Below are 107483 nucleotides of genomic sequence, written 5' to 3' on the forward strand. Positions count from 1 at the left end.
GAGTACAGGTAGGACCAAGGTAAAACACGACACCGATGCCCTGTCCAGTCTATGTTTCTTGAACAACGGCGAGATGCAAGACAACACAAACAACTAGCTCAGTTTGAAACAAAATTACACTTTTAACATCACATATCAGGAGCAATGCACTAAACCTCTACTCAACCCGTGAACCATTGGCACCCGTGTTTCGCTTTAAGATGCAGGCGATGCATACTTGCAAAATCCTCCCTGCTAATAATGATGTAAAAAAATGCACCTCGTATACCCCCCTCGTTTCTTACAGTACTACAAAACCCGCTGTAACCTCGGATGCCGCATTATAAACTGGTCGTGTTCTACTCAGTCTGTCCCCTTTCATGGCACACCATTTATTCCAGAGCCACCAAGGGTTCTCAAGAGAGCCTTTCTGCCTTACAGTCCCATCATAGAGCATTAATAAGTGTAGCCAAGATGATGAAAACGTAAGCCGAGGTACTGCGCATCTACATGCAGGCAGCAATCCTTCCAACAAAAATAGATGGCCACTTTGAACTCAGTGGCTGGGATATGTTCCCAGCAGGTCAAAGCTCAGATGAGGAAAATAATCAGTGTGCACCCTTTTGCACAGCTCTATTTATTGAAATACATTCTTCTTCTCAAACAGTTAGAAAAAAGAAAAGGGGTGTCTTCCTTTCTTTTCTATCTAAAATATGCTGCAGACACACTCCCATCAGCTGTGGTTTGGCAATGATATTGGCATCGACACAAGACTGCCCTAAGGAAAGTGGAGACACACTAATGTTTGGTTTAGAAAAAAACATGCATATTTTAACTTTTTTCTTCTTCAACAACAGTACAAGCCATATTTACATAGATTCAAAACCACACACACTCTCTAGCGTGTTTGCCTGTATGCAGTAGCGCGCTTTTTCTGACGACACCATTTCTCAATTTGCTGATCCCTTTACACCTTTTGTGTAACCTGCCAAAGCCACTTTTACTGACCAAACAGAGCTCGCCTGCTTCTGCAGCTGGAGTTAAAAAAAAAAAGTGAAAGAACAGATCGAAGGTTGGAAAGTACAAAACGAGTTGTCACTAGTGCATCAACAAACACCCAAAAGCAAGCAAGAAGAAAGTAAGAAAACCACCAAAATGACGTAGCTTTCATTTTTGCTGCTTAGTCCCTTCAAGAGCAAGGATTGTCACAAAGGACCTATCCAAGAAAAAAAAAAAAAATTGGGTGCTACCTGTTTGCTTCGATGTGCATTGGTGAACAATCTGTGCACTTCGTTGACAAAAGTCGTACAGCCCATTCGGTGCATTCAGGTTAGGGAGGGAAGGGTACCGAGTGCAGCGTTCATACATAACCGTGTGAGCACAGCAGCAGGCCCATGAAAAACCAGTGGCGTGTAGCGGAAAGTAAAAAACAATATTTGGGAACATGTCAAAAAGAACAACATGACTGCATAGGTTGCCAGACAGCATCATCGTTATAGTGCAGTGATAACACACCAGACGCAGTTGCAAAATATGCACTGCAGAAATAACGACCAGACGCAGTCAGGCTATAATAATGCTCGCGTTCACACCAACTGTACTGGTTAGACAGCATGGGCACGTGCACAAAATCGAGTCCGCAACACCACTCTCTCCTGGAGCATACACTCGCATGACGACGACCGCTTTCTTCACTCCGTCTTCAACACTTAAAACAGGAACAAATGCGACAACTGGTTTGTATTATAAGGCCCGTTCTTTGACACTCCGACATTTCAGATGCACACGTCTACGAAGAAACTGTTAGGTAAAGACCCAAATAAGATGTTTGTTGCATCACGCATGCTACTCAACATATCCAAGACAGAAAATGTGACAAAGTGGGAAACTACTGATGTGCTGTGCAATGAAAGCACACAAGCAGCGGCTCTGCAAGCCTGCTCCGGTTTTGTTTCAATGTTTCTACACACTTACACCACTAGTGATTGCTTTGTCAATTATTGCTAAGACCCACGGTTCGGCACCAGAGGGGTGCTGCGCACAACTCGCAGTAAAAGTGCACAGAAATCTACAAGACAACCACAGCCCCCAAGAAGGGAACGCATCGCTAAACCTTGCAAAGGAAGCATCAACACTGCCTGTCAGGCCTTTCATCTTTCGCCCTATCCCAGTAACCATGCCCTAGTGGGCAAATTCGCACGGCCAACAGTCCGAGAGGAAGAGAAAACAGTTTTGCATAGGATAGACTCTCCATTTGCTGCACATACACCAAGACAGCATCCCTATTTTTTTTTTTCTTACAGGTTAGGAACAAATATACACACAGAGGCAAGAAAACACTGCTTCTGCTCCTTGCCTCAAAAACGCCAAACTGTCGACAATCCACGCATGCGCACTTACACAGACACAACATCAGAAACTGGCCAAGTGACTGGGGTGATAAAAAAAAGGAAGTGACCTAGCAGGGGGAAGAAGTTTCTGTACAGGTGGTGTTTGTGTTATTACTACTGTTGCTCTACAATGCTTCTCCTCCTAGCCTTATTTTTTACACTGTGGTTGATGCTTTGGCACATAATCTCTCCTCTTGCAACGCCTCTTGGAAACCATCTTGACTGCGGTCTTCAACAAAGCCAGCCTGAAGGGAGTCCCTCCACAAACAAACAACACCTGCCTTGGCAGAAACAGTGCACATGTAATACTGCGTCCAACCACAGGTCATTGAGCTCGATGCACCTACCTCTTGCTTTCATATAGATGCGTCGTTGCAAATGAAACTCTGCAGAGTGAAATGTCCGCACCAACACTGCCCCTTTTTGCTGCCACAGCAGACGACAAACTAGAATACGCTCCAGTCATCACCGAGAATGTGGCAAAGAAGAATGCACGCCCGACAAAGGAAAGAAAAAAAAAAATTCGCAGTGCACAGAAAGCATAGATAAGAGCTTCAACATTTGTACAGGAAATTCAAAAGGAGTCAAAACTGGGTCACTCCACACAAAGGTATGCACAAAAAGTAGCAGGCACATTAGACTGAAGCCAACTCATTATGTAGACCATCCAGCCCAGGGACACAGATCAATTTTCATATTTGCATGACATTCACATTCTAGAAACGTTGATGAGGAAGCAATGAAACTTAAGTGCAAAACATCCAAAGTGTGCCACGGTATTTCTTACTCTTACAAATCAGTGCTGATCCAACTAAATCAAAGACAAAACGCATCTGCAAACTTCAGGCATTAGTATTTTTCACCAAGGAAGCCTGAGCTCACACCACAAGCAGAGTGCATTACCACCACGCACAACCAAGAAAGCCCAGAAGAAAGCATTTTAAAAACAAGAAAAAAAAAGAAAATCTGGCTGGTGAGACAGCATTAGCAATCGCATGCGCAACAGCACCTGGCTGCTACTCCAGGTGATGAAGAAATAAATCACCCCACTAAAAAGCATGAAACAAAGAATATGCAAAAAGCAACAAGAGAATGTGCGATATCAGCCATTGTACACTGTAATAGTCAGTAGTAAATGAAATGAAAAAAATAAATCAAATAGCATTTTCCTTCAACATGAACTTCCCACTGCAACGTGCAGCGTTTCATGTCAAGAGGGCATTATGCTCTTTGTATTTGTATATGTATACAATAGGAATAATAATAATGTGTCTGTGTGTGTGTATATATAGTATTTATATTCTATCGCATCTGCAACTATGTATAGTGCAGCAAGCAATGCTCTGTATATTTCATATATTACAGCTGTCCACGCTTTTTCCCCACACATTATTACTTTCACATGGCAGCATTGTGCACTGCTACTGCTTGTCTCTATACACTCTTGCTGTCGTCAAGCAAGAAAGACGGGCAGCCACCACTAGGCATGAGCATTCTAGATTTCACTTGCCCAATCTTCACAAAAAAGTGAGACAGAGTGAGTGAGATTGTGAAAAACTACAGAGCGACAAATGAAAGAACAGATATTCAAACCTAACAAAGTTAACCTGATGCTACAGCTCTGCTTTCATGCTTCAATGATTGCACTGAAACTGTGCACATTCACTCTGAAAACGCCATGAAATGAAAGCATTTGGAGTAGATCAAACGTAAGGCAGCAGTGCTCGAACAAACCGCTCCCACCTAAATGAGTGTTATTGCCCAGAGGATACCACTCTCCCCATACATATTTACTATGTCAACTACAAAAACAAAACACGAGAGAAGACAAAAGCTGTGTCCTGCCATTCTACTCAGCCGCTGGCAAGGACAGGTGGCTCAGGCATAGCGGGTAGGAAGCAAAGGCGATCAAACGTGTGGTGCTCCAACAGGAGGGACGGGAATGAGCAAATGTGGACACTACGTCTGTGCGCCTAGATGAGGTGAAAGCATGCTAAAAAATAAGCAGATAGAATGGAGAATGCATATGTGTGTGTGTGAATTTCCTCAACCTGCACAGATGTAAAAAACGCAGACACATACAGTTCAACCCCGTTATATAAGAGGCACAGCTGTAATGTGACAATCGGGAATAAGATATTTTCCGCACAATTGCTTGGCTGCCTTATCTTTCCCATTAAGCAGACCTCTTTAGTAACTGACATCAGGCGGGCATAAAAGACAAGCTGTCTTCGAATTTTGACCAGAAGCTTCGCTTATATATAATAGGCATTTTAACTTTACTTGTTGGAGTTCGTCCAAACTATGCGGATGCAGCACGAGAATGCAGCACCATCACTAGCAAACCACGGTAGCGTCTGGGCTCGAGGGTGACAACAAGGGTAATCACTGACAAGGTATTTAGTACAACCACAATTAATAAACTGGTCTGGCTGCCCACAAAGCACACACAAGGGGCTCCTTAACTGCAAGTGCTGCACAGAGAAGGGCTTCCAAATGGTGAAGGCGAACGGTGGGCTTTTCTGCTCGAGCTGCTCTATGACTATGAAGTTTTAAGCTCGGTAAAAGGGCCATCAGCCAGTTGTTTGCATAACGAGCAAGTCACTCAGCAACCATCAAGCGAACTGTTGCCATGATGATAAGACTACAGTAGAACCCCTCTATAGTAAAGTAGCTCGGACCAGCAAAGTGTTTTACTATATCAGTTGGTGATGCGCGGCGCTGACTATGCTCTCTAAGTGCAAAGTGATGGTTTATAAAAAACTCAAATACCTTACATCCTGCTCTTATCGTCCCTTCATGTGATAATTATTAATTATCAGGTATCACATGTTATTACGTTTCCTACATTGTTCATATCTTGAGGAAGTACCGCATTTACATGAATACTTAGTTAGTTAGTTAGTTAGTTAGTTATGCAAAAAACTGGAACAACTGAGGAAAAAATATTTCACAACATTGTACAATGAATACATCCCACTACACCCCATGTTACTTTTAGGAGATCAAGCACTGGTTGATTTTTCTAGCATTTTTAAATTTCTCAGAGAAGCCAATGTTTTATACAAACTTTAGATATAAAAAGCGTAACCTTTAACAAAAGCTCTAACCGTGAGTTTGGCGCATCATAGCCTAAGTTGCTTTTGCGCCATTAAAATCAATATAACTAACTAACTAACATGAATACAACATGGCAACAAAAATAAAGAGAGTTTGATTCTATGTGAAAACCAAAGCTTTCCAGGGTAACGGCGGCGCCTTCTGTGGCTTCAGCATCATTTAAGAGGAAGTAGTTAAGAAATGGACACGACAAAGTCAAGCGTGGCAAAACCACCTTCGCAGTTCCGCTGCGCCTCCATTTCTTGCCGCTGGTCCTCGTGCTTCGCACTGCCATGCTAAAAACACACGCCCTTCCGTTTTATACCCCTCATTGCACTTTTACTGGGTTTCCTTCTTAAGCGACCTGCGCCCCCTTCTTTCTATGTTCATAGCTTTTTCTGTGCAAGCTCTTCGCCTCACGGCCTCAAGATTTTCGAAAAGTTGACTTCTCCTCACGGCTCTAGAACCTGGCGGTGAAGCCACCTCAACAAGCGCATTCGGTGTCTGCCTCATGATCCTAGACTTAGCGCGTGCCGCGATGTCATCATTCCGCGGGAAGTACATCGGCCAGACGCTCTTTACTATAGCCGTTTCTTCGAAAACAGAAAATCTTTATTAAAACAAAAAAATATATATATACAGACAGCAGTCTATAGAAGGAGAAATGGGACCGCAGCTTTCCGAGTTTTCACTATAACAGAGTTTACTATAGCGGGTTCCTACTGCATGCGCGTCGCGTCGCCTCCCCATCAATTTGTCAAGCTACATAGTCAGCAGCGGACCTTGGAGCAATGTGATCACATGTCCAAATGTCGGCCATGTTTTTTTTGTGCTGTAGGCGTAACATGACATTCTTTTTATTATAAGTAAGTTCCCGGCTTGCGTAACAGACTGCTCTGTGCAATAATCCCAAGAAGTCTGAAATTTTTACAATTCCCCATCAGTACACTGAAAATTTCTGTATTTTGCATGCCTCGAAACTCTGTTCATCAAAACATTTCACCGTTCTAGCAACTTCAAGTTACCGAGAGCTAAATGTACTTTTCGGAAGCAGCTCAGTGAGGAAAAAAAAAATAGCTTGCCAACATGTCGAGCCGCAATGCAGTGGAAGGCATGAACTGCTCTCTGGAACATCATGTGCCAAGCTTACAAAATTAAACAGCTACTTTTGCACCGAATCAATTAGTGCAACATACTTATACACGTCTTATTTTGTGAAAATCTTCATCACTGAGTGGCAACTTCAAAGCAGGGGCAGATCATCAAATAATGAAACTATGGAACCGGAGCCTTCTCATTTAACAGAGACAATGATAAACGGCTTTCTGGTATGCGTCTGTTATAAAGGGGTTCAACTGTACTATGCAAAATAATAAAAGAACGAGAGGGAGAAATGCTATTCACTGCTCCTTATCACCATAAATAAAATAAGAAAAAAAGTCAACACTATGAAGAGTCCGAGTTGAGAGACAGACAAAGAACTTGGTGCTTCTGCCAGAGCACTGAAATCAATATCTCGCAAAAAAAAAACCTACAAAGAACTGGCGTCAGCAGACTTTAACATAGCCCTTTCCTTTACTCTCAATGCTGATGAACACAATAACACTTACTAGCCGGCCCCGAGGCACAAGTCTTCTGACATTCATGAATTGCTGCCTAGAGCAGATGTTCATCCCATCTCCACACTGAAACAAAATGAACAATTGCAGAAGTGTAGCAAAGTAAGCGGTTACTCATGGCAACTGTTAGCTTCACAATTTGCAAAACTTCGCAGTGCAGCATTTCTAGACAGTTGTAGAGGGGTTGGCACAGTCAAGAGTCTCACTACCTTAAAACAATTCATGATAATGCACTGTTAGAAAGATTTTGAAAACAGACTAACATAGGTGAGAGAAGAGGATTGAGGGGAGGGCCCACAACTAGTTTGTAACTGGAAATGGAGTGGGTATGTGAAAATCGGCAGCGTCTGCCCCTTTTCCACATCCACCGGAAGAGTATATCAAATAAACAAATGAGAAAATAAAAACCACAACAAAGAACAGTCTGTATGCTAAAGTCAACTAACGCTGGCAATAAGCCACACACAAAACATACTACTGAGAAAGAACAGAAGAAAAAAAAACAATGTGATGAGAACAATTACTCACAATAAGGCCATTGCAAGATGGAGTATCAAGCAACAAACAAACAGACAGACAGACAGCACATGGTATGTGCCAGGGCGTGCCTCCAACACAGATGGGCCTTGCATGGAAGTGTCCAGGGCGCCACAAGAACCACATTCAAAAGGTGACGCTGACACGAACTTACGCAGAGAAGGGGAGCGGTTGAAAAGAATACTTGTATTAAAAATACTTCGACACATACCTAATGTCAAATCTGCAATTGCTAATATCATATCAATGGTAAAATTGAACACGCTTTGTTACTCTTTGCCCCACAAGTAAAAATGCATGTACACTTGTTTGATATGAAACAGCACAAAGTGCCTCCTGTGTCACCAATTTGAAACAAAATGCTCGCCACGTCCACCCACAAATCATGCACCATCACATCAAAACAACAAGACCATGATAAAAGGACTGTAGCTTTGACTTGACTGCTACCGTAAAACTGAGGTATTATTTGAGTCCGCTAGTGCACACAAACAGTTTGTGTCCATAAAGCTAACAATACATACTATTTTCTGCCCTTCACTCATAGCACTGATGAACACTACAGAGTCTCAAACCTGCAGAGGAAGCGTCCCAACAATTCCCCCACTACTGCCGCTTACCGACTGCACTTACTATTACTAATTAATGCTGACCTCATCACAGCAACACCACCTATCCCACTTGACGTTTTTACAGTAAAATAAAACTATTTTGCATTTTATGCTACTAACTTCATGAATGCAGGTGAAAAAATGAAGAAACCAGCAATTCGCTCTGCATTCTCTATTCCTTTTTAACACCTTGAGGCACTTAACATGACACTTTACACTTAAAAAAACTAGATGCTGCCACCTAAATCTGCTCGTCCAGAGGTCTGCGCAATCTCTGTTCTGAGGAAAAGCTGGGAAGCCGTAAAGCAGGAAAATAGAGCTTGAGCTGCTCGCAGTCTGTTTCACAGCCTCGTCAAGAAAGGCAGCCCAAGCTGTTTGCTGGTTTTTAGTTTTCCAGCCCCACCATTAAAGCACCGTGCTGTGTGCTACATCGCCACATTGAACCTGAGGCAAGGGATTTGTCAGATCATTACTGTAGTCCCTGCCACTTCCTTTTGAAGCTTCGATAAAATGATGTTAAAAAATAATTAAATTAAGCCAAGAAAACATCGCAAGGACAAAATGAAAAATGATAGCCCCACCAACAAACCAGTAACAAAAGGCAACAAAAGTGCAGCCTGTGTATGACGGCAGCCTTCGCACCAAAGAGCATTTGCAACCACCACCTCATTCGAATAAAACACATTAACAGTTATTCGAGGTTAGCCTGGCTGCACAATGCCCCAGCTGTGGCAAACCAGCATCCTCCACTCCCCTTCTCTGCACTAAGAGCCACTTGCTGTCACATCCCCACGGCATCATCATCATCATCACCGGCCATGGCATCATCACCGACGTTCCCGCGCCCCTGTGGATGAATTCTTGCCTTGCTGCAGTATCAGCTGCTGGCTGCTGGCGACCTTAGCGAGGTTGAGCAGTGCATGCGCTGCGCCTTCAGCCATGTCGTCATTCCTGTCAGCACTAGAGGACGAACCCAATGCAGCACTGCCACCACTGCTCCTGCGTGTAGTGGTGGCAGCGGTTGATGCGGTGCGCTTTGATTTGCGTGGAAGGGCCGCTGCTGCAGCCAGGGCAGCCCTCCGCTTGCGCGGAGGCACTGACGACAGCGGAAGCCTGCCAAGTCCCCCACCCCCGTTACTGGAAGCAGCACTGCCGTTGCTGTTCTCCTCCTGGGGATTGTCATCGTACAGCTGCTCAGAATCCTTCCGCAGGCCTGGTACCAGGCTTCGAACTGACTGAAATCACAACAAGCAAGGCGCGAGTGTTATAGTTCTCATAGAGCTTCTTCGATTGTAACTGCACGCTGAATGCAAGAACTACACCCAACATTCACGGTGCACAAATTCGTGGCAAGTGCTTCAAGATGACTACCTGTGTCATAAAACCCCCAGCAAAAACAGCTGCACATTCATTGTCCGTATACCATTTCATTTCTCATACACGGTTACGAGGTTATGAAATGCAATCTGTTCAAGCTGCACACACTGGGAGTCCCACACCATGTTAAGTTAGGAGGACAGCAAGCTGCAACTTGTGTTCCTCATCATGTTTTACCACAGATTACTTTCCTTATGCTCCGAGAGCTTTCTTTGTAATCACAAAACTTTCATTTCGTTTCAATGAGCCAACCCTCCCGTTTCAGTGTGCAGGACAGATTGCCATCCAGCACTGTGGTACCAATCATGCCCCTTGTTCTTTGCTCCCATTTTTCTTCCTTTTCCACAGGTTTATAAAAGAGTTGCTTTGCCACGGTTTTATGGGGTCGCGAAACCATCTAGGTGCCCTTCAGCAGCTTTTTTACTCCTATTTTTTTATAGCACACCTTCCACTTTATGTATTTCTACAACAGAAGTTCTCAAACTGGGTTCAGTGGAACGCTCAAGGAACTGAAGTGCTTTTTCAGTTCCCCAAGCCCCTAAATACATGCATGCTCAAAACGAACTCTTCCTTTTACCTAATTTATCTTGGAACTAATCATGCTGCATATGCTCACAGTGGACCCTTTCACTCGACAGCCAGCCATTATTAACTGAATCTGACCATTTCTGAGGGGCCGTGCTTTTGCATGCTCTTCTTTTGCATACATGCTGGCCAAGAAGAGATGGAAGCCATAACACTTGGGGTTCCCCGAGGCTGATTGAGAGCCTCTGTTCTGCTCGACGGCAGTGACACATCTGATTTGAATGCAGAGCAAGCAGGCAGACTGAGGCCCTTACAGTGATGGCAATGCTCGCGCCATTTCCCAAGTCCCCGCTGCTGCTGTTGCCATTGGCGAGCGAAGCGCTGTACGTATGATCCTCACTGGGGCTGCTGGTGATCACTGCTGTTGTGCTGGCACCACCAACCGAGGACTCGCCACTGCGATTTCTGCCCAGCAAGAGAAGATACGAGACACACAACACAGATGTCAGATTATAGAGACACTGAGAACAAATCAAACCTGACTCGTACCAACAGATAACCATATTCTAATGACAAAGAGGCCATTTTCAATGAAAATAGGGAGTCTTTATATAAGATTAAAAAACCCGGAAAACTGAACACAGGCACCTATGCCACTGGCTGTTTCCACAAGCAAACTACGATGATATCAGCAGCGTTTTCAGATACAAATCTCTGAGGCTAGGCTACTTCGCCATTCACTTCCAAATGAAAGTCACACAGTCCTTTCCTGTTGCGACATTGCAAGCTTGATTCCAGTGGGGGAGAGAAACTAATGTTCAGCCTTTACATCTGATTTTTTTAGTTAAAAAGAAGAAGAAGAAAGCGACTTAAGCTGCCAAATGACCACCAACAGAGCCATAAATACAATTTTGACTAAAAACAAAACCTGGACAGACTTGTGCTCAGTGCCTCTTCAAGCTATAGACAAGCACCAGCAGTGACTTCCGTTGTGTAGGCAAAAAGCGGGACCTTCCGCATTGGATGTGCCACGGCTGCGTGTTTTGGGGTAAAATTCACGGTGTGCCGACAAATTGTGGTGTGGTAGGTTGAACCGCAATGCAGAACAAAGGAATCGGCATAAGTTTCCACAATTTTATTGCAATCAGATAGTTGAACCGCAATGCAGAACAAAGGAATCGGCATAAGTTTCCACAATTTTATTGCAATCAGATAGGCGTGAAGGCGACAGGCAGGGGCCGAGGAGCAAGACAATTAAGTTCGGCGACGGAGCGACTTTGAGGCAATTTGTTTCCGGCGAGCTCGTTTCGTCTGTTGGGTTATTATATTGCGTTTCTGCATTCAAATCTAATAAGTTTTTTCGTGTCTCTGACTTCGCATCGTTGCTGTTCGGTCGCGTGGTGAACTGTGCTAAGATTAAGTAACACCTGCAACTCGTTCTCATTCTTGCTCTCAGCATAAAGTTAGGCGAGATATTCTGTGTGCCTTGGGTCGTAAGTTGAACACAGGGGGCCATTTTCAGATGCTTATCATCCGGGCAACGTCCCGAGCATCACTTCGCGCAAAAAAAAAAAAAAAAAAACAAACGCCGCCAGTAGTTTTCAGCGTTCACACCGTGCTGCACTTGAAGAAGCACCGGACTCGGGTAGTTGAATGCAAGATGGTTTTTTTCTGTTTTCATTTTCGCGAATTTCAACAAGTGTGTTGTTTCAACACTGGTCCAACGACGCTAGGATCTCGACAAAGTCACGCAGCGTCATTTCCCAACTTATTTGAATTTTCACATTGCAGGTCAATCAGAACCTGGCGAACACAGCAAATTCCACACCAAAAGCCACTCCGATCAAGCAGAATGCACACACATGAATAAATTCTAAAATAAGAAGCAAAATTTTATAGCTTAGCACAGTGTGTGTAAATTTCGTTTGGAGCTCGAGGAAAAAGTCTGTGCATACGCTCGTGTAGCTCTCGTATCGCATTTGCCTTATTCAAAGCAGCTATAGTGTTCATTAATTTCCAAGGTCTCCGGAGTGAAGCGGCACGGTGAAAATAGGAAGCACATTACAAGGTTCATCGTGTGAGAAAGCCGATTCGCATCGTGCATCACGTCATCTTATCTTGCACTAGCAATCGGATATGCTTAACCGGCCCATAAGTTGAGAACTGTGGAAGATTAGTTCCTCCCCATACCTCGCGCTTTCACCCGCCGTATAGCGCTGTGCTTTTACAATTGTCGCGGAGAAGCACCCGATGCAGTGCTCCGCCTACTAATTCCTTCTGGCGAACAGGCTGAAAAAGTGCACAACTACTCTCTGAGCATCAACAAAAATGTTTCTAACCGCAAGCGACGCGCACGCTTTGAAATATTCACATACATCAGTTGGTTTCGAAGGCAGCGTTGCTTGGCACAGTGTAGGCGTGCTGCGTTTTTGCCTACACCCGACCGCAGCGCCACCTTTGGTTACAAACATGACGCTTATCTATAGACATGCTGCCATTAGGTCATGACAATAATTACTCTCAAGCGAAGTTCAACTTGTTTGAACAAAGCAAGTCAAACAACACAAGCTAGTTAGCCATGCAGACTTAAGTGCAAGCTTTGTTACTGGAAGCAATCGGTACCAACTAAGCGAGCGAAGTCTAGATACACTGTGCACATTTTTCTGCAGGAACAAATGTCCTAAGGAGAATATTCAAGAATCTACAACTAGTTTGAATGCGCTTAATTGCACTTAAGGACTTCTGCAATGCACTTTGCCATATTTTTCACTTTTAAATTTGACCTTGCAATGTAATGACGGTGAGTAATTGGAGGTGAGTAAATTGGTTTCTAGGAAGGGAAATGGCGCACTATCTGTTTCGCATATATCGGCGGACACCCGAACCATGCTGTAAGCGAAGGGATGAAGGAGGGTGTGAAAGAAGAAATGCCAAATTGGAGGTCGCCAACGTATTTGACACCGTCGATTCGGGCTTGGCCGGGTCGATTTTAAAGATTACTTGCTACGTGTTAAGCTTTTTTTAAACACGACATGGCATATATCGGCACAAACAGGATTGGAGAAGTTTCTTGATGGGTGTCGCGGAACTTATGAGGGCTCCGCGCCGAAATGCAACGTGGGAAATCACGCAAATGGCTGAGAGAGCCGGAACACAGCTCATGTGTGGGTAAACGCGTTATTTCGTACGGCAGGACGCCGAAAAGTATGGGAAGCACACACAGTCTAACCGAATATGGCAGCTAGTATGGCGCGTCACTTGGTGGAAAACTCTCCTCTGCAATGCCACGCGAAGCGCCGCAGCGGAATGTGAAGAGCGAACAGTGAAGGCGAGCGGCGCACTACCATTTTTCAGGCTTTGTTATCAACGAGAGTCAAAGGGAGGGGAATGCACACCCTCTCAGTGCATACCCTCGCAGCCGGCGCGCGCCGAGCCGCGCTAGCGATAGCAGCGCCGCGAGAGCGGAGAGCAGCCGCTCCTGGCTCGGTCAGAGCGGCCTGCGAACTTTTGATCACCACTGTACCTCAATAACAATATAAAGAGCATAGCTCCACCTGGCAGGTCTTTGGCTACAGCTCCATTTCAATCGCAACCAAAATATTTTGAAAGAAAGTGCCTTAATGACCCGCAAGAAGTTAACTAGGCTTCAGTTATTTTCCCTTAATAAGAGAACTAATTGAGATATACTGAAAGCAATCACATTATTCAAAACATGAATTCATATATGCACCTACTTGCATTATGATATCGTTAATAATAAAAATTTTCATTTTAAGACCGGCATCTCCCCTTGAGTAGAGGATGACCAATTCTGCATTAACCCACTAAAATTATCGCGTCATACCCTCAAGGCAGAGCTTAAGTGTCCCCTTTAATTTTTTTTTTTACAGACTCCAATGGACCATGGGGAGATCAAGTCTTACAGTTCAAATTATCCAGAAATTTGAATTAATGAGGTTTCAATTAACAAGCTTTCGATGTGAATACTGTGAATAGTGTCACAGGAGTGGCGGGAAAATAATAAGAGGAAAAGTGGAATCCTAGTAAAACACTGCAGGGCAAGTTGGCGCAAAGCTAGGGAGAAACGAAAGGACGGCACACAGACAAAAAAAAAAAAGCAATGGAAAGTGCATGTCCTCTTGTCTTCTTATCTATGGGGTCTCTTTTAGGACTTTATTTCATCCAACGAAAGAAGGAAGTGTTCATGTCACACAAACCATACTGTGCGAACTGTAATGCCTGCCTGGCTTTGGGAAAATAAGGTTCAAGCAAGCATGAGAATAGAATGCAAAACGAGTACCACTTTCTGTCACGACTACATAAACAGGGTGCCCATCAGAACTGGGGCACGCAACAGCTGAGTGAATTTCCTTTCCTATTTCTATTCAAACAGCTGGCTAAATGAATAAAAAAAAAAAAGGCAAACTCACTGTAGCCTGAGGTGCTTCTTGGTGAACACGATGGGGCTTGGGGGAGAAGAGTCCCGATAACCTTCCTCTTCGTCATCGTCCTCATCGTCACCTTCAGTGTTGCCCAAAAGGCAAAACCAAATGAGGAATTGTGAACTCCCCCATCATTTAAAAACAGCAGAGACATCAAAGCTCCAGCATTTACTGCCATTTTAATTTTACAGCACGAGCTTTGTATGCGACATTCTTTGATATGCACACATTGGCCATTTGCAGGTGGGAGAAAGTGGGTAAGGGTGGAAGCCAGAAGGGAACGGGAACCCACGAACTCTGCTTTCAATGCATGAGGGCAAAAGGAAGTTGGTGAGGGTGGAAGCTGGGAGGGGAACTTGTAGTGCTGGCATGTTCGGCTCTCCTAACAGGCACGAGTGAAGAGAAAGCACAGTGGAAACTGGGAGAGGGGTGCCACAAAGTAAGCGCCTGCCGCAGCCAAATTCCGGGAACAAATGCCCGCAGGGACTGATTGCTGTGTGTGGAGTGAGAGGCCAAGTTCCCCATGAACTTGGGGAATGGGATTATTGCGGATACATAGGGACACCAGGGTGCGGCGGAGGGAGAAAGCACAAGCCAGGCACGTCGCTCAGGGAAGCCGGTGCGTGCGGACTTGATAGTGTTGTCAGCTATGTATGTGGTAGGCCAGTGAGCCTCCAACCGAGGCCCGATACACTGGGGCCCAGAAGGGCTAACGCGCGGCCCAAGCTTACTCATCTCCTCAACACTTTATAGACCGCACAGCAAGCAACTGCAGCACGATGCTCCTTCTGACCAGACCTCCCCATGCCACAGCTAAGGCCGAGCCTTCCCCACTCTCTCGGACTCTTCTTCTTGTATATAGCCTTATGTTTTATTCTATGCATTAACGTGATGGCATTAAGGCCCCCTGTGTCACAGCACTGTCGTTAGCAGTGAGCAAGAAATCTACGAAAAATCCCCAGAGGAGCAATCTGTGGGGCACGCAGGTAGGCCACCTCGGTTGCGTGACCTTGAGACGTCATCACAACCTGTCCACTCGATTGTGAGCAAACTGCCCATTGTGGCAGGCAGCAGTTCAATTAATGATTGGCCACGGGTTTCACAAGGCCCACTGTTGGAAGAGCCTGCCATCGCAGTGCAGTGATGCTTTGCTTAACTGCTGCACCACTGCACCATGAGTGGTATAAAAACTCCCAGCAAACCATGAATGTAAAGTAGAGAATGACGAATTCCACATATATCGCATTAACCCATTAATGCCATAACGCCATGCCCTAAACGCGGAGCTTAAGTATCCCCTCCAATTTTTTACTTCCATCGTTCGCACAACATTGTTGTGCTCTCTTACACTTTTGTTAACCAGTGGGTACTCTTGCTTCATTCCTCATATCAATAGCTTTTGTTCCCATGTTATGTAAATTTATGCTTCTTAACTGTGCTCTTGTGAAAGCCTGCCTGTTGTAATTTAGGTTGTTTGCTATTAAGCTTTGTTGCAAGCGGCTTACTTGTTGCAGCTTGACTCAACGTAATGATTCTGTTATCAAATCTGTCTTATGACTTTTCCGCCAAATCTGCCTTATGCCTCGTGCCTCCGGTTAGCAGCTGATCAGGCTCATCAACACTAACTTTTTTTTTTTTTGCATGCAGGGTGGAGTTGTTTATGCTCCACGCTCTCCAACCCTCAGGAGAGTGCAGCGGTGGGCACATCTTTCTAAAAACTGGCAAACAAATCTGCACGAATCACTGCCTAGCCTAGCATATTCTGACAAAGGGCAAGGTTGCATAGCCTTGAGTCTAGGAGAGATGCTCTTTTAAAATGTAACACGAAGCTGTGAAAAGCATACAGTGCACACATGCAGCAGCACTCTTTTCAGAGTTCAGCACATTACACAACATGTCATAAACATTGCGTAATTTTTATGATGCCTGTACCCCTATTGAAAATGCATGCACGTGTCCATCATCATGAAGATGCATATGAAAGCCATCAGCTCAGATACACTGCTGGGACAGAAAAAAATGCAAATGACTAACACACACCCAGCATGATCTTATGTTTCAGCCCAGAATGCCATAACTAGTGTGCACTGCACAACTGGTGGCATGTGAATGTCAAACTGGGCGCTGTGGTAATAAAGCATAAACTGCAACAACTTCATTATTCTCTTCCTTTCATTCCCACTTAATAATATAGAAACATGCATGCATGCCTGTTATCATTAACCAGAATACAATACATGCGTATCTTTGATGGCAACGTAAAACCTTTCACACTCACAAAAATGACAATAGCATGAGGAAACACAAAAGGACAGGAGACATGCATCGTGCATTATGCAGTAATAACCAGCTGCTACGGTTTTCACGGGACTGCGAAAAAAAATAGTAGGGTATTAACGTAGTTAAACCGAGCAGATCTGCAAAAGCATGCGTTTAGCCTGGTTGGCTCATGGTTTTGCTTTGCTGAGTCATCGACACGTCTGGCGGCGATATTAGACCCAGGTTAAGCTATGATGGAGGTTAAGCTGATCTGATCTGTACGTGCCGCAGATAGAAGTTGATGAAGACGACAATGTGCAATGCACAGCGAGAGTGTGTGCTGTAGTTCGACACGAGGCGTAATCGGCTGCGGTAATAGGATAGTGCTCTCCTGCAGTGGCTGAGATGATGATCTATTCGCTCTGCCGTGGGTTCGAAATCGAGTCGCGACAATATTTATTTCATTTCTGCATAAGTTGCTGGTATGCTAAGATCAGTTTGGCCAAGATCACCCTCGAGGTCACCCTCCCATTGGCTACAGCTGGTGCAACACTCTTCCAAACTAACCCTAGCTTACCCGAGTTACTCCGAGGCTTCACATAAGATTCTTGGTTGAGACGACGTTAAGGGAGAACCTGATCTTAAAAAAAAAAAAAATTGTTAATGAAGTCACATAAACGAAATCTTCAAGAAATATGTATTTTTGCATACTGATTTCAAATATGCAATTCAATTTTATGTAAACAAGTCCTTGTGCACTTATATGACAAGTTGTGTAACTTTTTGCCAAGAGCTTTCAATAAATTTTGCTGCAGGAAATTTGCTAGAACAACATGCCATTGGCTTGTCTTGACATCAAGTTATGCAATAAGGGCAAAATTATTATCTTGCCTATCACAGAAGATGAGTTACAGTGTTTCGAATTTGCCACTTCAAAAACGGGAAGAAAAACTTGTATTCGTGACTGTTTGAAAATCCTATAACTCGCCTTCTGTAACAGGCAGGACGATAATTTTATTGTTATCGCATAGCTTGATGTCAAAAAGAACCAATGACATGAAATCTAACAAGTTGTTGTTGTTGGTTGTTCGGGAAAGGAAATGGCGCAGCATCTGTCACACATCTCCCCGGACACCTGAACCACGCTGCAAGGAAAGGGATAAAGGAGGGACCAAGAAAAGAAAGCAAGAAAGAGATGCCGCAGTGGAGGGCTCCGGAATAATTTCGACCACCTGGAGATCTTTAATGTGCACTGACATCGCACAGAACAGGGGCGCCTTTGTGTTTCCCTGCAACAGAATTTCTTTCAAACTTTCGGCAAAAGGTTAGAGACGTATCGCATAAGTGCACAGAGACTTGTTGAACATAATATTAAACTACATATTTGGAACCGGCGTGCAAAAATACATGTTCCCTGAAGATTTCATAATTGTGACTTTATTAACAAAAAAAAAAAAAGTGCCAGCTTCCTTGGAAACATTGTAGCCAGGAAGCACATGTGAAAAAAATGTACATCGCTGTCTGCCTTTCTTTTTACATTTGTTAATACCAACATGCTTCCCTCAAATCTGCAAGGCTTAGTGGCTTTAGTGACAGTTGGCATGCAGAGAATGTCCTGAACGCCCAGCAATGGCTCTCTGTCTACCCGACTAGCTGTCGGTGGAAGGGAGGCAGCAGCAAAGAGGGTGCGCGCGTGGATTGAGTGCAGTTTGCGCACATGTGACCACTTCTGCCCTGCTTTTGCTCTGCCCGCTTTAATCCTACACAAACTTTGCCTATTGCAACCATGAAACTGCCTTTCTAAGCTGCAGGCGACAAGGAAAACACAGATGACAGAAACACGCCTCAGAGCCAATGCGAGCAACTGCATCTTGTCTGCCCGCGCGACATTTGCCAGGACATAGTTTCATTTCCGTGCCTTTGGTCGTTTGCGCTCGTGCCGCAGTGTCAATGGAACAGCACGAACAACTGCAATGAAATTCATGCTGCCCCTAAATGTGTGTTTTGTGTCGGCATGGGTGCAAGCCACCAGAAGTCGGCCAGCAAGGTGGCATCCAAGTGCCGTGCAGTCCAGAGTTCCACTTTGGCTGATCTGCCATTGCTGAATGTAGGCTGTCAAAATGCCACCATGTAGTAAAGCACTACTGCAAAGTGACATTCGTAACATAGCATGCGGAAGAGCTGCCTCAGTTGACGTAAGAGACGGATTTGCATTGCTTGGGTTTCTATGGGAATTTGGACGGGACTGGCTTATGGGAATGTGCGAGTCAAGAAAACGCAGCACCCGGGAATGTAACAGCAAAGTTCTACTATAATGCAAACAAATCTTCTGTGTTACTGACTGATTCGACATGAAAACTCACTTGGAGGGGGCAGAATGTTGGGGCCGTTTTGCAGTGACAACATAGTCGCTGCAGCGTCAACGTCCTGATCTGTAAGGGAAATTCAGGGGCATGACAAGGTGGTGGTGGTGGTGGTGGTGTTTGTCCTGTTTTCAAGAAGCAAAACAAACATGAATAAACAAGTGGTAGCCCACAGAAACACTGTTTTGGCTAGCACAGAAGTATGGAAAGGAAAACGTGATGACAATTCAAGTGTCACAGGGAACAGTAGCAACGAAGAGGTGCCCACTTTGCAAATATTCTTACAACCTGGCCACTGCGCAACTAAATCTAGCCACAGAGCACTTGATGCTATCGCTGCACTCTATTCTGGCTTCAGCAGCTGCCTACTGTTCTGCTAAACATCACGCAGTTTGGAAACTACTACTCCAAAGAGACACTACAATTAAGAAAACAGGTGCTCCCCCTTAAAAACAAAACATTTGTTTTTTTCTGCCAACTGATTTAGACTTGTGACAATAAGACCGAGAACACTTTACAATGAACACATGGAGGCATATAACGGTGTAGCCCAGCGTCAGAGATCCACATATAAAAACTGGTTTTGGATGTCGTCGCAGTATGTGCGTAAGAATGGCCGCTGGCGGTGACACTAGAGTCTCATTCTTTAGCCTTTTTTTAACTCATTACGCCCAGTTTAGAGCAGAAGTAGCCTCTTTCCCATTACAATGCTGTAATCTATTCGTAAAGGCCAACTAGTGCCCTTTTAATGCAACACTGCCAATTGCAAGGATGTGGCAGGCTTTCAGCAGTGCTGTGCAGCTAGCTCAACCTCCTCTTCTTGGCTTTTCGTCCTCCAATGAACTTTCTTCCTTGAACCTAACGCTGCTCTCTGAACGTCGTCACATAATCAAAATTCTTGCACCGTATTGTCAATTCTGCAGTTAGGCTGTCAAATAAGAGTTATACAGTGGAACCTCGTTAATTCGAAGTCCGTCGGACCGCGAAAAATCATCGAATTAACCGGGTTTTTGAATTATCAAAAATGGACGAAAAATGAGAAATAAACGTACGAAACGTGGCTGTATCAACACTGCACCTTTATTTCGCCTGAAAAACGGTCACTTGAAGTAGTGATCGATGCGCGACTGCTTGGCGCAGTAGTTAGCCGCACCGTAGGCTGCGTCCTCCAGTCTGCTTACAGTGCGCAGCAATTCGCTGTTACCGCCGCTACACTCCACAAAACTGCGCACAACGTTCAGCGACTCGACGACTGCAGCTAAAGCTGGTGCTCGGGTGGGCTCAACATCGCCTTCACCTTCGCTGGAAGGCCCGTTGTCACATATTTCTCCTTCCAAGTCGGCATAAGACGTTTGGACATCAAGTTCGGCGCTCAAATAGTCCGCAAAGGTCAATCCGTTGCTCCCGCCGCCGTTTTCTTCGTCGAAGTCGGTCATGCGCGCACACAATAACTCTCCTTCATCACCCAGTGTGCAGCTGGCATCAGATGCATCCTCGGGACTGTCATCTTGTTGCTTGGAAAAAAAGGCGTGCATAAAGCAACGCCTGATCATATCTCCCTCCACCTGCTTCCAGGCGTACATGATTAGGCAAATGGCATCCAGTAGGTCCACGGAATATTGCTTACCGTTGTCATAGCACAACAAGATCCTTTTAAGCAAATGGCAGCGATAAATCTTCCTCGCTTGCAGAATAACGCCTTGGTCCATAGGCTGCGACACAGCTGTAACATTCAGCGGCAGGAAGACAAGCCTAACTGCTGTCAAGTTCTGGATGTCGGCGTGGGCTGGGCAGTTGTCAACAACAAAAACAACTTTTCGTCCCGCGGCAGCAAACTTACGGTCAAGGTGCCTCACGTACTCCTCGAACAGCGCTGCCGTCATTCAAGCCTTTTTGTTGCTTCTGTACAGCACGTCATCTCTAGGAGGAAGTCGTGCGTTCTTGAAGCACCGAGGCTTCTCCACTTTGCCGATGATCAGCAGCGGCAGTTTGTGACTGCCGGACATATTCGCACCAAACAGAATGGTTATTCTGTCCTTGGGTTGTTTTTTTCCCGTGACTACCGCATCCTTTGGGGCAAACGTCTTCGTAGGCAGCATTTTGTAAAACAATGCGGCCTCGTCCATGTTGTAAACATCGTCCTCCGCGTACTGCTGAAGCAGCGGAGCCAATGTATGCTTTTTCCAATTCTCGACAACATTTGGGTCGACGCTCCCGCTTTCGCCGCACACTGTCACGAATTTGAGGTTATTGCGGTCTTTAAATCTGGACAACCAGCCGTTGCTGCACTTAAATGCTTCATGGCCCAGCCGCAGTGCAAGCTCATCGGCCTTTTCGCGCAGCAGCGTGCCGTTCACAGGCAGGTGTGCTGCATTTGCATGCTGAAGCCACTTTATCAAGGCGTCTTCAACGTCCGGATATGTAGAAAAACGAATCCTCATCCGCTTCGTCGAATGCGTCTTCCCGTAGGCCTCGAGGATCTTAGTCGTATTTTTCAATATAGTTGAAAGGGTCGATAAAGGCACCTTGTGCTTTTCCGCCAACTGCGTTTTGGAGCTCGTCCATTTTTCAGCCTCCTCAATTAGGCACACTTTCTGGCAGAGAGTCAGAGTTCTGTACTTCGGCATTTTCTTAACACCAACACCGCGCACGTGGTCAAGAACTAGCAGAGCACAGTACTCGCCTGGTCGCGGCACCGAACAATAAAGAACAACGAGCAGTACCTGCCACAAGCGAGACAAACAACAAAAACGGAAACGGAACCAGAAAAATTTTGACCTAGTGGCACCTGCTTGTTGCTTTGTCAACTAAAGCTAGCCTCCAAAACCGGTGCAGATCACTGAGGCACAACAAAGCATCGGAAACACGAAGTTGGTTTAAAGTGCCGCCTGGCTTCCATTCCGGAAACTATACTGGCCTCAGAGACTGGCACTATGGAAAAATCACGGAGGCCATGGCTTAAATTGACGTATTATCCGGATGAGGGCGCGCTGGCTGTTCAAATTATCCGGCAAAATTTGCATGCAAACTGTTGGGACCGCCGAAAACCTTCGAATTACGTGGGATTTCGAATAAACAGAGTTCGAATTAACGAGGTTTTACTGTATTTATTTGCTACAGAATCATCAAATGAAAAGACATCACACCGTCAACTTGAAACCTTACTACACATGTACTGAAATGTTCCAAGTAGAGTACTGCACGGGCCTTACCTATTGGCCGGCCCGGGTCCAGTTCCCTCTACTGTTACCCACCCGAGCCTGGCCCGGTTTTCCCAATACATGCCCGGCCCCAAGCCCAAGGAAGCTCTCACCTACCCGGCCCGGCTCAGGCCCGAAACAACACAAAAGCTACAAGTGTGCTACAGAAGCGCAAATGTTGCTACTATGAGTTTCAGTTAAAAAGAGTGGGCCGTTCCTAGAATAGAGGTCTAAAATTCTCTAGTTTCTGCTTCTGGTGTAGTTAGTAGTTTTTGCTGAGCGTTAACACGGTCGAATTGTACAATTCGTTTGGAAAGCTTTTATAGAATTAAAAGGCACAAAAAATTGAAAAAAAAAGTAAATAAAGGCAGGACTTGGCAGATAAAAGAGAGAAGTCTCAAATATTCTGCCATACATTATGAAAAGTACAAGCACAAACACACAGGCTGAAAGGAAAGAAACCATACTACACGGGTGCTATGAGCTAAGCATTTATTGGATGCACCCTCCAAGGCCCACATTTGCCCACATGCGCAGCCTCCTCTATGCTTCGGAACATCACACACCCAAGGCGTGTGCTGGGGAGGAGTTAAGTTTGACTTATTCAGAACTGAAAAGCTGAAAAAAAAAAAATCGTCTGTGGATGTCGTATTTATGCTTCATGCAAAACGATTTCGCAAAGCTAGGAAGGTGGCAAGCAAAAATAATGTGTCAATAAGATCTTCAGAGCTTCAGAATCTGAGAGCTTTGCAAAGAGTGCAAATGAGCTAATACATAATGGTATAGTATATGCTGTTCTACCTAAATTATTTTGCATTTTCTGCATTTACATTTTTTTGCATGCTCAACATATCACATGACATACTACCGAAGATCAATAAATTTGTACTCTGGAAATAGTTGCAAACTGGCTCTAATTACCTTGACCGTTGTTTGTTAACCCCATGAGAACATAAGAAGCAGATGTTCACTGAAAGTACTCATTCATTACACAAGCCCGAGCTCGGCCCGAGCCCGCAACCCAAAGCCCGGCCTGCGGGCTCGAGCTCATGCAGTGCTCTAGTTTCAGGTTAAATGTTTTTCCTTACAACACTTAGGACTGGAAATCAACACCAAGAACTTTTTGCTACTATCCTTCTCGAAGATTCATACCTGCCATCGAAGACACATAATTATGTTCACCTATGCCTGGAGCCAATTGACGTCAGGATGGTTGCACAATACCAGATTTTCCAGCCTTCCTACCTCACGTTGCAAGCTGCTAAACCAATGAACGTGCTTTCTGGTGATATCCTGTTTCGATAGCGGACTTGCATCGAGAACAAGCATGGTCTCAATCTTCCGTTGAAAGGTTTCGACAAGGTAAAAATTGGAGGAGACATTTTAGCTCCGCATTAAAGGTATGACGCGATAGCTAATGGGTTAATCAATTCCTTTTATATGCACACTAGGTCATTCTCTACTTTACGTTCACAGATCCCTGGGAGTCCTCATACCACTCCTGGCGCAGCAGTTAAGCAATGAGTCACTGCCCTGCGATAGCAGGTGCTGCCACTGGTCGGACCTGTGCGGCCCAGGTAGCTCTCCCCGAGCGACTGATCTTTAGTTTAACTGCCACCTGCCACGGTTGGCAATCTGGTGGGCAAGTTGTCATGATGCCTCAAGGTCACGTAACCTAGATGGCCCACCTGCCTCCTAGGTTAGGTTGGTTGTCTGGGGATTTTTTGTGGATTTTTTTGCTCACGGTCAATGGCGCCGAGGCCGAAATTTCTGCGACATGGGCTCCTTAATGTTAGTGCATTAACAGAGACTTTTAGCAGAGTGGAGACGTATTAGCATAGGCATATAAGAGTTTACCGGATGTCTGTTGCGCACGCCCAATGACATGAGTAGGGGCATGCCACAGTGTATGCGCAGTTGGAGTCTGGTAAACCCAAACATGTCTTCGCTATGTTAAAAGACTCCAATTACCACAGACAAACGACATTTCTAAATTACTACACTGTGGCACACCACTTAGGCAAAATTTGGGGTGACCACTACAACCATTCAAACAACATGATGCAGAAGGCGCTAGAAAACAAAGATGCACAGCAAGCATCAGCTTAGCTCCACTTCACGTACATCACGATTTCGTGCCCGATTGTGGTTTCGGTGTATCTGGACCGATGTATCTTGACTGGTGCTGATGACGTTATCCATTGCTCAGAAAAAAAAATCTAGCACAACAAGCTACGGAAGCAATTGAGACCAGTGACTAGAAGCAACAGTTCGGTATAAATCTCCGACGTAGTTGCCGCCAACAGAGACAGATCCCTCACTCTCGTTTACCACAACGCTGATTCAACCTTTCACCTGCCCTCTCCACACCAGTTTTAACTTCTCCACATTTACCCTGAAAAGGTGGCACAGCCTCACATGTATGTTGCTCGATTGGCCGTGTGCCCAGGACTCCTGGGCGCCCGGGCGCAACGGTGCGCAGTTCAAATTGTCGGAGGCGGAAATGATTTGCATTCAAATTAAGGGGCTACGTTTTACGTAGACACGAATGGATATGGATGTTACAAGTCACAGATTTTAATTGATTTAATGAAGTTCTAATTAGCGAACTTTCACTGTCTGTGTTATACCCTGAAGCGAAGTTGATACTTTTTTTTTAATCCACTCCTGCTGTGGCCCACCAGTGTGCTGCAGCATAAATTAATAATAAGCCCTTTTCACACTGGCGAACCAAGTGGCTGTGTGGACCAAAAATGAAAATGAATGCTATTGTCAGAGATCCATAAAGACAATAAAGGCCCCTGCACCCCTCCACTTCCATCCCAGCAGCAATCAAATGAATTTTTATACAAACTTTAAGCAACACTCCAGACTGCGCTCTGTAAGAGTCACATCAAAAACAAACGAAGAATGGAAGAATGGTATTTGAAATTCAGGGGTGTTCTTCACGTCAGAAGAGCAAGCCTGGCCAACAGAATGAACAAACAGCACAGGCCCAGTGTCGGTCAGCATTGAAGGTGTGTTCCATGTTTTGCGTGTGTTTGATTTTCTGCGTGAAGCTTTTAGAGATCATAGGCTAAGTGGACTGCCTAGTTATCCATACTGAACCATTAACCCTATATGCAGCTCTCACAAATATAATTGACAAGATGCAGCAGAGCCTCATGTTGAGGACTTGTTGCACCGAAAAGTGACGATGAAGCAGGCTGACCTTTCGTTGATGATGCAGCAAGCCTCTTTGACAGGAAGGGGAAGAGTGCTGGAAGAGCAACAAGCTCAAAGTCAGAGGTTGTCTCAGCATACTATACACAAGACTCAATAAAACAAGCTTGTGTTGGAGTCTGCAAGGAACAGCGACTGCAACTTGTCATAGAGACAGCTCATACAATTACACAATTGCCAACATGTTTATTTGTACAGTGTGACACGACCAGTGCACCGTGCAATCACTCACTGTGATCAAGGACAACTGCACATCCAACCAAGTTTTGCGTCACCGACTGATTCAGCAACATTTCAGGAAAAAGCAGTGGCGGGGCTCTTTGTGAACAAACGACAAAGAGGAAAGATGCAATGAAATAGCCCTTGCACATGGAAAGCAACTGCTGTGTTAGGAATGCCACAGCACACAAGATCAAGAGAAGTGTAGAGCATAGACTACAATTAATTGATACAGCTCATTTATTTGGTTTTCAAATGAAATAGATGGAATTTAGACGCAAGCTCAACACTTACTTCCCTAGTGCTAATGCATGTGCTCTACAGGACATGTGACTTATGAGGCTATGGTGCTGATCTCTCACATGGCTCTGTGGCTTGTCCACTCTAGACAAAGCTCTCCCATAGCTTAATGCTCAAGTTTAACGATCAGCAGCAAATGGATTCCTGCCGGCCATGAAACTTGGTGCATGTAACGCTATAAGAGAGCCCTGTCCACCGCCCAGGGTGGCCATGCTACACTGCAGTGTGGACTGACAAGGGTTGTTCTCTGCGTTGCGAGGAAGTGGAACCGAATTGAAGAAAGGCACTGCAACACAAAGGCACTCAAGCTTGGTTGTGCTCAGTGCTGTGATAACGGAGGCTAATTAGCGAACGAAAGGCACGGCGACTGCGGGATGAGGCGCAAACACTGCGCTTGAGCACTTGAGCCAGGTGGAGCAACAGAAGTTTTTTGTATGAGCGTGGGCGCCAAAGCCTCCTAAAGGTGCCCCAGCTGGAATGGTTTTTGGACTGCATGAGAAGAGTCGGTTGTACTCTGGGCGCTGAATGATGAGCAGCTAGCTCCGCTGACCGCTCGAGCGCTTGGAGAGATGTGCAGTTGTTTGCAGTGAGGAGGGGAAAGGTGCGTGCATCCAAAAGCACCTTTCAAAACCATACGTTGGCGCACCGCTGCCACTGGCAGCCACATTAATCTTCGAGCAATCATTTAGCACTTTTAAAACGCAGCTCTTAAGCACCCATTCCTGGTTTAAGCATTGATGGTACTGGCGGTGTAACCATGAGAACGCACAAGGAGGAAAGCAGAGGAGGAGGATTCGGCAACAGCGGTGGAGTGTGTGTCATGCTCTGCCACGTTGTCAGGCTGCCCGAGCAGATGCTCAGCAGTGGTGGTGCCAAGATCCAGTTGTGTGCACCACTGAAGCAGAGGACAAGTACCACTGCCTCGAAACCTCGGCAGTCTGTGCGGTTCATGTTGCAAGCTTGTGACGTGGCTGGCAAGGACAGGCTCACCCTACCGCCCATTTGTGTTTTTTTAATGCCATTTGACTATCTGTCTCCAGTTTGCTGCCTTTCGCCACTTCAAATGACCTCGCTGTGCCTCCCACAGAGAGTACTGGGGGTGTTTGGAGGCCTCCGCTCTGGTCTTCCAAGGAAATCATTTAAGGGGGGACATCAGCTTGCTACTACTGCGGCGCTACTCGGCATTCTGGCGGGATCAAGCACGAAACATTGAAATGGGTCAAGCGACATGCCTGCACATCATAAAGGGCTCCCATTGCTGTCTCGATCCCAGATGCCGCCTGTAGATGGCGTTACGATGCAGTTTTGCGTTGCTCCGGCTCCCGCTGCGTGGAGTATACCACTTTCGTCCCCGATAGTACATTTTTTTCTGTTATAGTAAAGATTTTTTTTTCGAAAAAACGGTTATAGTAAAGAGTGTCTGGCCCTGACGATGTACTTCCCGCGGAATGATGACATCGCAGCACGCGCGAAGCCTGGGATCGCGAGGCCTGTAGATACCAAATGCAATATTATGGCGCTCTTTGAGGTGGCTTCACCACAAAGCTAGACAGCCGCACGGAGAAGATAACTTTTTAAAGACCTTGAAGCCGTGAGGCAAAGCGCGCGGCGCGCGTGTAAAAAGTAAAGCTGACTATGAACGTAGAAAGAAGGCAGCGCGAGTCGCTAAGGAAAGCCAGTAAAAGTGCAGTTTATAATGCAGACAAGTTTCGCAGCATGAATAAAACGCACACAGAAGACAAGGAACAAACAAGACAGCATTGTGCTGCACTTCCAACTGATTTTATTTGAAAAAGCTCGACGTTTAAATACATTCAGTTATCATGAGGTGAAACCTAATCACAATCATCCAAAAAAGCCATTTCATTCTCCAGCAATGACAGTGAAGGCGTGCTGACGCAACTGTCACCAGCTTTCCTAATAAAAAAGGCTTCGATAATTTCACGCTGAAGCTTGTCCTTGGCGTGACACAGAAACTGCGCCTTCTTAAACGTAGGTTTGCATTTGCAAGACCGGCAGTGTATGGCAAGATGGCCGCTGATACCATCCTTTACTAGATTGAAGTGTTCTAGTGCTCTTTCATTAAAACAACGCCCTGTTTGGCCAATGTACACTTTTTTACACGTAAGAGGAATGCTATAAACGACCTTCGTTACATATTTTGTGAACTTTGTGACGTGCTTAATACTGCAATCGACGACCGATTTTTCGGACTCTCTACGGACCGTGAAAATGACCGAAAAATCAGGCAGTCCGGAAAATCAAATTTCACTGAAAAAAATCACGAACTTACTGCCAATATGATGGAGGAAGGAATCAGCTGTATTGCATACATTCTAAGCTCCTCATGACTAAACGCCACGCGACACGTGCACAGACGATGGGTCGCAACCGCTTTCATGAGCTCGGCCTGGCTGTGCTGCCCTCGGCATGTCGCCGATGAACGCACGGGTTGGGACAAAGCCTAAATGGGAAAGCGAACACGCCACTACAGGGACTGCACTGCGTCCGCAGTACGATGGGCCCAAAATAAGAACGCAAAGATGGTGAAACAGTAAGAACCGAGAAACTGCCAAAGCAAGTGCTCTGTCGAAATTGGCCTTCATTAGGCCTAGCGACTAGAGCCAAAATTGCCATCATATCGGGTGATATGCACTCTGCGGTGGCTTGCGCATAATGAGAACAGTTTTGCCTGTCATTCAAACGCCAGTTGTTTATGGTTTTAAGATAGAAAAATCATAATTGCGATGCGTTTTGCTGCGGGTACGATGACCTCGCTTTGAAATGCACCACCATTTCCTCCCGCGCTCACCGTGTCCGTGAAGCCGTATGCCTTCCACGCGCTTTGCTGCTACCTCTTCCCATATTCGGGACGAAACACTAGGCATAGATGAGTTCCACGAACTATGACTACTGTTAAGTTCTTGCGGCGGAAAACATTCAAGAACAGTATGAATTCGAAACCACGCAGGCGCAATGTGCAGACTCGCGCAGAATTTCAGCATCGCAAGTTGAGAGGCTCCCTTTAAGCTTGAATTTCATTTTGTTTGATCAAGCTTTCGATCTCTCCTGGTGTTTGAATTAATGAGGTTTCACTGTACAAGTTAAGTGGTGGCTCAGGTATTGGCGACGAGTGTGAACGGGGTCCGAAAAATTGAGCAGTCAGTTGCGGTGTGTCCGAAATTTCAGGCGCTCTTATACACTTGCTCTATGGGCCATGTCATGGTGCCGCAAAAAAGACCGAATAATCAAGCATGTCTGAAAAATCAGGCGCCCGAATTTTCAGTCATGATCAAGGTCGACCACTGCAGCACCTTCATCACATGGAATTCTTGAATACATGCACATTAATGAAAGCGGCGTTGGGGAAGTGAAAAGCTTCGTAATATCGAAGAATTTGAGACATGGAGGTTAGTTACAGCCAGGCTTAACTGTAATACTGCACCTCCGCAAGCATAATGCATATCTCCTTGAGTAATCAGATTCAGAAAACGACACCTTGTGTCATAAATGAAACTGAACTACAATGAATAAAACACAATCTTTCTTTTTTTTTCTTGCTGTTCTTCAAATATCCCACCACGCTTGCGAGATGTGAGGAAAAGCCAACTTCTCGATGACCTGACCACCAAGGTGGAAAGCGGCGAGAAACAATTGCTACAAATGTGGAAAGAAGGCGGTCATTAAGAAAGAAGAGAAGGGAGCAGCAGAGGTGTGAGGTATGGAAAAGAGGGGGAAAATAAAGGGTAAACGGCACAGCATAGAACAGCACAGAATATGGAGCACCGAGGAAAGAAGCGGCGCTTTCACTGCTGTATGAAAGTCCGCACGAGTTAATGTGCGGGAGGCTTCCTGCAAAATACTGCAGATTCTCTTCTCTCAATCCGCGGCATTTAAAATTTCCCGCTGCAAAAAATTAGGCGCCATACATCTGAGCAAGGCTTTCATTACTTACAGATGTGTACCTACTTTGATACTGGTACCTAGTTACTAAGACTGTCACAAGAGAAGTCTAGCTGTCTAATTTTGCCTGCATTGCATAAGGCACTCCTGAGAACAGTTCATGCCTTCTACTGCACTGCAGCTGCACGTATGTTGGCAAGCTTTCTTGTGCCAATGCACTGCAGAAAAATAGTCAGCCCTCAGTAGCAAGAAGTAACAAAGCTGGAGAAATATTTCGATAAATGGTGCCCTGCAATAAATGAAATGCTAAACTTTTAAATGTGCTGATCGTGAAAAGGAAAAAGTTTAAGCCTTCTATTTAGCATTATTTCTCAAGTTACACAAGCCACACAAGCCAGGCACACAGCTTCAAAAAGTGTGACAAAGCATCAGTATGAAGTGCACCTCGCTCGCGCCGTGCTCGGCTCGCAGGCCATGGCACGCGGTGCCAGACAAGAAAGAGGAAGTTGGGCTAGGCCGCCGCAGCGCGAGCAGCGCAAATAAACAGTTCGAACCTCAACGCTGTCGGAGCTGGTTCTTCCTCGCCTTTGCTCCAACAAGTACATTCTCTCTTTTTTTCGTGTAATGGCATGTGTGTTTGAAAAATACATGATTTTGAGAATGTCTATTGTGCCACTCAACCCTTCGTTGTGCAACAGAAGTATTCGAAATATTCGCTCAGAACCGAAAAATCACTATTCGTACATGCCTACATGAAAGCCCACGACATTTCATATATTACTAAGATGGGTTGGTAAAAAGAGAGGGAAAAGTCTGCGAAGCTTACAGGGTGACGGAACGTTGTTCTGGGCTTGCGATGGGTCTGCAGACAACGCCTGATCGCTGGAAGGAACATGAAAAAAGGTGGTTCACTATAAAGCAGCATGGCCGTGGCACAAGCAGACTGTTACGCATTTAAACGCATGCCATAAAATGCACCTCACAGCTAAACCAGTGAACTGTTCGAGCTCAAATTTCGCACAGAAATGAAATTTGGTCAGCAGAATTGTTTTATACCACATTTATTTGGTATACTTGCCTGAATCAATAAGAAAAAGTCAGATATTCCCATCGTCAGTGGTGGCGACAAAACGAAACGGGCCGCTTTCTCATCGATTGCACCAGTGACGCCATCTTGTTTGTCGGCCCGTGATGATTTAGCAAAGGAGGTGGGGTAGTGTATTGTGGGTCGTTTGACGATGCTTTAGCACGAAAGTCTTCAAAATTAGTGCAGTTTTGGCCAAACTAAGCTTTTTGTGATCACTGATAAAGCAGTGGCTGAAGAATCTTAAAGCCTCCCGCAAAAAAAAAAAAAAAAACCCTTGTCCTTCGCCTAATCTCCACAGTCGTCCAACGAGATGGCTGTTTTGTTTCGTCCTTGCCACAGACGATGCGAACATGAGACTTCTTCTTGTTGATTCAGGTAAGCACCCCAAAGAAATCTGGTATTAAAACAATTCTGCCGAAGAAATGCCATTATTGTGCGAAATTTGAGCTCGAACAATCCACCGATTTAACTGTGAGGAACACTCTACGGCACGCATTTAATTGCGAAACAGTCTGTAGAATCGATACAATAAGTTCCCATCAACAGGTACTGACACATGCTAAAATGACAAAGCAGTGACCGAAAACTAGAGATGGCTCTGTGAAGCCACAAGAACACGAACAAACAAGATAAACACCACTGCAAAAGTGCAAACAAGAGTGTCAGGACTCTCATGCAAGTGTTTATCTTAATGGCTATTTTGTTCTCATAGCTGCATTGTACCACCAGCAGTTCTTGGTCACTGCTTTGTCATTTCAGGTTAGCTTGTTCATAACTATACCTGTCACGACTGTACGTGACAACTTGTACATGCTCTCGGAGCGTATGTTGGGCCGGCGCATAAGCTGGGGGCACAGACCAGGTGCCAGCAACCACTAAACCAGCCAATATTGTGTCGCAGTGTTTGGCATGAGTGGCTAGCACGACAGCTATGCCACTCAGGAACTTTGCACTGCAAGTTTACTCTGTAAAATTGCTTTGTTCACGACCCTTAGTGATAGGTAATTGGAACATTAAAATGATATTTTAATACCGATTACCGAACCGATTACTGAATCTTCTCATGTAAAAAATAATGCTGAGAATCTTGGTAATGTTCGTTCATGCTTGAACCCGCCGGCACAAGTCTTTATCCCCAGATAGTCATATACAAGCCTTCATGACAGATACATGATAACCAGGCAGAGCTATTCATCAAGAGTTTCTGAAAATCAGCACCTGGAAGAGAAAGAGGTGCCACAGTCTATGCAGTTTCTTCTCAAGAAACTGGAACCAGCTATGGTGGATGAAGTGCTCTCAAACTGCTACGGTAATGCTGGAAAATGTGATTTTACAACTGGCTAGGCTAGTGTTTGGCCAAATGAGTAGACCTTGCCATGCAACCATACCTGTACCACAATTTAGGCGGTTATGTATCCCAGGCGATGTCAAGTAAAATGAAAAAATGGTATAGTATGAAAGCCAGGCGAGCCATCACGTGATTGTGTGTGCAGTGCAACCGGTTGAGTGCACAAATGTGGTGGAATGTTGCGACTAGTTTTCTGCGTTCTCATCATGTAGTTGGGAGATCTGGGCATGAATAAAAGATGGACAATTTAATAAAAAATTGATTGCTTAAAGCAAGAAAACAAACAAATAGTTGCAAAAGTGAACGGAACAATAAATAAAAAGCACAAAGGGTCCATTCGCAAGGAACACCTTATTTTGACAACCAATTGTGACAGAGGGGGGGGAGATGCCTTGGCACATATTTAAGGGTAATGGGGCACCTTGAGGCAAAAAGTTTGAGAACCCCTGCTCTACGCCAAAGCGACGCACACTACAAGTGCATACCTATTGTCTTGAGAAGGCACTGAGTGAGGTGTCGAAGGAGCGCCAGCCCAGTTGAGCTGGGTGTAGGGAAAGCAGGGGGTCTTGCGCATTGCCTGCAGGAGGTTGGGCCGGAACTCCGGGTCAATGCACCACAGGGATCCCTTGCCAATGTTCTGCACATACAAACTTCTGTTGTGAGGGCTGACATCGGACTGGGACGGCAGACCTCTGAATACAAATTGGGCCACCACACTCCACCTCCACAATTTGCTGACACCAGAATGGAACTACAGTAAAAGCTCGTTCATTCGAACTCGAAGGGGAGCAGGAAATTGTTCAAATTATTGAATGAGCGGCTATAGCGCTCCGCCGCACGGGCAGAACCCAAAGCAGTCACATCTAAACTCCTTACCATGAGCGAGGTGCTACTACGCGTTTGTGGGAGGGGCATATTCTGAGAATTAAATTCATCCGGTCCTAATGGCAAATGAAATAAACTGATCGGCCAGTTATGTGCCAGAAACAAGTACTTGAATGCATTCGCGTGAGCAGCGAACTTTAGTGCTAGAATATATGACGCTATTTATGCTCCGAAACATGTTTATTCACGGGGAGGGTTATCAAAATTAAAAGTAATCGGCGAAGTGCATTTGCTTGCGTTTCTTCTGCCAAGACTCCATCAGCGTCATCTGCAACTTGCCTAAAGCTCCTGCGCAACGTCAGAGTTCTCAGTGACAGAGAACTGGCATGCTGAAACATCCGAGCGCCGACGCTACTTCATGTGCACTTGGCGGTGGCATAGTCTTGTCGCCACCATCGGACTGTTCGTCGGCTGTTATCATCGCACGTGAGCCCTGTGTCGTCTGCTGACAGCATGTAGCCTCAATTATAGCAGCGTCACTCAAGGGCTTCAACGTCTCCACACTGTTGTCCACGTAGCTCGTGCTCGCGGCACCAACAAAAGCCGTCATCGCCCGAACCGACATACTACATTGTTTACACCATGTGATGGTGACCCAGCGACCTCGGCACAACAAAAATCTGGAATGGCTAGCGCCGAAGCATGAGCGGCACGGGAGAGTGCTCCGGCAGCGAAAATCTGCTACGGCATGCACCGGAACGCAGACTCTGTGTGCCTCGTGCACTTGGCTTTTTTCTTTCCTTTTCCATTATTTTAAATCTCTGGTAAATTTGGAGCGTGTTTTATTCCCTATGGGTCAACTTTTATCTACGAGGAGCAGTGTCAACCAGTGGCTCCTAGTTCGAATTAACAATAGAGGATGCCGACTTGTTCGAATTACCGGGAGCTTTTCCCCATAGAAGTACACAGGGCTGTGCCAGGACCCGGGAGTCAGTTCAAATTAACCGATTTCGAATTAAGAGCTTTTACTGTATCGCTTGTTGCCGATTACAAGACTTTTTTTTTTTTAATGACTTTCCAAAGGTAGGGGGTGGACTTATAATCGGAGTCAACCTAAACGCAGACTCATAAAGTAGACCTACCGTAAAAACCGGAATACAGTTGAATCCCAGCACAACGAATGCCGCTTCAACGAAATTTTCGCCACAACGAAGTATTTTCCATTCCCCGCGAAATCCCTATAGGAGTTACTGTATTAAAGTTCCCTCGAAAACGAATTACTTTGTGAGCATGCATTCGCTTCTACGAATTTTTCGCGAGCCTTCACCGGTCAGCGGCTCTACTTTCTTCAAAAGTTGTGTGCTGTACGAGATTATTCCCTGCTAAAGCAGTGGCTTGGAGCAGCTAAATAAAGCACGGAATGTATGTTTATTCCATTTTCATGTAGTCTTTATTAAAAAATTTGGTTGGGAGACTTTTATTCGTCATAGGGAAGCTGCGAGGGGACTTGTCGGCGCCGTGCGAAGGCCGCCGGCCGTACGAGGGCCAAAGACGAATCCAAATCCAGTCGCCAGCCTCCCCTCCCCGCCTTCTCCGCAGCCCTTACGCCATTTTATCGTGTGTCGGTGTGTGTTGATCGTCGATCTCTCGCTGCAGTCTGATCTCGTCGATCGCCTCTGCAATGTCGCTGCCAACAAAGAAGCAAAAGTTTATTTCACTAGAAGAAAACAATAGAATTATCGCCGAAGCAGAAAGCAGGAAGAAGAAGGCAATTATTGCCACAGATTTTGGCATTGCGCCGAGTTCGCTATTGACGATTTTGAATGAGGAGAGCATTAGGAAGGCACTTTCATCTGGCACTTCACCGCAGCACAAGAAAGTGACGCAACCAAAGTATGAAGAGCTCGAAAAGGCTGTCTATGCTTGGTTCGTTGATACACGAGCAACAAACATGCCCCTGAGCGGTAAAATTGTACAGCAGAAGGCCCTAATTTATGCTTGTTTGCTAGGGCTGAAGGACTTTAAGGCAAACATAGGATGGCTGAATTGCTTTAAAGAAAGGCATAACATCGTCGGCAAGATTTTGTTCAGTGAATCGGCATCTGCGGACATTGACGGCGCATCAGCATGGGAGGCGGACAACATGACAGACATAATAAGCAGTTACGCTCCGTCTGATATTTATAACGCAGACGAGACAGGCCTCTTCTATGAGACGCTGCCAGCGAAGACGCTTGATTTTAAAGGGCAGCGTTGCCACGGAGGCAAACATAGCAAGAAACAATAGTGAAAACAGCGCTAAAGAAGAAGCCAGAAGGCGAAACGAGGAAGTGACAGGAAAGAGCGCTGTTCCTGCCCCCCGTTAGTTATTGGGAAAAGTGCAAAACTGCACTGCTTCAAGGGGAACAGGAGCCTACCTGTCAAGTACGTGGCAAACAGCCAGTCGTGGATGACCCGTGCCATTTTTGCCGACTGGGTCGTAGCACTTGACCGTGACATGAGCAGACAAAATTGAAAGGTTTGTTTGCTCTCGGACAATTGTTCAGTGCACCGCATTGACGACGTCAAACTGTCAAGCGTGGAGCTGAAGTTTTTCCGGCCGAACTGTACCTCAGTCATTTAACCCCTGGACCAAGGCATCATCCGGAGCATGAAATCTTCCTACCGGGAAAGGTTGATCCAGCGGCTTCTCCTGAACACCGACACTGGTAAGGAGACGAAAGTCGATCTTTTCATGGCTTTAGGAATGATGGCTGCGGCATGGAGAGCAACACGGTGCAGCGTGATCCGCAACTGCTTCAAGCACGCAGGGTTTGTCGACAGCAAGGCGACCAGCACGACTGCAGCCGCGGAAGGTGTACCATCGTCATCGACTCCGGGGATTGACGTTACCTGGAAATCGCTCCAGAAAGCTTTAAACGTCCCTGCTGACATAGCGCTGGACGATTGCCTCGACGCTGATGCGGACGTGATTGCCCACGAGGAAGGAAGCGATGAAGACATCATCAAAAGTGTTCGCGAGCCGGAAGAGCCGTCCGATCATGAAGACGACTCCGCTCAAGATTTACCTGTTTCGGCAGCCTCATCGCAGGTACTGAATGCCTTCGACGTTATTAGAAAATTCCTTGGCACACACGATGACGACGTTGCAATGTCGCTGTGAACAGAGTGCAAGAGTCGCGTGACGCCGCTGCTGGAAGTGAAACGCAGTCAAGCAAGCTAAGCTCACAGATTTTTGGCAATAAAACTATGCTTTGCTGGAGTTATTGCCTTGCATTTTTGGTTAATTTCTCGACAGCAAAATTTCGCGACAACGAAATTTCTCGCACGTCCCGTCAATTCCGTTGTAGCGGGATTCATCTGTATAGGTCGAACTTTAAAAAAAAAAAACCATGACGAAAAGTCGACCCCCGTCTGTATTATATACCGGTCATTGGCGGAAAAACTACGGAAGTCTTGCAACAATGGGCGGCTGAAGTCAACAGCCTCCATCACCATCGCCATCAGCAGCAGCGCGGCGTGGCGACGTTAGTGGCGTTCTCGCACCACCATTTTGCGTCTCCGTTGTTGCAAAGCTATTTTGGTTAAAGGCTGCTTTTTCACATTTTGTTTCAAAATGAGCAGAAGCCGAAGGCAATTCAGCGTCGCCTTTAAGAAAAACGCAATTGAGTACGTGAAAGCTCACAGCAACCTGGCGGCACAGCATGAATTTGGAGTATACGAAAGGAGCATTCAGTACTGGTGGAGGCAGAAGCTGCGTATTACAACTTGCAGCAACCAGAAGAAAACATCATTTCGTGGGCGGACCGCAGTGTATCCAGAATTGGAAGGAAAGGTTGCGCTGCGTGCAAGATTGCTGCCTGTGACTGCCGAATTCTTCCGCATGAATGCGGTAGAGATCGCGCATGCCTCTAGACTCACGAGGGTGCAATTCAAGGGCTCGTCATCCTGGGTGCGGCAATTCATGAAGAAGAATGGCTTTGCTCTACAGCGCCGTACTTCTGTGTGCCAGAAACAAACACGCAAGTCGATGGGCACGCAATACTGTTACAAAACTGGCCAGGTGTACATATGAGCAGCATTTAAATTAAAATAAATGCTGTCACCATAGTGCAACCTGTTGAGTCGCATTTGTTTCAAGGTAAGGGTGTCTTTTGGTACTTTTTCCACTGAAAAAGATTTTTTTCATTTTTAGAATTGGTTAGTTAGGGGGTCGACCTATATTCCAATCCGACCTATAGTCCGGTTTTTACGGTATGTGCGGGGTCAGCAGTTTTGACCGAGCCACCAATAATATCATGCCCTGTGCACGCATAATTGTATAAAATTCGTCTGACACAGTGCTAAAGAGAGTTTGCTAAAAAACAAGGAATTTGAATACGAATGTGCAGCTCAAAGCAATAAACACACAACGCCAGCATTCAGAGACAAATGGAGATAAGAGGTGATGAAACGGCTCCGTCATGTGCAGGCTGGCTGACTAGCGGCAAACAGAACAGCCAACGGTACGGTAGTTTCAGATTCCAGTGCTGGAGGTTACCAGAAGTGCACGGCAACACGGCCACACCAATATTCCCAATCCTGCCTTGCGTGCAGGATATGCAAGCAAAAGTTTTTTTTTTTTATAAACCCGAGCAATAAGTTAGCGATGTATAAATTACATGAGTAAATATGGTAAACCCCGTGACCCGTCACATGCACACAGAAGCATTTTTGCGCGTTTTTGCATGCCTTTTTGCTATTTCTGCGTTTCACTTCACTGAGGTGCCAGCCACTAGCAGTGGTGTGTGTGGTTTGTGTCTCTGCCCGACGGACACCAAGATGCCACCGCAACTTCAGCAACAATACATTGCAAGTGACAAGCAATCCTCTACAAAGAGTCAGAAAAGTGCATGTCGGAATGGAGAAAACAAAGAAGCAAGATCTTTGCATGCGCTGCTACATGCCGTTCCTTTCGTGAACAGCAGAAGTCCAGACAATACCCTGCTGTTGAGGAGGCGGTTCGAAACTGGATTCACGACCGAAGAAGTAGGAGCCTTAGTGTTTGCTATGACGACATTGAAGCAAAGGCACGCACAGACAGAAGATATGCATCCGTGCACGGAGTTTAAGGTGTCAAAGAAATGGGTGACAAATTTATGAAACAGAACAGTCTGAGTCAAAAGTGACGACCTGCAGCACCAGTGGCTCACAAAATGGCGACAGCGTTCTCGCCAGCAGTGACGAGTCGTAAGGGATGCCTCGTGGACAAATGTTTCTTTTGCGTGCCTCGGTCTTCTGAAGAACTTAATGGTGAGCTAGGGCCGTGTGGACCTACCGTATAAACGCCTGTAAAGGGGCGGGGGGTTGCGAGTTGGGAGGTCGACTTATAATAGGTATACTCAGGGACAACTTTTCTTGCCAATGCTGCAGAGACTAGGCAGGAAAGGGAAGGAGACAGGCTTTTGTCCCCATGTCGTGGGGAATGGGCTGTACATTGTTTGGGCCAGAAATGTGGAGGGGTGAATGGAGGGAAGCCCTGGAGCCAAATAATAAACAACACTCCTCTTACCTGCCTGCCTCTACTGCACTGCCAAGAAAAGTCGTTCCTGTATACCATTTGAAACTTCAATTGACCCTTTATATGGCGCAAGCTGTATGCACGTCTCACATGCACACAAATGTAAAACTGCGCTCAGAATTGCTCTAGAAACTGAACGATATCACTCAGAAGCCATTTCACCCACTGATTTTTTTTAAAAAGAAAAAGGGTATACAACACATTTGTACCATCGACTGCTCAGAAATACCTACGATGTGACCCGTATCCACACCTCAGTCTTTTGAACGCATAAAAGACCTTGCTTCAGGATTTAAAATTGCTTCAGTAGGTATTATGAGGCAGCTGACTGAAGGAAAATGCTCAAAAGCTCAACAAATCTTGAAAATTCCTTTTTTTACCAACAAACTGTGTCGCGTCAAACTATACATCTGCCCCTTAAGGGAAGACATTGGTCTTAACGAAATTAGGTGGGATATGTATTTCTTCATGTATTGAAAAATATTAGTTTCACTATATCTCAATTAGTTCCCATATTATGGAAACATAATTGAAGTTAATTAGGCAATTACGAGTCATTAAGGCACTTTCCCTCAGTATATTTTTGGCAGTGACTGAAATGGAGCTATGCTAGTCATATTATTGTTGAGGTAGATTATTATATAAAAAATTTCACAGTCCAGCCCGCATATAACAAACATGAGCGTCACACAACGTCCGTTATATCCCGAAGTTCATAGTAAGTGGACCGCAGGTTTAAAGACAGTTGCTTGTCAAAACACAAAATTTTTTTTTTGCGAAAAAGTCCGTGATGGACGTCTGTTTTTGCAGCGCAGATCCGAGAAGGGAGGTTTCGAGTTTATTTAAAGCAGAAGCGTGCTCTTTGCCGAGGCCCTTGGCATAGACAAGTTGTCTGAGGCTCTCTATGTAGCCCATTGCTACAGGCGCGCTTTTGGGTGCTGGCTCCGAAGTTTCATCCTCTTCAGAATCCTCTGAGTCACCCTCGTCCCGCACTACAGAAACGATGGCCTCGTCCGTGCACGGTTCCACGGTGTCGGCACCATCATCGACAGAAATAAAATCGGTACAACCAATGTCATGACCCCCCATGTCCGAGTCGACGACAAGCTGCCATAAATTGCCGCTGGGCTGGTCATCTTCCGAAGCATCAGGCTCGGCATCAGACACTGTGTTGACGAAGCCAGCCTTGCGGAAGCAGTTCCGTACGCCAGTGGCCGTCCCCTTCGCCCTGGCCGCTTTCATCACCTCTACCGCTGATTACAATGGCAAATGGGCACGGTGTTCCCGTCCGCCATCCCGAATTAAGACCAGGGCCCAAGATTTGAACGAAGCCAACGAAACGCCCGCACCGCAACATAATAAACAACAAGATTGACAAAAGTGCACGACGGGGTAGACATGCAACGTGCACAGGCGGCAATCAAGCCAATCAAGCTAAAGATACAGACGCACAGTGCCAGTGGAGAGACCAGTGAGGGGCGTCCGTGAGCGTCAGTGCTGCCAGCTCTTGGCTCCCACGGAAAACCTGTTTCACGGAGCGTGGCCTCCACGATCGGCACCGACGGCGGCGCGGTTGATTGCGGGGATCAGGCGCAGGATTTGCAAGAGAGTGAGGAGAGGAGAGCGGAGTTGCAAGCAGGAGCAGGAGGGCAATCTTGGAACGCGCGTCGGCGCGGAAATGGTAGATTGCTTCAGAGCAGTACGAAACCGGGGGGGGGGCCTGGGATGAGGCTCAAAGAAACATGCCGCACGCCGGGCGCACAAAGGGGTCGGAGTCAGGTTATCTTACATCGCAGCGCCGGGTTTACGCCGTCCGTTCACTGTAACCGATCAGCAGGGCTTAATAACGTTCGTCATACGTGTGATTTTGTGCCATTGAAACAATGTATAATATAATTAGGTGACATTATGGTTCACAAAATTTTATGTGTTCGACTCAGCCATAAAAATGTAGCATAGCTCCGTAGTTCAGTTCTTTCTAAATTTAACGATACAAGATAAATTGAAATTGCACCACAAAAACATAACGAAAACTTCAGTAAGACTAATCATGTTGGCATAAAACAAGAAGCTGAGAAAATCGCATTTGAAGTGTGCGCACCAGCCATTGGGAGGTCGTAGAACCCTCAGAAAATGACGGAATGCGGACGTATGCAGAAGATTTCACAACAGTGAGTAATACCAGGATGTAGGGAATAGTGCCGGCTTTTGAACAAAACCAAGATGACGACCACCAGGGACGCAAACGTGGGAAGCAACGGGTGCAAAGTTCTGCTGCATTTTGCTCCGTAATTACTGTTACTGCGTTTCAGAGGCCTCAACTATATCTATTATTTAGTAGTTGGAGGTTGAATCAGACCCTTGAAACTTTGTAGGCGGGTACTTCACAGTGTACTGAACCCGAATATGCAGTTTTTGCAAAATTGAAATTTTCGAGCTTTTTTTCACTATTTCAAGACCAGTGTCTCCCCTTAAGGCTCCCAAATTGCTGAAATGACAAGCTGATGGATGTTCGGGGGGAGGGGGTGCAGGTTTAGCTTACACCCACCTGACCCTTGTCCTTGTCGACCTTGCGGAAGCACTTGTTGAGGGAGAGGTTGTGGCGAACCGAGTTCTTCCAGCCTGTGGGGGCCCGCTGGAAGTAGGGAAAGTGGCCCAGGATCCAGGCGTAGATGTCCTTGACGGGCAGGGCCTTGCCGGCCGACTCCTCGATGGCCATGAAGATGAGGCAGCTAAACGAGTAGGGCGGCTTAGATGTCACGTGCACCTGCGCACATGATGGTGGGCCAAGAGTCTTGGAAATCAAAATCAAAACTGCCTGCAATAGATGACAATAACTGACAGTGATGACAAGTGGGTAAAAATCTGCTATGTGAGCCCTAAAATGCATTTCTATACTGAAAAGTCCCATCGGCAAATTCCCAGGAAAGACAGCAGCCGCCAGAGTCCCACCTGAGGGTTGTAGGGCACCTGACCCGGGGGACCCCATTCTCGGGATTCATCTTCCTCGCCAGCCGACATAACTGATGTCGCGCTCCCCGAACTTCGGCTGCCCGCCGCCATCATCCCATTGCCCTGATGGCTGGCCGCAGATGGTGGCCCCGCCAGCTTGCGAAGCAGGTTTGTGTCCTGAGAGGGACAGAGTGAGAGGGATGAGAAATCTGCAGGCACACGTGTGAAATGTCAGGTGCAATGTCTGCAGAAATGCATTGCCACTGATTGCCTGCAGAAGCCAATTCCTTCGTGTGCTACTATGTCTTCTTCCCAGCTCTGCTGGATAATATGGATAACCTGTCCTCCTATCTTCACAGCCATGTATACAGTGCAGACTCCAATTGTACGCACACAAGCCATGGGATGCATTTCTGCCTCAACGCCATCCAGCCTGTTCTCTCTTAAGCACATGCAACAAAGAAATACTTACCACTGTTATAACACACTTTACACAGCACAAAAGAAAAAAGCCAGAAGCAAGAAATCTACAGCGAGCTTGCAATAGGTCGAACTCTGACAGTTCGCACATTCAGATACTGAAAAAGGTTTCACCGTTTTGGCATGCCCACTAAGCTATCAGTGGCCAATGGAACTTCTTATATCAGATAGCACCTGCTATTATCACCACGTACAAGCCAACACCGTGTTTACAAACATAGCAGGTGCTCGTGGACGCCGGAGCTGACTGGTGGTGTAAAGCAGGGTTAGCGACCGTAGGTATACATGTAAACAAAAGGTTTCAAAGAAGCTTTCTATTTCACCTATGACGTTATCCCTTCGAGAAGAATAACCAAGAGCATCCTAGAACAGATAGTGAAAGTATGAAACACCACTTCAAAGGCGGTGTATTTTTAAAGCGCAGCAATACATATGCATGGAAGTTACCCTTGGCTGGGAGTACGGGGCGGGATTGCAACCCATAGACACACAGGTAAGCAGGGTTCTCAGAAATACTTTTCTCGCCTCTCACAGTAGCCATGAAGGCGGATATTCGTTAACAGTTAGCAAGTGCTTTGAAGAAGAGTGTGACAAAGTATGCTATGTCATTTCGAAGCTATCCTTGTAAAATGCCACGATGACTGTGTGCTGTGCATCCAGATGCACCCTTAAAAGGCGCTCTTATTTGTTGAGTGTTCCCCCAATAGCAGAAGGGTCTCGTGTAGTCCAATATGCTGCTGCATGCACTACATTTCCTCGCAAATACTGATGCTCAAGTTAAGACACACCAGACAGGTTTACACTGAAAGTCAAATAGCAAGACAAATGAACCGCTCACAGTAACAGGTGGCCAACAACACGATTACACTCATAGATGGTGTTGACGGACGTCGGAACCAGGGGCAGCTGGGGGTATTGTCTGTGCCGTTGTCTGCCACAGTGTATGCTTGTCTTTCGTTCGCTTGCCATAGCGTTTGAGAACTGCTTCTCCCTGTAATGCTGTCAAGGTTGTCTAATTAAATAATCTGAACTCCAGTATTTGCGAGGAAATGTAGCGCACGCGACAGCATGCAGGACTACACGAGAAGCTTGAGCATTTTGGGAAAACACCCAGTAGATAAGACCGCCTTTTAAGGTATGTCCAGCTTCACAACACACATTCAACATGGCATTTTGAAGTGATACCTTCAAAATGACGTAGCATACACTGTCACGCTCTCCTTCAAAGCACTTGCCAACAAATGGCTGCCTCCATGGGTACTATGCGAGACGAGATATACTCTGGGAAGTTTTGCTCAAATGTATTTCTATAGGCCTTGCACCAGCCCCGTACCTCCAGCCAGGGGGTGCCTCCGACGTGCACTTATGGTGTATTAAAAATACACCGGCTTTGAAATGCCGTTTCATACTTTCACAATGTCTTCTAGGATGCACCTGGTTTTTCTTCACACAGGGTTGACATCGTAGGCGAACTGTGAAATAAAAAAACTGCCTTGAAAACATTTGTTTTACGTATTCCTATCGGTGCTAACCTTACTTTACATCAGAATTACAATAGCAGGTGGCGCACTAGCCCATACAAGAGTTCTACTTTACATCCACAGTCGACCTAGTTGACAACAGCAATGCCACTGCATCTTGCTCAAGTCACAGATTGGGGTTGGTCTACAGCTCGCAGCCCTTGCTATGAGGAAGTTCACTCCAAATATTAATCAATGTGTACGCAGCCTACCTTCCATGCAAAGGTGCCGTGGTGCAGGGCTCAATGAGAAAAACATGTAACGATTCAATCGCACAGCCAGCAGTACAAGGCTAATCGAGATCAAAGGCAATGAAACGGTGCCCCTTCCTGCCTTCCATAGTTGTGCGTGGCTGGCTGTCTAGTGGCAAACCGGACTGTCAATGGTCCCATAGTTTCAGATTCCAGAGCGATATGCGCTGCGGAGGTTACCAGGAGTTTTCTCTCGCGCTGTCTACAGCTGGTCATGGAAAGCGACCACCAGTGTGAGCCATAAATGGCGCGCAGTTTAAATTTCTGCAACTGAACCTATTTGCACACTAGTAATTGACTTTTTTTTTTTTGACACATGCAGCTCCCTGCATCTCCCAGCCCCTTGCTGGGAACGGGCACCAGCGTGATGCATATATACCGTATTTACTCGAATCTAGGCCGGCCACGATTCTAAGCCGAGACCCGAAAGTTGAAGGCCACTGAAAAAAAAAAACTTACCTCGATTGTAGGCCGGCCGAAAAAAACAACACTGTTTATACCTCACTATCACAATTATTTTTATGACGCGACACGACTGTTCTTACGTCGCCGCGCACGAGAAAGTGCGTGGCGCGAAACGACTGCACCATGTGTCTGCGCATAGGCGACTTGGTGTAGAGAGAGGAACTCGAGTGAGACACAGCGGGAAGCATCGTGCCTGCATGCTTTGCCGAAGCGTGATTGATGGCCCCGAGAGGGACCGTTGAAAAAAAAAAAAGCTGCCAAAGGAGCTTTGAGAGAAGAGGAGGAGGAGAGGCGGCGTTGGGCGAGGAGACATATGCAACGCCAGCCCGGGATCAGCCCCCGCTCATTCGTCGTCATCATCGCTGACTTCTTTATCGCTGGCCTCCTCGAACAGTGCACTATCTTCACTGCCATCAAGTGCATTAGAGATGCAGCACTTGCGGAATGAGCGTGCAACCAAGCTTTCTGGGATGTCATCCCAGGCTGCAGCTATCCAAGTGGCTACAACTCCCAGTGAGGCGCGCTTTATTCGGCCTGTTGGTGTAAGCTCGCGCCGCTCTTCACTAAGCCAGTCCACGTAGTACTTGCGCAGCCGATCCTTGAAAGGCTTATTGAGGCACACATCAAGAGGCTGCAGCTGGCCTGTCATGCCGCCGGGTATGATGGCGACGTCGGTACCGGCTTCGGAAAGCGCAGCTTTTACGCCGTCAGTGAGGTGTCCACGGTAAGAGTCCAGGACGAGGAGGGAACGTTTGGCCAACCTGGACGCCGCTGCCAAACCATTCTGATCCACTGCTCAACCATATCGCTCGCCATCCATCCATTTTCGTTGGCGCGGACGATCACATTTCTTGGAAACACTTCCCGAGCTGGTAGAGTCTTCCTCTTAAAAATTATATACGCCGGCAGCTTGTGGCCATCCGCCGTGCAGGCCAGCATTACAGTCATGCGCTGCTTTTCGTATCCGGCCGAGCGCACTTTCACTTCCTTGGCACCTTTTTCGTTCACGGTGCACGCCACTGGCATGTCAAACCATACCGGCGTCTGGTCAGCGTTTCCCATTTGTCCTACGGCGTAGCCGTGCTCCATCCTCTTCCTTATTACGAATCGCTGAAATGAGATCAGCTTCTCTTCGAAGTCGCCCGGCAGCTTTTGACAAATGGACGTGCGACGTCGGAGGCTGAAGCCAAAGCGCTTCATGAACTTCTGCAACCAGCCCCGGCTGGCTTTGAACAGTTCCCGGGGGACGCCTCGCTCTCTCGCCAGCTCTCTTGCTTTGGCTTGCAGCACTTCCGTGGTCACTGGAAGTGCCGCTGACCTCTGCGTCTCCACAAACTCGGCCAGAGCTACCTCCACTTCTGGATGGCGGCCTTTCTTGGGGCCCGTGAAAGCCGTTCTCGTTGCCGCGCAAGCAAAAATTTCGTTACGCTGCCCCCTCCAACGGCGAACATTCTTCTCATCCACGCCGAAGTCCCGCCCGGCTTGAAGATTTGACGACTGCTCTGCAGCGACTATAACTTTCCGCTTGAAGGCGGCACTATAATGGCACCGCCTGTTTGGTGCCATGGTGTTGGTGATAAAAACTACGCACGAAAACTTCACTGCTGCGAATGTGCTCACGCCACCGCACGAGAACAGAACAAGGCCAAAATGGCAGCCAGTGCTCATGTGTGCTTTGATCAGTATCGGCTACGGATAGCAACGGCTACAGTGCTGTCTTTCGTTGGCGTTTTGTGGGGGCGCCACCTGCGTGCTACATTTATTCGTATTTTACGAATACGAAACCTCGAAACGAAATCCTCGAATCTAAGCCGACATAAGAGTTCTACATCTCGTTTTTTTGAAAAAACTATCGGCCTAGATTCGAATAAATACGGTACTACCCTCAGTTTGGCCGCCATTACCTAGCCCCGCAAATAGCGTATTTACACAATTGTAAGTCTACCTAATTTTTTCAAATTTGAAAAACCGAAATGAGGGGGGGGGGGGGTCGACTTACAATCGAAACATGGAACCCTAAATAAAGGTGAAAATTACGTGCCTTTCCATTCCTCAAAGCCAACAGAAACTCTCCTCCTTTGGTTTTGAGAAAAGAAAAGGCGCATAACTACTGCAGTTTGTAGGTAGGCAGACACCACTGCCACCATTTACTGACACTGTGGTCCAGTTCTGCAGCAGTTATGTGCCTTTCCTTTCCTCAAAACCAAAAACCAAAAGACGGTTTAGACTGAAAATAAGACAACCACTGGGAACAAGACTATTTTCTACGTGCAGCAAGAGGGCTCTGGAGTCCATGAACTGTGCCAGCAACGTGATCGAACTGAAGACTGCAAGCAGAAGAAGGCTGAGTATGCAAGTGAGCGTACAGACACCAAAACAGGCCTGTGAGATGCCCAACTGGGAAGTCACTTGTGAAACATCAAAATGGGCCTGCAACTCCAGATCTCTCAGCCACTAATGCCAATCAGTACTCGCTGATTAATGCACTAAGCTGGTAAACTTAGATCTAACAATTTTTCAACAAAGGCTGACAAGGGATGCCCAGTGAACCTAATCATGGTGTCTGACCGCATAGGAACACCTAGATGCAGGATTTTACGGAAAATTATGCTCACCAGTTGCGCTGCCCAAAAGATGTGTGAGAGGTGACCGCAATGGTAGATGCCAAGATGTTTACTGCCCACTAAATTCTGTGCTTGAAAACCCCCCATTTTTTCTTGAAAAGGGCTTTTAGCTCAGACTTGGCGCAGATTACTTGCATTCTGTCATACTATAGCAGCATGTAGCAGGGTCAGCCTTTCGGCATAGTTGGGCACAATTGGTGCAGCAATCACATCACACCCAACAGTGCAAGCACAAGACAAATCGAAACCAGAATGTGCACCACTCCTTGCAATGGCGTCAAAGTGCACCTTTCCGGTTTCTTCTATCACGAAAACAACTGCCAATAAGTAAATTCAATTGCTTTACTCAAATAGCCGCCACAAAATGACAGCCTCCTGTTTAAGTTGCACATAACGTCTAGTCCACTTTCCTGTTTACCAAATGGCATAACCAACGCAAAGCAAAACTCATGAACTTGTGTGCTAATATAAAGCAGGCCATCACAAATCCAATAGCACTTAACACAGTTGTACAACAGGCAATGGTGATAAGGAATACACCGCTGGGGGTGGGGTGACAACAGGACAGTGTTAACTGGTATCAATGGGAGACTCCTTTTTCCTGCAGAGGCCCTAGCTGGGCTGATGAAGATGACAGTGAAACACAGTGGACATTGGATGCACATGTGAACAAGAGCACAAACCGACCTGCAGCCAACTGAGGCTGGTGAGCTCGTCGTCGTGGCCGGCCCCCTTGGCACTGCCGTCTGGTAGCAGGGGGGCTGGTCCGCGGGGGGTTAGGGCCCCCGGAGGGGTGGCGCCCCCTCCCGGCACCCCCTCGCGGTGCTGGCACGGGGCCACCTGCGCTGCGTCCTCCCGCATGGGGGGCTCCTCTACCGCCATGCCCTGCGCCCACGGGACGCCACCTGCACGCAGCAGAGGAAGCGCCACACCAGTGAGAAGACTTGCAAAGGTAATCACGACTGATAATATGGCCTGTACAAGAATCCGCCTTTCTCGTGAGACGTCTGAATGCGAAAATTCGTCTGCTAAGCAAGTTCACACAAACATGTGGATGCCAGGGGTGTTATTCAATTTCATGGGGAGTCAATTGTGCATGCAGAGAGGCAGGTATGTGCAGCTGGCACTTGCACCTGTCACCAACACAGACTGCACATGCGTGTTAGAAGTGAATGGTTTGTTTTCAACCTGTGACAGGTGGGAAGTGGCACAGGAGAGGTGCACGTGTGCAAAGCGGCCATGTGAAAAAGACTTACTGATCGATGAGCCAGTTGTAATATGTTTATTAACACGGCGTGCTGACTGTTGGTGTATGAGGCTTGATATAAGTCGCCCGTGTGTCTAATTTCTTCCTGTGGCCTATTTATTGAATGCTAATGTGCGAGGTTTGATATAAACATTGTTTCTTTTTGTGCCTTACTGAACGCTGGTCAGTAGGGTTGGTCATAAATGCTCTGTACAACTAATTCACATTTTATTTTTGTCCCTGCATGTACAATGTTTAGTAAGTGATGCACTGAAATAAATGCTCAGCTGTTACTCTTTTAACTCTGTTGTCTGTCATTCGGTCTTCTGAGTGGTTTTCTTGGAAGAGTTGTAAGGTAGCAAACTGCTTGCATGCAACCAATGATTAATAACTCAGGTATGGGTACCAGATAGGAAGGGTGCGTAGTCTAGCCCAATATGAAAGGGAACACCTCAGCACTAAACAGCCAATGATTATGTTCTTAAAAGATAGTATGGGGCGCGCCTCCTAGAATCTGCAAAGAAGTTTAACTGCGAACTAGTGCTGTTTTGAAACTACAACAGAGTAGAAGGCACCTTTGGCCCTTGAATGCCAAATCTTTTCCTACAGGAATGGATAGCAGCTGAATCCTTGCATGTGTGTTTTCCATGTGACACCAGTTACCCCAATGTGTCAAAAACACGGAGCATGCATTTAGAGGAGAAAAGAACTCTCAGTTATGTAGGCACCAACAGGGGCGCATGCATAGGTGGTACCTAGAATACGAGCTTCCTGTGCTGCACATTCCTGCGGAAGCCTCATCTGAATGGACCGCAAGCCAAGCCACACTTTACAGTGCTGCACTAGAAAATGGCACCATGAAAGAAGCAACAACTGCATGGTAAAGCTTGACTTCTTCAGCCAGCAGATGCTGCCACAGTGCAACTACTTCTGGCTCACTTTAAGCATCAAATAGCTGCTGCTCTGTAACAGAAAACAAAATTTCCACTCCTTGGCATTTTCTGCTACCTAGTTAGGCGAATCACAACAACAAACCCAGTTAGGCACACTCACTGATGAGTGCATGTATTCTGCCTGTGAATGTGGACAGATGAGAGTGCGAGTGAGTGGATACGAGTGTGAGGATGTGAGTGAGAGTAGATGCGAGCAGATGAGTGTGTGAGCGGATGCGACAGTGAATGACAGCATCCGCTCGTTTTTTTTTTTTTTTAGCTAATAGCTTAGAGGAGATTTTTGATGCAGCCGAGGGCTTCTGAGGTGTGGTGACATGCTGGATGGAGTCTTTGGACGACTAAAGCAAAGGATTCCGCTGGCCTTGTGTTCTTGTTCCCTTTGCTAGTTGAGCATGGTGTGGTGGGCGCAGGTCCTTCGCTGGTGCAATGAGCCACTACAGTTTGTGTTGGGTCCTTTGATTGAACTTCTAGAGCCACTGCTGGAAGGGTGGGTTACCTTGTCATGCACTCTACACTGCTTGAACCATTACTACGCAAAGTTTCTAAGATGACAACCACCCGCTTATCGGCACCCATGAGCATAAGCTCGGATACTGAGCACTGCTGTGGATACTTAGGGTTTTCTGCGTCCAGGCTTGTGCATGGCGTAGCACCGCACGGACTGTAATTGTTTGAAGGTGCCCAGCTTGGAAAAGTCAATGACCACTAATCCTTGGAGAAAAGCATTCCCTATGTAACTCATTTAGCTGATGCGAGACATGCAACTATCCACACATCTCACCATGATAGCTCTTGCAGCAACATACAGGACAGCTGTAGAGACAACAAGTGAAAGAGGTCATAAAATTTCTCTGCATGGCTTGTAAATGCAGATGTGAACTGAAGCTCAGGTGATATAAAGCATGTGTATGTATTTGTCTTGTGTTGGAAAAACTCATGATGCACACACGCCAGCTGAAACGACAGACAAGTAGGTCGCAGCACAATGCGCTCACTAATCGTCCATAAAAACTGCGCACACAATTAGATATGAGCATATGACCCACAAGAAAGGCATCTGATGCTGACAAGGTTCAGGAAAAAGAGCAATTAGATGAGAAGCCGAATGAGGAAAACTTAAGATGGAAAAGCACAAGCTAGCGGAAGCGGGAAAATAAATGTGCAGTTAAGCAGCTTAAAATTGTGCGAATAGTGGGGAGGAAGAAAACTTGAAAATTAAACATGAGGTCGGCTCCCAAAAAGTGGTGGAAGGAAGAGGAGCGCGGGGGGGGGGGGGGGGGGGGGGGGGGACGCCCGGGGCGCTTGGAGACCGGGGCTCGCCAGCACGGAAACAAACCATTACTTAGGCAACCCAACAACAGAAACCGCCGCGCCGGCGATAATTCACCCCCGCGACATCGGGCACGTTCGCGCGACAGCGCTATCATAAATGACAGCTTCCAAAATGCAGGCGAGGGCCAGCGACGAGAAGCGCGCGCGATACGGGCTATGGCGTGAAATAAAGAGAAACCGCAAATGCACTTAACAGCGGTGCTATGCGCGCCCACGATTATTCTGGACAACCAGCAGAGGAAGCGTGTTTTTCAACAACGGCCATGAGGTAGCGGCGCGCTGCCCCTAGCAACGGAGTCGAGCGTCACCCAGGAGAAGGAAGGCACACCTCTTGGATAAAGAAAATAAAAGGGAGGGGGGGGGGGGGGGGGGGGGGGGGCATGCGATTCAAGTCAGCCAGCCAGCAAGCCCGCCAATCCCGCGGACGCCCTTCGCCGCCTCGAATCGCCGCTGCCCACCTACCTACGCACCACCCGAGATGGACAAAGATCCTCGAAGCCACGGCGGAGAACGCTCGACTGTGTCGCGAAAAAATCTCATGAAGTCACACGCACGGTAGCCACCACAACAACGGGAAGCAGCAGACGAACGCGTCTCGTCCTTGCGCGGGAGGGGAGGGCAGAGCCACGGGGAAAAAAAAAAAAAAAAGGCGCGGCGAGCGCCCTCGTCCCGCCGAAGCTCGCAGCGCGCGAGAACCCACGTGCATAGCGCGTCGCGGCACTGTTGTCATGGGAACGCGTGCGTGTGCCGCTAGAGAGAGGCGAAGAATGGGGCAGCCTGCCTCAGGGCGGGGAGGTCTCCGTTTTCAGTGCACGTGTTGTATTATCCCCTCCCTCTTTTTAGACCTCACACTACTGCCTACCCACATCGACGCGCCATTGCGGTGAAATATGAGAAGCGGAATGCAACGATCGCTGGAAGGCTCGCTATTAGAGGCATCTGTGAGCTATGTACACGACCGATTTGTCCTGCACTCTGAGCTGCGGATCGACTCGTGTACCTGCTGCGGCTGAGTAGTTATGGCGTTCCGCTACACGAGGCACTGGGTTCGTACCCGGGCGCAGTTACATGGAAGCCAAGCGCTAAAACGTGCACGTGTGGTGAGACTTAATATACCTTAAGGAACTCCAAGGCGGCATTAATTCTAAGCCCTCCTCAGTATGGCGTACCTCATTGCCCAAAGTGTAGCTTTGGGGCGCAAAATCTTCGTTGGACTACGCTATTTACAGCCGGTTCTTGCAGTTATATAGTGCGCCGCGGCGGATGCAACATTTCCAGCCTGCCTTTGACAACTCCAGACTTCGAAGCAAGCACGACAAATTACACACGGATATAAATCAAGAACTAAGCGGCTTTTCCCCGTCAAAGGACCCCCTTACTTCTGGCCAATCGCCTCGGCCGATCCCCATGAGCCTGCTAGCGTGACAATGCAGGGAGAGGCAGACGAAAGGGGATAGTCCCCTCCCCAGCACTGTCACGCTAGCAGGGTCATGAGAATCGGCCGACGCCATTGGCCAGAAGGAAGGGGGGTCCTTTGACGGGGATAAGCCGCTTCGTTCTTGAGTTGTATCCGACTATAGGACAATCCAGGCACAATAAAGGTTGCCCAGCAATGTCCTCGACGATCTCTCCCGAACTGCGCCTTGGAGCGTTCCGGTTTTTACGGTGGCGGTTTTGAGCGCCCCGTTTCTGTGGGCCCAAGAGCAAGAGCGGCGATTCTGCCGCGTCATCGCCCCCCCCCCCCCCCCCCCCCCAAAAAAAAAAAAGGTCTCGGCAAGCGCTCCTTTTTCCTGGGCAAGAGGAGCCACTCGGCAGACTCGCGGATAGCGACGGCGCAGCACTGGGTTTGGCATACGCCAGCGGCAGATAGGGGACCACAAACAACCCGCTCCGCGAAACGACGCTCGATGACAGAAAAGGCGGGCAACGAAAACGTCGTACCGATGGGACTGCAAGGCAGGGCAACCTCCACGACACCAATGCAGTGAACGGTTCCTCCCGGCCCACTGCCCGGTTCAGCACGCAAAATGAGACACAGAGGACTAAGAGTTTCTTTTGGGCCAGGCCGTGTGGTTCGCTATGCATTGCCATAAGGCGAGAGGAACTTTCGTCCTCAACACTTCCAAACATAGGACTTTCAGGTCTCCTTGGGCTCTTCACGTTTGAAAGAAAAAAGCTGTACAAATGCTGACAGTTTTCGTTCAAGCTCTCAACAGAATGCCAAATTCTTACAGCATACGACACTGACATCATCAGGTAGGTGTTGTAATCACTGTTATTCCACATTTTTCACTACATGACAATTACAAAGGTTATCGCATTGGGATTTCCATGCATCTTGCCAGAAGACGATAAAATTGAAATGAAGAGGTGCGTGTGTAATGCAAAGGAGGAAGGGGGCACGTGTATCGCTTTGCTACATGTCCGAAAATCTGCGCCTACGGCAGCGAGCTTTCGAGTTTCGACGTGCTGTCGCGAGACCCGCCGAAGCCGTTGCCTGTTCAGCGAGAGGGTGCCAACAAAAGAAAAAAAAATAAACACGCCACTTTGGCAGCCTCCCACATACATGCGATTCGCTCTGGCCCCCTCCAGACTACTCCTCCCGGCCTTCCTTTCGCCAGTACTCGCTGGTTGCCGTGGCTACCGCGTAACCATGGCGACCAACGGGACGCCACGACCACAACGCCACCGCTACCGACACCAGAGAGACGCCGATATATAGGGCGCGATGTCCGTGGAAGGGGGGGAGACTGGCCAAGTTTTTGGGCGAAAGCCCCGTCAGTTCCGCGGCCGACAGAGCGTCGTGAAAGGTCCTTTCCCTTCCCCCGCTTCCCAATTTCTTCCCGGATGAGGAAGAGGCTGGGGAAGACGGGACAGGAGGAGGGGGAGACAGCCAGGTCGGTTGCCAGGGGCAACCGCGGAGTGCACTGCCAAGCGCTCCCCCCCCCCCCCCCCCCCTATGCACAGCCTGCAGGAGGCCGAACACCGAACAGTGCCCTTGTACGTGAGATGACCTTCCTAACCCCATTCCCCCACCCGTTATCCCCGCCATCGGGAGACTGAACGGCTCGCGAGGAAGCGAAGCAGTTTTGCGTTCGCACGCTGTGGTGGCCTTTATATGACACTTATTTTGCACAAAAAGGGAACTGCTTCCGATCTCGAGACCACGACACACCCTGAGAGCGACCCACAACAGCTCCAATAACTGCAACGTCAACAGAGTTTCACTTCTTTACCCCCAAATGCACTGTTCCCTTTCACTGGGGGAGGAAAAGATGCTAGCAATGTTGACGTTACAAATTACAGTGTCATCGCACATTGTCGGTGGCCCAGACCAGGAGGAATATTTGCTCAGCACAAATATCTGATGAAGCATTGCACTTAGTGTAGTTGTTTGGCTGTGTTCAGGTGGATTTAATAACTGCCAGTTTCTCCCGTTCCAATTCTACTCCATCCTAGGAGCTTCCTTTATACACATGGTACAACGTGATCGCGCCACAATAAAAATTGAAGTTGGGTTTACGACAAATAGAGTATCACCAAAAATAGGCCATGCAGATTAAAACTCCTTGTTTGAATAATCAATAGAGAGGTCATTGGAGAGACTATCATAATGAGGATCTGGCTGCTCTGCACATGCAGGCAAGTGTGCACAGCAATGCAAGCACTCCATGACATTTGCACAATGAAAGACGCGCAAATATAGTTTAGACTTTCGTTTTGTTACTAAACCTTGAGGGCAGGAAGACTGCATGCAGACCCTCTGTCCTGCACTTTCAATAGCGAGCCAAAAAGGAGTCGTGAAAGCATTATGACTTCCTGTTCAAATTTCCTCTACACTGAACAAAAGGGGCCAATGTGAAATTGGACCAAGAATCAATAAGCACCGACTCTTTTTCACCCTTTCTTAGGTATGAACATAAAAGTTAAGACGTCACTTGCCTTTCTCCAAATTATTGCTTGTCGAAGACTTGTGTTCTCGGCGTGTCCAGACATAGGGGCCAGTTTCAGGACTGCTGCAGCCTGTGTTGATGGAGAGTAGGGACCAGAAGACAGCGTAAATATTCAACAATAAGTTGATGAAGTAAGGGCATTCTAACAATCAGGTGTAGCAGGTGACTAATATTAAGTGTCAGAGCAACACCCTATAAATGTAGTTCATGGCAGATTTTTTTAATGATAACAAAACCATTACCTTCTCCAGGCGGATATCTGAAAAGTCAACAGTCACTGAAACCAAAAAAAAGCACAAGGGAATGTTCCTTTTGTTGTGGTGTTGACTGGAGTGGGAAATAAGTTGTGTGATTGTTTTTGGATAGATCACTTCTCCAAAAACTAGAAAATGGCATGTGCCCTCACCGCTTTTGCATACTGCATGTCATGTACAGTTGTTTACCAAATGAGTTCTAGCAGCAGCTGTCAGATCTGTCGTCTAAATCATGGTTTAATTGATAAAGACTCATGTTTCTGTCACATTATTTTAACAGGCTCTGGTAAGTGGTATGCTTGCCACATCTAGTAACTATCAAATGTTTTGTGTTATTCAAAGAAGAAAAAAACTGCACACGCGGAATGGCGGCAACCAATTTCCTATTTCGAACACACTACCCTTTAAATTTTCGAATACTTTAAATTTTTTGACCCCCTTCCTACGGAGATGTATATTCATTTGCACAGGTCACGCCCAGATTAGCCCTATAGGGCCGCATCAAAATTCTATGCTACCAAAGTTGTATCGCGCCCATTTTTTACACGTATGTAGAAAAACAGTTCAGGACCGGAGAGAGAGAGAGAGAAGCAGAACGATGCAATCTGCAGGCAAGTAGCCTTCCCCCAGACGAAGTTTAAGAATCGGCCACCAACGATCGGCCGCAGTGCCGCGAGCGGCAAGGCAACATGGTCCGCACCAAAAACCGAACCAATATAATCGCGAGAGAAGGCGTACTACGCCGCTCCCACATTCCTTTCGCCACCCGGAAGAACAGCCGCGGCGGTAGAGAAAAAAAGGGGAGGAAGAGGCGGCCGCGCGTCACCGCCGCGGCGCATGCGCAGACGCGCCGCCGTCGCTGTGGCAACGCTCCGCGGCGTCCCTCTGACCGAAGACCAGGAGGGAGACGGAGGGAAGCGCGGGGATGAAATAAAGGGGAGAAATTTTCCAGCGGGCGCGAAACCGTACGTGGGAAGCACGTGCCTGCGGCGGTAAGCGCCCAGCCACACCACGCGCGCGGGCTGTCGAATCAAGGCTGGCCGACACGCCAAGGCGGTGGCGTCCTACAGCCACTGGAATGAGGTCTCACGTGGTTCATTTGCTCGAAAGCACAGAAATGCCGACAGAACGGAAGGCTAGCAGAACCATCCACACCTGAAGCGTCAAATCCGAGGGTAAGGAGGCTCAAGGTTACAAGCTGCGACACTTGAAGAGCGACGCAAGGTGAAAAAAAAGGGAACGAAAAAAACGGACACAAGGAGGAGGAACCAGCTATTTTGCTTGAACGCAACGTACACACCAGCAGAAGTCGATATTCTTGCTCGATCACTCTCACCGACGCGGACTTCTGACCAACGCAGAACGTGCATACTCTTCGCGTCCTCTGAGTTCCATGCAAAGCCAGTCCCCTCACCCCCCTTTTTCTTTCTATAACTAGCACGAAATGAGGGCGGACGTCTGACGGGGATTAAGTGTAACACAGGGTACAACCACTTGCGACTTCCCTAATGCACTGCTATTTCGCAGGAATCAAGGAAAACCTTGGGGATTTTTTACGTACATCTTGTTCCGCAACATGGCGTCGTCCGTCTAAGCGGACTCACTCAACTTGGAACAGATTCGTCGTGGTTTCTGCATACCAGGTGTGTGATGAATTGGACTTTCGCTTTGTCTAATCTCGCTTATATCGCGAATAACTAGCGATAAACACCCCTCTGGCATTTCGGCTGCTCCTAAGCCTAACAGGACGTGCATTGTATTGCCATGGTAATGCAACTGCACTCCCATTGCTCTCTGTCAAACGTTGGCACGTACTCGTTGGGGAATGCAGCCAAAACGTTTCTGGCGCCATCCACCTGCATCGATGTAAGTGTCAGTATACGCTTATGGCCTCCGCGGTGGCTCAGTGGTTATGGCGCTCGGCTGCTGATCCAAAGACGCGGGTTAGATCCCGACCGCGGCGGTCGAATTTCGATGGAGGCGAAATTCTAGAGGCCCGTGTACTTCGCGATGTCAGTTCACGTTAAAGAACCCCGGGTGGTCGAAATTTCCGGAGACCACCACTACGGCGTCCCTCATAGCCTGAGTCGCTTTGGGACGTCAAAGGCCCGTTTCACATGCTGCGACTGGACCGAAAATATCCGGTGCAGTCGGTGAGGCCGCAGTGCGATTTTCGGTCACTGCTTTCACATGCGACACCGACACAACGAATTCGCTCGGAAGAACCGGCAAGGTTCCTTGATGTTTGCATAGACAACCCATTATTAAACGCGACAGAAACATCACACAGAATGTGTTGATGATTTTATGACCAGCGTATTTTTAGATGCAAGGCATTATTCCGCATGTTCTGATTAGAATAAACACTTTTGCTTCCTCCACCGCGGTAACAGTACCCACGTGACCGCACGCCGTCTCGGCGCTCCCCAATGGTCAGTCGCAGACACACCGACGCTGCGACTGAATTCCAACCGGACGGAACTCGATCGCAAGCCGTCTGCGACTAGACCGACGGCCCTCCCCAGTCGCAGACCGACAGAATTCGCAGTGTCGCAGGCGAAAATCGCATGCATGTGAAACGGGCCAAACCCCCATACGCTTATTCGCAGACCACTGTACTGCTCTTCAAATCTATTCAATCTACCAAAGATGAAGATGCACTTAACGTTAGCCTTGATGCTGTTTCAGAGTGGTGCAATCGCTGGGACATGAAACTCAATCATGATAAAACTCTCTTCATGCACGTCACAAAGGAAAAGTATCCGCTTCCCTAGCAGTACACTGCAGATCCCTCCCCGATAACTGAAACAGACAACTTCACGTTCCTGGAGCAACAATTACTAATCGCTTGAGATGGTCCACCCACATTTGACGAAACCTCTGCGTCAGTTAGGTTTGATAAGACATAGGCTTAAGTCGTCTCCTCCCGTCGTGAAATTATTGGCTTATAACACTCTAATCAGAGGCTCGTTTGGAATACGCATGCGATGTTTGGAATCCTTATACTAAGAAAGATATAACGGAACCTGAACAAATGCAAAAACTGGCTGTTCGTTTTATTAATAATCGGTACCGGAAGCTTTTCCATATGTGAACTAATATACGAAATAACATCAAGTCCCAAGAAACACGTAGGAAGCTAGCCAGAATCGCCTCAAGCTTTCACCTTACTTCTAGCCATCATCGTCCAGAAGCACAAGGAACTGCCATCCGCACACGCTAACTCATTTGTTTCCTCGTGCCAACAGTTTTAAATAATCCCCTTTCCCGAGCCCCGTAGCCCATTGGAACGATCTACCTGCTGATGTATTTGTGACTCAAGATGTGCTTGTAGCGATTCAAGAGTCATGTTTCCATTTGTCCCGGCACTTTGTTTTGCTTGTTCTCCTGCCGTGCTTGCTTTTTGAAGTGTATATCATTGCTAGCACGTGTAGTCTAGGTCTTTTGGTTTACCCCACTCCTGCTTGGGCCAAATTTTGACCTGCAGTATACGATAAATAAATAAATGAGAATCACAGCGCTGACAGACAACGGACGAGAACAAGGAGGACACACAACTGCGCCGGCCAACGACTTTTATTTCGGAAGGCGGCCGATCCGCACCTTTTATAGAGATAGAAGAAAACCGGAGGGAGTGATACGCACTCTGATGATCTCTGCGCGTGCATATCACTGCCTCCGGTTTTCTACCTGCAGAAAAGGTGCGGATCGGCCGCCTCCCGAAATAAAAGTCGTCAGCGCAGCTGACTGTCCTACTTGTTCTCGTCCGTTGACTGCCAGCGTTGCGATTCTCAGAATGTTTCTTGGCCAACTTGCCCAGCAACCCACCTTGCTTAACTAAGTTTTTGCTTTTCGTACACAGAAGCTGTGCAAGGTTCAAAATTCAAGGTCACGGGGATCCGTGACCATCGTTCAGTTGTGCTCGCAGCCTGAAGACCAGCAGTAAAAAGAGGCTAAACAAATTCGGCAGAGTCGCTCAACACTGCTTACAGGCGAAAGCATCAAACACGCTGCCGTGCTGCTTCGTCGATTTGCGCGGACCACGTTTCACTTCGGCTGGTGTAGATGGCTCACTGTTCAATGCACGAGCACACACAACCGGCCGCAATGATATCCAGCGGCGATGTATGACACCCGGGCAGGCATACAATTGAAGGTGCATATGTCGTCGTTTCTAACCCCTGTCGCAAGCTAGTCTCCAACTTGACTAGCACATATGAGCTATATGCAACGAGAAACCACCACCACCCGGGAGGTTGCACGACAAACGGTTACGTCACAATTTTGGTACGCGAATGTTGGGAAAACTGGCGCCACGTGGTGGAGGTCGGCCAGTGGCGAGTATGTATATAAACGAACGAAGTGCATAGGATTGTCTGAGGTGGCGGTGCTCGCCTTGCTGTGTGCGTCATGTACGGCCTCTTGATGACGTCACTTAATTTTTCTTGCCGCCGCAGGGATCTTTTGTACCATCTGCGAGCACGCACGCACGCACGCACGCACGCACGCACGCACGCACGCACACACACACACACACACACACACACACACACACACACACACACACACACACACACACACACACACACACACACACACACACACACACACACACTGCCCGCTTTTCTTGTAGTGGGACTAGTAACGCTTTCGCATTTAAACTTTATTCTTTCTGTACGCGCTCAGTGAGCCCTCCGAGTCTATAGAGTTCCAGAACTGACGTGTTTATAACGTACGCGGGATATAAAATTATTGGTCTCTGCTTAAGCCACCTTAAGAGGGCAGTGCGCCAGCGGTTTGTTCTGGATCCATTGTGCACAGATAGAAGCTGACCACATCCAAAGCAGGTCTACAGCGAAGCTGATCTGTTCGCGTCGTCGCGGGCTCGAATCTCTACCGCGGCCAAAATGTGTGTGTGTTTTCATTTATGTATAACGACATAAAACCTGACACTGACGCCCCCTGTATTTTTATGATAGCGATGTCGATGCTGTCGCAGCCTCCGAGCTCCTCCGGTGGCGATGAATTTTCAAACTTGACGGCGCGCTGCGACTGGCATACTAGGTGGTCACGTGACGAGTGACGTCACCGCTGCCTCGACCAAGCAGGGACCTTCCTGACGTCCGGCGGAGAGGTTTTGCAGCGACGGCAGCCCTAATGCTATCGCATTAATACGCTTCGTCCGACACGTTCAGCACAGCCACGGAAAGTTCAGCTGAAACTCCCACCGGCGCTAGAAAGGAGCCAGGTGGTACTCGCCAATTTCATCTCATTTCGTTTAAACCCTGCCCCTAGCGGGCCCGAAAACGAGAGTTGAACAAAAAGACCACGAAGTTATCGCTACACGAAGCACAGTCGATAGCTCCTCAGTGTCAGGTCGCGACGCATTACGTTCGGCAGCAGGTGATAAGCGTCCGCCATATTCGTGCCGATGCAGCTGCCAGGAATGCTTGCTCCTCCAACAAGAAGCGCGGAAGAATGTTGTTCTACTTCCGAGAGCTCGAGAACGCTGCAGAATAAATGCCGCCTGTAAGTTCCCTGTAATCCACTGGTGCAAGCGACACATGGCAGCAGCTGCCAAGCACGCGAACTTGGCGTCTAGAGTCGCCGCATTCTCTTCACGCGCGAGAGAGCACCATGCACGGCCCAAATGACGCGACGATATTCGTTGCAGCATTCCCACACTTAAGCAGATCACATTCGGTAGTCCGTCACAGAAGAAGGAGTAGCACTAATTACAGTACCGTTATTTTTTCTCAAACGTTGGCTTCCTTAAAGAAGCTTTTTTGAAGCGAAAACTGCACTCCGCTAGGTAGAGCCGCGCTTCGCGTGGCCCTAAATTTGACCTTCACCGAGTTAGAGGTCACGCGTGGCTATAAGTCGCACCACAGCTAAGCACTTCAGCCTAACCTTGTGGACCATCTTAATTGGTGACCTTTCAGTCTTAAGTTAAGGAAGGGGTTCACGTGATTAGTCGCGTGTATGACGTCACGTAACCATTGCTGTCCAGTTTTCGCTGAACGGCATGCTAATTATACTAAACCTCAGCCAATTTTTCTTTTTCGGATATATTCCAAAAAATCACGCCATCTACATCACAAATGTGATTCCACTGCACACAGGAGCAGACACGTCTGGGCATCTTGATTACAGTTGGGAAGACGGGCAGCGTCGGGAGCTTTTCGTGGCGACTGTTCAGTTCAATGCCGACCCACGTGCAGCGATTTTCCTGCGAAAAAGTGGCGAACGGCCGCCCATCGACGTCGCTCCGGTCAGCAGCCGCTAGACGGAAGGGGCCAATCAGGGCGCGACCGCGTCTGACTCGGCTAGCCAGCTAGGGTGAACATGGCGGCAAAAGCTGCGCGCACCGCGATCGCAGTCGTTCAGACGCGACCAGTATTTTTTACAGAACACAAAAGCGCTGGCGCACCTCGCGCAGCAGCCCGCCGCGGCTAGACCCGATCACGACAGTCACTGCACAGTATGAGCAGCCCGGGCGATTTCCCCGCGTCCTCCAGCCTACGTTCTGATGAAAATGGACAAATTGGCGTCTTTAAAAGTACACAAAAATTCGTTCTCTTTGCCGCCGTTGAATAAATAATGGCTTAAATGTAAATGCAAACCTGTTCTTTGAAAAGCATTTTGGTGAGTATGCATGTAGAATCACGTCGCTTCTATAGCAACACTAAAATATATCGGCCTATTTTAGAGCGAAAGCAGCACTTCGAACCGGCTCACTGAGTTTGTGTGAAGCTTGTCCTTGCAGGTGACGTAGGCGAAACCTAGCGCAGCAACAGCCCATGCAGAAACAGCGTAAATACTGCCGCAACAGGGTTTCGAATCTGCGGCGCCGTGATCAGATCAGCTTCGCTGGCACGAGGGCATTATGCTCAGCCGATCACACCTCGTGTTAAACTGCAACACACTGTCAAGCTGTGCACTGCACAACGTCGTCTACAACTTCCAGCTGCTGCACGAACATGTGACATCAGCTTAACCTCGATCAGAGCTTGACCTGGGTCTAATATCGCCGTCAGAGGTGCCGACGACCCAGCGAAGCAAAAGCATGAGTCAAACACCAGGCAGAAGGCACGCTTCCGCGCGTCTACTCGGTGCAACTAGGTGAAAACCCTACCACTTTTTCGCCACATGTGGGCAGCACAGCGACGGCACGCCAGTTCCCAGTGCAAGTTCGCTCCATGTGGGTCGGCCTTAAGAGTGCATGCAGAAAAAACAAAAAAATAGAGACCACCGTCTTTTGAAGCGACTAAGACCTAAGGAACTGTAAAGCAGTTGGGGAAAAGGTGCAACTATCACACCCCACTGAGTGGGTGTGATAGCCGTACTTTGCTCCCGTTTGGGGGAATGCAAGGGTGCGAGTTATGGACAGGGAAAATGCACCTTTAAGGATGCAACTTTCTGCACAGTGTGCGGTGGGCCTTGAGGAAAGCCCTTCGAAGCCGAATTCCACAGCCTTTTCCATGCGCTCCATCGGAAATCCGAAATCGGCACCTCGCGGCTGTCACGGACTCGACCTTGGCCAATAAAACCCACCACGGGCAGTCACGTAGGGTCGACTTCTTTCTATGCTTCAGAACGGGATGAGATTGCTACGTGACGCTCTCTACAGACCCACCGCGGTGGCTCAGAGGTTAAGGCGCTCGTCTACCGAGCCGGAGTGCCCGGGTTCGAACCCGACCGCGATGGAGGCGAAACGCAAAAGTCGCCCGTGTGCTGTGCGATGCACACACACACACACACCGTTCGTTCCATGAAATAGGCGACTGGTGCTACGTGGCAAAGCACACTTAGGAGGGAAAAATCCAAAAAAATTTGCCTACCTGAAAACGCATTTTATTTGAGATGCGTCACAGGGCAGCAGAGTATCGGAATAAATGCCAAACATTTTTAGGCAGCTGTCGCGAGAGTTTCACCGCTTTCAGGGCAAGGCCAATATCCTCTACAGGAAAACCCACTTCCAAAGCTTAAACTCAGGGGAACACATCAACCTCGAATTTTGCGCAACATTCAGAAACTTTTAAACGGATAAATTTTTTTCAATGGTCATTTGGCATTCGCGCTGCATTCTGTTGGCAAACAAAATAAAATGCCTTGGACAGGCCTTACCCGCCTTAAACCGAACACAGAATGCCAGAAACCACAAGACAAGCTGGACTTGTCATGAGCCAGAAATGAGAGTTGGCTTATGATGAGCTTGGTTCGGCCAAGGGATTAACCAAGTCTCGACTTCGTTGCAACAGTGATATGACCTGTGGGCACGGTTTTCTCTGCACGTGTAAAGCTTAATACAAGACGAGCGAAAGTAGAGTCTCATGCAAAATTTTACAGGACGCGGGAGAAAAAAATACACCACTGTATTTGCTTTGCCCTGGTCACCTGGTATAAGCTGGTTTTCCTGACCGCGCGCGCTTGTGCGTGTGTAAAAATCTTGCTTGGGCTAACAATGGTTCACACGTGAGAAGAGACAGTTGAAGTTTCGGCCGCGGGATTCACAGTCTTTACAATTTTGGCGGGCACAGTACATCCAGCTTTAGCGACTGCATACTGAAGCAGTATAATGTACCATAAACAGCAGACAGCCAGGAAAAGTATCGCTTTAGAATTCCCCGCTTTTGGAAGTCCTCCCGCTGCATGAACAGACTGTCTTGAAACAAATGCTGAGCTGACATTCTCTATCCATTCATTCAACCGCTGACTGCATGTTAGGCGGCTGTGAACAAAATTGTGAAATGCCGCAGTGGAGAAAGAAGAAGACCACCTCCGGGATCTGAACCTGGGTCCTCCGGCCCATTAGACAAGCGCCATAACTCAGAGACACCGTGGCGGGCCTATCGAAACACGAAACGCGGCGGCCTCGTTTCGATGGAGGCGAAATGCAAAAGGCGTCCGTGTGCAGTGCAATCTCGGAGGTTTCCCTTTATTCTAACAAGCCAACAATAACTAAAGATCGATTAACCGTCATAAAGCATGACTAAGCTGTGTAGAACATTTTTCTCTCTTACTGCATGGCCACTGGACAAAAAGGAAGGACACATTTTTGCAGTGGTTTGGTTCTGTTAAACGGTAAAATCAGCTACTTTCACACTGCCGTTGTAAATCACGACACAGCATGAAGTGATGATGCAAGCAAACTGTCGTACAATGCGAGCTGACGATTCGAATCCCGAAGGGAGAGAAATTTTGCGCAAGAGGAGCCGAAGAGGTCATAGCCTCTGCTCGAATGAACAGGAATTAACAAGATTCCACCGTACACAAATATTCCACTTGCTCTTTGGAAATGTTGCTTCGTTGACGTTTGGCGTGAAACGAACGCAGTCGACACGTGCCTGACGGCGCGCGCACAACGGCCTCGACCTCGTAAGAAGTTCACCTCGCCGCGCAGCTGACATCCCTATACCCCAACCTCGTGCACACACTGAGTTTGATTCGAAGACGAAATATCTGCAGCTTCGCGAAGTTAATTTTTAAGTTGAGGTAGGTCCCTCGGAGGCTCAAAGGCATCAGTCGACCCGCATGCGTAGCACTTCAAAAAAATTCACAGGTGATCACGCGACGCGACAAAAGCGCGTCACCAGTATTGGTTGTCCACTTTGCTTCTAAATTGATCGCCTCCACACTGAGTCTTTGAATTTGATTTGTTCCGCTGCTGCGTGGGCTTCTGGTGGGAGGGAGATTCATTGTTACTGCGTGTCGGTGCCCCGATCTGCGGGGAGCGGAGGCATCTCTCTCTCAAGCACACTTTTCGCCGAAAAAAACTACAGCGAACGCAGTAAAATAATAATAACGAAGAGCGTGGCTAGGCCAAACGTGCATCAAGTGCGCTAAAACTTCGGTTTTCAATGTTCAGAGACCGGCGAAATGGTTGAGTGGGGGCCCTAATGCTAGAGTACGAAAAACCCAAGGTAACTAGGCATACGGGATATAACATCCTGAAGTGGCACCTGGACTATGAGAGACGCCGTAGTGAAGGGCTCCGGATTAATTTCGGCCATGCACCTGGGGTTCTACACGGGCGCCTTGCCTTCCGCCTACATCAAAACGCGGCAGCCGCGGCCGGGATCTCGAGTCCTCGGCCTCAGCATTCGCGCACCCTAACCACTGAGCCACAAACGACTTTGTTTCCACTGGGGAAGGGTTCATTCACTCCGCGGTCGAGAGATCTGGCTTACGTAACCGCAGACGGCACTCTCATCGTTGAGCAGGCGTACAAGACAAATGCTCAGGAGGGGATGGTGCGATTCCGTATTAGCATGTGTGCGCGCACCAGTGTGTCGTCACTACCATGTGATGTCACACCATTTACTGCATGACGCGGCGTGACATTATGCGTACTGGCCGACGCCGAACTGTCGGTCCCGCCAATCCACTGTGGCCACCCGCAGGTAACGGCGACCCCGAATGATCGTCGAGGCTGCCCGCGGAGCGCGCAGATTCAGCCTGAGAGAAAAGCACAAACACTGAGTAAAGCAAGTCTTTATTCTTTTTAACTGCATTCGTGCATTGTTCGTATTATGCCAAAAAATACGGCGTAATCAAATCTGGATCGAGGGCAGCCTGCTGTCATCCCCACGACAGCCCTGGTATCTCCACAGAAGGCGTGCATCTCGCAGCCTGGCGACACTCACCGTCCCCGGGCGCAATGACTGTCGCACAGGTGTCACCTCCTGCTGCTTTAGCGAGTTGACCCAAGTGTGGATGGGCTTTTGACAACACAGCCTCTCCGCTGAACCGCCACGCTAGCACGGCAGAAGAGCAACGCGGGGGCAGCATTACGATCCTTGAACGCTCAGTCGACCCAACGTTACAAGAGGTAAGGGGGGAAGTTGGCGAGAGAAGAAACGGTGTTTAATTAACGCTCCGCGTGCAGTCGTGCGTGAGAAGTTCGCTGAGCACGCCACCCTCGGCGAGCGCCTAATTTAGAGGCGCCTCGCCCTCCCCACTGCAAGCCCCGAGGGCAGAGACGGCACTCAAAAACGGAGCACGGAACCAAACGGCCGGCCAAAGAAGAGACGCCGTCAGTTCGCGATGCACAAGTTCAGCGGACCAAAGATGCCAGGGAGGGAATAACGAGAGATAATAACACAGAGAGTTAAAACCAAAATACACGCACAGCGAGACGACTCCTCGGCACAGCCCGCGAATCCAAAGCACGCAAATGACCGTTACCCTGGCAACGACCTACGCGGCGCAGAAGGGAAGCGAATGAGGAGGTGGAAGCTGCAGTGCAAGGCACAAGAGGAAGTGACGACGCAGAAACTTTCAGGATGAAGTGAAGGAGACGGCGGGGGGTACCAGTATAACGTGGATAAACGGAGAGGGGCTGATAACTGCGCCTCCTCTCATCAGAACTAAATAAAAAATCAAAATAAGGGAAATCCCCGTCCTCACTGGGAGGGAATACGGGCGGACGCCGATGTAGAAGGACAAGGTGGAGAGATTAGTCTAATGATCGCACCATTTGCGCAACGAGCCGTTGGCAGACCGCGCAACACGATAAACACTGGCGCCTTTTGCGAAGTGCAACGCATCTTCTGGCGCACTACGCCTCCCCTTAGTATAACCGGCACACGCAATCCCTGCGTCTAGGCGCGATTCGGAGAACACAGGAGGCGGCTGTCAGCTCACGCAAATTCAAACGAGGCGCGGTGGTGTTAAGGCGGAGGCTCTAATTGGTCGCGGCGAGCACGAGAGCGAAAATGTGACTGAAATGTCCGTTACCAACGCACGGTCAGGAAAGAGCTGGGAGGAGGTGGAAGGTGATCGGGAGCGACAGGAGCTAAAACCGCCCGGGACGCAAGTGAGATAGGCAGCGAAATGCGAAGAAAAAGAAAGGTTTAGAGCCGCTTGCGACAGCGTCCCGCATAGGCAAGAGCCCTATCGGCCAAGCCCGCCAGAACTACCTGCCTTCGCCCGAGGCGAGTACCGAGCTGCAGAGAAGAGCAGGAAATCGGCAGCAACGCCCCGCACGCGCGCACAATCTAACGACAGACTCGCTTTTCAGGAAATGCTAGACACTCTCCGAAGAGCAAAATAGTCCGAAGGAACTGCGTTCGGCAAACCGGCAGCAGCATGTAGCGGCAGCGATAGTGACGAAGAGACAATAAGATATCGAAAAGGGGGGAGAGAAGAGCATCGCTAGGCGAAAGCAGGCGACGACGACGGCGACACAGGCAGGAACCGCGGAGAGAGAGAGAGCGGGTGGGCGCGTCACCGTTCCCATAGCAACCAAAGATGGCGGCTGCCGGAAAAAGACGCTTGTTGCCACAAAAGCACCGCCGCCGCGCAAAAGAGCGAGCAAAAACTTTTTCGTTTTGTTCCCATTCCCTGCCTCACACTGACTGCGTGCCCCCGGGGGAAGCCACCGTCAGGAACTCACACGCACTCCCCAGCGTCGTCGGCCTCGCTCAGCCGCGCACTCGCTTGTCCCGAAAAACGCAGCGCAGCATGAGGAGCTCGACCCGTTGCTTTTTAACGCGCCGTGGCAGGACAATTTCGGACGCTTCTTGAAGCGCGCCACGCGGCCTCTCCAGTCACGACGCCTCGCCGATTGGAGGAAGGCCAAATCATGGGTGGCGCTCGCCAGACCAGTGCGTGCTAACAACCACGCTCGCGCACCCCATTATTAATGCAAAAAGGGGTCATCCCCAAAATAAACCCGGCAAGTTGCACATGACAATCACGTGTAAACGTTTCCAGTCACGGGACGGCTTACTTTTTGTGCTTTTTACTAAACCGTCACAAGAAACACGTGGCGACAGTACCGGACTCGGATGACAATTTACGAGTGTCGAACCTCGTTACGTTAGCGCCCGTTCACAATACAAGCATCACCTGGCATTCACCAAGCTGCAATCAAAGACCGTAGATGTCGACATCCAGTGGGTCAGCCAGCAACGCCGAAAACGCTCTCGGCCACCACTTACTTCTTCGAACGTAACGAAATGCAAGAAAAAAAAAAACGTGTATGGTAACAGTAAAGATGTGGACATGCTAAGGGAAGAACGCCCGGAACCGACCCAGTCGCGAGTAATCGCGTCCAAATTGTCCCCCTATCAAAGCTCCCACGAGCGAGGCTCGACCGTCGTAGCACAGCAGTGGGACGTTGTCGCCTCGATTATCATCAGGTCACATGGAGACGCCATAGGGCTGGTTCATTGCGCAAGCAGCCTACCAACGCGTCTTGCGGCGGGTCCACACACCACGGGAAGGCAAGGTTGCGGCGATGCCGCCCGATCAAGCGAAAAGAAGCGAGACCGCATGCGAGCGCATTAGTTTAGCCCGACAGATCGCAACAGCTGTAACCGACGCCAGTTAACGCCTTCGCTAAGGCTGCATGCACCGTGCCGTCTATTTTTTTTTTCCTTTCCTCGTGGTCAAGAGACAGTGGGAGAACGACTCTTCTCACCGAGGCTTTTCTTTTTTATCCTTTACTTCGTGAGCGCCGTTGCTCAGGAAGGATTTTTGCTGTAGTGGGAATGTTTACACCCAATGAGACGGTGATGTGGGAAGTTACCGCCGGCACCGACTCTCTGCAGAGACTTCGGCCTAACACGCGTTGGTTGCCGATCGCGGTCACACATTCGGACCAGATTCGACGCTTCCTATTAGCCTGACCTTCGGAGATCGCACACCGGCAGGTCGTAAACACATCAGTGCAGCTAGACTTCACTCGGGACGGATATGCAGCCCGACTCTTCTCAAAAAGCAGTGAAGGCGACAGACCATGATTAAATTACAAGCTCGCGTGTCAACCGCTGTCCCACGGATCACGAACAGCGAAGAAACGGGCAGGAGCTGACGCTTTTAATAGCTAATCATCCAAAGGAGAGAAATGTTTGGAAAAGGGGGGGTGCGATCAACATTTAAGCCTCGACCCACATGTGAGAGCTTTGGGGCAACCTCTGCCTACGGTGCCGTTCGATTACTGTGACATTAATTTGGCTCTTGAACGGCTTTACAGACATGGCAAGGTGCAAGGAACAAATGTTCAGCACTTACAGCAAAACGGTTCGACGAAAGCGGCAAAACATTCCTAAAGTTGTTCCACCTCGTGTGATGCTCTGCTGGCTTGTATCCTTGTGTACGTAGCAGCGTTGGCTCTTCCAATAAGCGCCGCTACTCAGCCATCCCCGGTTGTGACGCCAAAAACAACCATTTTTGTCGCAAGAGAAAAGTGTGACTCATTTAGACTGGCAAAAAATTCAATTTCAGCGGAAAATTTGTAGAAATAAAAATATAATAGAACCAAAGTCCCATGTTCTTGGGGTTTACAAAAAAACGGGGAGTCGTGCTCAGTTTACGGTAACAGCCAGAGACGCGGGCATGACGCAAATTCCGGTAGCACATGTTTAACTTCCGGTAACCTGAGATCGAGAGATGTGGTTTGCGGGAAAGCCAACGAAGAGAAAAAATAAAGTAAGCGCGTGGAAGAGTCACTTCAAACAGTGCGACACTAAAAACTATTTTGAAGCCTAAAAATGGCGTCCACCTAAATCTATAAGAGGTTTGTCAGAATTTGAATCGTTAAAGGTGTGTGCGCGTGCGTGTGTGTGTGTATATATATATATAGGAAAGAAGCCGACAGCAACAGAAACCGAGGAGCATAGGGTATCTTTTAAAATTATTTGTGGTGTTGATCAATGGAGATTAGTGAATATTTCGTCATATATTTTTGCTTTTGGAGCGCTTCAGCACATTAGGAACATGCACTTTGGGGACATTACCATACGCTTAGCAGTTTATTGGACCCTAATCTCCCATATAGATCACTAACAATAAAGAAACCGCGATGAAAGAGAAAAAAAAAATATACAGCTGTATGCCTGCCAACTGAAGACTCAACTGCTACCTTTACCAAGGAGTTTCTCTTTGTTAATATATTACATGCACAGTGAGGAGATGGCAAGATATTCCTACCCACCTGTAAAGAAGAAATGGGAATCGTGTTAAAAAAAAAAGGAAAGTAGTGAATCAAACCAAAGATGCCAGATAACCTGGCTTCAAAAATGCGTATATGACACCCTGCAAGTGATGAATGCACAAAGAAAATGCAACACCCTTCACATTGAAAGGATATAGAAACACTGCAATTCCCAGCATGCTGAACTACTTTTCAGTTTGGAAAACCGTTTTTCAAGGACGACAACTGCAAATTGTACAGAACGGTGAAAAAATGAGTGTCATATGCAGGTGATATAACCTCCAAAACTGCAACGAACAGGTCATATGAAGAGCATGGTTCGACTACCACACATTACTACATAGGTACGACAATTTGGCTGAAACCTTATCTTATGACTGCATATGATGTGATATGCAGTGCATGATTAATCTTGATCAGAAAGCACTTCAGACAGCTATCACAGTAGGCATTCCCTCCACCAAACTAAGTACATATTCTAAAGTTAATGCGAAATTTTGTTCCTTGTGAACTGTAATTTTAATCTAGAAACATGTGCATCAAAAAATGTGTAATCCAACTGACACGTCCGTCCTGTACTGTTTCGACAGGAGTGCCAGAGAGATTATACACTGACCATCAGCACCAATGGTGTCAACATTAGCAGTAGACAGAAGAAACACATAGCCCACCTGTGCAATGGTTCAGACAAAGATTGGACACTATTTTTCCAAATACTACACCCTTAAAGAGCCAGCCATCTGCCCAGGGGACATCTTAGCACGCAACAAAAGCCAGTTGGTTATTAATGAAACCGCAATTAAAATCCAGCACATCCGAGAGGTTGACCCGACACTAAACCACCGCTGCAGTGTACACTGTCCTTGTCTTGAGCACTGTAAATTTTTATCACTGTGACACCATACAGGGTCAAAAAAGTTTCTGCAGTGTTTTTGAACCATGACTGTGCTGGTGTATTCTTTGGCCAAGTAAAAACAACTGAGGAGTGCAAGGGGCTGTGGCAAAAGTATCATTACAAAGGATAGCTCAGGTATTAATTTATTCCACTTATTCATTTGTAAGTTGAGCCAATTCCCTTGAAGGCTGTAAACCGCTGAAAAAGAAGTGCAATTCAATTTATACACTTGAACAAGCACATGATGCTCCATCAGCTCCTGCCAGGCAGCGAAGAAAGTAGGAGACATCATTCAAGAGCAAAAGCTTCAAGTACAGTTATAACATCTTCAAAAATCTGTATACATCACGAAAAAAAGAATGCATGAATTCATTTATGGTACTAATGAAATGCAACTTTCTTCTGTATCGGAATACAAATACTTTGGCATATGCATCACCTCTAATCTAAGTTGCCAACATCATGCAGACTATGTAACTGGAAAAACGTGTTGTGTTTAAGCGCTTTTCTTCACAAGCAAAAGAGTTAGTTTTCAAAACCAATGTTTGCTCAGTTTTAGAAAATGCTCGCTCGATCAGTATGGGATCCTTGATATAAAACAGATATAGACAAACTGGAGAGAGTGTAAAGAATGGGTGTACGACAGATATTAAATAATAATAGCAGGAACATAAGTGTTTCATGTGCAAAAAGCGCTTTGGTATGTCAGTTGCTAGAAAAATGCAGATATTCCTTGCAATTAAAATTTTTTACAGCATTTATCACTGCAAGACTGGCATAAACCAAGACTTAAAGTATATTCATGCTCCCAATTATGTTTTGCTATGGTTTGAACTGTAGACCTGACACGTTGAAGTATGCTTTTTTCACCAAGGTCTATAAGAGATTGGAATTTTTTCACCAAGGTCTATAAGAGATTGGAATAGGCTATCTGAAGAGGTAGTGTTGATTATGTCCAGTGATTTATTTGTGTCATCTCTGTAAATCTTTTGTTTTTGTGTTAAACTGGTAATGTGTCACGGTTGCATTGTTTTCATTCTGTACTCGGGGGCGGCAGTGGCAGGCAGCTCTGTTTTCGTCGTCCTGCTTCAGCAAATCTTCTCAATTTTTGCAGATACAACTTCCTGGCCTGCGAAAGAATCTGTGCTCCTATGTGCATAAACTAAACCATTCCTGCAAAGGCCTGCGTTACCTTTGAGGGTCATCAGACAACATATCAAGCTTCGAGATTCAGCCTTCGCAAGCGCAGACAGCCCGGAACATGTGGTCTTAATGACAACTTCGGTGGCTGGAATCCGCCCATCGCAACTTCACTCTGTACTCGGGGGTGGCATATGCTGTGTTTTACAGAGACATGGCATTATGCACCGACTGACGCCTAAGATTTCTCAGCTTATCATCACTTCGGATTATATCGACAGAATAGATGAGGGGGTGGTGAGTCTATTTATGCGAAGCATCGTTTACAATACAGTTTTTTACCTGAGCACTTGCGATTACTTGCGACTGCAAAATGCTCACGGTCAGGTATAATGATGCATTGATTATTGTTGTATATAGGCCTCAAAATGGAAACATAGATTTTTAAGACAAATTGAATGTGTATTTACATATGTGACTAACTCGGCATTAAAGGTTGTAATAATTGGAGACATTAATATCGATTTATTGCATCCTGGTCATGCACAATCTGAATTCCTTTTAACTATGTTGTCATATGGACTTGACAGCCTTATTAGCTCTGCCACAAGAATTACTATGTGTATTGAAACTAAAATTGATGTTTGTTTTGCTAACATAAATCAAAAGCTTCATTCGAGTGTTTTAACTATCGAGGTAAGTGAGGAGAAGTATAATGAAAGGAAAAAGTTGAGACGGGCTTTCTTTCTTCTATCTGGCAGTGGATCCAAATTTGCGCAGAAGAAGCCTATGCGCCTATAGCAATTGAAGATAAAGCAGGCCACAAGACTGATTTTTTCAAGATTTTGTGTGTCATCTGTTGTGTTGGGGTCCCATACAATGCAGGCATAGTTGAGACTGAGCCTTATAATGGATGTACAGACTTTTCTTCAATTAAACGCATGCCGTAGAATGCTTCTTTCAACTAACCTGGTGAGTTGTTCAAGCTCAAATTCCGCATAGAAATGGAATTTAGTGAGCAGAATTATTCTATGCTATGTTTGGCGTACTTTTCTGAATCGATCAAAAAATGTTGGATATTCGCATCGTCTACGGCGACGAAGATAACAAAACAAACTGCTGTCTCAGCGATTGCACTGGCGGTGCCATCTCATATGTCGGCCGCGGAGATTCGGCAAGGGAAGTAGGGGGTGTTAATGCGATAGCGTTAAAGAGCTGGTGTCGCAGAAAAGCCGGTGTTGGTGTTGTGGGCAGTAGTTTGTGTTGTAACGCAAAACACGAGAATCTCCAAATAAAAAAATCGTGTGGAGATAAAGAGGAATCAAACCAAGGCGTTTCAGATAGCGAGGCGAGCACGCGAACACGCTACGAAAGCTCGTTGGTTCGAAATGAATGAAAAGTGAACCTAGTGACTGCGCTGTGGTCTTTGACTTTGTTGAACGTCTTTGTATACTGATGCATACATGAGTAATTATGAGTACACAAATTTTGAAATGGGACCCAATAAAAATCCCGTTCTACTCTATAAGGCATTTCAGTTGACTGCCATGAGCTGTGGAACACAGCACCATCTATGTTGCAGAGATGAAAGTAAATGCGAATAGCTTGTGCTGAGGTGTTACAACCATGATCAGTTCAGAGTCATTGGAAGCTTTGCCAGTGAGTCCAGTTCGGTTTGAGCTTATGGAGTTCTTCGTTCCAAAGCGACTCAGGCTATGAGGGACACAGTAGTGGAGGGCTTGAGTAATTTCGGCTACCTGGGGTTCTTCAACGTGCACCGACATTGTACAGGGGTTATGGATTTGAATATGGAGGACCGGCAGATGAAATCTTTGAAGATGTCAACTGGTCTGAATGCAGAGCCCGGTGATAACAAGACTGTTTCGTCCCTACGGGCGGCAGCGTGGATGCAACCCTTTGTGACCTCTTCGGGCTTCAGACGGGCAGGCAGCCGTGACCAGAACTGAGTGTGTCACGTTTAGTGTGGGTGTCAACCATTGCAATGTCATGGAACTGGCACCACCTGCACGCCTGTGCCTGTTGTGGTCAACCAATGTGACACCAATGAAGACACAGACCTCTATTATGGCCTCTCTTTGTCTTTTCTCTTTCACTACAAACTTCCCCCTTCCCTCAGGCATGCCTGAGGTGTCCACTGATAGTGAGACAGTTACTGCCCCTTTCCTTTCCTCTAAAATTACAATCACAACAGAGACGCACAATGGCCAATTCAGGAAGCAGCATCACTGCAGCCGGTTCATGATCACTTCGGGTGGGGGATGGGCTGTTTTCAGAGACTCCGAGCAATTTGTCCAGTGGGCAAGGCACCACGCTGAACTGGCGATGGAGTTCAGTGGACTCCCTGGCAGCGATGCAACACGCTGTCGCATTCCACTGTTAAAGATAAAACTTAAGCGTCCTCAAATTTTTAATTTTTTGCAGGAGGTGTGAAGACTCTTTTTCATGAAAGACTTGGAATTTATTGGAGTTTTGGCAAAACTAGGTGTTTTGTGACCATTGATAAAGGAGTTGAAAAATCATTTTCAAACCTTCCACAGAACACCCCCTTACCCCCAGCGCCCTTTTTCTGCTGAATCTCCATGGCCAATAAACAAGATGGCACCACCAGTGCAATTGCCGAGATAACGGCTTGTTCTGTTTCGTCGTCCCCGCAGCCGGTGCGAATATTCAGCTCTTTTGCTCGATTCAGGCAAGTACCCCAAACAAACGTAGCATAAAAGAATTCTGCCAACCAAATGCCATTTCTGTGCAAAATTTCAGCTCGAACAACTCGCCAGTTTAGGTGAGAGAACCGTTCTACGGCACACATTTAATTGCGGAACACACTGTATATGCCTTCAGCCTTGGTGCACTGGGGCAACTGCTCACACGAAACTTAAGAAAGCCGAGCAAGGAGCATATGTTATCAATTTGTTTTGTCCATTTCAGCCAGGAAATTATTGTGACATCTAGATACACATACTTTTACATGTGTAATTAAATTGTTATTTGTGTTGCATGCAAAATCAAATTGCTTAATTATTTTACTGATGCACAGAGAGACTGTTTTATCAAAGTTCATAACCATTTCCTATTTGTCACACCATTTTGCTAGTAGTTTCAGATTTGTGTTGAAAACAAGCTGACTGTTCACTGATGTGATAGCGTTAAAAATAATGCAGTCATCAGCAGACAGCTTAATAGACATAGAGGGTTCAACAGCTTGAGCGCGGTCATTTATATAAATATTAAACAGTACCAGAGCCGAAACCGATCCCCGAGGTACACCTGAGTAAATCTCTAGGAAATGTGGGCTCCATCGATATCAACGAACTGCTTCCGTTTTGATAAATATGAAGTTTGACAACTATATTAGCTATTCCACGATCCCCTTCGAGTTCGATATATGCGTATTTGACTATAATGCAAGGAGTGATTCTAGAGTATGTGACAGGGTTACAAAATTTGGAAAGACAAAGTCGGGTCTTCTTGCACTCTGCTGACACCAGATACTTGTCTTCAAACACTTTGTACTTCCATGTCTGTTGTCACTGATGGCTTTATGCACAAATTAAAAAAAAATCTAACCTGTCTTACAGCTGAAACGAAATGCACAGCAATGGGCAGCTTAGCACCATACGGCACTGTGCAGTAAATTTAATTCCACTATACCCAACACTGCTAAGGTAAAACTTCCTGTGCCTGCACTCTTCTGTGACTCAGCTGCTTAATGAGTCTGCAGGCCATTGGTTCAACACCATTTCTGGGAGCCTTGATCAGTCTTGCTCAGAGGTTTCTGCATGAAAGAGAGACTTGGCATTTTGCTACAATGTGTGTTTAGAATTCATTTGAGGGAAACTGATGACAAACTGAGGTTGGCCTTTATCAATTAGCACATACTAATGGCAGTGGCTAGATTCAATTAAAATAAAGGTTTTATAAGCTGGAAAAGGCAAAGAATATGCAATACAGTCTTGCCACTACTGGCCATTTTCACAAGCAAATTGCAATGATTTTTCTTTGCACATAGATCCATGTGTTTTTTTTTGTATGCTAGAACATACCGCCCTCCACTTCCAATCAGCAATCATGAAGTGCTAATGTTCTTGACATCACCATTACGAGTGGGTGGCAAAAAATATTTCACTTCCAAGCCTAAATATCTCGGCAATATAAAGCATTTTTTGCTGCCCACTGAACGCCAACAAAGCCACGAAAAGCCAATCAAATTTTGCCAAGAATATTTTGATTGAGTAATTCTCAAAGTCCAACTTTAATGTGGTCTAGCAGAAGAACATCGCATCCAGAATAAGTGCTTGAAAAGAAAGGTGAAAGAGAGCCATTCTGATTTGGATAGTGTGCCTACAGAAACTTTCACCATTACAATGGCCAATAGTATGATGAATTATCGGATGCACAGAAGTAAATGAGAAGTTTAGTAAATAGCAGAACAGCATTCTGTAGTAATGCACGTGTGTACCATTAAGAACACACAACAACTCTGTTCATCAAACATAACACTTTTACATACACAATTTGGTGCACACTGGCAAACTTTACCCTCGCAACATTGTGGTATCCTAATGGCAGTGGCTACAATCAATGAAAATGAAGGTTTTACAGGCTGGAAAAGGCAAAGAACCCAAACAGCTTTCTAAAGGTGCTGGGCAGTCCTGTGTACCTTAGATTTATTCCCTTCTTGCCCAACATGCATGCAAAAAAAAAAATCAGAAGCATGGTTCTTAAAAAAAAATAGACCAAATTTAATAACAACTTGCTGTAGAGTCAGGTAGATCACTACAAGCAAAAGTGATTCATGGAAAAGTGATTAATGGAAAAGGCATGGGTTGAGGCATGAACAGATTTAGCTGCTCGAGGAACCCAATAAGTGCTTCAAGGGACCCAAGGCTTCCACGGAATGCAGTTTCAGGACCCTTGCAGCACATAGATTTGGAAAATCCCTTTTCCCATTTAAAGTTAAAACAAATGCTCCACCATAGCTTCCCTGTCTCATTCATTCACCCTCATGCTAAAGCAATCCATATAACATTAGAAATTACATGTTAAAGGAGGCCGCCGTGGTTGCTCTACGGTTATGGCACCCGGCTCCTGACGCGAAAGACACGGGTTCGATCCCGGCCGCAGCGGTTGAATTTCGATGAAGGCGAAATTCTAGAGGCCTGTGTACCGTGCGACGTCAGTGCACATTGAAGAACCCCAGGTGGTTGAAATTTCCGGAACCCTTCACTACGGCGCCCCTCACAGCCTAAGTCGCTTTGGGACTTTAAGCCCCCATAAACCACAAACCATGTTAAAGGCCTTTTTTTTTTTTTTGCTATATAGGATTGATGAGCGTCAATTATTCTGTCATGTCAGATGGAGCCATTATGCAGCACCTGCTCTCTTGTATAAAGATGTGACGAGACTAATTGTATTGCACGTCAACACCGTATTTCACATGAAAGGTGGCTAAAAGTTTATCAATTGGCTACTGTTCACACTTCCTTCAAGCCGGTTTGTTTTGTTTTTGTGGAAGAAATGAAGATTGCATTGCTTTACCGATTCTAGAACTGCAACAAAACTAAAGAATCTGCACAACTAGGGTACAAGTAATTTCCAAACATAATCCTCCAAACATTTGAACAGTTTCATATGCTACAGTCTGCATCTTGCAAGCCTGACACACCTGTGGTTAGACAAATGTTTTGGTCGATGCCTAACGTGACATGGTCTTAGGTGTGCAACGCCAGAGGCTATGTTTGCTCGCCTTGGTTTAGTTAAGATTAAAACATGACAAAAGCTTCCCATAAGTCCTGCAGATGAACGTGACTTATTTGCTCCCATATATGTACCTCCATGCATGATAAATTACAATTACCTTTAAGCAATATTTGGCCATACAAATGTGTGACTACTTAAGCGTCATTTTCGAGCCAAAAACAAGCTCAAATTAAACGCGTTGAGTGACAGCCCCTGAAGGGCAACTTGTTGAAGCTCACCTGTTTTTATGTTTAACAATAATGTACGGCAAAGTGGATTCGTGGACATCACCATATGCCCTGCAGTTTTTATTGAACCAAAGTTTTCATACCTACATTGGCAGAGTGAAAAACAACACAAAACAGACACAGAGAGAGAGTGCAACAGAACAAGAAAGCCTAAGGCAAACAGTACAATGGCTGATGATATCAGTGAACCGCCTTTTCCACCCTTACAGAGGAAAGTACTCTGGAAGAAGCTTTTCGTACAACCTGACGTCCACAGCCAAAAACAGGCAGAAAATGATCCTGTCCACCTGGAATAAAAGGAACATGGCAAACACCAGAGAGCTTCTGCTGAACAGCTAAATTTAATTGGAGTGTGCAGTCTAGAACTCTACAAAATGCCATGTTAGCATCAAAGAGTGAAAAGTACATCACTCCTTAGGCTCAACAAGGTGCCAGAAAGTTCATTTCTCCACACAAAAGAAACACACTTAGCTGACATCAACAAGCAATGGTGCAGTCTGAGGTGTAATCATAATCACAGCTTGAATGTTAGGTGCGTCCAGATGTTACAGACTGCTTGTCATGGCAGCTATAAAAGAGAGCTATATAAGAGGACCAGACCTTACGGTGTGTGTAAAATGTGAGTTTGGTGGGGCTACAATTTTTGGCATAAATAATGAAACATGGCCCCATGCCATGCACATTTTGAAATTCACTTCACAGGCAAATGAGGCTACAAGAATTGCCTCAATAACTTGTTCCTAGGCATTCAGAACAAGATTGTCACATCAGCAATTTTAAGAAATGTTTTTTGAACAACAGGTTTCTGCCAGGATTACCTGTCATATGCAGCCATCCCAATGCAAAGTTAAAGGGGCTATGAAAGGGGCTTGCATTAAAGGTGAGGCATCCCTGGGATGCTAGAGGATGCCACTCCACGAACATCCTCCAGCAAAAATTTTCTTAATGCTTATTTTAGAAGCCAAGTTATCTGCAGTCGGAATCTGAATTTCAGCATCTCCGCACCTTCCCTGCTCGTCTATTTGCATGCTCAAAGGTCAACACTCCTCCACCGGCCTTTACCACAGTACCACAGCCAAGTACCACTGATGCCCACACTTGCAGTATTGAATTTTGATTTGATTTGACCACGGCAGCTGAACAGTGCTCTGGAGCAGGTTTCTGAATGCTTTTCTTTACATAAGGCCTCGCATGTGTTTGGCACAGTTTTCCATAAAAATGCCAGTCTGGAGCAGGACTGCACACAGTAGCTCTCTTGGTGCACTTCGCAATAAATTGTGTAGCACTTTATCAACGAGCCTAGCTCATTCAGTGCAGGGCCTAAAAGCCACCAAGACGTTGATGATCGTTCCGACGTTCTTGGAGAAATACTGATGGTACGGAATTTACACGCAGCACTTATCAGGTTGGCATTTTTTTCTTTTAATCCAATGATCGCAAACTGCATAAAAAAACAAGAATAAATAGACATTTGGTTGACTGTGTAGACTGTGTGGTAGACAGTAGAGCTGAGCCCACTTATAATGAACCTCATGGTTGTGCGAAATTGGTTCAGCGTATCAGAGGTTCGTAATAAGTGGAATTCGCATGTTAGAGTAAAAAATACAGAGTCTGGCAGTGTGGTGTTTAATTTTTTTAAAGTTCATTATGAAGCGTCTGCATATTAAGACTACAACCTATGATTATGGTGCTTTCCAAGCTCTCCTGCGCAGTTACATGTTCCTTGCCGACCCACAGTACTAACAAGCAACTTCAAGGATGCGATATTCTAACCTCAGTGGAACTCACGGCAGCTGGTAGTAGGCCAAACTCATCGTATTTGTCAGAATCCTGGAAGTAGGAGTGCTTGCACTTCGTATGCTATTATTTTCTTCAGTGCGTAGCTCTCCGATGTCAGCGTACTGTGCTATGGATGCTATGTGTACGCGTATGCCTGCTTTGGCACGAGGTGACGAACAGGCGTGGCGTGCCCTATTTAGCACCATCAGTCAGCCCGTGCTGTAGTTTTAGCCTAGGAGAAGCATGCACAAAAACAAAATACCTAAGAACTGCGTTCAAATTTTGCATTACAAAGTATCGTAATCAGCGGTGAATTTTTACAGCAAAAGATGTAATAGCTGTGTACAAGCCATTTAGTAGAAGCAAATCAGAGTGCTCAGCCCCAGCTGTTACATTACTGCCATATACCTCAAAATGCGATTGAGGTGTCCACTGACCCAGTGAGCCGCTTAGGCGCCTTTCCTTTCCTCAAAACCAACAGAGGGTTTAGACTGCGAATAAAGCAACAGTGGGAACTAGACTATTTGCTTCATGCAAACAGGCCCTGGAGTCCATGAAGTGTGCCAGAACACTATCTAACCGAAGACCGCGATCAGAGAGCGTGTACTATGTACGTGAGCGTATAGATGCCAAAACGGGCCTGTGAAATGCCCAACCAGGCAGTCGCCTGACAAATGTCAAAATGGGCTACCCGTTCCAGACCTCTCAGCCGCTAATGCCAGTCAGCTTTGGCTGAGTAATGCACTAGGCTAGCAGGCTAAGCGGCAAGCCGGTAAGCTAACAATTTTTTGGGGGGCCACAGTGTTCTTTCCACACGAATGGGGGGAGGGGGTGTCACGGAAGCTTGGAAATGCTCGTCGCTCTGCTCCTGCAATAAGTGCGGGTTTTTAACTGCAGGGCCCGATTTGCAGCACCTCTTCGTTCACTCAAACCGAATTGTGGGCCCACAGTTATTTAGTAATAATAATAATAATAATAATAATAATTGGTTTTTGTGTGGAAAGGAAATGGCGCAGTATCTGTCTCATATATCCAGGGACACCTGAACCGCGCCTAAGGGAAGGGATAAAGGAGGGAGAGAAAGAAGAAAGGAAGAAAGAGGTGCCGTAGTGGAGGGCTCCGGAATAATTTCGACCATCTGGGGATCTTTAACGTGCACTGACATCCCACAGCACACGGGCGCCTTAGCGTTTTTCCTCCATAAAAACGCAGCCGCCACGGTCGGGTTTAACACAAATATTTGCTGTATCTGAAATGCAATGCCATTGCCTTAAAACATAATTTGATGGTACCACTCTATCTGTTATCTGACAAGTGTTTGTTATTATTGTGGCCATCCTAAGTGAAATTGACTGTATATAACAATAAACAGAGAAACTGCTATTCAACGAAAGGTAGGAGCGTACACTAGTCTAACCATTACCATCACACTTCTTAACCGTTTGAGTTTGACCTGTGCTGGTATTTCTAGCATAGTATGAGAGCTGCTCAACAAGATTTGTACACATGCCTATAACATTTTTATTTTGTGATAGAAATAAAAGGTGTCGGCACTGAAATATGGCATTTTTTAATGTCGTCTTTCACCCAAGCATATCGCATTTGAAAACGGTCCCCACCAGCAGCGATGTACACATTTCCATCTCCAGTGCACTAGTCGCTGTAAAAAGAGGACCGCCGTTTTGCCTCACCCGTGTCAAAGGTCGAGCTTGCGCCATCAGACTGTTGGTAATTTTGTAAAATGAAGAAATGGCTCAAGGGTAAACATTTAGTGATGAAGGATCAACAATACTGTGTGCCACTACTGCCCACAGATGCCCTCATTCTCCTACAAAGGCATAAAGTTACACTCTGTATGCAACATACATAACGTTATGTATGCAACGTAAAACATACCGGTTTTCAAGATGCTTCACTGGAGATGGCGAAATTCTAAGAAAGGTATTCTGAACTCTTCACTGAATGCAATGTCTTCCGATTTCATTGCCTGACAAGGGAGTCACAGCTCAGGAGGCAGAACTTACTGAAACTACCCTCATAATACAATGCATATTCTTTCCTTTCTTTGTTTCTTTTAACCAATAAACTCTTGATTGATTCAGTTCAGTTCTGAGCAGATAAAATGCATGAATACCTTGTGAGCATTCTCGTCAGCTTCAAGCCACTCACGTGCCGTCGAGAGTGCCACGTGGGCTGCCTTCTCATTGGGATAACCTGCAGACGGACGGAATAGAGAAGGAACACAATGTGCGCTTCTCCAGGATGAAAAACAAGGCTAGCCTGTATATTGCCAGGAAAAGACATATATGCAATGTTTTGCAGGATCCTTTCATTTATATTCTCCACTACCTGTATTTTTGTACCCGAGGAATGCGATTTTATGAAGAATACCAAAGCTGCCTGCATGTTCTCCCCACACATAGTTTCATGCACTCTGTGTAGAGAAACCACTGGTTGAATTGTTTTGCCCGAGCAACGGTGCGCGTGGCTTCTAATTGCTACACATAAAAATTGCGCTGTGGTTTGTGACACTGCATACAACTTCTCTGTGCTCGGCAATGCTGCAGTTTCAAGCTCCTCTTTCTTTTCACAGTTTTACGTTGCATCTGAAACTGCACAGATGTCAGGAAGCAGAGGCGTCACAGAGGCAAAACAATGCCTCCAAATGAGCAGCATACTTTATTTATTTATTCCATACTGCAGACCTTGTTCAGGTCCAAGCAGGGTGGTACAATTAATAGAAACCGGCAACAACGAGCCATTCCAGTCTGTTATAGTTCAGGGGAAAAAAAATGAAAACTTGAATAAATCTGTCCGTGCAAAATAAAGGGTTAGTGAATTAGGATGATGGTGTCGAGAAAGCCTGGACGTTGAAAGAGACAGATTCCACCAGAATTTAGATACTAACAAAGAAATGGAATGTAACAAGGAGACAATAATATTAAAGAAACTTTTTACGTTACTCCATTTCATACATAGCAGTCAACAATGCCAAAGCTAGGTCTACACCCAAAATGTAGTTTGCCATACAACCAAAGTGACCACAGGCATATTTCATTGTGACAAATCTTAAGCACTGTGGCTGGTATCTCCTGCACTTCTTTTTATCTCTCGATACATTTGCGTCCTGTGACTTATCGACATTTTGAGAAGTAAGAATGACATGTGGTAGTATGATACACGGCTGGTTCGGCGAATCACTCATACTCGATCCGCACCTGAAAAGTAGTTTGGGCCATAGGGCCCGAACACTGAGCGCCTCACAGCTTCACCTGTGATTTTCAATGCTACCACTTCGTTTTTTACCACTCTTTGTTTTCGGTTTTGAGAAGAATGAATGCTATGTGGTGGAGTAATACGATTTTGTGGACACACTACTTCCGCAACCACTGCGGCATTGCCTGCTATGTATGAAATGGAGCATAGTCTCAGTGCAACAGCTGCACTGTGACATCTAACTTCAATGAATTTCCGATGCGTCAGTGACTAGAAAAATGCCAGGATTCTCCAGAGGACGACAACATAAGTGCATCTGCATTCGTGACCCCTTAATAAGGTAGGCAAATAATTCTTACTAAAGTGCGACCTTTAAATTTGCACAGCTGATCATGACAGATAGCTTGACTCGAATGTCCCCTTCAAAAATGCCCTGCATTCAGCATGAAAATAAGTACATGCACAAGACAAAATAATGCATAAAAGTTGCACCTTTCCTCACTACTTGACCATATGGGTCTGCTACTATGGACTTCATGCACATTCAGGCGTTACAACTAAAGCACTTTCCAACAGTATGCATGTGCTGCAATTTTTTTTTTGCAAGAACTTGTAACACTTTAAAAAAAAATTGGCAGTGGCTTAGCTCAGCTATGCCAGGATATACGTAGCGAAAGCTAAGGCATAGCTAGGTTAGCCTTGGTTAATGTTGATTGCAAGCCCAGGTTAGTCTGGTTGTCTAGCTATGTTGTCACGTGGTTCGTCACGTGGTGCAATGCGACCACGGTGGGACTGCGAGCACGGCGAAACTGCGAGTTCGTGGCCAATGTAGCTTTCGCTAGAAAATGAACAAACAAAAAGCTTCCTTACCATAGACACCTGTGGAGATGCATGGGAATGCCTGGAAAAGTAAGAAAGATTAAACATTTATTTTATTTATTTATTTCAGATACTCTCAGGGCCTCATGCAAGCATCATAGGGGGATTCATCAAACAAAAAAAAAAACTGCGGATTCACAATGAAACACAAAGTACTAAAAACAGGACCAAGCAAAGAATGCCAGGTACGTATAAATAAACATAAAGGGGCTAGCCCAAAATTTCCAAGGACCGCAGAGCTAATGCAACAGTCCTACACGAAATGAGCTGTCGCTTATTCCTTATTCGAATTTTATTGCCGACTTTACGGAGGACTATGGTAGCTGTGCAGTCGTTATAGATACTTTCCAGTAAATGAACCGACTTCAATTCCATGTGACGTCACAACTCAGTAGATCGCCAACCAATGGGAGTTTCATCCTCACACCCCAGGGGTTGGCGCTGAACGTGCGCTCTCACACTACCACGCTAAAAGGGTATAGAGTGCCAAAACCTCCAAACCTCCCACTCTCTCCCAGGATGTAGAAATGAAAGTGAAGGCTGTACGACACCCAAACCCCAACCCATGAGAGCAAATGCTTCCGACCTTACCTGTATTGCACTCTCAAGAAAGAAGAAAAAACTGAAGCCTGTCTAGACAGATAGATTACCACTTCCTACTGACAAAGAGGCTACTTCCAATTAAATTGAAGCTCTCATTATAACCTAGGAAAGAACGAAAAATTAAGCGGTAAACAGTTGGATGATCTGGATGAAATGTGACAGCGTGCTTCTTTCACTCGTCGATCTATTCCAGTTCTAATTCTATTCCAATTCTGCGTTCTTTGTCTTTCACTCCCCAATCTATTTCATTCTGATTCTATTCCAATTCCGACAGCACAACTATGCATTATGTGTCACATCCACAAATTGCAGCGAGTCCCCATACCACTGCAGGTGCAATGGTGCAACGGTTAAGCTATGCACCACTGCACTGACAGGTGGCTGTGTCATACACAGCCACTGGTGAGGTTTATGAGACCCAGGTTGCTCCTCCTGAGCAATGTGAGAAGGAACATTTCGCGCAAGCCTCATTTCCGTGCATATTTTGCACATAGACCTTTTGTTTTCCCGAGTCATTTTCTCCTAAATCACTTTAATTTTTGTCCAGCATATCTCTCCTCTACCCCACTCCTCTCCGCTACAGGGGGAGAGGGGGATGGGAGAGGAGGACGACTGGCAGGTGGAAGTTGGAGAGGCTAATCCCCCTACAGAGCACCTAGCGGATGGAGGCTTCACACAGACGCCGACGGAGTTTTCGCCTTCATGCCCCTCCTAATGCTATCACATTGTAATAAAAGACAAGCACTGGTCGCCGCAGGCTGTTTCCACATGCAAAATTTGGCGGTGCTGGGGAAGATTTTATGCTGTACAGATGAGGAAATGACGGACTGAAGACCTGAACATTAAGGTAACCTTGGGGTAACCGGTGGGTACCCGGTGGCACTTGGGATCGAACCCAGCGCCTCCCGAATGAGAGGCGGATGTTCTACCACAAGGCCATGCTTGCGTAGAAATCTCAATAGCAGGAACTCAAACTATAAATTTATGAGCTATGACACCGTCTGCTGCCAAGGAAACATTAACAAGATAAACATTGTACTAGCAACAAAAACCTGGCAAAGTTGCTTTCTGTGTGAAATCCAGGGTTCGACGGAAACCCGTCTGGTCGGGTATGTTCATGGCGGAAAATCTTCAAGCGCCGACCAATCGTCTTTCTTTCATTGTGAACAAGGCCCCCGTAAGCCGGGGCTGAAACGTCATCCTTTTTAACGATTGGTCAGCGCTTGAAGATTTTCCGCCTTGCTTTCTGTGTCCACTGAAGATACCATCAATTGACTGTGCGAGTTTTCGGTTGTTGTGTGCTACACTAATGGACGATACCGACAATGGACACCATAAACCCTGGGAAATCTTCACACAAGTATCACAGCGGGAAACTTGACATTTGAGCGCAAAAATTGGTGAAAGGAATTTCTGTAATGCTGGAAACAGTCAAAGATCTTTGCTCATACCAATGCATGATTGCCAAGCTCTGTTCTACTTGTACAAAGCCTTACAATGCAGTGGTCTTGGAACAACAACAAAAACAAAAACAAAAACAATAATAATAATAATAATAATAATCAGGATTATGTACATACACTACAGGACAAAGGCCTACCAAATGCTCTCCCTTCACCCCCGACCCCCCACGCTAGCTGCAGCCACCGTATCCTAGCAAGCTTCCAAATCCCGCCTACCTTACCTTCTCCTGGAATTACCCCTGCTACCCTAACAGACCATTTGTTACCTATTCTCTGCATGACAGCCTTGTCATACATACTGAGTAAAGTTGTTGGTGGAACCTTACTTTAGAGCCTAGGACCTCATTCACTCATTCTTTTATTTCCCATTCTCTAGGATGGAGGAGGTCGAGGTAAAAGCTGCAAGCAAGCAGCTTTAAGAGCCCTTGACCCCCGTACAAGCAACAGCAATGAGGGCATACACACTAACTTCTGGAGCACTTTCAAAGGGTAACGGATCACAATGGCTACAATAAACTGAAAGCAGAAATGTTTATAATGAAATTTCAAGAAGTTATGACAGCTTCAAAATCAAACAACGCAAAGACCTCCCCAATGTTCTGCGAGCCTTTTTATGAAAAGTGACAAATAACATCGTATCCAAATAGTTAAAAACCACTAAGTGGCTCCATACATCACACCAACTCCTGCATACCACACCTACCACTGTTCTCAGCTTGTGCGCCTTAAGAGTCTCAAGGCTAGTCAGGTAGCAACTGTGCAACTTGGCTTCATTCTCACCAACTGGGCCAACCGTGTGGATGACATCTGATGGAGAAAGAGAAAGAATGCGATAAAGTAGTAGCACGTGAAGAACAACCTTCGGATAAGTAAAGGTTTTAGAACAGCAAACTTTTCTTTCTATACCTGAAATTACGCTTGCAGTGAATGAAGTTGAATGAAGCTCATTTGACAGCCATTTAGGCCTAACAACAATCTCTGTTCCAGCCTCAAAAATGGGGACCCTTTTCTGTGACACCTTAAGAATCAGTATTGCTCCTTGTATTAGATGGTGTGGTTGTGTGATAACATTGCAAGACAGACGACATCTGACACCTGAAGTAATTCTCTGACTGAAGTGCTATATAACATTGTGGGTTCAAGAAATGCCCAATCAGAGCTCCTTTGACAACAGAGCTGCCAAACTTCACTCACATCATATTGCTGTGTTCCTAAAACCGGAAACATTGCTGGCCTCTGTATGCTGTCATGCCACTATTCTTCAAGCCTGCCATGAGCACCATTACTCAAACTTATATCTCCACTTCAGCATAGGATGCCATGTACGCCCATTTGATTCAGTGATACAAATGTGAAACGCTGTGAAACCCTGAACAGCGTCAACTGACGGGCTAGTTGGTTTTCCATGGTGTTTTACCGCGTCTTCTTGCACTGGTAGAACACCATGTGAAACCCTGCTGTATTGCAAAAAGGTCTTCCTTGGAGCTAGTTGCTTTCTATGCACACACTAGTGCTGCATGCACAACCACAGTCAAAAGTTTATGAAATGCAATATTAGCAAAACACCTCATTTAATCGCCTTTTTTTTTTTTCTAGCACCCTGGAATGGATATATCAGGCTTAACACTGAAAGTTCGATTTACAGAGTGCCCCAATAAATCAGCACGGGACCTTGTTAACTGATGAGATATGGAAGAGGCCTTTGTCCTGGAGTGGGCATAGACAAGCTGCTGCTGTTGCTGATCAAATAAGAAGCAATCTGCCTTTGAAGCAAAAAAAAATTAAATTTGGCAAAGTTGTGCTATTTTAATAAACTTATGCCAGTGGGCATATGTACTTAGCTCCATTAATTGCCAATGTCAGCATGATTCAGCAGTACAACCCCTCTAGAGTAGATTCACTTGGACCAGCAAAAATCTTCACTATATCAGTGCCTTTACTACGTCAGTTGTTGGCAATGACATGACTCTGGGGGTGCTGTCAGATAATTTGGCTGCTTATTAAACGTATAGCGATGGTTTGGAAAAGAAGCACATAGTAATACCTTCCATCTTGCTCTTATCAGCCCATTATGTAATCATTATTTATTTTCAGTTATCACATTTTATGTTACCACACTTTCAGAGCAAAAGCACTTCTAATCACACTCCCCGGGTTTCAGCAGTGTCCATCTGTGTGAAGCCTCTGAGTAGCAAGTTTAACTGGCTCCCTGGGCCAGTGGACACCTCAATCGCACTGTGAATAGGCAGTGGCATTCACCTACAAATCAAGACCATTATGCGCCTTTACTTTTCTCAAATCCAGTGCAACGTTTAGACCCCAAGGAGCGTAACTGGCCCCCTGGATCAGTGGACACCTTAATCGTCCTTTGAGGTATGTGGCAATAATGTCCACCTTCAAAAAACTGTGCTTTAGCATAATATTTCATGCTTAGCACTTTTTTAATCTCGTCTAATCCTGTGAAAGTATAAAAATTTGCACGAATATAATGCCAAGGAAAGGTGGGGGGCTGGAGTTTCATTCCATATGAAAACCAAAGCTTAGTGTGAACATGGCGTCGTCCTCTGCAGTCTCAATGCGATCTATGAGGAAATAGTTAAGAAACATGCCGAAGCAGCTGAGTGCACCAATAACCCCCAAGCAGTGTTGGCGCACCTCCACTGCGTGCCTCGCGCTTGCCAGTGCAGCTAGTGCTCACCCTTTCTTCCCTTCCCTACTCCTCACTGCTCTTTTATTGCCTTCCCTTTCTCAGCGGCCCACGCCACCTTCTGTCCATGTTCATAGCGGGGTTTAATTTTTTGTTTATTCCGTGCACACCGTGCACTTTGCTTATGACCCCAAAGCTTAAGAAAAGTTCGCTTATCTGCGCAGGCAAAAGAATTGTGGCGAAGCCATCTCAAGGAGTGCAGTTTTATCGTCTTCGGTATCCATTTGCCTCCAAAGGTAGGCCTCGTGATTCTAGACTGCGTGTGTGCCACGATGCCATCATTTCATGGGAAGTATGTCACTATGGCCAGATGCTCTTTACTTTAGCTGTTTCTTTATTAAAGATGTCCCCGGTTTTGAATGAAAAAAAAAAAAAACTCGTCTAGGGAAGGTGAAATGGGACTGCAGTTTCACTTTACTACCGCATTTACTCGCTTAATTTGCACACTTTTTTCCCTTAAGTTAAGGCTACAAATAGGTGGTCATAAAAAATCCATAAAGGTCATAATGTGCAAAATATGCCGCCTATCGTCATCTATACGTCTACCCTCAACTTGCACCCTTCGCTGGCCAAAGAGAAAAAATTGCGAAGCCAGCAGTCTGGTGCAAATGGAGATATAAAAGGTGATAAAACAGCGTTCCCCATGTGGCCCAGCTGAGTACCGGCAAACTGCACAGCAAACGGTTCAGTAGTTTCAGATTCCGGCGCATTACAGAGGTTACCAGCAGTTTGCTCTCACAACTGTTTGTCCGGGAAAGCCGCTGCCAGCGCGAGCGAGCCGGGAAAAAGGCGCACAATTCGAATTTTGGGACCACAGATCAAGGTCACAGGACCACAGCTCACATTCGAATAAACCAGAAGCTCAGATTAACTGTGTTAAGGTGGATACTTGAGCAAGTTGGCACATCTTACAGAAGAAAAAAAACACAGTGCAGAAACACAGGACAAAGAAAGAACACAACAGCAAAGCACGCTGTTTTATCCTCCTACAAGATTAAGTGAGTTTGAATTAACGCGAGGCCACTGTACCTCACGAGCCATAGGCATTTCATGTGCTGTGCTTGCCACCAATAGGGCAACTTTCTGTGATACTTATAGCCCATTTCAATAAGTCTTCTTGATCTGACATACAATACACGGCATCATTACCAACTCTTCAAAAGCATGAGAAACACAAAACGGCAGTTTGAAAACGCTTTTCAGGAGAAAAAACATGCCAAAACTTGTGCCAAATGCTCTGGAAATGGCTCCGAGATAATGAACCTTTAAGTTTTCAAGCAAATGCACGGTGCATGAAATTGCTTTTAGTGTTTCTGGCGAGTCAGCAACAATGGGTCAAAGTACTCAAACAACACTCACACTTAGCTGGCAGCTTGTATCCTCCAGTGATCTTTGCTTCCCCAGTTTGGCAACCATTGAGGGTGGCACACTCAGCTTTGAGCTTGGGGCCTGCGGCACTGTGGATGGCGCCATCCACTACAAACAAAGCGCACATCTTAAAGCAAAGAATTTGAGTCAACATAAAGCAAACAATAAATATGGTAACAATAATGATCAGTAGCATGTCATGTCTCACAGAAGCACTCAGCCAATAATGTTGCTGAAGTGGAACAGTGGTTCTCAGTTATACAGCCGACATCCGGATATACCAAGCTTGAAGGGAATTGTGAAATAGTTTGATACATAAAAAAAGGGCAATAAATAAGCTTATTTGTGATCTAGATGTAAAAGTACATTGTGCTCACACTAGTGACACGCTTCTTGCAGCAACGTGCTGTCTATCAGCATGCTGGCAGCGCACTGCTCGATAGACATTGCTAGACCCAGCCTGCTTCACATCGAAGCTGCAGCAGACAATTCTTCGCAACTAACCACTGCCGATCATAAGACGTATCATCCTGTTACCCGTACACTATAAATAAAATAACTACTGATAGGTACAGGCAGTTCCCACAAAAACCAGTTGTACAAAAAGGGTTACACTCACACTGAGGATAACACAGTGAGCTATGGAAAGGAAAATGATAGGTGTAACATTAAGAGACAGGAAGAGAGCAGAGTGGGTGAGGGAACAAATGCGATTTGATGACATCAAAGTCAAAATCAAGAGCAAGAAATGGGCTTGGGCAGGGTATGTAACGCGAAACCAAGATAACTGATGGTCGTTAAGGGTAACAGACTGTATACAAAGGGAAGGGAAGCGTAGCAGGGGGTAGCAGAAAGTTAGGTGGGTGGATGAGATTAAGAAGTTTGCGAGGATAGGGTGACCACAGCTGGCACAGGACAGGGTTAACCGGAGGGATTTGGGAGAGGCCTTTGACCTGCAGTGAGCGTAGTCAGGCTGATGATGATGATGATGGTTTCCACAACGCCTTCAGCAGCAAAGCTAGTGATGCACGCCAGGCGAGGGCCGGTGCTAGGGTTCAGAATTAGGCTAACTCCACCGCACAGCAACGATATGGAGTGGAAGATGAGCAGAGAGAGACCAAAGGCCACCCTCAAACACACCCCATATTCACATCGTCGCATGGTTTCACCACACTAGAGCTGCCAACAGATGCAAGACCACTCAGTCGACCCACCAGAGTGCGAAAAGCACCGTTAGGAGAAGCCAACTGCAGGGGTGTGGTGTGCAGTTCGGTGTGCTGAACGACTGATGAAACTGCAGTTTTATTTACTGCGCGACATTGCATTGCATTTACACAGGATTTTCAAAGGGATAGTCTGTGTGTTCAATATAGTCTACAATTTCAAAAATCTGTGTTCGATACATCCGGGCTCGACTGTAAAGTTATCACGGCTCCTTGAGTACTAATGACAATTGCAAGGTTGAAAGCAGCAGGGTGACAGATGTATTGACGATGTGACTGTGATTATAGATCGGCCTTGCTTTGCTGAATCAATGCACTATAGTCTATTTCAGTACACCACTCATGTATGTATACTGCCACATTGCAACACTGGCCTTTTTCAGTGATTGCAAATAAAGCAGATGAGTCCCTGAATACAGGCAGAAATCAATCTATATTTTGACTTGAATAATCACGCAACGCTCCATCAGATCTCACGTAGCAAACAAGGACTAAGGTGGGGTTTCACTAAGACCAGAAGACTACACACCCTATGACATAAACCTGACCTGAGATAACGTAACCTGACTTGCATTGAAAACATGTAGAAAGAGTGTTTTTGTGCTTCACTGATATGAAATGTACAGCGAGATGCAGCACAGCTGGACTCACGTTGAATGCAGAATATTTCATAGTGTTCAAGACACAACCAGGCCTGCAAGCCTCTATCATCACTGCCAGTCAGAAAGTGACAAAAACAATGCTGCACTTTGCATAGGGCAGGGTAGGCCAATTTATTCCCTCCAGGAATTTTGTTACGACTTTCATGCATGATATTAATGAAAATTTTTATTCTTCCAGGAGCTACAAATTTTTTAGAATCACTGCATGGAGTGCAGCTGTGCTCCGTTTAAGGACACAGTGCAGTGTATGGAAGGAAGCTCAGTTCTATATCATCATCATCTCATCATCATCATAATCATCAGCCTGACTACACCCACTGCAGGGTAAAGGCCTCTCCCATGCCTCTCCAATTAACCCTGTCCTTTGCCAGTTGTGCCCATCGTATGCCGGCAACTTCCTAATCTCCTCTGTCCACCTAACTTTCTGCCGCCCCCTGCTACGCTTACTATCTCTTGGAATCCACTCCGTTACCCTTAAGGACCAGCGGTTATCTTGCCTTCGTATTACATGCTACGCCCAAACATATTTCTTCCTCTTGATTTCGACTAGGATGTCATTAACACGCATTTGTTCCCTCACCCACTCTGTCTGCTTCTTGTCTCTTAACGTTACACCTATCATTGTTCTTTCTATTGCTCGCTGCATTGTCCTTAACTTAAGATGAACCCTTTTCGTTAGCCTCCATGTTTCTATCCTGTAGGTGAGTGCCGGTAAGAACTGCCATTCATGCAAACACTAAATTGTACAAAAGCTTCAGTGTGGGGCCAAACTGCTTGAATATTTTGCAGTTTATTTTAATTACAATCTGCATTAAAAAATTGTGCTTACACTGCAATTACACACAAGCCTTTAAATGCAATGAATGCTGTATCAGTAAATTATTTTGCTCTTGCAGGTCGATGAAAATACTGCCTGGAAACCGGCGTACAATACAAGAACCTTTCAAGAATGCGGGACACAAGATCTGCATACATCTATCCTCCCAAGATCAGGGGTGTGTAAACTGCGCCACTATACTTTCTCAAACCAATACACAAGTCTCAAACCTGGCTGAAATATCTTTTGCTTTGGTTAAAATGATTGTTTGTGTGCTGGAAAATGTCCAGCATAGAGGAAACTGAGATTTCTGAAGCACAGCACCAAATGAGAGCTTCAATTGCAAAAAAAGAATGCTTATGTGTGTTGGCTGCACCGTTAGATGCTTTAGAAACTGTTGATATGCATATGAATCCGTCTGCTCATTTATTGACTGTCACCATGAAACGAGTCGCACTGACTCTCTCCCTTTTGGAAAGCTGCTGATGAGGAGGAAAGTGATAAGACTTTGACCACACTTCCTATAATCTGCGATAACTTTTTCTAACAGCGGAGTGAAGCTATAGAGCAGAAACATACCCTCACTTCCTACAGAGCGGAATACAAACCCCACTTGAAGTTATTAGTTTTCTCTAAAACATCGTACAACATCGATACTAGTTACTTTGGGTATATTTCTAACACAATTACAGTTAATACAGTTACAAGAAGTGTCAGTAGATGACGCTAGCTGCTCCAGTGAAGGAATGAAGTTACTGCGGGAAATGCAATGTGCCTGGCGGAAAGAGGCACAGTCGTGAGGCCGAACTATTTGGCGGAGCGGCACAGTTACGGACACTGCGCCTCTGCAGCCTTCGTTGCCAAGAAAAGCTGCCGCCGAGTACAGATGACAGCACAAGTTCTAAAAGTAGCTGAGAAAGAGCTTTTTACAGTCCCAAACCTCCTTCCAGAGCTGCCGTGCCTGCAATTCCGTATTGGACAAATTTTTCACTGCCGGGTCATACTAGGACAGTATGCAAGGGCCAGAATAATCTTCAGCTATGTTAGAATGTAATCAAACATGACTTTAAAGGGGCACCCAGGATAACGTTACCCAGTTATTATTCCTAGCAAAAAGTGATTCTCTGGCTCTTTCTGGCTATGTTGACATTTGTCCGCCAGCAAAATAATTATTTATCGCCAAGAAAATTGGATTTAAAGATCTTACCGCCAATAAATCCAAACTCGCGACATCCTTGCCGAAAAGGACGCATTGTTGCCATTTTGAAGTGAAGGGCGGTGTAGCATAGCCTCGGGGACCTGCACTTATATCGACGCACGCCTTTTGTTCGACAAATTAGCCGGTGATAGCAATGCCTATATTTGGTTTTTTAAGCTTCGTTTTTCAGTGGTCTTTCAGCAATTTGAAAATGGTACCTTATCAACACAGGCCAACTTCAATGGGTCCTGAGCGTCCCTTTAAAGCCTTTTGAAACCTGCAGCATCAGAGTAGGCAGCACCCATTAAATCATCAATACGTCCTCACTTTCTACTGTGGTTTAGAAGCTATGGTGTTCCGCTGGTATTGATATTCCAGCAGCAGTGGTCCCTTACGGATGAAAATGTCAATACCTTGCAGCTTCATAATTCATCAATTCCAAGTCATGCTTCGCCAGCACCACTGTAGCAGGGTTCTGCAGCAGTCTTGACAAAGTTCACTTCAGTTCGTTTAATTCGGTGAGTTAACTTTAGGGTTTCTGGTAGCCCCGCACACGGGTCATAACCATCATCATTTGCTCTAGTAACATTAATTGAAAGACAAGGATCTCTCCCAGTGGTCTCTGATTAGCACTGTCCTGTTCCAGTTTTGGCCACTTTATCACTGCAAATTCCCCAATCCCAACTGGCCCTCTGCTGTTCCCAGCTGTATTTTCCTCCCTTTGGGATCCACTGCTTTTCTCTATAATAGAGAAAGGCAGGCTAGTTGGTGACTAGTCCGCGCTCTGTCCTGTTGGCTTCTTCCTTGTCCCTTGCCTTTTTTGCACAGTTTCAAGATGCATTATGCTTTTCTCTAAGGGGGCTACTGATTATCTGCTCTCCACGTTACATGTCCAGCCATAGCTAATTTCTACCTCTTAGCGCGCTCGCACTTATAGTGGCCATTGACCGCATTTGGGCGTTGTGTGTTTGTCTGAAGCCGGTTTTGTGGCAGGCTACTCACCTGCCCGCCGAGTCAGGCGGCAGCTCAATTAATCATGAGAGGGTGCTAAGGAAGAGCAACCTGGGTCGCAAACTAACCCAAGCAGCCCAGGTCCCACTGATGGCAACACCTGCCATAGCACCTGCCTTGTTGCCATGTCCTCTTTTCACTTTTGCATGAAAGAACACACACACACCAGCAAACACCTTGACCTAGCAGAACAGCGCAGCATCGAAACACATCATGCCAGTGCACATATCCACATTTGAACAACTTACCCAAATAGACCGACATTTTCTGATCTGTACCAAGGCTATATAAATTGGTAAAACTTCCTTACTGGGCCTCCTGTGGCCAGGCTGCATCTTGTACAGCTGAGCCCAGATATATCGAACCCAGATATTTCGAATTATTAGCAATATCTAAGACACAGATTTCCCCTTGAAAATTCTGTGTAAAAGTATAGGGAAGTTGGCTGCATATTTGACGATAATTTCTCCGGTCATTCGATATATAAAACGATGTGCCTCGCCCATGCAAGTGGCACTTCTCCTAAAGGCCTCTTGGATCACTTTTTTTCATGCATAAACAAGTCGGCTGTGTGGCCTCTGGCGAGGTGAACGTGGGGTGTTCTTGAGGGTGGCTGTCGGTCTACTATACTCATTAGCCACACCACATTGCTGCCATGCCGTGAAGCCAACCTAAGCAGCATACGACTAAAGGCGGCCTCAGTCTGGTGTACTTCGATGACAAAGGCATTGCGGAAACCAACTGTACCTTGATTTTAACGCGACAGCGTTAAAGGCACTGTTACACAGAAAATCTGATGTCGGCGTTGTAAGCGAAAAATCCCAAGCATGACTCTGGCAGGCGATGGCCAGACAGCAATGTAAACGGCAGGTAGGCTGTCTAGGCCACATGACCTTGCACAGAAATCACAACCTGTCCACTAGATGGTGAGTAAACTGCCCACCATGGTTGGTGGCAGTTGAATTAATGATTGGTTGGTCGGAAAGAGCAACCTGGGCAACCCAAGGCCCACCGCTGGGCCACAAAGAGCACCTGCCATCGCAGGGCAGTGGCACATCGGTTAACCGCTAGATCACTGCGCCAGGAGGGGTATGAGGACTACCAGCGATCTATGAATATAAAGTAGAGAATGACCTTCTACACATATGGCAAGTAACCCATTACACTATCGCGTCACACCGTTAACGCGGAGCTTAAGTATCTCCTCCAATTTTAACGCAATAATGTTAAAGGCCCCGTTAGCCAGAAAATCCGGCGTCAGCGTTGTCAGCGAAAAATGCCACCAAGGGCACGTGACCTTGTGGCACTATCAAAACCTGTGCACTGGATTGTGAGCAAACTGGCCACCATGGCAGGTGGCTATTAAATTAATGATTGATCACGAGGGACTGCTCGGGAAGAGCAACATGGGTCACACAAGTCCCACCGGTGGCAGCACCTTCCATCGCAGGGCAGTGGTGCATCCCTTAGCCACTGCACCATTGCGGAAGGAGTGGACCTATGAATGTAAAGTTGAGAATGCCTAATTCTGCATGTAAGGGCATTAACTCATTAACGCTCTCTCTCGTCATATCCTTAAAGGTGCACTAAAGAGGAATCTGAACTCGTCTCTTTACTGCGGGAACTCTATCTACACGTTCCGGGCATTCTTAGAAACTTGGCATTATTGTCCTGTGCGGCCAAAAGTCCTATTTAAATCGGATTAAACGTCCCGGCCTTTTTTTAACTCAACGCGGTAGGTAGGAGGAGTCAACCAACGCGTCATCCAGTATTGTGGCGGCTTGCCGCTCTGCCATCGGAGGAGTGATACGTAAATCAAAGAGTCCACGTGTATTTTTATTTCTGTGGGCCTAATTTGTGGCTATATTGTCTGTGACTGAAAATGTTTATTAACAGAAATTTAAAAACAAAATAAAAATGAAAGCGAAGCCGCCATGGGACTGGCTGACGCGCTTGTTCACTCTGCCTACCTACCGTGTTGAGTTTAAAAAAAAGCGGGAGCTGGGACGTTTAATCCGATTAATTAAGGCTATCGGCCACACAGGATAATAATTGAAAGTTTCTAAGAATGCCCGGAGCTTGTAAATAGACGTTTCAACAGGACTTGTCGGGCTAGTTGGTTGATCATAATGCAAAAAAGACGAACTGCGCAACAAGAACACGGACGAAAGGGAGGCAGACACACACTAACGCAGATGCGCAACAAGAACACGGACGAAAGGGAGGCAGACACACACTAACGCAGATGCGTTAGTGTGTGTCTGCCTCCCTTTCGTCCGTGTTCTTGTTGCGCAGTTCGTCTTTTTTGTAAATAGAGTTCCCGCTTTAAAAATATGAGTTCAGATTCCTCTTTAGTGCACCTTTAAGGCAGAGCTTAAGTGTCCCCTCCGATCTATTTAATGAGATTTTCTATTTGTAGTTAACCCATAAAAAGCCTAGACATTTTATCATGAGCAGTGGCTAGTTGCAAAGCATCATCCGCTATGGCTTTGATGCAAAGCAGGTGAGACCTGGCAACGCCTAGCGTGGAATGTACTGTCAGCCCACCAGCAGGCAGCACGTTGCTACAAGAGCGTAGCCAGCATGGGTGCAACGTATTCTTTCTTTTAGGTTATTGATAAGCTTATTGCAATTTTTAATATATCGAAGCATCGGTATAATGAAATTTTTCGCCGCCGCCTTCAAGTTTGATATATCTAGGCTCGAGTGTATTATGTTCACATTGATATGACGCGTGGGATCCTAAGCAACCTGGCATGCATACGAGTCAGAACTAACAAGTTTCAGGATCAAGTGCCGGAAGAGGTCATACTATATCAATGATGTCGTCTGATAGAGCATATAAGTCTTACCACCACCTCCTCCAAGAAGACGGTTGTTGGCAGCATTTACAATGGCGTCTATTTCCAGCGCTGTGATGTCACCCACAAATATAGAAACCTTGGAGTTAAGCTCAGGGCGGACCTTGTACTTTCCGGAACCTATAAACACACACAAAAAAAGGAAAGTTAGCAACACAGTTATGACTGTACATTGTTCAAAACAGCATTTGCTCCATTATTTCAATTTATTCCAATCGATGACAAATGCTCAACATTCCAATAGCGAGCCCAGTTATATCTTTTCATGGTGAACAATATGCCATCAATATAGAGTGAACCCTTGCCAACTTTAACTCCTTTAATTTGTACTGGTTAATTCAAACACAAACTTTGCTCTCATCAATATCAAATTATTAAAAGGCACCCATTTACTTGTAACTACATATAAATCAAACAAATTTTGCATCCTTGAAGTTTGAATCATCAAAAGCCAACTGTATTGTACCGTGATTAAGTTTGCATATACTTTCACCAAAAGAGGCATTGAAAAAGAAGGCCAACGAAAGAGCACAGTGTTACGGACACACTAATGCCTTTCAAACTGTTCTGAATAAACTGTCCTATGGCTTTCTGAGTGTTCATCAAGGATCAAAAGCATGTGAACAATAAAGATGGAGGTTTGATGATGTGGAACAGCTTTTTGATGTACAGGCCTATAGCGTGGCATGGTGGCTAAAAGCATAAATGATGAATGAATTGTGACGTTTACATACTGCCTCCCGAGATGTTTTTTGCAGCACAGTATGCTGGCCAGTCCTCGATGTCATTGATGGTAAGAAACTTATCACCACATTTGTATGACGCCCTTTTCTCCATGAGGGGGAGTGACAGGAACTTCTCTGCAATTCAACATGACAGAAAGCATGGTAAATGCATGCATGCAGTGCACTTTATGACCCCATTCAGACCATGTTTACGTACTTTACATGCTTTACAAACCTGTTTACATGCGTCAAAAAAAGCCTTCTCGTTGCAAACCTGATAGGCAATGTCACAACACTTGGCAAGACCAAGACTCGGTATAATGTGTACGAGACACTGATTATTCAACTTCTGCATCACCCACCATTATAATAACAGAAGGCGAGCGCGGAACTAACATGCCTGTTTACACTAAGCAAGCTTTTCGTTCGCTCATTTGCTAGAAATGATGAACCAGGAAGAGCAGAAGCGGCGCTACTATTGAAATTGGTCAAACGTGCAAAGCACCTTGGAAAACGATCGAGTCAGATAACCTGCGTAATCTCGTAGGCACGAGTGGTGATGTCGTGTGTACTATTGCGCTTCAGTGCCTCCCAAATGCGCCTCACGGCTATATTTTCTTTTGTTAGTTGTGTTCAATAGACATAATCCCGGTTGCTCTATCACGGGGTTTCTAGTGCATGCTCCCCCTGCCCATCATTGCGCCACTACCTCAGATAATAAAGTAACAAGCGCTAGCGTCCAGCTCATGCCAATCATGAAAAACAACTAAAACTTCCAAGTACAGCAACACAATTGAAGGAGCCAGTTGAATTCAAACAAGTTCCTGCTTCTGCAAGTTTTGGCTGGTTTCTTGGCATGGATCCGAAACCGAGTGGGGCGTAGCGGTTCCGAAACTAAACACCGGTGTTCTCAAAGACGTCCGCTGGTCTATGTCGCACAGAGAACGGTCAGCATAACCAAAAGTGCTGACAAGAATAGCACCACTTTGAGACAGGGCACTCACCTCTTTCTGCGACGACGTCGGGATCCATCTGGAGCGGATGCACTGTCACGCCTTCCATCACGAGGTGCGTCACAAAAGACCTACAAACCGAGAAAGTGGGAACGCTGACGGTGGAGAACAACGGTGCGCCAGGCACCGATCGCATTTCATAGCGACCGCCATCGCACGACGGCGACTGTTTACTGATCCGCGCAAAGCGTTGCGCCATCACAACAGATGCACGACCCGGAGCTCGCAGCTTCCGACACAGTAAACACCGCGACATGGCACGTATACACGTGCGCAAACAGACTGTTAGTGATAAGCGGTGCAATCTTGCTCTTTTCTGTACCTTCTCAGAAAACAGCCCGATACGAATGTCGGAATACAGCGACCAATTCAACGTAAGAAACACACTAACCGGTACAGAATTTGAACAAGGATGGCGGCAAACAAAAAGAGCCGCCACATAGTTGCTAGGCGCGACAGCGAACACGCCGCTTTCTAGCGGGAAGCAGTAGTGGTAGTGCCACGGTTTAATTTTTTTTAAATTGGTTTTTATGGAAAGGAAATGGCGCAGTATCTGTCTCGTATATCGTTGGACACCTGAACCTAAGGGAAGGGATAAAGGAGGGAGTGAAAGAAGAAAGGAAGAAGGAGGTGCCGTAGTGTAGGGCTCCGGAATAATAATGATAATAATGATTGGTTTTTGGGGAAAGGAAATGGCGCAGTATCTGCGTTTTAGACCGCACCGACTATGTGCGAATAATGGACGCCCTTCTGGAGGACACAGCGACGTACGCCAAGCTGGCGCGAGACCCTACAAAGAAAATCGAGACAGAGCTGCAAAAACTTCTTACTGATGTTTTCAAGTTCGTCCCCCCCCCGACAAGGGCTATCTTTACAATCGCCTACTTTGTCACAACGGCTCGGCACCAGCTATATACGGGGTGCCCAAGGTACACAAGGAGGAGGTACCACTTCGCCCGATTGTTGACTTCACACGGTCACCACTGAACAAGTTGTCGGGATACCTCCACCGGGTACTGGCGCCTTTGGCAGGAAACACGCCTACGCACGTCAAAGACTCGGCACATTTCATTGAAAAACTGAAGACTGCGACTTTTGGCGATGATCACATTATGGTGTCATTCGACGTGAGGTCCATGTTTACATGCGTGCCGGTGGACTTCGCAGTCAAGTGTTGCAGGAATGCCCTGAAGAACGACTTGTCTCTGCCAGAACGTACCGTACGCCCATAAAGACAGACGACTTGTGCCGGCTCCTAAAATTCTGCTTGTCAACTACATACTTTGTGTTGAACAAGACGATGTACAAGCAGATCTTCGGGACAGCAATGGGAGCCTCCATTTCCGTAGTCTGCTCCAACCTGGCCCTAGAAACGATAGAGAGTCGTGCGCTTGCGTCGTTCGACCCGCCACCTAGGTTTTTCCTGCGGTACGTCGACGACTGTTTCTGCGTCATCCGACGACAGTATGCAGAAAAATTTCTACGGCACCTGAACTCATTTCAAGAGAGCGTTCAGTTCACGATGGAAGAGAGCAATGGGCGCCTCCCTTTCCTCGACGTCCTCATCGAGCGAACAGCAAACGGCATCACGACGAGCGTGTACAGGAAGCCCACCCACACAGGGAAGTACCTGAACTTTCATTCTGTGCACCCAATAGGGCAGAAACGCTCAGCTGCCGCGGCGCTGTACAATCGTGCCTTCAAGCTTTGTTCAAGCCCATGCAAAAGAACTCGTGAAGTCCGCCGCATAAGAAAATAGCTTTCAAAGAACGGATACCCGCGTCAAGTACTGCAATCACAAGAACGATACGCTGCGGCCCCTCAAGCCGAAGCAAGAGCAGCCAAAAAGAAAACACGTGCAGCCATCCCATATGCCCCTGGGGTCAGCGAGACGTTATGCCGGATATTGGCTGACCACGATATCCAAGTTGCCCCTGTCCTATCCAGCAAGCTCAGAAACCATTTGGTACGAGTAAAGGACCCGCTTGAAAAGACCAGCTACCCTGGGGTAGTTTACAAAATTCCTTGCAAAGAATGCGGTGCAGCCTATATAGGCGAAACAGGGGACTTCAGGAGACTATTCAAAGAACACCAGCGTGACGTCAAAAACAAAAAAGTGGGTTCTAACGCTCTCGCCGAACACCAGCAAAACACGGGCCACTTGATTGACTGGGATTCCGCGCGCATACTTGAAAAAGAAAAATAATTATCTACTCGCCTGCTCAAGGAATCCCTTCACATACAAATGACAAGCCAAGCGATTAACAGGACACAGGGAAATCTACCCGAGATATACATCCGCACGATATGCAACGTTTTCCCTACATATGCAGCAGCCCGTCTCGTTTTTCATCCCATTGTGAACACGTCAGTTCTCAATTCTCATACGGTTTTCTTACGTCAAACGTCAATCCTCTTACGGTTTTTTTCCTTTCTGACTTTGGCAAGTGTTCGTTTAAAAGGATATGCTGAATTTCCCTCGCCAGACGGGTTTCCGTCGAACCCTCAACTATCTGTTTCGGCGGACACCTGAGCCGCGCCGTAAGGGAAGGGATAAAGGAGGGAGTGAAAGAAGAAAGGAAGAAAGAGGTGCCGTAGTGGAGGGCGCGTACTAACCGACGTTCAAGAGGAGCAAGCAGCGGACAGAGAACGTCGTTCCGTTCCTACTGCTGCTTCAAGGAAGCCTCGGTGCTGAAGTGTTTCTTGGTGCTGCTGACTGCCTCGGCGTCTTCTGCCCTGTCGTCAACTACTGGTGAGGCCATTCCGCGAGTGAGGGATTTGGCCCGGTTTTTCCCCTTTTGAATGCGTCATGTCTTATTAGGCTTCGCACAATGGCAATGTCATCACCGGGCACACGTCCGGTAACCTGGTTCGCCAGTTTGCCGGCTGAAAATATTCCGCTAAAGTCTTTTTCACAAAACGGTGTGAAGGACATCCCTGTGGCGCTGGTGCCTGTAGGAGATAGATTCATTAAAATAAAAAGCTCACGTCCGATCCAGGAGCAGTTGAAGGCTGCGACCAGCCGCTATCTTGAAATGGCTGAAGTTCGACCTTTTGGCAAAAGAGGAATTCTGTGCAGATCACCTGATTTGGATTGTGTTGCAGACTTGCTGCAGTGCACTTCTTTCGCCTCACTCTCGGTGAAAGCGATTATTCCTGAGCAACTTGCTTGCGTAAAAGGGATAATATGCGGTATGGATCCCTCCGCTACACCAGAAGAAATTCTTGCAGATTTTCATGATGCCGGTGTTGGCATCCTCTCAGTTTACCGCTGCAACAGAGAGACTGGGGGCTCTCGTATTCCAACTGAGTCAGTTATAGCGACTTTTACGGGGTCCTCTTGCCCATGTGAAATCAAAGTCTGGCCCATTGTATACCGTGTTGACCCACTAGCTGCAGCCCCGTCCATTACAATGTAAGAACTGCTGGCGGTTTGGTCACATTGGGAAATCTTGCAAGTCGGCAACGCGCTGCCGCGTTTGCGGCGGTGATCATGCTTCCGACGTCCGCACTTGTGAGTCATTTAGCTGTTGCCTTTGCCACTCTGATCACACAGCTGACGATCCCACCTGCCCGAAGCATGCCGATGAACGGTCTGTCTTGGACAATATTAAACGCGAACGGTGTTCACGCGCAGATACTTATGCCCTTCTTGACAGACGACAGAGCTCGTACGCAAATGTTGTCCGCACGACCGTGGCCGATGTGGAGACAATCTTAATAAAGTCGGTCGTCGCTGCGGTAGAGAAGGCTGTTGCTGGAGTACTTGACCGCATGATCAATACGTTCAGTGATGCATTATCTCAGGTAATTTCCGCATAGGCTGTTTTATCGGCGTTAGGTAACCTAATCTCGTCTGCCGGTTCTCCATCCAATGTATCGGCTGACAATATTCAACCAGTCACCCCTTCTGCCTCCACGTGTGAGTGTAAATGACTCTGACCCAGTCTCCCTCTCTAGCGCTTGTGAGTCAGATGTTGAAATGACAACTCAATCTCAGAAGCGTCGTGCTTCCTCTTCTCCTTCTAAATCAGACCATCTGCATGTCAAGACCAAGAAAGGTTCGTCAGGAACTGCAAAGAAATCACGCGTGTAGAAAGAGGCTGTTGCTGCCTCATTTTTAATGCAGTAATCATGGCGGGTATTTCTGTTCTCCAGTGGAATTGTCGATCTGTCGCGTCTTCTTTCCACGATTTACAGCAAGTTATTCTTCAATTTTCTCCAGACATTATTTTACTACAAGAATCGTGGCTCTCTCCAAATCGTCCTTTTGCAATTCAAAGCTACTCTGTTTTTAGAGCTGATCGCCCAAACGGCAGGGGTGGAGGCTTGGTAACATTGATTTCATCAAAACTGTACCATCGTGCTAAAGTGTCTCATAAATGAATGCAACCTGATTGTGAGATTCTTGCAGTTTACACCCTTGTGCCGCAGTGTGCCCCTATTACAGTTCCGAATATCTACTTCCACGCCGGTGTCCGCAGCACGGACGGGCTAGATGCTTTACTGCGCAACAGCAAAAATGTAGTTCTGGCTGGGGACTTCAATTCGCACCATGTTATATGGGGTGTCAGGACAGACTACAGCGGGCAGTTACTTTGGTCTTGGATGTCAGCAAATGGTGTGTGCTGTTATAACAGTCGCGCCATAATTTACATGAGGGCAAATTCTCGGTCAGCTATTGATTTAACTTTAGCTGTCAATGATATTGAGGTATATTCGTGGTCTACGATTGACCACGGTACGTCAAGTGACCACTATCCAATCACTTTCACTATTGCATGCAGCCCGCTTAGGGCGACTGGTTACGCACATAAATTTGTCAATACTACACTATAAGAGACTTCTAGGTGAGGCCTTCTCGTCGATTGTTCCCTCGGATAATTCTGACCGCGGTCCTCAAGTTTTAACTTCCGTGTTAGACGCCACTCGGCGATCAGTCTTTACGGTTCAGTCAACCGTTAAAATAATGCTCCTTCGAACTGGTGGAATGAAGCATGCGGAAAGCTTATCGTCAGAGGAAAGCCGCATGGAAGAGCCTAGCGCATAACCAGTGCTCTAAGAACTGGATCAATTACAAATTCTCTGCAGCATCTTTTAAAAGAACCATATCTAAGGCTAAGGATGACTACAATGCAAATCTGAACACCTATCTGTTCAACCCAGTAAATCAGAAATCTCTCTATAGTTACATGGAACGTACTAACGTGCTGCCCTCTTCTCATATCGGTCAATCCACAGTGCTGCCCCCTCGGGAAGAAAAAGAACAATTGAAGTGTATAGCTCAAGGCCTTGCTGCGCGTTTTCATGCTCGCACTGACTTTCCTTCGACTCCATTCTATTTGAGTGCAGATTTTACTGAGGTCTCTGTATCTGATTTAACGTCTATAGTAAATTGTCTGCAGTCTGCTGCCCCTGGGGTTGACGGAGTGACTATTGGCATGCTGAAGATACTAATGCAAGACTTTGCCCTGGACCTATTGCAAATTGTCAACTCGTCCTTGGAAAAAGCCTGGATTCCACAAAATTGAAAAACAGCGGAAGTAATTTTATTGCTAAAAGACCAGACAAAGGGTTTTGAGCTCGACAATATTCGGCCGATTGCTCTCACATCAAATTTGGTTAAGCTTGTAGAACGGGTAGTCTTCAGCCGCCTCACGAATCATGTTCTGTCTCTTCGAGGCTTCAGTGAGGCTCAGATTGGTTTTCGCAGTGGGTGTCCAATTTGGACCGCGCACATAGACTCGAAGAGTCGTAGTAGGGTTTGCTATGATGCAAGAAGAGGTATCTGATCTGGTAACTTTAGATATTGCTAAGGCGTATGACAGCGTTGAACACAGCATTTTGCTTCAAAAGCTAGCTGGTGTACAACCTCCTTCGTACCTCTTTGCGTGGATAAGGGAGTTCTTAAGGGCCAGATCTTTCTTTTGCCCTAAGGGTACGTTAAATTCTAACACATACGCCCACTCTAGAGGTGTCCCACAAGGCTCCGTTCTTTCGCCGTTGCTGTTTAACATACTAATGCGTGATATCCCTATTCACACGGAGGTCAAAGTTTATGTGTATGCGGATGATAGTGCTTTTTTCGCTTCTGCCAAAAATATTCCTATCCTGTATCAATTGTTGCAGGAGTATTTAAATGCTCTTGAAGTATGGCTCGACAGCCTGATGTTAACTTTAAATGTCAACATGTGTGCCGTCCTTGTTTTTCCACCGTCATCCCCTCTACATTTATTTGTCGTATCATTCTATCCTAATCCCGCAAGTTGATTCGGTTAAATATTTTGGTATACTATATGACCCGCTGTTAGACTGGTGGCCCCATATTAAAAGCATTATGCTGAAAGGTGAGCGTGCCTTTGGCCGGTTGGTTAGAATCAGCAACAAAAATTTTGGCATGCGTAGCAACACTTGGCTCTTTCTTTATAAGGCCTATGTGCGCCCATTACTTGAATTCGGCTCTGCTCTCTTTTCTGGGTGCCCGAAGTACAAGCTTGAACCCCTGTTTGTTATGGAACGCCGCGCTCTGCGCCTTTGCTTAGGTCTGCCTAAATCAGTGGCGAATGCTGTGCTGTACTTGGAGGCGCGGATACCTGATCTTAATTCGAGGTTTCAGCTTCTTACTGTGCGGACGTTTTTAAGGTCTTTGGAGCGTGTTCCTGGATTGGCTAACCCCATTTTCACAACGAACCCATCTCTATTCTTTTGTACTTCTTGGCCTAGGTACAAGCTTCCTCAGGTTGTGTTCACCAATACCCTGCTGTCAGAAATTTCTGTATCAATAAATTCTGTAGTACCAGTTATCCCCCGCCGCGCTGAAACTGTGGTCTCCTTTGATGACACCCTCCCAGGGAAAGCGAAAGATCTGCCTCCCAATGTATTAAAAGGGCTTATTGAGGAGTATCTGGATAATTTTCCTGATCATATTGCCGTTTTTACAGATGCCTCCCAGCAAAATGAAAAGGCAGCCATTGGCATTTACTCAATGGCTCTTGATTGGAGTTATTCATTTCGGGCCCCTGACTATACCCCTATTTTTGTCGCCGAGTTTCTGGCCATTGAGTTGGCCTTAATCAGGATTCCCTGCAATATCTCTCATATTATTATACTTTCAGACAGCCTTTCCGTCTTGACAGCGCTCGAAAAATCGAGGGATACCCCTATGAGCCGTTCCCTTCCATTTTTTCTTCCACCACATATTACAGAAGTTCGTTTTCACTGGGTCCCCGGGCACTGTGGCATTGTTTCTAATGAGAGGGCTGATTTTTTAGCTAAGTCCGCCCTTGGGGGACCTATTGTCCCATTCGTCCCTAATACTGTCTTCTTGACTGCAGCACGCTTCCAACGGTTCCAGCGCCTCCACTACTTGAGCCATGAGCCTCTCCTTGCTGTACCGGATTTTCAACACCTGGCATTTCCTTGTAGTGTGCGGATGTGCAGTTCGAGGAAATGTGAGGTGTCCATAACCCTCTTGCGTTGCAGAATACCGCGACTAAATCTCTATGTCGATCACAGTTATCGCTGACCAACCTTTGTGAGTCTTGTGGCGAAATAGAGTCAATAGATCCCTTTTTCTTCTTTTGCCGGCGGCTCGCTTCTCTCCGTAGAACATACTTGGAGCTCCCCCTCGCTCGACTGAGGCTGCTTCTATCTATTCCGATCCTACTTTCCTTTGGGGCAAGCGCCAAGGGATGTGCCTTGAAACCTGTGTCCGATTTTATTCACGGGTATATAATTGCATCAGGTCGATTCTTATGCTAAAATGTTTGTTTAGTTTAGTTTATAGGGGTTTAACGTCCCAAAGCAACTCAGGCTATGAGAGACGCCGTAGTGAAGGGCTCCGGAAATTTCGACCACCAGGGGTTCTTTAACGTGCACTGACATCGCATAATACACGGGCCTCTAGAATTTCGCCTCCATCGAAATTCGACCGCCGCGGCCGGGATCGAACCCGCGTCTTTCGGGCCGGCAGCCGAGCGCCATAGCCACTCAGCCACCGCGGCGGCTTATGCTAAAATGTGAATTCACAGCTTTTTCATTACCTTTTTTCCCCCTTTTTTTTTCATCCAAATTTGCGTC

The 107483-nt window shown here is 46.6% G+C and overlaps 2 protein-coding genes across 8 annotated transcripts; both read right to left on the minus strand.

The window, feature by feature from the left end:
- Positions 1–595: 595 nt before the first annotated feature.
- On the minus strand, positions 596–69048 carry LOC144133562 (forkhead box protein N3-like). 5 transcript variants are annotated; one of them, XR_013315071.1, is made up of 13 exons: positions 68915–69048; positions 54631–54711; positions 47845–48062; positions 41818–41994; positions 41414–41632; positions 32966–33117; positions 30872–30927; positions 25613–25660; positions 19202–19270; positions 14568–14658; positions 10452–10602; positions 5557–9470; positions 596–5257 (listed from the first exon to the last, which is right to left on the minus strand). XR_013315071.1 is itself a non-coding variant. In XM_077666741.1 (12 exons), exons 3-12 carry the CDS (start codon positions 48037–48039, stop codon positions 9063–9065), a joined length of 1566 nt encoding a protein of 521 aa, XP_077522867.1. In that variant the 5' UTR covers positions 48040–48062; positions 54631–54711; positions 68915–69048; the 3' UTR covers positions 596–9062. The 5 variants fall into 5 exon arrangements, 3 of the variants coding, with proteins under 3 accessions (XP_077522867.1, XP_077522869.1, XP_077522868.1); XR_013315072.1 differs by lacking the exon at positions 25613–25660; XM_077666741.1 differs by having other exon boundaries at positions 596–9470.
- An 8856-nt stretch (positions 69049–77904) lies between these two features.
- On the minus strand, positions 77905–99876 carry LOC144133548 (macro domain-containing protein PG1779-like). 3 transcript variants are annotated; one of them, XM_077666720.1, is made up of 9 exons: positions 99796–99876; positions 99396–99475; positions 98401–98526; positions 97658–97786; positions 89886–90002; positions 86523–86626; positions 83745–83775; positions 81793–81872; positions 77905–78166 (listed from the first exon to the last, which is right to left on the minus strand). In XM_077666720.1, the coding sequence occupies exons 1-9, from the start codon at positions 99843–99845 to the stop codon at positions 78083–78085; spliced, it is 801 nt and encodes a 266-aa protein (XP_077522846.1). In that variant the 5' UTR covers positions 99846–99876; the 3' UTR covers positions 77905–78082. The 3 variants fall into 3 exon arrangements, with proteins under 3 accessions (XP_077522846.1, XP_077522847.1, XP_077522845.1); XM_077666721.1 differs by having other exon boundaries at positions 99727–99831; XM_077666719.1 differs by lacking the exon at positions 99796–99876 and having other exon boundaries at positions 99396–99789.
- Between the last annotated feature and the right edge of the window lie 7607 nt (positions 99877–107483).

This window comes from Amblyomma americanum, chromosome 5 (genome assembly GCF_052857255.1).
Source record: "Amblyomma americanum isolate KBUSLIRL-KWMA chromosome 5, ASM5285725v1, whole genome shotgun sequence".
Taxonomy (NCBI): Eukaryota; Metazoa; Arthropoda; class Arachnida; order Ixodida; family Ixodidae; genus Amblyomma; species Amblyomma americanum.

Excerpts from the sequence above, each read along its gene's own strand:
- LOC144133562 (XM_077666741.1), bottom strand. The coding sequence starts at position 48,039 with ATGGCGGTAGAGGAGCCCCCCATGCGGGAGGACGCAGCGCAGGTGGCC. Across the intron at positions 25,661-30,871 it reads GAACAACGTTCCGTCACCCT|CACTCTTCCCCTTCCTGTCA; the intron begins GTAAGCTTCGCA and ends TTGCTCTTCCAG. Across the intron at positions 19,271-25,612 it reads TGCTGCATCATCAACGAAAG|ATCAGGACGTTGACGCTGCA; the intron begins GTCAGCCTGCTT and ends TTTCCCTTACAG.
- LOC144133548 (XM_077666719.1), bottom strand. The coding sequence starts at position 99,660 with ATGTCGCGGTGTTTACTGTGTCGGAAGCTGCGAGCTCCGGGTCGTGCA. Across the intron at positions 86,627-89,885 it reads ATACAAGCTGCCAGCTAAGT|ATGTCATCCACACGGTTGGC; the intron begins GTGAGTGTTGTT and ends TTTCTCCATCAG. Across the intron at positions 83,776-86,522 it reads CGCACAAGCTGAGAACAGTG|GCATTCCCATGCATCTCCAC; the intron begins GTAGGTGTGGTA and ends TTACTTTTCCAG.